This window comes from Bubalus kerabau, chromosome 3 (genome assembly GCF_029407905.1).
Source record: "Bubalus kerabau isolate K-KA32 ecotype Philippines breed swamp buffalo chromosome 3, PCC_UOA_SB_1v2, whole genome shotgun sequence".
Lineage (NCBI taxonomy): Eukaryota > Metazoa > Chordata > Mammalia > Artiodactyla > Bovidae > Bubalus > Bubalus kerabau.
The window spans coordinates 165,113,268-165,257,446 of NC_073626.1; the positions used below are offsets into that span (position 1 = coordinate 165,113,268).

At 41.5% G+C, this 144,179-nt stretch overlaps 1 protein-coding gene across 1 annotated transcript; it reads left to right on the forward strand.

Moving 5' to 3' along the window:
• The first annotated feature begins 16,161 nt into the window (after positions 1 to 16,161).
• Positions 16,162 to 91,001, forward strand: ACSL3 (acyl-CoA synthetase long chain family member 3). Its single transcript, XM_055573598.1, has 15 exons — positions 16,162 to 16,403; positions 59,152 to 59,565; positions 69,618 to 69,795; positions 70,946 to 71,055; positions 71,907 to 72,045; positions 73,651 to 73,801; positions 74,970 to 75,093; positions 75,834 to 75,905; positions 77,748 to 77,887; positions 79,758 to 79,930; positions 81,549 to 81,623; positions 82,672 to 82,863; positions 84,439 to 84,553; positions 85,943 to 86,100; positions 90,270 to 91,001. Exons 2-15 carry the CDS (start codon positions 59,188 to 59,190, stop codon positions 90,425 to 90,427), a joined length of 2,163 nt encoding a protein of 720 aa, XP_055429573.1. The 5' UTR covers positions 16,162 to 16,403; positions 59,152 to 59,187; the 3' UTR covers positions 90,428 to 91,001.
• Positions 91,002 to 144,179: the final 53,178 nt, after the last annotated feature.

Below are 144,179 nucleotides of genomic sequence, written 5' to 3' on the forward strand. Positions count from 1 at the left end.
GCTGAGTGCCGAAGAATTGATGCTTTTGAACTGTGGTGTTGGAGAAGACTCTTGAGAGTCCCTTGGACTGCAAGGAGATCCAACCAGTCCATTCTGAAGGAGATCAGCCCTGGGATTTCTTTGGAAGGAATGATGCTGAAGCTGAAACTCCGGTACTTTGGCCACCTCATGGGAAGAGTTGACTCATTGGAAAAGACTCTGATGCTGGGAGGGATTGGGGGCAGGAGGAGAAGGGGATGACAGAGGATGAGATGGCTGGATGGCATCACTGACTCGATGGGCGTGAATTTGAGTGAACTCCTGGAGATGATGATGGACAGGGAGGCCTGGCTTCCTGCAATTCATGGGGTCACAAAGACTGAGCGACTGAACTGAACTGAACTGAACTGAATTACAGCTTGTTTATACACAGGTGTGATAAATCAAGTACTCACTTTAGTTAATGCTTTGACACTTCCACAATTTATATGAATTTGAGAAATATGCTCCTAAGCAAGGTGTGACCACATAAGGACTACTAGGGTGGTGTGATTTAGAAATTATGTACAAAGTATATAAAATAGATAATATATAAAATGTTTTTATATTTGTGTATGAATCCTAGTAATGTTCACAAGATCATTAGAGACTCAGCATATAAATGAGAATAAACTAGCAAGATGCAAAAATAAACAATCTTCAGCATTTTTAAAAATTGAATGAATGTTCTGGCATAGCCTTACTTCATTAAAAATTTCTAGACTAAAAACTTTCTTTACTAAGATAAATGCAAATGATAAAGCTTTTCAAGATCTAGAGGAGAAACAGAGAAAAACTAAAATGACTTCTCTTTTTTGATTTTGACCGTAAGTCTCAATTCTGTTCACCTGATGCTTCTACTTTTGAAACAGTGGAAAGAGGGAAAGAAAAGAAGGAAGAATTGGAGGGAAGATAAAGAGAAGAGTGGAGAGGAGGGTATTTGGGATTAATTTTTACCTTCTCAAAAGTGGGGTAATGAAATGGAACAATGTAGGTCCTGGTGTAGATGTTATTGTGTTTTGAACATCAGCTTGCTTTCCCCCACCTGAAGCACGTTTACTCAAAGTCCTTCCTCACTCAAACCCTGGCTGGGGTTGACCATTGCTGACTCCACTCTCAGCTCTAGGGATGGGCCGTGACTAACTTGAGTCAGAATATTTTGTCTCCCAACAGGTAAGGGCTGTTTTAGAGGTAGTGATGGCAACTAACCCAGTCATGGCCAACCGATGAAAGATGTTCCTAGGACTTTTGAAAAAGATAATCATTCTTTCGGGCTTGATTTGGTGATTTGACACAGAGTAGCTTAGGGGGAGGGTAGCCATGGATAAAGAATTCAACTCAGGAAGAAAGATGGTTCCAGAGAGGCAGAAAAATGGAGGAGCCTGCTGACACCTGAATCTGGAGGAAGCTTCATGAGAAGCCAGCTCTACCTGTAGAGTTTCAATCATATGACTAATAAATGTTGTTCTTTATATAAATTTGGGCTTCCCTGGTGGGTAAGGAATCCACTTGCAATACAGGAGACCTAGGTTCAATCCCTGGGTTGGGAAGATTCCCTGGAGAAGGAAATGGCAAACCACTCCAGTATTCTTGCCTGGAGAATCCCATGGACAGAGGAGCCTGGTGGGCTACAGTCTATGGAGCTGCAGAGTCAGACATGACTGAGCGAATATCACATACACCCAGAGTGAGAGTGAAAGGCTCTCAGTCTTTTTTGACTCTCTGCGACCCCATGGACTACACAGTCCATGGATTTCTCTGGGCTAGAATACTGGAGTGGGTAACCTTTCCCTTCTCCAGGGGATCTTCCCAACCCAGGGATCAAAGCCAGGTCTCCCAGGTTGCAGGCGGATTCTTTACCAGCTGAGCCACACACACACATATAAATTAGTTTGAGTTGGGTTTCTGTTTCATTGAAAATGAAAATGTCCTTACCTGGTTTTCTTGGAAGCACATGAATATTATTCCTCTTTACATCTCTTCCCCACTGTGTCCAGCCTGATGCTTTTTCATGCAGTGGTTGTTCACTGAATGAATGAATGAATGCATTAATATAGTGGAAAGCTCTCTGGGTTGGAAGTTAAGACCTGCTTGTCTAAATTGTAGTGTATGTAATACAAAAATATGTAACTAAGTAGACATCCAGGCTTCCCAGGTGGGTCAGTGGGTAAAGAATCCTCCTGAAATGCAGAGACCATCTGCAGTGCAAGAGATGTGGGTTCGATCCCTGGGTCAGGAAGATCCTCTGGAGAAGGAAATGGCAACCCACTCAGTATTCTTGCCTGGGAAATCCCATGGACAGAGGAGCCTGGTGGGCTACAGTCCATGGGGTTGCAAAAGAGTTGGATACAAATTAGTGACTAAACCACCAAGCAGACACCACCCACCTGTTGGGACTCCAGGTTCTCATTTGAGACATGAAAGGATTGGACCAGTTCCCATACTATTGGCCTTTGATTTCTGTGAGTTTCTCTTCTGCGGATTCCACTAACTGCAGATACCAAAGGCTTTCTGTATGCACAATGCTACACCATCTTATATAAGGCATTTGAGCAGCCTTGGAGCTGGGTATCCACAGAAGACTGCTGGAGCCAATCCCTTGCAGATACTGAGGGATGACTGATATTATGCCACTCCCCTTCAGTGAGGAATTACTGATAGTTTATATCTTGGGTCCATTTTGATTTTATTTGGTCAATACTTTCATTGTGCTAGTTAAATATTTTAAATCTCTCTCTGCTCAAATGTAGAAAATGAAGTGGAACTAAAGAACCTCTTGATGAGGGTGAAAGAGAAGAGTGAAAAAGCTGCTTTAAAACTCAACATTCAAAAAACTAAGATCATGGCATCTAGATCCATCACTTCATGGCAAGTGGACGAGGAAAAAGTGAAGACAGTGACAGATTTTATGTTCTTGGGCTCCAAAATCACTATGGACGGTGACTGCAGCCAGAAAATTAAAAGATGCTTGCTCCTTGGAAGGAGAGCTATGACAAACCTAGACAGTGTAAAAAGCAAAGACATTACTTTGCTGACAAATATCCATATAGTCCAAGCTATGGTTTTTCCAGTAGTCAGCTACAGATGTGAGAGTTGGACCATAAAGAAGGTTGAGTGCTGCAGAATTGATACTTTTGAACTGTGGTGTTGGAGAAGACTCTTGAGAGTCACTTGGATTGCAAGGAGATCAAACCAGTCAAACCTAAAGGAAATCAACCCTGAATGTTCATTGGAAGGACTGATGCTGAAGCTGAAGCTCCAATACTTTGGCCACCTGATGGGAAGAGCTGACTCACCGGAAAAGGCCCTGATGCTGAGAAAGATTGAGGGCAGGAGGGGAAGGGAGCAACAAAGAACGAGATGGTTGGATGGCATCACCGACTCAATGAACATGAGTTTGAGCAGACTCTGGGAAATAATGAAGGACAGGGAAGCCTGGAGTGCTGCAGTCCATGGAGTCACAAAGAGTCAGATAGGACTTAGTAACTGAACAACAACAACCACTCAAATGTATTAATTCAATTAACATTTACTGAGTGCCTGTTACCTGTCAAGCACTATGTTTGGCACTGGGTCACTGTGGAGAGTGAAACGACGTGGTCTCTTGTTTTCATGCACCTTACAGTCCAGAGCTATGCTGATTAATGCAGTGGCCACCAACCATAGGTGGCTGCTGAGCACCTGAAAGGGGTCTAGTCCAAATTGAGATGTGCTGTAAGCACAAAATAAACACCAGGCTTAAACAAGTAACCGCAAAGAGTGTCGCATTAATTATTTTTTAAGCTGATTACAAGTTGAAATGATAATAATTGGGATAGATTGAGTTATAAAAAATATACTATTAAAATTAATTTGGCTTATTTGCTTTGTACTTTTTAATGTGGCTGCCAGAACATTTTAAATTACATACACAACAGTACTAGTGTAGAGCAGGAGACCGATAATTCTTCAATTTTAATGTTGTCTATGAATCCTCTGAAAAATCTTGTTAAAATGAAGATGTGGTTCAAGTAGGTCTGGGATTGCAGCTGACTGAGATTTTGTAATTTTTTTCTTTACAAGCAACCAGGTGATGCTGATGCTACCTCTCACAGAGCACACCTTTAGTAGACTAGAAGTGATCTGTAGACTTACCAAATGGGAAATTAAATGTGGATCAAAATATATGATTGAGGAAAAAATATATATAGGAATGAACTCACTGTAGAAAGAATGACTATTAAGATAAACTAGGGGGCGTCCCTGCTGCCTCGGTGGTAGAGAATCCACCTGCCAATGCAGAAAACACAGGTTCGATCCCTGGTCTGGGAAGATCCCACATGCCATGGGGTAACCAAGTCCGTGTGCCACAACTGCTGAGCCTGGGTCCTAGAGCTGGGGAGGCACAGCTACTGAGCCCAGGTGCTGCAACTTCTGAAGCCCGGGAGCCCTAGACGAGGCTGTGTATTACAACTAGAGAGCAGCCCCCGCTCATCGCAACTAGAAAAAAGCCCTCGCAGCAACTAAGACCCAGTACAGCCAAAAAAAAAGTAATAAAATAAATGAATAATTAATTAAAAAAAACCAGTAAACTAGGTATCACAGAAGCAAGAACTGAAACAAATGTAGTGTGAGGACAGTCTCTCAAATTTAAAAAAATTACAGTTTGATGTTTTGTGAGAGATTTAAATGTACTGTCAATACCATGGCTGGTGTATGTACCCCTCTATTCCTACGCATGAGTGTACAGGATTCAATAGTTGAATTTAGCAAATATCTGTTGAGCTCACTTGGTGCAAGTATTGTCTATCAGCACGTAGAGCAGACAGACCTTAGGGAATAAGAAGATGAACATGTACTTCTTCTCAAACAGCTCATCATGCAGTTAGAGAAAGATAAACACAGCTGACCTAATATAGCACAAGAAGCACTAATCTCATAGTAATGCAACCTGGTGCTTTTGTTTGCTTTCACCTTTCTCTTATTGGACACGCTCTGATTTCCCTGGGGTCATCTACACCCACCTTCCAACATTTTCCCTCGTGACCTCCACCCTCAGATCCTGGATGCAGCGAGTGAGTCAGGTCTGGACAGACAGCAGGTGCTGTTGTGGACACGTTGGGCAAGGAGGGACATATAATTCCTCAAGAGGAAATGAGATTTCTGTAGCAGAGTTGGAATTTCCAGTGGGATAGGAGTCTTCTAGAACCTCCAGCCACCTTGCTGTCCTAGAGGTCGGGGGAGGGGAGGGTCAGGATGAAGCAAATGCCATCACCAAGGAAGTAGATCTGAGGAATGAAGAAAGTTAAAGCCGCTCTTTCTAATCCTTTGGAACTCTGTCTTACTATCCCTGAAGGCATATATGTTCCCTTTAATTCATAACCAATAAACTTTATTTCCTTTAGCAAGTTTAATGTGCATTTTCTGTTCCTTGTAACCCAAGGAAGCCTTACCGATTAACCAATAGCATGAACAAAGCAGAGAGAATGGGACAAGTAATCTTGCTTGGGAGCTTCCCAGAGCACTTGACATTGAGTTCAATGCCTTAAATGACAAAGCAAGATCTAATGGACATTTGGGTGATGGGACTGTGCTCCTTGTTATAATATTTATGGATTCTGCCAACTGAGCAGGATTTCTAAAAATGCCAGGTCATGTCCAAAAGAATATGTTCTTAGTTTCTGGGAGAGGCTCTCTGAGTGGCAAGATGATTTTCCTGCCAAAAATATCAGCCAGTTCATCATGAGGGCTTAAATGTCACCTCTCAGAGTTGTCTTCCCTGACCTCCCTATCGAAAATTCTTTGTTGCTCTTTTCTCCCAGTCATCCTGTTTAAATGTCGGAAGAGCATTCCAACTTTGGAACTATCTTTTTATTTTTATTTATTTACTGTTGTTGTTGTTCAGTTACTAAGTCATGCTCTTTGTGGCCCCGTGGACTGCAGCATGCAAGCCTTTCCTGTCCTTCCCTATTTCCCGAAGTTTCCTCAAACTCATATCCATTGAGTTGGTAATGATATCTAATTATCTCATCCTCTGTCACCCCCTTCTATTTATTATAATGTCTTATCTTAGGGTATAAGCTTCCTGAAGGTCAGGACCATTTTTGTCTCAATACATGCTATAATTGTAGCATCTCCTCCTGCCCCCAATCCCTCCCAGCATCAGAGTCTTTTCCAATGAGTCAACTCTTCCCATGAGGTGGCTGAAGTACTGGAGTTTCAGCTTTAGCATCATTCCTTCCAAAGAAATCCCAGGGCTGATCTCCTTCAGAATGGGCTAGTTGGATCTCCTTGCAGTCCAAGGGACTCTCAAGAGTCTTCTCCAACACCACAGTTCAAAAGCATCAATTCTTCGGTGCTCAGCCTTCTTCACAGTCCAACTCTCACATCCATACATGACCACAGGAAAAACCATAGCCTTGACTAGACTGACCTTTGTTGGCAAAGTAATGTCTCTGCTTCTGAGTATGCTATCTAGGTTGGTCATAACTTTCCTTCCAAGGACTAAGCGTCTTTTAATTTCATGGCTGCAGTCACCATCTGTAGTGATTTTGGAGCCCAGAAAAATAAAGTCTGACACTGTTTCCACTGTTTCCCCATCTATTTCCCATGAAGTGGCGGGACCGGATGCCATGATCTTCATTTTCTGAATGTTGAGCTTTAAGCCAACTTTTTCACTCTCCACTTTCACTTTCATCAAGAGGCTTTTGAATTCCTCTTCACTTTCTGCCATAAGGGTGGTGTCACCTGCATATCTGAGGTTATTAATATTTCTCCTGGCAATCTTGATTCCAGCTTGTGTTTCTTCCAGTCTAGCGTTTCTCATGATGTACTCTGTATATAAGTTAAATAAACAGGGTGACGATATACAGCGTTGACGAACTCCTTTTCCTATTTGGAACCAGTCTGTTGTTCCATGTCCAGTTCTAACTGTTGCTTCCTGACCTGCATACAGATTTCTCAAGAGGCAGGTCAGGTGGTCTGGTATTCCCATGTCTTTCAGAATTTTCCACAGTTTATTGTGATCCACACAGTCAAAGGCTTTGGCATAGTCAATCAAGCAGAAATAGATGTTTTTCTGGAACTTTCTTGCTTTTTCCATGATCCAGTGGATGTTGGCAACTTGATCTCTGGTTCCTCTGCCTTTTCTAAAACCAGCTTGAACATCAGGAAGTTCACGGTTCACATATTGCTGAAGCCTGGCTTGGAGAATTTTGAGCATTACTTTACCAGCGTGTGAGATGAGTGCAATTGTGCGGTAGTTTGAGCATTCTTTGGCATTGCCTTTCTTTGGGATTGGAATGAAAACTGACCTTTTCCAGTCCTGTGGCCACTGCTGAGTTTTCCAAATTTGCGGGCATATTGAGTGCAGCGCTTTCACAGCATCATCTTTCAGGATTTGAAATAGCTCAACTGGAATTCCATCACCTCCACTAGCTTTGTTCATAGTGATGCTTTCTAAGGCCCGCTTGACTTCACATTCCAGGATGTCTGGCTCTAGGTGAGTGATCACACCATTGTGATTATCTGGGTCGTGAAGATCTTTTTTGTACAGTTCTTCTGTGTATTCTTGCCATCTCTTCTTAATATCTTCTGCTTCTATTAGGTCCATACCATTTCTGTCCTTTATCGAGCTCATCTTTGCATGAAATGTTCCTTTGGTATCTCTGATTTTTTTGAAGAGATCCTTAGTCTTTCCCATTCTGTTGTTTTCCTCTATTTCTTTGCATTGATCGCTGAAGAAGGCTTTCTTATCTCTTCTTGCTATTCTTTGGAACTCTGCATTCAGATGTTTATATCTTTCCTTTTCTCCTTTGCTTTTCACTTCTCTTCTTTTCACAGCTATTTGTAAGGCCTCCCCAGGCAGCCATTTTGCTTTTTTGCATTTCTTTTCCATGGGGATGGTCTTGATCCCTGTCTCCTGTACAGTGTCACGAACCTCATTCCATAGTTCATCAGGCACTCTATCTATCAGATCTAGGCCCTTAAATCTATTTCTCACTTCCACTGTATAATCATAAGGGATTTGATTTAGGTCATACCTGAATGGTCTAGTGGTTTTCCCTACTTTCTTCAATTTCAGTCTGAATTTGGCAATAAGAGTTCATGGTCTGAGCGACAGTCAGCTCCTGGTCTTGTTTTTGCTGACTGTATAGAGCTTCTCCATCTTTGGCTGCAAAGAATATAATCAATCTGATTTCGGTGTTGACCATCTGGTGATGTCCATGTGTAGAGTCCTCTCTTGTGTTGTTGGAAGAGGGTGTTTGTTATGACCAGTGCATTTTCTTGGTAAAACTCTATTAGTCTTTGCCCTGCTTCATTCTGTATTCCAAGGCCAAATTTGCCTGTTACTCCAGGTGTTTCTTGACTTCCTACTTTTGCATTCCAGTCCCCTATAATGAAAAGGACATCTTTTTTGGGTGTTAGTTCTAAAAGGTCTTGGAGGTCTTCATAGAACCGTTCAACTTCAGCTTCTTCAACATTACTGGTTGGGGCATAGACTTGGATTACTGTGATATTGAATGGTTTGCCTTGGAAACGAACAGAGATCATTCTGTCATTTTTGAGATTGCATCCAAGTACTTCATTTCTGACTCTTTTGTTGACCATGATGGCCACTCCATTTCTTCTGAGGGATTCCTGCCTGCAGTAGTAGATATAATGGTCATCTGAGTTAAATTCACCCATTGCAGTCCATTTCAGTTTGCTGATTCCTAGAATGTCGACATTCACTCTTGCCATCTCTTGTTTGACCACTTCCAATTTGCCTTGATTCATGGACCTGACATTCCAGGTTCCTATGCAATATTGCTCTTTACAGCATCAGACCTTACTTCTATCACCAGTCACATCCACAACTGGGTATTGTTTTAGCTTTGGCTCCATCCCTTCATTCTTTCTGGAGTTATTTCTCCACTGATCTTCAGTAGCGCATTGGGCACCTACTGACCTGGGGAGTTCCTCTTTCAGTATCCTATCATTTTGCCTTTTCATACTGTTCATGGGGTTCTTAAGGCAAGAATACTGAAGTGGTTTGCCATTCCCTTCTCCAGTGGACCACATTCTGTCAAATCTCTCCACCATGACCCACCCGTCTTGGGTTGCCCCACGGGCATGGCTTAGTTTCATTGAGTTAGACAAGGCTGTGGTCCTAGTGTGATTAGACTGACTAGTTTTCTGTGAGTATGGTTTCAGTGTGTTTGCCCTCTGATGCCCTCTTGCAACACCTACCGTGTTACTTGGGTTTCTCTTACCTTGGGCGTGGGGTATCTCTTCACGGCTGCTCCAGCAAAGGGCAGCCATTGTTGCTTACCTTGGACGAGGGGTATCTCCTCATCCAAGTTCAATAAGGAAGTTCAATAAGGAACTCTAAAAAGAAATAAGACAGTTCCTGAAAGGAGAAGGCTTAGGGGTTATTTACTTATTTCACAATTATATGAAGGTTCTTTATCAGAAAAATGTAGAAGTTTCTCTCTATTATTAAAAATTCTCTATTGCCTTTTACATCCTTCTTTTCTTCCTTCTTGATAACTGCCATGTGTGTGTGATGACTGGAACTCTAACACCTATTTTATGACCTTGAATATGGAAGTCTCATATGAAGAAGCCACACACCGAGAATAGCAGAACAGAAAGAGAGAAGCATTCTGGGTCCCTGGTGGCTCAGACGGTAAAGAATCCACCTACAGTGTGGGGGACCTGGGTTCGAGCCCTGGGTTGGGAAGATCCCCTGCAGGAGGGCATGCCAACCCACTCCAGTATTCTTGCCTGGAGAATCCCCAGGGACAGAGAAGCCTGGCAGGCTACAGTGCACTGGGTTGCAAAGAGTTGGACATGACGGAGCAACTAAGCACACACAATAATTTCATGGAGTGGTTGTACTAACCTTGGAGTATCTGGTTCATACTACTTATTTGTAGAATATGTGTAACCTTCTCATATTAGAGCCACTTATTTTGCATTTTCAGTTACATGCAGCCAAAATTAATTCTAGCTGATATTCTAGGTTTTCTCTCTCTTTTTAATCACATATAGAGTCCAATGTTCTTGCCTGGAGAATCCCAGGGACGGGGGAGCCTGGTGGGATGCCATCTATGGGGTCGCACAGAGTCCGGACATGACTGAAGTGACTTAGCAGCAGCAGCAGCAGCAACAGCAGAGTCTCTATTCCAGAATATATTTGAAAAATAACAGAAAACTAACTATACTGGAGAGCTTAATATAACTGCCTGAATTCAGAGTTCTTTACAGATATACTTAAAAGATGGATAGGAAAGTCATATGAGTTGGTAAATTACAGAGGTTTAATAAAAGTATTATAATATAAAAGCTAAGTATTTAGAGACTCATTCAAAAAAAGTAAACAAGTCCAACAATGGATTTGAAGAGATTTTTAGGCATATAAAGTGAAAGTGAAGTCGCTCAGTCGTGTCCGACTCTTTGCGACCCCATAGACTGTAGCCTACCAGGCTCCTCCATCCATGGGATTTTCCAGGCAAGAGTACTGGAGTGGGTTGCCATTTCCTTCTCCAGAGGATCTTCCCGAGCCAGGATTGAACCAGGGTCTCCCACATTGTAGGCAGACGCTTTACTGTCTGAGCCACCAGGGAAGCCTAGGCATATAAGTATGTGTCAATCATAAAGGAAATCAATTCTGAATATTCATTGGAAGGACTGATGCTGAGGCTGAAGCTCCAATACTTTGGCCACATGATGTGAAGAACTGACTCACTAGAAAAGACCCTGATGCTGGGAAAGATTGAAGGCAGGAGGAGAAGTGGACGACAAAGGATGAGATGCTTGGATGGCATCATCGACTCGATGGATATGAGTTTGAGCAAGCTCTGGGAGTTGGTGATGGACAGGGAAGCCTGGCGTGCTATAGTCTATGGGTTCTCAAAGAGTCAGTCATGACTGAGTGACTGAACTGAAGTATATATAGCTAAGAAATGTTCACTGCCTTAACTGGAAATTATCATTAATCAAAATGAACCGGGAATAAAAAGAAATATGTGATCACTTTAAAAAGTCAATTAATTTTAGGCTATTTTAATGCAATTCTGACAGGCAAGAACTTGGAATGGATTCTTTCAAGATATTTTACGATTTTCAGGCCCTTGCTATAGTTTAGATATTCTGTTTTGTCTTTCAGGAAATGAAGAAGGGAGAAAAAAAATAAAAATGACTAAAGAGAGATAAAACAAGTCATTTGGAAAAGAATTTTTTAAAAAAGATAGTCTAGCCTGGAAAGAAAGAAAAGTGGAATTTAAAGCATTTCATGAATTTGAAAGCTGCTTAGTTGTATCCGACTCTTTGTGACCCCATGGGCTATAGAGTCCATGGAATTCTCTAAGCCAGAATACTGGAATGGGTAGCTTTTCCCTTCTCCAGGGGATCTTCCCAACCCAGGGATCAAACCCAGGTCTCCCACATTGCAGGCAAATTCTTTACCAGCTGAGCCACAAGGGAAGCCCATGAATATTGGAGTGTGTAGCCTATCCCTTCTCCAGGAGATCTTCCCGAACCAGGAATTGAACCAGGGTCTCCTGCATTGCAGGCAGATTCTTTAACTCTGACGTATCAGGGAAGCCCTGATAGCTTCCCAAAAGGAAGGTTCTCAGTCACTAAAGTGGAACAAAGTTGAACTACCCTAAATTGAAGAAAGAACACATTACTAGAGTGTTTACAGAATCCTATGTCATGGAAAGAGGTTGAGTTTGATAATGTCACTTCCTAGAGATCTTTATAGTCTACAGTGGATATGAAGTTTTCCCAGTGTGATGTCTCAACCTGTAATCAACCATATACATCCTTTCTGAGCTGATACCTGGGTAGCAAAGGGCTTCCTAGAAGGACCACAGGATTGGGATACACAGGATCGCTTAGAATTATTCTGATTGTTTCCTTGAAACTCAGTAATTAGACAATTTCTTGAAATACATTCCAGCTTTTTTTGAAACAAAAGGCAGACACTGTTGATTGTCCACCTGTAGCAGATTCTGCTGACACCCTGAATTTACCCCCAGGTATTCTCAAGTCCAGGACATACTGACAGAATCTGTGGATCTCTATCTTAGAGCTTTCTCTCTACCAGAGTGTAAGGCAGTAATTTGTCCCTATTGGGTTTAATATGTAACCCAGGCTCGAGTCTTCCAATTCTGCTCTCTGAGTCTTGCTAGCTCCACAATCTGAGGAGGGCTCACAGAGTATCTGATTTGCCTTCATGGCATCTTGTATAACTCTGATCTGCAAATAAGAAGCCCATTTTCCTGCAGAGTGGCAGCAATGGGCATGTGACTCTAGGATCCTTGGGTGCTACCATATGCATGCCACCTGTCAGAACTCAAAGAATTCTGAAAGGCCCAGCTAAGGAGTCAGCTTGAAGTTGATACTTTTTTGGGTGGGACCCTGTACTTCAAAATATGAGATATGCTTTGAACCAAAGGTCAAATGATGTTCTGTCCCCAGTTGTTAAAATATACTCTCCCATTCTCCTAGTGAATGATCTATGATTGAGCTAAACTTATCAGGGCAATTTCATTTGATAGTTACTGCTTTAGGGGAAATGGGTTGAGTACATCTTGGAAGATAAGAAATATGTACTGACAGGTAGAAGCCAATTTTCCTCTCTGACTTTGGATGGAATATTGTGTAAAGATAACAATGGAGGGACTTCCCTGGTGGTCCAGTGGTTAAGAAAATGCTTTGCAATGCAGGAGACATGGGTTCGATCCCTGGTTGGGGAACTAAGATTCCACATTCAGTGTAGCAACTAAGCCCGTGCTCTCGTGCCCACATACCACAATTAGACAGCCCATACATTCCAACGAAACATCCTGCATGACACAGTGAAGATCCCATGTTCTGCAACTAAGACCTGACACAGCCAAATAGATAAATAAATGCTTGGAGCAGTTGCAGCCATTCTGTAACCAGGAAGAGAAAGAAAATGAACACCGAGAGTGGCAGGGTAAAGACACAGAAGGAGCTGGGTTCTTACCCCAGTGAGCCCTAGGAAGAAATCCTGGAATTGCCTTCCTCTGGACATTTTCAGTGACATAAGAGATAATTTTATTGTTTTAGCCACTTTTAGTCAGAGATGGGTAATTTCCAGTGATGTCCGTAGTGGATGCTGTTGATTAGGGCTTCTCACATTTATTCCTTTCCATGGCTACTTCTGTGTTGATGGAGTCCACCTTCCACTATAAAGGCCAAAAATGCTGGTTTTTCCTGGCTTCCCTTGCAGCTAGAATATGACCATATGACCCAATTATGGCCGATAGGACTTGCGGAGCACTCAGTTATTAGCTTTCTGAGAAAGGATTTCCTCCTTAATTAGAAGCGACATTTAGGAAACATTCTCTTAGTCTTTGGCTACACACTATTGTGTTCTCATGTGACACTTGAAACTGCGGTGGCCATCTGTGAGGTGATGGTCTAAGGAGAAAGCCAGAGTGAAAGATGTAAAGACTCAGGTCCTCAGTGACCTGGCAGAGTCCTTGAACCCATCTTAGATCTGCCCTGCCTCTTGAGTTATATTTAAGTGAGGTACATAAATGTCATAATCTAAGTTGATTGTTGTTGGATGTTCTGCTCCTTGAGGCCAGAGCCATCTTAACTCAGAGATCTAGGGCTGTTACATCACTTCAATCACTGTCTTGTATGTGTGTGCCTGCTCAGTAGCTCCAGTCCTGTGACCCTGAGGACTATAGCTCATCAAGGTCCTCTGTCCATGTGATTTTCCAGGCAAGAATACTGGAGTGGGTTGCAATTCCCTCATCCAGGGGATCTTCCCGACTCAGGGATCAAACCTGTGGCTCTGGCAGTCTCCTGCAGTGCAGGTGGATTCTTTATCAGCTGCGCTACCCTGAAAGCCCATCAATCACTGTCTTCCCCTCCTGTTGCTGCTGCTGCTGAGTCACTTCAGTCGTGTCTGACTGTGTGACCCCATAGACGCCAGCCCACCAGGCTCCCCCGTTCCTGGGATTCTCCAGGCAAGAACATTGGAGTGGGGTGCCATTTCCTTCTCCAATGTCTTCCCCTCCTAATCTACCAGAAATGAAAGAACAAAAAAGTTTCTGTTGAACTTCTAAACATCAGCTGGTTCTGGTTTTACATTTTACTGATGATGAAAAATGCTAGTAGTATATCATTTGCTATACAATCATAAACTATTTCTGGGCCCCTCCACAGAAGACAATCATTAGGTATTCATGAAAATTACAAAGACATCTCCTCTCAACAGTCCTGCAATTTGGAGAAATAACAAAACTGTAAAAGGAATTGTTGGATGTTTTCATTCAGTTGGGCATTACAGCTTCTGAATTGAGTTTTCCTAAAAAAAAAAGGGAAATACAACCAAATTCCCTTATTCTTTCAGATGCTGTAAATAAAAATATACTGAAAACTTGTCTAAAAGAAGAGCAGTTATGCATGTATTATTTTATTTAAACAACAAAACATCATAGAGACTGGAAATATTACTGTTTACTGTAAGCAAACAGGATGAGAATTTAGAAGGAACATTTTCTTTTAAAAGTATATATCATACCCACACAGCTGCTTAGCCACACACACACACTAGTAATATCAAAAGAGATAATGAAGATGTTAGGATGTTGCTGGAATTCTACAAGTCTGCTTTATGATTATCGATGGGGGATAAAAAAAAAGATTTCTGCCTTGGAAATTACTTATTTTCTAGAGACTTTTCCTGGTTCTAGAACTACCACTTTGATGGTATACTTTGCTCAGCATGCCGAATGATGGTGATCTTTTAGGTAAGAAATCTTCAGGACTTTATCCTTTGATAGGGCTTCGACAGATTAGGAAGCAACTGAACCTCTTCTTCTAGCAAGAAGAGCAGGTTTCCTGGGTTAGGGATCCTTTCCTTTAGGTAGTTAAATTGGCTTGGGGCCCAAGGTGAGTGAACTTTCTTTGCTCCTCGACTCATCACTTCAGACAGCGCAAGTTCAGGCGGCTTCACTGATTTCCCAAGAGAAATCGAGCCCCTGCTTTTGCCCAAGGCTGGCTCAGGCACGTCACCTTTCACCTACTTTGAAGATAAGTTTTGCATCGCATGGTGGTTTACTATTCAAGTAGCTATTTCTAGCTCCTTCATTACTTCAAAACAAAATGAAACCCTCCAAATGTTTTACTTCTTGTGGAATCGAGTCTGACTTAAAAGTTATAACTTCGTTCACAGACCACTAAATAATATGTTGAATTAAAGAGAAAAAAAAAAAAAATCTCAACCCCACTACAGCTTGCGTAATGAAAGCCATCTTTTTAATAGTGTATTGTAGTTGTTGTTTTAGTCATTTGTGTTTTGCTTTGTTGGCTTGCAGGAAGGCAGTCTACCTGCACTCTTTTCCCCATTAATAGTGTCTAAAGTGAAATATAATGGCAAACTCTTCAAAATACAGAAACACGTTCAGCTTCATAAAAAGAAGTCCAAAAATAGTACTGAGGGGTCAACTTTATCCTTTAGAAAGTATCAATCTTGTATATGACTTCCCTGGTTGCTCAGACGGTAAAGCGTCTGCCTACAATGCGTATAAAGAGTGAGTGCATCGAGGGGAGATGGGCTATTTGCTGGGTTCGGTGAAGCCAAAGCAAGAATAAAAAACCTGCTTTGAATTCCTGAGCCCCTCTCGCTTCAGACATTTTCCCAGATCATTTTATTTTCCAAAATCTGACAAATCTGTGCAAGAACGAAACACATAATCCAGTTAAGAAGGAAGATAATGGCGCACTTTTTTCCAGAGCTATATTAAGATTTATAGATTACAGCAACATCTGCGTTTGTAGTTTTTGGGAGGGGCGAGGCGGTGGTCTTTCCAACCCTAGGGGAAGGGCCCTCCCGCAGACCGAGCCGGACGGCTCCTCCTCCACCCACGTCCCGGCCGCGCAGTCCGGCTCCCCTCCCCCGCCGCCGCGGTCCAGTCCTTCCCCGCCGACCGGCCCCCGCCCCGCGCAGGCTGCGGCTGGGTCCCGTCCGCCGCGACTCGGGCGAATGACCCGTAGTAACCCCGCCCCGCCCCCGGCCGCCCGCTGCGCTCCCGGCCGGAATTCGATAGGCCCAGCCCCGCACGCGCCACCGCCCGCGGGCCAATGGGCGGCGGCCTCTCTGCATATGCAACGAGCGCCGGCCGGGGGTGCGCGTCCCGGGCGGTTCGGCTCAACAGACGCTGGTCTGCCGGCGCCGGGGTGCGAGTCCGCGCTTGTTACCGTGGCCGGGTCTGGGACGAGGCGGTGGCGGCGGACCGAGTAGCAGACGGCCGTCTCCTCGCAGTGCGACCGCGGCGGCAGTGTCAGGGTCCCCAGGAGGCGGCCCAGGGCGCCAGTGCTCTGGGGGCGCAACCCAGGCCTGCGTGGGTCCGAGGAACCGGGGCCCCGGCGTCGCGGTGAGTGCGGCGCTCGTTGTGGGCACGGCGGGGCCTCCGCGTGCGGAAGGGCTGCTCCCCATGGGCGACCCTGGCCCGGGGGAAGGATGCGGCCGGCCTGGAGGCCCCGGATCCCCGACGTCGCCGCCTAGCCCGGCGGTGCGGGCGTACCGGGCCGCCCCGCGGCTAGGGTGGGAGGTGTCGCCGTGGGATCTGGGAAGCGGGTGAGGTGGGGCCCGAGGCCGCAGAGCCCACGTGAACCCGGGGGGAACCGCAGCCCGAGCGGCCGAGTTGTCCGGAGGAGGAAGGATGCGCGGGATTCCCTCCCGGCGCTTTGGGGGCGGGGTGGGCTGGGGGTTGGCCACTTTCACTAGCCGGGCTCTGACGCCGTCCTTGGGAGGAAACACCCCTGCGGTTTCCGAAACCCATGCTGGAGAGGCGGGCGGGGGGTGTGTTGCTGCCGGCCATGAGGAGAGATTGGGGGGTATGAGGTGGGTCGACCTTGGTTTTTGTTCTGGCCGCGATCGGAGGCGATGGGCCTGGGATGAATCCTGTTTGTTTGGGGTTGGGAGTTGAAGGTTTACTTTTCCATAGGTATATTTTAATTATGCACCGGTAATGGAATGGGTAATTCCGAGCAACTCGAGCGGGGTAGGAATGATCCAGCCCGTTTCACAGATGGGGAACCCGAGGCCCAGAAACATTGAGCTGGTTTGTCCAGGCTGGCTTTGGAAAAAGTGCTCTAAGCTATTGTGTATTTTGTTGTTTAGTCGCTAAGACGTATCCGACTCTGCGACCCCATGGACTGTAGCCCATCAGGCTCCTCTGTCCACGGGATTCTCCAGGCAAGAACACTGGAGTGGGGTGCCATTTCCTCCATCTCTCCTGTCTCCTGATTGGCGAGCGGGATTCTTTACCACTGAGTCAGCTAGGAATCGCAGAGAGAATCATAGCTTCTCTTCTTCTTTGCCATGATTTGGGGGCAAGTTAATGTGTCCAAACAGCAGTTCTCTCCACCTGTAAAATGGGAATAACCACCACCTTAGAGAGTTGTTAACATACTATGCAGAAACTCTTCGTAGGAAACCTGGAATGTTATAAAGGCTCAATAAGTGTCAGCTGAGAGGGAATAGGCCTTGTGAAATTGATTGTAGCGGAATAAGATGACAAGCAGCTGACACTGAGTCTTTATAACATTCCAGGTTTCCTACGAAGAGTTTCTGCATAGTATCTCCAAAACTGTTAACAACTCTCTAAGGTGGTAGTTACTCCCATTTTATAGTTGGAGAGAATTGCTGTTTGGACACATTAACTTGCCCCCAGATGACTGCAAGTAAGAGGGGAAGCTGTGATCAGACCCGCCTGTTTGAAAATCTAGAGCTCTCTTATCCAAGCGTTATATTATACTGCCTCTCTTTGGTGGCTGGCTGAATAGTTGTCACAGTGGAGTTTTGTTTGAGTGGCCAGGAGAGCAGTCATTTGATGATAACCTTTTCTGGTTCCCCAGGTTTGTTTCAGGAGTTGAGGGGTGCTGCTGAGTTGCTCCTAAAACTGTGTATTAGAAGGTTATTACTGGGAATAAGTGTGGCGACGCGGGAGTGTACTGTATAGACTGTTCTTTTGTGTTCTGGAGTGTTCTTATGCAGTTCTTAACACTTAGGCATGAGTAAGGCTTCTTCAGTCACTGGCATTTTCCTTTTAGTCTTTTCCTAGTTAGTTCTTTTTCTGTAAAAAGAGTTAGTTCTGTAGTAAGATGGCGGTGTTGGGTGTAGGGCTGGATGTACGGAGATGTACATTGGATGTACGGGGTTGGGGTGACAAGTCACCTAGTGTCCCTGGGTCTCAGTTACTGGGCTTGTGAGCTGTGTGCACTGGATGATTTAATGTTATCCTTCTTGAAGGAAGGATGGATGGGGAAAATCAATCCCTGCTTGGTTTGGGGCGTCAGAGCCCCAAAAAGTCCCAACGCTTTTCTCATTGCTTGTGTGCTCTTCTGCTGTCCTGTTTAACAATTCCTTATTTAGTTAATTGCTCACTTAGAGCCTTTAATTCCTATTCTGTGTCAGACAGCATGTAAGGTATGCATGTAAGGGAATGCAGCAGAGAACAGAATTGATGCCATTTTTGCCTTTAGGGAGGAAAGAATATGAAACAGGTCATCATATGAATAATAGATAATTACAAATTATGATATGTATAATGAAGGAAAAGTAACATGTGAATGAGTATTATATAGACTGTTGTGATTTAGATGGAAATCTAGTCTAGGGAGGGGTTTTTTTTTTAAATGGTGGGTGACAAGTGCTTGGGTGACTAGACTGGGTACTATTAAAAAACTTTTAAATTTGGGCATGATTTTAGATTTATAGAGAAGTTGCAGATATGGGAATATTCCTATATACCATAACCCAGCTCCCCTGCTCTAATATTAGCATGTCACATAACCTTGGTTCATGTGTCAAAACAAAAGATTAATATTGATACTATACTCTTAACTAAATTATAAACTATGTTCAGATATCACCAATTTTTCCATATGTGCCCTTTTTTCTGTTCCGGGATTGAGTCCATGATACCAGCTGGCATTTTGCGTTCATGTTATTTTAGTCTCCTCTGGTATTAAATACTAATTTAAAAATTTCCCTTTTATGATTTACTTTTTTTTTTTATGATTTACTTTTAATAATTTGTAATAGTAAGTGGTATAGAACACTAAGAAAGTAAATATATGGATATGTAAAATAAACTACTATATATCAACCCTTTTAGTGGTTCCAATTTTGTTTAAATTAGGATTGCCCAGTATCAGTATGTAGAAAATTTCTTTCTAAGCCAATCATCAGTTGACAGGCACTTGGGTTGCTTCCATGTCTTGGCTATTGTAAATAGTGCCGCTGTTCATTTTGAATTACAGTTTTCATCTTTTCTGGAGTGGAATTGCTGGGTCTCATGGTAGTTCTATTTTTAGTCTTTTAAAGTACCTCCTTACTGTTTCTCTAGTGGCTGCACCAAATTACATTCCCACCAACAGAGTAGTAGGGTTCTTTTTCTCCTTTAGTATTTATTATTTGTAGACTTTTTGATGGTAGCCATGCTCACAGGTGTGAGCCTCATCACTACTTCATTGTGGTTTTGACTTTTCGTTTCTCTGATAATGATGTCGAACATCTTTTCATGTGTGTGTTGGCCATCTGTATGTCTTTTTTTCTGAGAAATGTCCATTTAGGTCTTCTGCCCATTTTAATTTTTTTTGATAGAGTTATGTGAGCTGTTTGTATATTTTGAATATTAACCCTTTGTTGCATCATTTGTAAATACTTCTCTCATAGGTTGTCTTTTCATTTTGCTTATTGTTCCTTTTGCTGTGCAAAGGCTTTTAAGTCTCATTTGTCAATTAAAAGATGCCTGCTCCTTGGAAGAAAAGCTGTGACAAACCTAGACAGCATATTAAAAAGCAGAGACATTACTTTGCCGACAAAGGGTCTGTCTAGTCAGAGCTGTGGTTTTTCCAGTAGTCATGTATGGATGTGAGAGTTGGACTATAGAGAAAGCCGAGGGGAGGGAGGTGGGAGGGGGGTTCAGGATGGGGAACACGTGTACACCTGTGGCGGATTCATGTTGATATATGGCAAAACCAATACAATATTGTAAAGTAATTAGCCTTCAATTAAAATAAATAAATTTATATTAAAAAAATAAAAATAATAAAATATTAAAAAAAAAAAAAGGCTGAGCACCGAAGAATTGATGCTTTTTAACTGTGGTGTTGGAGAAGGCTCTTGAGAGTCCCTTAGACTGGCAGGGAGATTAAACCAGTCAATTCTAAAGGAAATCAACCATGATTATTCATTGGAAGGACTGATGCTGAGGCTGAAGCTCCAATACTTTGGCCACCTGGTGGGAAGAACTGACTCATTAGAAAAGACTCTGATGCTGGGAAAGATCGAAGGAGGAAGGAGAAGGGGATGACAGAGAATGAGATGCCTGGATGGCATCACTGACTCAACTGATATGAGTTTGAGCAAACTCTGGGAGATGGTAAAGGACAGGGAAGCCTGGAGTGCTGCAGTCTCTGGGATCGCAGAGTCAGACATGACTGAGAGACCGAACTGAACTGTATTTTTATTTCCTTTGCCTTGGGAGACTGATCTAAGAAAATACTGCTATGATTTATGCAAAGAGTGTTGTGCCTGTGTTCTTTTCTAGGAGTTTTATGGTGTCATGTCTTATATTGTGTTGCTTAGTCATGTCCATTTCTTTGCCACCCCATGGACTGTAGCTCGCCAGGCTTCTCTGTCCATGGGATTTTCCAGGCAAGAATACTGGAGTGGGTTGCCATTTCCTCCTCCAGGGAATCTTCCCAGCCCAGGGATCGAACCCACATTGCTTACCTCACCTTTGTTGGCAGATGGATTCTTTACCACTAGCGCTGCCTGGGAAGCCCTGTCTTATGTTAGATCTTTAAACAATTTGGAGTTTATTTTTGTATATGTTTGCAGGAATGTTCCAACTTGTTGTTTTACCTGTAGCTGTCCAGCATTCCCAGCACCACATACTGTAGAGCCTGTCTTTTCTTCTGGGCAGATTTTTAAATTGATTTGGTGAGATACTACTAGATGACAATCTTGCATTCTGGTGCTGTAGTTAAATGTACATATAGCCAAGAGTTAGGGAACTTTTTTGAGCAACAGTACTTTTTTAATCTCAGTGTCTGTTCCTCAGAATGTCACTCCAGCTCACATTGCAAGATGTGAAAAAGAGAGGGACTTTTTTTCAAGAAGTCATTCTGCCTGCTTTTTGAGTACTTACAGCTTAAATATTCCTGTAATATTTAAACTTTCCCCGTTCAAATGAGCAGTTGGGAAGCAAGAAATTTTATATGAGTTTTGGACATCAGGCTGGGATTTGGATGTTTTCAGGAAAGCTAGGCCAAAAAAAGATGACAGTTTTTTCTAACTTTAGGTAAGTAGCATTATATTTATCAAAAGTACCTGATGTAGTTTATCCTTTACAGAGTGACTTAAAATTCTAATCTCTTAGGAGTCAAATGATGACATGGTTTGGGAAATACAAGCCATTAAATGTGTGACTCTTTCAGTTGAATGTGTATTAAACCAGTACAAATGATGCATTGCAGTACCCTTACTGAATTCCATTTGCAGAGTACTGTGCTAGATGTATAATGTGGAATAAATAAAAAGATGAACTTGTAAAGTCCTTGCTTTCAAGGAGATTTCAACTTAATGAATACTAATACTCAGATTTAATTTTTTTCCCCTTTTTAAGCTAACATGAAAGTGCTTTCATGTTAGCTTATTTGATTTTTACAGCCTTATATCATTAGCAGAAATACTGAGAAAAGGGAGATTTAGAGGCAAAATTGCCAGATGTGGTAATTAATAGTAGTAAATGGATTGGCAGAAGGGGAAGCTGAATGATGACTAGTGTACCATTTTGGTGCCATCAGTGGAGAGATGATGGGTGAGATTGCCTGTGGAGAGACTAGAAAGAGAAGTGGAGGAGGCTGAGTTTGCCCAGGAGATGGACACAGTGGCCAGTCACGTGAGAGGGACAGCCTGAAGCAGGTGTCCCTGCTGCCGTGGAGAAGCACTCACCACGGTGGAATGCTCCTGTGAGAAAACTGGAGCACCGTCTGTTGGATTTAGCAACTCGTCTGTTGGATTTAGCAACTCGGAAGTCACGGCTGACCTTGGCAGGAGATACTGATACGATGGTCAGGATGGGGTGGGGAGCAGAAGTAAGGGGAAGATAGGGAAAATGGCAATTGCAAGAATAGGAAACTGCTCCGAAGAGTGTTGAATGGTAGCACGATATATACCTGTGGCTGATTCATGTTGATATTTGGCAGAAAACAAGAAAATTCTGTAAAGCAATTATCCTTCAATTGAAAAAATAGATAAGCTTAAAAAAAACATGCTGATGGGAAAGTGTCTGAATGGGGGGAGGTTGAGTATAGATCAGGAAGCTGTTATTTGTTCATGCAAAATGGAGCCTTGAGCAATTTCCAGAAAATTGCCAAGAACTGTTAAATTCCTAAAAATCAGTCTCTTTTCACTGACATGACAGTCTTTTTAGAAAATCTCACTACACAGCATTGTGTAAAGCTGATTTAACATGTGACTTAGTCTTGATTTTATTCACCTTAATATAGTATATACTTTCATCTGACTTTTGATCATAGTTTTTCTTTTATAAAGAAGGAGACATTATAAACATTAAATCCTGTGATTTCTTCAGTGTGCTATTTTTAGTTTCATAATAAACGTTTTCAGACTGCTTCTGTTTTCCTGACATTTTAAGTGCCTAAATTCTTTTCGTTTAAAACTGTAACTTCTATTTTTACTGAAATATATTTACTTATGTTTCACGTTTCCCATGTTGAGGAATAAAGAATTGTCAGATGATTCAGCGGGTTTAACTGGTCTGATAATTTTTATTTGGAGCTGAAGATACCAAAATAACCAATGTTTTGGATAAACTGGCTAACTATAGTTATCTACTTGTTTGTGAAGGTATTATGAGGATATGTAGGGGGCATTGATTTATTTATATATATTTCTTTTTTAAAATTTGTTTTTAATTGGAGGATGATTGCTTTACAATATTGTGTTGGTTTCTGCCATACAACAGCTTGAATCAGCCATAAGTGTATATGTATGCCCTCCCTCTCGAGCCTCCCTCCCACCCCCACATCCCACTGCTCCAGGTTGTCACAGAGCACCTTGTAGCCCTGTTGAGCTCCCTGTGTCATACAGCAGCTTCCCGCTAGTCGTCTGCTTTGCATATGGCAGTGTATGTGTTTCAGTGCTAGGCTTTCAGTTCATCCCACTATCTTCTTCCTCGGCTGTGTCCACCAGTCTGCATCTCTTGTTCCTGTCCTGCAAATAGGTTCGTCAGTACTGTTTTTCTAGATTCCATATATATACATTAGTATACTACAATTATTTTTCACTTTCTGACTTACTTCACTCTGTATAACAGACTCCAGGTTCATCCACCTTAGTTCAACTGACTAAATTTGTTCCTTTTTATGACTGAGTAACTTTCCATTGTATATATGTACCACAGCATCTTTATCCCATTCATCTGTCAGTAGACATCTAGGTTACTTCCGTGTCCTGGCTATTGTAAATAGTGCTGCAATGAACATTGGGAATACATGTGTCTTTTTGAATTGTGGTTTTCTCAGGGTATATGCCCAGTAGTGGGATTGCTGGGTCATATTGTAGTTTTAGTCCTAGTGTTTTTTTTTTTTTTTTTAAGGAATCTACTCAAATTTGTGCATATCTTGCAAGACACTGGGAATTTGAAAATGACTAAGGATCGTCCCTGCTCTAAAAGAGCTCAGGATTCATGAAAGGAAATGTATGAACATTATATGTATAAGGGAAGAAGGTATACGAGCATATGTGTTACTGGGCAATATAGCTCATACAGACAGAACAGGGCAGGAAAAAGGGGAGACTTGACAGGGGAGGTCTTGTTTTTTTTTTCTCTCCTTCAGAAGTAGTTTTTTGGCAGGAAGTGACAAGGTATTGTGAGTCCAGCACGTGAGCAAATCCGTCAAGCATACGTTACTTAAAGGGGACTGCTGCTGCTGCTAAGTTGCTTCAGTTGTGTCCGACTGTCTGTAACCCCACAGATGGCAGCCCACCAGGCTCCCCCGTCCCTGGGATTCTCCAGGCAAGAACACTGGAGTGGGTTGCCATTTCCTTCTCCAATGCATGAAAGTGAAAAGTGAAAGTGAAGTTGCTCAGTTGTGTCCGACTCTTAGCGACCCCACGGACTGCAGCCCACCAGGCTCCTCCGTCCATGGGATTTTCCAGGCAAGAGTACTGGAGGGGGGTGCCATTGCCTTCTCCAAAGGGACTAGGAAATACTAATTCCTTAAGAATGAGAGTGTTCAAGCTGTCTGAAGATACATAAAAGATATGGTTAATGTGAAGTGAGCAATACAGAGGTTATAGCGATAGTGAAGTCTCTCAGTTGTGTCCGACTCTTTGCGACCCCATGGACAGTAGCCAACCAGGCTCCTCCGTCCTTGGGATTTTCCAGGCAAGAATACTGGAGTGGGTTGCCATTTTCTTCTGCAGGAGAGAGGTCCTATTGACCAGGGTCTCCAGGAAAAGATCAGCTGAGCAAATGAGACATAGATTGGATTTGAAAAAAACAGTTGGGTTTAAGGTAGAGGTACTCTAATGGGGACGTCCAGGGCAATTGGGGAAGAGCAGGATTGACAAATCAATTGAGGCATCCTCTGTTCTGGGGGACTAGAGAAGCTGTGAGCCTAAGTCACATCCCTGGGGAGAAACAAAAACACCGGAGCCTTGGAGGATAAAGACTATTAAGACCTTGCCTAAGACTCATTTATTGATTCCTTCAGCTCACCAAGTACAGTTGGCCCTTGAACAACATGGGTTTGAACTGTGCGGGTCCACTTACTTGTGGATTCCCCACCTCCCCACAATGCAATGTATACTACAGTACTACACCATCCAAGGTTGGTTGAATCCCTGGGTGTGGAACCATGAGTATGGAGGGCTGACTATAAAATTATATAGTAATTATAAAACCTTGTGTTGTTGAAGGGTCAGCTGTAATTGTCAAAAGAATGTTAGCAAGGGATGGGAATAGGAAGGGAGACTGGGCAGCCAGTAAGTGAAGAGAACCCTGTGAACTCTGCATTTCAGGTCTGGCCGGAGTTGTTTCTAACACTGCTGTTTGTGGGTGTCGCGCTGCCCATACCAATTAGCCTTTGAGGAGCTGTTTCCTCCTCTGTAAAGCTTTCTTTCTCAGCGCTCTTGTGAGCTGCTTCTCCATCAGTGGTTTTTTGCTTTTATTCTCTTTCCATCTCTTCCTTTTACTTGGCTCAAGACTTTTTCTGTTTCTGCCTTATTTCTTTTTTCAGCTTCTTTGAAACTTTATCAGTTAACGTTTTGTGTTTCCCCCTGTGTTTATGTGTTTGCTACTTGTAATTTACTAGGGCATTTTCATGTGTTTTATTAAATACTGGGCTTCACTTGTGACTCAGCTGATAAAGAATCCGCCTGGGTTTGATCCCTGGGTTGGGAAGATCCCCTGGAGAAGGGAAAGGCTACCCACTCTAGTATTTTGGCCTGGAGAATTCCATGGACTCTATAGTCTGTGGGGTCTCAGAGTCAGACATGACTGAGTGTCTTTCACTTTCACTAATTAAATACTAATTACTCAGATATGCAGTTGACACCACCCTTATGACAGAAAGTGAAGAGGAACTAAAAAGCCTCTTGAGGAAAGTGAAAGAGGAGAGTGAAAAGTTGGCTTAAAGCTCAACATTCAGAAAACTAAGATCATGGCATCTGGTCCCATCACTTCATGGCAAATAGATGGGGAAACAGTGTCAGACTTTAATTTTTTGGGCTCCAAAATAACTGCAGATGGTTGCAGCCATGAAATTAAAAGACGCTTACTCCTTGGAAGGAAAGTTATGACCAACCTAGATAGCATATTGAAAAGCAGAGACATTACTTTGCCAACAAAGGTCCGTCTAGTCAAGGCTATGGTTTTTCCAGTGGTCATGTATGGATGTGAGAGTTGGACTGTGAAGAAAGCTGAGTGCCGAAGAATTGATACTTTTGAACTGTGGTGTTGGAGAAGACTCTTGAGAGTCCCTTGGACTGCAAGGAGATCCAACCAGTCCATCCTAAAGGAGATCAGTCCTGGGTGTTCATTGGAAGGAATGATGTTGAAGCTGAAACTCCAATATTTTGGCCACCTCATGCGAAGAGTTGACTCATTGGAAAAGACTGATGCTGGGAGGGATTGGGGGCAGGAGGAGAAGGGGACGACAGAGAATGAGATGGCTGGATGGCGTCATCGACTCGATGCACATGAGTTTAAACTCTGGGAGTTGGTGATGGACAGGGAAGCCTGGCATGCTGCGATTCATGGGGTCACAAAGAGTCGGATGCGACTGAGCAACTGAACTGAACACATCTGCATAAATCTTTTTATAAATATGTATATTTTATTGAAGTATAGTTGATTTACAGTATTTCAGGGGTACAGCAATATGGTTCAGTCATACTTTTTGAATATTATTTTCTAAATTGGTTTTGTTAACATAGAACAGTTCGTTTTTTTCTGCATTGCTGTTTCTGGGTTATAAAATATTCATTATCATTTTGGCCAGAATTATGAAAAGTTGCTACTTCAATCAGCGAAATTTCTTATTTTCACTTTCATCATGGTTGTTGAAGTGATCCTCATTCTGGTCCTTGACTTTGGCTGTTTTTTTTTTTCTTTTTAACCATACCATTAACTGTCAGAAATCTTCTTGTTCTCTTTGAAAACTGACTTGATCCCTAAAGTTGTTGCCTCTTGTTTGGGAGAAGGTTGGGGTAATTGAGTTCCTTCTAAAATGAAGTAGGGAGTTTGTTTTAGTTACATAGAAAACTAGAATGAACCTGAGTGGATTAATCTTAGAACTGTACTGGGCATTTTTACAGAAAGAGAATTCACCTTCACTGCAGTTACACCAGGAGTCATTTTCCTTTTGTGCTCTAACTGCCACACTGCTAGTGTGTTAGAGCCCGAGAACCGGTGTTCATCGTTGACTCTGAAACTGGGCCTGCCTTCTAGGCTGCTGCCTGTGTACTCTCCAGCATAGTGCCTGGGTAGTGCGCTTCTTAGAGATTAAAAATGTTTAGTTTGTATAACGCTCTTTTGAGGTGTAAAAAGATGTTGTCTCCAGGAGCATCTTGAGGTGGAAGGGTTGTGAGAGGTAGTGGCTGGTTGGGAGTGAGGTGAGAGTTCAGAGAAGGAGCTCAAATATAAGGAATGAGATTGTCGTGGCAGAGAGGAGGGACGGTGGGCATCCAGGTTGGGAAATACTATGGAAGTTCCTTGCAAAACTGGGGCTACAACTACCATGTAATTCAGCAGTTCATCTGAAGAAAATGTTCCATATTAATTCAGAAAGTGTACGCATCCCCTTGCTCATTGCAACACTGTTGGTCCCCGCTTTTAGCACAGAACTCCTAAGACTGTTGGAATTTCCTGACTGCTCAGAATCTTATTCAAAAAAGCTCCTTTGGCTCACACCTGAGTTTAATGAAGTGACTTAGGACCCAGTCCCTAGAGTACCTCAGGACAGGGCTGGTCACCAGAAAGACCCAGGGATTAGAGGGCTTGAACTTTCAACCCTTCTCACTGAGGATTTGAACCCATCTCCCCGGCTCTTGCAAGGAGCGAGGGGACTGGAGACTGAGCTCTGTAAAAACTCTTGAAAAGGGGATATTCAGCAACCTTCCGGGTTGGTGAACATTTCTGTCCAGGTGCACCCCTGGAGGGAGTTTGGAAGCTGTGTGGTCCACTCCCCCACCCTGCTCCTTTGCCCTGTGCATCTCTTCCATTTGTCTGTTTCCGAGTTGTAGCCTTTATAATAAACTGATAAACGTAAGAGTGTTCCTGAGTTCTGTGAGCCATCCTAGCAAATTATTTTTTTGTTGTTACTTTTTCAAATTTATTTTTAATTGGAGGCTAACAAATTATTGAATCTGAGGAGGAGTTTGTGGAAATCCTGATTTATAGCTGGCTGGAGACTTGTAAGTACCAACTGGGGAACAGTCTTGTGGGACTGACCTCTCTTATGAAATAGATTATAAAACTTAGACCAATTCTGGCTTAAAAATTATCTCTCAAACTTTTATCCAAGGAGTATATGCACACAATGGCTAAGGCTCTGCTCCCAGTGCAGGGGGCCCAGATTTGATCTCTGGCTGGAGTGCAAGATCCCGCATGCTGCAATTAAGGGTCCACATGCTGTAACCAAGACCCATTGCAGCCAAATAAATATATAAATAAACATTAAATAAAAATTTCCACAAAACTTGGGAGGTGTTGTGCATGGTGTTGCAGTGTTGTGGAGCCATCTGCTGCCAGTGGGATTCTTACTCCTTTATTGGAAGGATGACTGTATACCCTCGGTTGTCTGGAACGCCGTCAAATTCATCTTATAATAGTACATGCTTTTACTCTCCAAAGTATCCTTCTTTGCTGATTAATGATAGAATTACCTGATTTGTAAGTGATTTGGTGGTGGTTTTTTGGAAGCTTTCTTACACCTGGCGGTCTGAGAATTCACAGGGCTGTGTCTGGAGTTCAGGTTCACACTCCCCCCCCAGCCCCACATTCATCTGCTCAGTACTTAGCAGGCCCTTTCAGTTTGAAGACTAGGGTTCATCAACTGTGGGATAGGTTATTGCAGAATGCTTCAGTAATTTCTGCCTCTTCATTCTCTTTGTTCTTTCTTCGTAGAACTTTTAGTGGAACTTGGCCTTTGGGATTAATTTGACACCTGATTAAAAAAAAACTTTTTAACCTACTGTTGTCTACCTCATTGCTTTTGCTTTCCTTTCTGGAAAAATATTCCCAGCTTCATTTTCTAATATACCTGTTGGCTGAGCTTTTTCTGTCTTCTGTATGCCATCGTATTCTTGTTTCATGCACACGATGGTCTCTCTTATCCCTTTGAGAAAATTACATACACATATTTAAAGTGTTTCCTGTGTTTTCCTACCTCCGTTTCATCCCTCTGCCCCTTTTTTGTCTTCATCTCTTTCATTGTGATTTTCTGCCCCTCAAGTACCTGGTGATTTACAGCTTTATCTTCTGTTCGGATGTTTGGTTCTGATATATCTTCGTGTTTCTAGTTTTTTCCCATTAACAAATTCTTAACATTGGGGTTAGATTTAACATTGTGAGGCAGATTATGATTATGCTATTCTGCTGCATAAAAATCTGAATGGCTCTTCAGAGACCTGAATAATGTCTAAATCACTTAGCATCTAGCATGGCACACAGGGCAGTGGAGTGAGGTGCAGTGTTTGCTTCTTAGAACTGCTGTCATGCCACAATTTGGTGGCTTAAAACAACAGGAATTTATTCTCTAATAGAGGCCAAAAGTTTGAGTCAGCGTTACTGGGCCGAAATTAAGGTGTTGTCAGGCCTGGGCGCCCCCCAGAGGCTCTGAGAGATGAACGAAGCTTGTCACTCTTCAGCGCCTGTGGCACCCCTCCAGGCTTCCAGGCCAGCGCCTTCATATCTCTGCTTTATCTTAGCTTTGCTTTCACAGTGCCTGTCAAATCTACTGCCTCTGTCTCTCTCAAGGACACTTGATGCCATTTGAGGCCCAGGAGTGTCTCATCTCAAATGCCTTACTTTAATAACACCGGCAAAGACCCTTTTTCCAAGTAAGGTAATGTTCACCGCTTCCGGGGATTAGGACCCGATACCTCTGAGGTGGTTAATCCGCTTACGGCAGATACTTTTCTTAAATGGCCCTTTTGTTGAATACCTCTGCCTTTGAAGATACCATTACTGCCGGCAGTTTCTTCCAGTTCAGTCCAATCCCTCAGTTGTGTCCGACTCTTTGTGACCCCATGGACTGCAGCACGCCAGCCTTCCCTTGCGTCACCAACTCCCAGAATTTACTCAAACTCATGTCCATCAAGTTGGTGATGCCATTCAACCATCTCATCTTTTGTTGTCTCCTTCTCCTCCTGCCCTCAATCTTTCCCAGCATCAGGCTCTTTTCAAATGAGTCAGCTGTTCGGATCAGGTGGCCAAAGTATCGGAGTTTCAGCTTCAACAGCAGTCCTTCCAATGAACACCCAGGACTGATCTCCTTTAGGATGGACTGGTTGGATCTCCTTGCAGTCCAAGGGACTCTCAAGAGTCTTCTCCAACATCACAGTTCAAAAGTATCAATTCTTCGGCACTCAGCTTTCTTTATAGTGCAATTCTCACATCCACACACAACTACTGGAAAAACCATAGCCTTAACTAGACGGACCTTTGTTGGCAAAGTAATGTCTTTGCTTCTTAATATGCTTTCTAGGTTGGTCATAACTTTTTTTCCAAGGAGTAAGTGTCTAATTTCATGACTGCAGTCTACATATAAGTTAAATAAGCAGGGTGACAATGTACAGCCTTGACGTACTCCTTTTCCTGTTTGGAACTAGTCTGTTTGTTCCATGTCCAGTTCTAAACTCTTGCTTCCTGACTTGCATACAGATTTCTCAAGAGGCAGGTAGGTGGTCTGATATTCCAATCTCTTTCAGAATTTTCCACAGTTTATTGTGATCCACATAGTCAAAGGCTTTGGCGTAGTCAATAAAGCAGAAGTAGATGTTTTTCTGGGACTCTCTTGCTTTTTCGATGATCCAGTGGATGTTGGCAATTTGATCTCTGGTTCCTCTGCCTTGGGGCTTCCTGCGTAGCTCAGTCGGTAAAGCATCTGCCTGCAGTGGGGGAGACCTGCGTTCAGTTCCTGGGTTGGAAAGATTGCCTGGAGAAGGAAATGGCAACCCACTCCAGTATTCTTGCTTGGAGAATCCCAAGGACAGAGGAGCCTGGTGGGCTACAGTTTGTGGGATCGTAAGAGTTGGACACGACTTACCGGTGTCTTTCTTTTCTTTTCCTCTGCCTTTTCTAAAACCAGCTTGAACATCTGGAAGTTCACAGTTCACATATTGCTGAAGCCTGACTTGGAGAATTTTGAGCATTACTTTACTAGTGTGTGAGATGAGTGCAATTGTGTGGTAGCTTGAGCATTCTTTGGCATTGCCTTTCTTTGGGATTGGAATGAAAACTGACCTTTTCCAGTCCTGTGGCCACTGCTGAGTTTTCCAAATTTCCTGTTATATTGAGTGCAGCACTTTCACAGCATCATCTTTTAGGATTTGAAATAGCTCAGCTGGAATTTCATCACCTCCACTAGCTTTGTTCATAGTGATGCTTTCTAAGGCCCACTTGACTTCACATTCCAGGATGTCTGGCTCTAGGTGAGTAATCACACCATCATGATTATCTGGGTCGTGAAGATCTTTTTTGTACAAAAATGTATGGGTCAATAAATCTTTGTTTAGGAGATTCAGCATTTATTGAGGGTCAGTTCAATTCTAGGACTTGTCATGTTAGAGTAATTAACAAAGCAAGGTAAAGTTAGTATACACCAGTGTCAAAGCTTCTCCAGGGCAAATTTCTCAGAAGGAATTTGCTAAGTCATAGGAATTTACGTTTTTAGCTTTTGCTGTCAGATTGCTCTCCATAGTGGCTACACTATATATAATAATGTATATTATTGTAATATATAATAATGCCAAGAGCTGCCTTGTTTCCTGTATCCTCACCAATACTTGTGGTGTTTTTCGTTTAAAAAAAAAAAATCTGATGGGGAAAATTATACTGTGTTAATTTGTATTTCCTTGATGACCAGTGATGTTGACCATGTTTTTCATAGTTAATAGACATTTGGATTTTTTCCTGTGACTATACATAGCCCATTTTCTAGTGAGTTGCCTTTTATTTATAGAAATATACAAATATGGGTATAAATTGTTCATAGTGTTATTGCTGTCCTTATTTATATATGAGGAAACTTGCAAAGAAATAAGTTAAATTGATAAGATCCCTCCCATCCCTATGGACCGATGGATAGTTGAATGAATAAATGAATGAACATGTCTAGAATCATAGCTAATAAAAAACAGAGCAGGCATTTTAGACTGAGATTTGTCTAATTTTAAGGCCTGTCCCTTTTAAAGTATATCTGGCTGTCTTGTAGGGAATGAGGAATTTAATAGTGAGGCAGTGGTGTGCTGAATTTTGATTCAAAATATTTAATTATTTCCTCTATTTAACTGTTAGATGTACTTCTGGCTTTGAGTTTAGGCTGATGTTTGTTCATGTATTTTTTTTTAATGACTAAAGACAGCTAACCTATCTGCTTTAAAAGTGACTAAGAAAACATTGAGATAGTATTAATAAATTACTATATACACAGTGAAATACTATTATATATCTAATTCTTCTTGACCATCGTAACAATGAATGAAAACCTCAATATACTTTATAAAAAGTTTTGGATATATCTTTTTTTAATAGACTTTATTTTGAAGAGTAATTTCAAGTTCACAACAAAATTGAGCAGAAGGTAGAGAGATTTCCCATGTATCCTCTGTCCTCCCATATTGCACAGCCACCCCCATACTCATCGTCCTGCACTAGAGTGGTACATTTATTACAGCCAGTGAACCTATACTGGTGCATCACTATCAGTTTACGTTAGAGATCACTCTTGGTGTGCTTTCTATGGATTTGGACAAGTATGTAAGTCATTTATCTACCAGTATAGTATGGGTGAAGTCCAGGAGTTGGTGATGCACAGGGAGGCCTGGCGTGTTGCAGTTCATGGGGTTGCAGAGAGTCGGACACGACTGAGCAACTGAACTGAACTGATAGTATCATACAGAGTAGTTCCACTGTCTGAAATCCTCTCTGCTCTGCCTGTTCATCCCTCCTTCATCCTTAACCTTTGGCAACCTTCTGCTGTCTCAATAGGCCCAGTCTGTCTCAAGAGCTTTGCCTTCTCCAGAATGTCATATAGTTGGAGTCATATAGTATGTAACCTTTTAGATTGACTTCTTTCACTCAGTAATCCACATTTGAGTTTCCTCCATCATTTCTTGGCTTAATGACTCATTTCTTTTTAGTGCTGAATAATATTCCATTGCCTAGATGTAGCAGTTGTACATTTACTTGCTGAAGGACATTTTGGTTACTTTGAAGTTTTGGTATTTACAAAGGCTGCCATAAACAGTTGTGCAGCTGTTTTTTGTCTAGGCATACGTTTTTAAGCTCTTAAGTAAATATCAAGATCATTTGCCAGATCATATGATAGAGTATGTTGAGTTTTGTAAGAAACTGCCAAACGGTCATTCAAAGTGACTCTTATCATTTTGCATCCCCACCAGTGTTGAATGCGAGTTCCTGTTGATCTGCATTCTTGTAGCATTCAGTGATGTTAGTATTTTGGATTATATAATATGTTTTTTTTTGGTAAAAGTATACATGATAAATGTTATTTGCTAGTATAATAGAAGATGATTCCAGAAAAGCTCAGCAGAAATTTTTCTGTGAGGTTTGGAGGTAGAAATATCTCCAGGAAAAGGTTGATTTTTGGCTTTCAGATTAACTAGATGAGGAGTAGTAATGGTTGCCTTCATGTGTTTGTTTTAACAGGTACTGAAACAAAGGCACATATCTTGAAGGCACTAGCACCTCCTACCATTGTCAACTGAAAATGTTTAATTTTTTCAATACAAAATTTCTACTAGGTGTAAAGTGTATTAAGTTAAAACCAAATGTGGGTAAATTATCAGAAAGAAATATTTTCTTTCTATTTTGTGATTGTAGAATTATGAAAACTATGAGACAGTAGCTTTTCTATTAATTTTAATTCCATATGAGCCCCATTGGAACATTGAGCCATGTTGTTCAGCAGTACTGTTTAACCTGCCTTTCCTCAAGTTGAATTTCATTAAGTATCTCGGCAAGATTTTGAAGTTCAGTTCAGTTCAGTTCAGTTGCTCAGTCGTGTCCGACTCTATGCGACCCCATGAATCGCAGCACGCCAGGCCTCCCTGTCCATCACAAACTCCCGGAGTTCACTCAGACTCCCATCCATCAAGTCAGTGATGCCATCCAGCCATCTCATCCTCTGGCGTCCCCTTCTCCTTCTGCCCCCAATCCCTCCCAGCATTAGAGTCTTTTCCAGTGAGTCAGCTCTTCGCATGAGGTGGCCAAAGTACTGGAGTTTCAGCTTTAGCATAATTCCTTCCAAAGAAATCCCAGGGCTGATCTCCTTCAGAATGGACTGGTTGGATCTGCTTGCAGTCCAAGGGACTCTCAAGAGTCTTCTCCAACACCACAGTTCAAAAGCATCAATTCTTCGGCGCTCAGCCTTCTTCACAGTCCAACTCTCACATCCATACATGAACACAGGAAAAACCATAGCCTTGACTAGACAAACCTTTGTTGGCAAAGTAATGTCTCTGCTTTTCAATATGCTATCTAGGTTGGTCATAACTTTCCTTCCAAGGAGAAAGAGTCTTTTAATTTCATGGCTGCAGTCACCATCTGTAGTGATTTTGGAGCCCAGAAAAATAAAGTCTGACACTGTTTCCACTGTTTCCCCATCTATTTCCCATGAAGTGATAGGACCAGATGCCATGATCTTCGTTTTCTGAATGTTGAGCTCTGAGCCAACTTTTTCACTCTCCACTTTCACTTTCATCAAGAGGCTTTTGAGTTCCTCTTCACTTTCTGCCATAAGGGTGGTGTCATCTGCATATCTGAGGTGATTGATATTTCTCCCGGCAATCTTGATTCCAGCTTCTGTTTCTTCCAGTCCAGCGTTTCTCATGATGTACTCTGCATATAAGTTAAATAAGCAGGGTGACAATATACAGCCTTGACGTACTCTTTTTCCTATTTGGAACCAGCCTGCTGTTCCATGTGCAGTTCTAACTGTTGCTTCCTGACCTGCATACAGATTTCTCAAGAGGCAGGTCAGGTGGTCTGGTATTCCCATCTCTTTCAGAATTTTCCACAGTTTATTGTGATCCACACAGTCAAAGGCTTTGGTATAATCAATCAAGCAGAAATAGATGTTTTTCTGGAACTCTCTTGCTTTTTCCATGATCCAGCGGATATTGGCAATTTGATCTCTGGTTCCTCAGCCTTTTCTAAAACCAGCTTGAACATCAGGAAGTTCAGGGTTCACGTATTGCTGAAGCCTGGCTTGGAGAATTTTGAGCATTACTTTACTAGCATGTGAGATGAGTGCAATTGTGCGGTAGTTTGAGCATTCTTTGGCATTGCCTTTCTTTGGGATTGGAATGAAAACTGATCTTTAGCACTATTTAGACAGTAGTAACATTTCAACAAGTGCTGGTCCTTTTATTTTATGCTTGTTTAAAAGTTTTAACTGGACATTTTAACAGAAATTGTAGGTTGAAGGCTAGGAAAATGGTTATCTATCTATCTGTATACATTAATCTAGGAGTACATCAAGGCTGTATATTGTCACCCTGCTTATTTAACTTATATGCAGAGTACATCATGAGAAACACTGGGCTGGAAGAAGCACAAGTTTGAATCGCCTGGAGAAATATCAGTCACCTCAGATATGCAGATGACACCACCCTTATGGCAGAAAGTGAAGAGGAACTCAAAAGCCTCTTGATAAAAGTGAAAGTGGAGAGTGAAAAAGTTGGTTTAAAGCTCAGCATTCAGAAAACTAAGATCATGGCATCTGGTCCCATCCCTTCATGGGAACTAGATGGGGAAACAGTGTCAGACTTTATTTTTGGGGGCTCCAAGATCACTGCAGATGGTGACTGCAGCCATGAAATTAAAAGAGGTTTACTTCTTGGAAGAAAAGTTATGACCAACCTAGATAGCATATTGAAAAGCAGAGACATTACTTTGCCAACAAAGGTCCGCCTAGTCAAGGCTATGGTTTTTCCTGTGTTCATGTATGGATGTGAGAGTTGGACTGTGAAGAAAGCTGGGCACCAAAGAATTGATGCTTTTGAACTGTGGTGTTGGAGAAGACTCCCAAGAATCCCTTGGACTGCCAGGAGATCCAACCAGTCCATTCTAAAGGAGATCAACCCTGGGTGTTCTTTGGAAGGAATCTATAGCAAGAGCTGCCTGTTAAATAGTTGTTATGGAGTAAAATATAGCATAGTTTTATTCTTTCCTTGCTGTGACTTCTGAAGTAAGTTAGAGTTTGTGAAGTTTTGGGGCAGAAATTTAAAGATCAAGTGTCTGGAAGTTTTTAGCATTTTGAGAAATGAAAATAAAATTGGATAGAACTGTTATAAGGAAGAGTCTAGTTTGGTTAGATGCTTTGAGGCTATAAAAACAATAAACATTTTATTTATTAGAATCATGCTTATTGACATTTAGCTTCTATTTCAGAAGATCAGTTCAGAATCTTTGTTCACATCTGTTGTGTTTACTGATTTTACATTTTCTATTGATTTTTAAGAAATTACACAAATAGTGTTCATTATTAAAAACTATACACAGTATGAAAGTGAAAAGTGAAGTTGCTCAGTCATGTCTGACTCTTTGGGACCCCATTGGACTGTAGCCTGCCAGGTTCTTCCATCCATGGGATTTTCCAGGCAAGAGTACTGGAGTGGGTTGTCATTTCCTTCTCCAGGGGATCTTCCCGACCCAGGGGTCGAACCTGGGTCTCCCACATTGCAGGCAGATGCTTTACTGTGTGAGCCACCAGGGAAGCCCCTCTACACGGTGTAAGAGTGTTTGCAGGGAAACTTCTTGATTCTTTTTTTTTTTTTAGTTGTACAGTTGCTTTACAATGTTTTAGTTTCTGCCGTACAGCAGAGTGAATCAGCTATGCGTGTACATACATCCACTCTTTATTGGATTTCCATCCCATTTACCCTGTACCCTGATTCTTTTGCTCGAGTTACCCCTTACCAATCTGGACTGTGTCTTCCAAACTTCTTAACATGCATGTCCAGGAGTGCTGTCCTTTAATGAAGCAAGTGTGATGGAGAAAGGACTATACCTTGCCCATTGGTGTGCCTTCACTTTACTTTAGACAGTTCTTTGCCTACATGTTCTTAAGCAATATACTTGGCTAAATGAGGACTGCTTAGAAGTGACCAAATATATTAGAGCATAGTATTTTCTCTGTAAATTTCTTTCAGCAACAATAAAAAAGAAATTCTTTGGAAATCCCAAATTTTAAATTTGTAGCTATGAATAGATCAATGGAATTCAGATTTATATTGACATTGCCGAGTTAATTTACTGTGTATTGAATAATAGGTATTAAATAGTAAAGCACTCATATAAATGACTACAGTTAGTATGGCCTTTGTTGAGAGTCAGCCAGATCGGGATACAGAAAGAAGTGATTTGGGAATTTTAGTTCATCTCCTTAGGGTAGAGGAGAAACAAGTGCTATGGCAAAGTGACAGAGGTAACTGTCTCATAAGTTTGCCTAGATTTGATCAGGTACCCAAAAAGGGAAAAGGAAATCCATTGTTCACATAGGTTAATTGTTCAGTCGCTCAGTTGTGTCCTACTCTTTTCGACCCCAAGGACTGCAGGACGCGTCTTCCCTGTCCATCACCAACTCCTGGAGCTTGCTCAAACTCGTGTCCATCGAGTCGGTAATGCTATCCAACCATCTCATCTTGTGTCGTCCCCTTCTCCTGCCTTCAATCTTTCCCAGCATCAGGGTCTTTTCCAGTGAGTCAGTTCTTTGCATTAGGTGGCCAAAGTATTGGAGCTTCAGTTTCAGCATCAGTCCTTCCAATGAATGTTCAGGACTGATTTCCTTTAGGATGGACTGTTTGGATCTCCTTGCAGTCCAAGGGACTGTCAAGCGTCTTCTCCAACACCACAGTTCAAAAGCATCAATTCTTTGGTGCTCAGCTTTCTTTATAGTCCAACTCTCACATCCATACATGACTACTGGAAAAACCATAGCTTTGACTAGACGGACCTTTGTTGGCAAAGTCATGTCTCTGCTTTTTAATATGCCTTCTAGGTTGGTCATAGCTTTTCCTCCAAGGAGCAAGTGTCTTTTAATTTCATGGCTGCAGTCACCATCTGCAGTGATTTTGGAGCCCCCAAAAACAAAGTCTCTCACTGTTTCCATTATTTCCCCATCTATTTGCCGTGAAATGATGGGGCCAGATGCCATGATCTTAGTTTTCTGAATGTTGAGTTTTAAGCCAACTTTTTCACTCTCCTCTTTTACTTTCCTCAAGAGGCTCTTTAGTTCTTCTTCTTTATCTGCCTTAAGGGTGGTGTCATCTTCATATCTGAGGTTATTGATATTTCTCCTGGCAATCTTGATTCCAGCTTGTTTTTCATCCATCCTGGCATTTCACATGATATACTCTGCATATAAGTTAAATAAGCATTTATTTAACTTATGACAATATACAGCCTTGACGTACTCCTTTCCTGATTTGGAACCAGTCTTAATTGTATTATGACTGTAATTAACCAGGTTAATTGTATTGTGAAGTAAATAGAATTTCATAGACGATTTGAGAAACCCAGTGTCTTGAATTCTAAAACTTAGAATTCTACCTCTTCACATTTGGGAGCTACTCATATTCAGAAGTTCTAAGAGTTAAGAAACAGATTTTGATTAGAATTTTATTTTAATGCTAGTTATTAGTAGTATTATTAGTTAACATTAATATTAGTTATTAGTAGTCCCCCTAAAAATGACATGTAGAATTTAAACGAAAACATTAACAAATAGAATTGTATGTGAATACATTTAGATTCATTATCATTGCTACTCAATAGTATTTTAAATCTATGTTACAGATTCACAGCAAGTTGATGACTTTCTTGATGTTCAGTTATATTGATTAAAAAGGAAATTCTATCCACGATTCTAGTGATTCATACTTAAAATATTTTATAGAGTAGCGAAGTTTTGATGGCCTTCACTTGATCCAGTATTCTACATTTGGATGGTGTGTATAGTTGTGCAGCAGAGAGGAATTATTCAGAATTTTATTTTTGTATGTGAAGGTGATTAGAAGTTTGGAAGGAGATGGGACAATGTCAAGGTTGCTGCTCCCTTGACTTCACATGAAAAGATTTCTTAGAGTTAGGCCAAATACTTCTCATAGCTATCGAAGGTAGATTCTTTTTTCTTACACCTTCTACTTTTAAAACACAAACTAGTTTTTGAACATTTATGAAAAAGCTGCAGAGGGCAGGAAAAACTGGGCACATCGAAGAATGGAAGAGAGGAGCAGGAAGACAACTCTTTGTCTTAGTAGCTTTTAATTTTGAAACCTGTTCAGATTAGTGGTAAAATAATTGAGTTTATGAAAAGAAGAAAGCATTTTATGGAATGGGACTGGAGTGGGATCCAGAGACTGGGCTTCAGTAGTTCTTTGTCATAAAATCCAAGGATATGTAAATCTTTGCATGGAATATTAGATATGCAAAAAAATACTAGTATATGTATTTTCTTAAACATAAATTTGTAATCATCTAACTAAAGCTCATGGAAAGAAATTCCCAAAATTGACTAGCTGGCTAAGGTGGCTGAATGGACTGGTGCCAATTCCAAATACAAGATGTGTTAAGCATAGTTATTTTCCATTATTATTTTATAAGGGACTCAAGGATATATATGTGATTTCAGCCTCTTCTAACTTTTGAATCTTTATTGTGTGCTTAGTTGCTCAGTTGTGTCCAACTCTTTGCGGTACCATGGACTGTAGCTAGCCAGGCTCCTCTGTCCATGGGGATTCTCCAGGCAAGAATACTGGAGTGGGTTGCCATGGCCTCTTCCAGGGTATCTTCCCAACCCAGAGATTGAACCCAGGTCTCCCACATTGCAGGCAGATTCTTTACCGTCTGAGTCACCAGGGAAGCCCTGAGCCACCAGGGAATCTTTATTAAATCAGTAATAATAGCGCTGGGAATTGTGTACTTATTATGAGGCAAGTGTTATATTCTTCACATGCATTAGGTGTTTATGTGATACAGATATTTCTCTCCCCATTTTACAGGTGAGGAAACGAAGGTTAGGTAATTTATCTCAGGTGACATTTAGTATGAATGTTCTGAATGTTCATTGAATGTTCATCGGAAGGGCTGATGCTGAAGCTGAAACTCCCAATACTTTGGCCACCTCATGCGAAGAGCTGACTCATTGGAAAAGACCTGATGCTGGGAAAGATTGAAGGCAGGAGGAGAAGGGGACGACAGAGGAGGAGATCATTGGATGGCATCACCGACTCAATGGACATGAGTTTGAGTAAACTCTGGGAGTTGGTGATAGACAGGAGGCCTGGCATGGTGCCGTCCATGGGGTCGCAAAGAGTCGGCCATGACTGAGCAACTGAACTGACTGGACTGACTGACTGACTGACATTTAGTAAGCGGTTGAGCTAAGTGTCAAGCCTAGTCTTTCTGGCTCTATAGCCTAAGCTCTCAGTAAGAGTACAGTTGAATTGACTTTAGTACCTTCAGAATCAGAGGGAAGAAGAAATTATCAAGGTAAAACAAAATATTAATGTTGGTACCCACAGTTTTATATATATATAAACAAATTTAAAATGCTACTAAAACTTACATTGTGTTTTATAATTTATGTAGAGTGCTTTCACCTACTTTCCTGTTTTTCTCTCAAGGGAGTTTTGTGAGGTATTTATTATCACCCCAGTTTTACAGTGAATCTGAAGCTTGGGGATGCTGATTGACCTGAAGCTTGGGGATGCTGATTGACTTATCCCATGTTACACAGCAGGTGAATGAGGGGCCATCATCAAACCTAGAGCATAGCTGTAGTTCTGAAAGGAACAGGTCTAATGAACAGTTTTTATGTGCAATCAAACAGTGTTGCAGGTAGTAGGACCTTTAGTGGATCTTATAAAAAGTGTGTAAATGAAGCAAATACCTGTCTGCTTTGAAACTCCGCATGAAAAAGAAATTTGTACCAAAACCAGCTATACTAATAACTAGCATTTATCATGCCTTTGCATTTTTCCAGAGTCCCTTATTACCTGTTCTGTGTTTAGTCACTCAGGTCATGTCCAACTGTTTACAACCCCATGGACTGTAGCCCGCTAGGCTCTTCTGTCAATGGGGATTCTCTAGGCAAGAATACTGGAGTGGGTTGCCGTGCCCTCCTGCAGGGAATCTTCCCAACCTAGGGATCAAACTCAGGTTTCCCGCATTGCAGGCAGATTCTTTACCGTCTGAGCCACCAGGGAAGTCCCCCTTATTATCTACTGCACTTTAAATTTCCTGCATATGGGGAAATAAGGTACAGAAAAGTTTCTTCATTAATATCACACTTAACCTAGTGGTGGATCTCAGGCTGTAATTGGTTTGCTTAGTTCAGGAAATGATTAATGGCAGGATGACTGGCTCATTCTGGTTTGCTGGGACTTCCCCGGTTTTAGTACTGAAACGTCCTGAATCCCAGGAAACCCTAAAGTCCTAGGCAAACCAGAGTGGTTGGGTATCCTGATTGTCCCACTTTGTGATGGATTGGGGATATGAGTAGGGTTGCCATACAAAATACCAGGCATCGGAATTTCAGATAAGCATTGAATAATGTTTTACTATGTGTCCCAGATATAGCATGGACATATGTTCACTGAAATTTGTTGTTTAGTTGAAATTCAGCTTTTAACTGGACTGAGTTTTTGTTATTTGTTAAATCTGGCAACCCTAAGGAAGAGTGAAGGGACATTCCAGTGGGTAAATCCACTTTACTGCCTTCTTGCGTGTGGACCTCAGGCTTTTATACATTTATCTGTGTAAGAGATCACCTGGCAGTTTCCTTTTCTGGGGTGCTTGACTCGTTCTTTTAGCCGGGTGGCCAGAGATGTGAGAGATCAGGATGAATGTATGAAGTCTGATTTTGCCAATGCATTAAAACTCGTGTGTGTTGATTTGAACAGTTCTCCTTTACTTGGCAGGAAATTTAACCCAGATCTGAACTCCTCTCCTCTTTGTTGGATCTACCAGCTCAATCTCATAGACCACCCACATCATCTTTAGACTTTGTGTTTAAAAGTACTTCTGTTTAAATAGTACATTCATGTGATTCAGAATGAAAAGAAGTAAGGGCTTTCCGTACTCCTTTCTTAAACTTGTTCTTTTTCCCACCGTGGAGACAATCTCATCTGATTGGAAAATGTTAAGTTTTTGAAATGAATTTGTAGAAGTCTTCTCATTGAGGGTTTTTCCTTGTTTGTTATTTACAACTGAGAACTGTTTTCTTACTTGTTTTCCCTTTACCCCCCAAAGGAGAGGGGAAAGTACCTTATATAGAAGACAGAAATGGGTTCCACAGGTCATTTAAATCTCCAATGTTTGATGGTCTGTTGGTGCTTCTAAATCATTTTAGGAGTCCTTTACATCAGTAGAATGGAACTAGTTTAATTCCATCAACATTAGTGATGAGCAAATTAGGATTTAGTGACTTGAACAATGACATAGTATTTGGTTGCAGAGCTGAGATTGGTGTAGGTGTGTATTTGAGTATTCTTGTGCACAGATGTATTTATTAAAATCCTTGTTCTAAGTCAGGTGGAAAAAGATAAAGATTCCCCTGTCTAATTTCTTCGTTTCTTATTTAATTTTATGCCAAGACCCAACATTTTTTTTTTATTTTTTGAAAAAACATCCGTCTTGGACTTTATTTAGAAAAGGAAAGTGGAATAAAAGTAGTAAATTTAAATTACTTCAATCAAGGTTAGGGAAGTCAAGGTACTGTATTTGTAGTTCAAGGAGAATACCGAAGAGTCCTAAGTTATTTCAACTATTAGTATAAAAGGACTGAAAATCTAAAAAGTACAGTGGAGGACTGAAGATTATGTAAAGTTGTCTCTGTTCAGCAGCTTTTTAATTTTTAAAAATATTTCCAAAATTTTAATTTTGAAATTTAATGTTGCTTTTCCTTTATTGAAGCATAGTTGATTTGCAATATTGTGCATTTCAGGTATATGGCAAAGTGATTCAGATAGATACCTGTATTTTAGATTATTTTCCATTATAGATTATTATGAGATATTGAATGTAGTTCTCTGTGCTCTACAGTAAATCCTTGATGCTTATCTATTTTATGCATAGTATTAATAGTTTGTAGCTTTTAATCCCATACTCCTGATTTATCTTCCCTCCCTTCCCCTTTGCTAACCTAAGTTTGTTTTCTGTGTTTTGAGAATCTGTTTGTTTTATGTAGATCCATTTGTATTATTATTATTTTTATCCTTTTGAGAAAGCTGAATTTTTATTTTAAATAGTTGATTTACATCGTTTCAGGTATACAGCAGAGTGATTCAGTTTTTATATATATGAAGAATACACATAAGAATTGTTACATATATATATAAATATGTATACTCACTTGTATATATATGTAAAGAATGTATAATAGAATATAAATACCTTTTCAGATTCTTTTTCTTTATCAGTTATTTCAAAATACTGAGTATAGTTTTATGTACTATTCAGAAGGTCCTTGTTATCTATTTTATATATAGTGGTGTGTATATGTTATTTCCAAGTGCCTAATTTTCCCTGCCTTCCTTTCTCCTTTGGTAACTATAAATTTGTTTTCTGTGTCTTAGTGGTCTATTTCTGTTTTGTAAATAAGTTCATTTGTATCTTTGTGTTTAGATCTGCATATAAGTGATATCTGTGATACTGTCTTTCTCTGACTTGGTATGGTAATAGATCCATCCATGTTGCTGCAAATGGTGATATTTTTTTTTATGGCTGTGTAGTATCCCATGTGTGTGTGTGTGTGTGTGTGTGTGTGTGTGTTCTTTACCCATTCTTCTGTCAGTGGACATTTAGGTTGCTTTTCTTTAGGACATTCAGAAGCAATAGTTCATGGCTATTGTAAATAGTAATAGCTGCCATGAACATTGGGAAGCATATGTCTTTTTGAATTAGAATTTTCATCTTTTCCAGATATATGCCCAGGAATAGGGCTGCTGGATTATATGGCAGCTCTATTTTTAGTTTTATATTGTTTTCCATAGTGGCTGCACCAGATTGCATTCCCACCATAGGATGGGTTCCTTTTCTCTACACCCTCTCCATTATTTGTTATTTGGAAATTCTCATTGTGGTTTTGATTTTCATTTCTCTACTAATTAGTGATGTTGAACATCTTTTCATGTGGCTGTTGGCTGTCTCCGTGTCTTCTTTTGAGAAATATCTATTTAGGTCTGCTGCTCATTTTTCGATTGTTTCTTTTTCTTTTCTTTTTTTTTTTTGGATACTGAGCTATGTGAGCTGTTTGTATAGCTGTTTGTACATTTTGGATATTAATTCCTAGTTAGTCTCGTTGCAAATATTTTCTCCCATTCTGTAGGTTGTCTTTTTATGGTTTCCTTTGCTGGGCAAAAGTGTTTAATTAGATCTTATCTGTTTACTTTTGCTTTTATTTCATTTGCCTTGGGAGACTGGTTAAATTTATTTCTAGGTTTTTTTTTTTGGACACAATTTTTTTTTTAAGCTTTTTATTTTGTATTGGTGTGTAGCTGATTAACAACATTGTGATAGTTTCAGTTGGACATTGAAGGAACTCAGCTGTACATATACATGTATCCGTTCTGCCCCAAACTCCCCTCCTATCCAGGCTGCCACATATAAATATGTATACTCACTTGTGTGTATATATGTAAAGAATGTATAATAGAATTATATATTATATAATTATTATATAATATATAATATATTATATATATTATATAATAATTGGGCAGAGTTCCATGTAGTATACAGTAGGTCCTTGTTGGCTCTCCTTTTTAAATACAGCAGTGTGTACATGTTCACTGATATACAGCTTTAAATGGGATTTTTTAAACTGCTTTTCAGTTTTTAATGTAAATATATTTATGGTGAAGACTTGAATTTCCCTCCCTCCTTCCTTCCTTCCTTTCTCTCCTTTTCCCTTTCTTCTTCCCTTCCAACGTGTCTTTAGCGCCAAAAGTTTTATTTTCTGAGATTAGAATAAATAAAAGCCTTGTAGTTTTCTTAAAAAGAAAAGATCAAACTATTATTTCCTCATCACATTTCCTAGTTGTGAACTGAAAGTTCATTTAATCCAGATGGTAACATGACTCAGTCCTCTAAAAATGTCCTTAATAGACTTTGTGGTCCAGAATCTCTTGACCTTTTTAATTTGTTGTATTGAGGAAGTACTTACATGGATTAATGGGCTTGATTTTTAGCTGTACGGTCTAATTTCATTCATAAAACAGTAACAGCTGTGAGGTCAGATTTCAGATTTTAAATGTTGTTAAAGATTTTATTAATATTTGAAGTTTTAGAAAGGAAAAATCTTTTTCAGTAAAGGAAGAGTGAGAATAAGTGCAGTACTGAGTTAAGGTAATAAATTAGCTTATATGTAAGAGTTAAAAATTTTCCTACAGTTGGGTCTGGGTGGTGTGTTTTTGTTTTTCCAGCAGTGCGCACAGTAAGTGAATGTTAAAACCATCCTTCTGAAGCAGATGTGTATGTTTCATAATTTTATTAGGATCTTAGTATTGGGAGACAGGAAAGCAAACATGTTCGTCAGAGCCAGGGGCCTGCCTAAAGAAACACTTTACTGATAGCAAATCATAATTGCTGGCTGCATTTCCCATTACAACTCAGTAAAGCCTAGTTCTGGGAAGGAAATCTTTCTTTCTGCCCGTTTGACCCCAGTTTCTCATTTCAGAATAAGTAATTTGGATAATTTATCAGGACTCTTTTGGTTCTGTAGGAATGTGACTGCAACTTTTGTGGAAAGGAGAATATATAAGTAGTGAGGGCCTTTTTATCTTCCTTTCCCCCCTTTTAAACTAATAATAAAGTATTAGCTCTAGAGTTTAGGGAGTGTGGGGAATTAAAGTTCAGATGGGCTTTGGAGTCAAACATGTTGGTTAAAATTTCACCTCATCTGTTAGATGTGTCTTTGGACACAATCTGCTTGAAATTGGGTTTTTGTGACAATTAAAATGAGATGATACAAAGCTCCCTACACCGTACTTCTTTGCTTGATACTCAGAATTGCTTCCCATTTATTGCAAGTCGGGTGAAAATTATAGTTAGACTTCTTGCCACCAAATACAGATTTTTGCTTTTCATCACTGTGCAATTCACTTACTTAAACTTTGTTAGAGATAAAATGCTAAGCTGAATATTTTTCCAGATATGAATAGTTATGTAGTCTGGATGCATATTTAGGTGTTGTAGGCTACAAGGAAGACAGAGAGAAGGGAATAGAATTGGGTGGTGGGCAAGGTTAACCAAGACATCAGTTAAATGTCTGTGGGCATCACAATGCTCCCTCTGGAGCATTTTCTTGTCACCTTTTCTCCCTGTGTGGGTCACTCCCTCTGCCCCCAGTGAATTTGTAGAATTTTCAAGTGTAGGGGTTCTTTTTCTGCTCTGAAAGTTGAAGTTTCAGATGCATTTTCTTGGTGGGGATGAGTGTAGGAGCGTAGAAGACTCTCTGTTGGCAGGGTGAACATAATAAGGGTTATTGACCTAGTCCCTCCTGTGGCTATGACAAGGGTCGTGGATTCAGAGCAACTCCTGTTTCCATTGTCAGTTCTCCAACTTGTGGAGGTTGATGGGTTGAGACATTGTTACGTGGCATCTCTCCTGAGCCTGTGACATTGTTGTAGTTGAACATGTCTGAGCAGGCAGAACCATGGAATATTACAGTGTGAAGGTGGTCCCTTTGACAGCCTGTGCCCCCTACCCCATAAATTCGGGCATTTACATTTTTTTTTTTAACTGTTATTGAAACACATTGTCTCTGGAAGCTTTTCATATGAGGATTTGTAGCTTTTTGTGGGGAGGGGGAGTTAATACAGGTTGTATGACTATGATATTAAACTGATACCCCTTGGTAACAATTTAACATCAGAATTTCATATACTCCTGAAGCATATTATTTGAAGGTGATTTTGCAGCTGAGTATTAATCTCCATTACTTTATGTATAATTATTTTCATAACTCCAACTTCTGTCTTCTGTTTTCTGACAATTACTCATAATTCTATCTGCCCTCCTTCTGCCTCCACTCTAAGTCTCCTGTGTTCTTCTCAAATAATAAATACCACACAGGGAAAGATTTTCTTTTAACTTGATCATTATGAGTTTAAACAAAAGCTAAGTAAAATTATGTAAGATGTAAATAACTTATTTTGACGTAATACAGTTGACCAATCTATATAGAATATTTTAAAAACATTTCAGGCGTTTGAACCTAACTAGGTATAATCACACAATTTCACATTTAAAGATTTAGTGTTGACTAATCTTTCATTGCATAAATAATGGTGGTGCTTGTGCTTAGTCGCTCAGTTGTGTCTGACTCTTTGCAACACCATGGACTGTTGGCTGCCAACTCCTCTGTCCATGGGATTCTCCAGGCAAGAACACTGGAGTGGGCTGCCATTTCCTTCTCCAAAATAATGATGGGTCATCTTCTAAAGTTAAACTTGACTCATCTTGTTATTTTAATTAGCAGTTGTAAGAGTATAGTAAAGGTGGACGTTATTATAGTCTTCAAAGATTAATGCACTTTGACCAATTAGAGCTGCTTTCAATTTTTTTATAATTAGTATGGTACGTTGAAGTCCCTCTAGGTTAACTACATGTACATATAACTTATTTTTAATGGCTGTATATCATCTACACTGTGGATGTATAAGTTCTTTAACCGTTCTTTGATTTTAAATTGTTTTCTGTTTTCAGTTGTTAAAAAAAAAATTTCCAGACAATTTTCCTATCTAGTAGGATTTATTCAGGGATTAGGGATTAGTTCAGGGATTGGGCAGCATCCAGTCTAGCAGACAGAAAGGAGCTCCAAAGAGTTGTACGAAGCAGGAGATTTTTTTTTTTCCCTGGCAGACCATGTGGCATGCAGGATCTTAGTTCCTCACTAGGGATTGAACTGTGTCCTCTGCAGTGAAAGTGCAGATTCTTAACCACTGGACCTCCAGGGAAATCCCAGCAAGAGATTTTTATAGATAATAATAAGTGAGAGAAAGGAAATTATGCTGGGCATTTGCTGCTTGGTTCAAGAGGGTTACTTTCCTTTATATGGAGCAAAGGGTGGGATTGGAGCCAGGTCAAGTAACTTGTGCTGAGCAGGCAAGGCTGATTGGATAACAAACGCCTGCAGTTTCTGGGAAAGCTGAGCACAGACACTTAGCCAGGTTGTACTTTGCTGACATGGGGTTTAGCATGAGCTACTCCATCTTGGGCCTAATCTGGTTACTTCAACAGTTTTTTGCCTTTGAAGCAGTACTACCTACATCCTCTAAGCCTTGCCTTCCAACTCTACGCTTACCATAATTCCATGGGATTTTCATCTCTCCTTTTGTTCCTTAAATACTAGAACCTCAGGCTTTCTATCACTCGTTACTCCTATCCTATCCTGAGTCTTAGTGGTTTCAGTCTTACCACAGCCTTTCCGCTCCTTGGCCTCCTGTCCTTATTAAATGATCTCATATTCCAGTCTGCCTCCGCTTCCCCTTTCTCCATTACTATATGTATACCTCCCCATGAGCAGTAACTAAACACCCTCAGCAGTCCTAACTTGAGACATTCTACGAAGACTACTTATTACCTCCTGTGGTTCCAACTTACTCCTTTTTAGTACTTCAACTCCAACAATTCTATTGGAGGAGAGGATCTCCTTCTGTTGATCTGTGTCCTTCTCATAAACCTTTCCCTCCTCATGGCATTCCTTTCTCAAGGTAAAATTCCCTTAGTCATTTTATTCACTGCCTTGGAAATAGTTTCTTTGTCTCCCCCCCCTCCCCCCCCGCCCCGCTTTACCTTGTTTTGTTCTGCTGCTGCTGCTAAGTCGCTTCAGTTGTGTCCAACTCTGTGCGACCCCATAGACAGCCTCCTACCAGGCTCCTCTGTCCCTGGGATTCTCCAGGCAAGAACATTGGAGTGGGTTGCCATTTCCGTCTCTAATGCATGAAAGTGAAAAGTGAAAGTGAAGTCGCTCAGTCGTGTCGGACTCTTAGCGACCTCATGGACTGCAGCCAACCAGGCTCCTCCGTCCATGGGATTTTCCAGGCAAGAGTACTGGAGTGGGGTGCCACTGGTTCCAGTGCTTGCCTAATACAATTGGTTCATTCCGCTCTCCCTGATCCGTATTTGTGCTCCGCCAGCTGGCCTTGTCAGGGAAGCACACAGCTGGCTTGATCCGTGTCGCTTCACATCCATGACTGCCGACCACAGGTGGGCCCTGTGAGCTGCCAGGTGAGCCTGCTGTGTCTCCTACTCCACTCACTCTCCTGTAAGATAGATGACTGTCTTACACTTTTCTTTCTCAATTTTCTAGGCGTTTCCTTTCTTTCTCCCTCTTAGCTGGTGTTGCTTCCTGTTACTCTGATCACATAGAAGCACCCAGAAGAGGATCTCCCACCAGCTCCTTCCCACCCACATGCCTTCCTGTTCCTGTCTGAGGCTAGCCTCTTCCACTTGGGTCCCATGCTCACCCTCTCTCCTACCCACAGATGTTACTGTCTTCTGCACATAGTTGACCCTTGATATCTGTTATCTGCATTCATGGATATGGAGAGCTGGCTGTACTGTGTCATTTTATGTAGATAGATGGAGTATCCCAGGAGTTTCCTGGAAATGGTGCTCCTAGGATTCAGAGTAATGACTGTAATCCTTATCTTTCCTCTTTTGGGTCATAGCCATCACTGTCCTTGCAAGCTGTACTATCTCTTACTATAAATTTTATTTTATTAGCCACCCTACACGGCCTGTGGGATCTTAGTTCCCTGGCCAACAATCGAACCTGGGCCCTGGCAATGAAAGCACCAAGTTCGAGCCACTGGACTGCCAGGGAATTCCCGTGTCTCTCTAATTTTAAAACAAAAGGAATGGCTTTGTCCTGCCCTATTACTCATTTCTCTAATCCTCTTCCTAGAGATCTCTTCTTATTTTTTCTTTAACTGTCTCCAGTTGGGCTCTGATCTTTAACCTCAGTTCTTTTCAAGGTTGATAGTGACCTTCACATTGTCAAATCCAGTGTCTAATTCTCAGTCCTCCTCTTTTTTTTTGGATTAAAAAAAAAAATTTTTGTCTTTCCTCATGGCTCAGCTGGTAAAGAATCTGCCTGCAATGTGGGAGACCTGGGTTCGATCTCTGGGTTGGGAAGATCCCCTGGAGAAGGGAAAGGCTGTCCACTCCATTATTCTGGCCTGGAGAATTCCATGGACTATATAGTCCTTGATGTGGCAAAGAGTCAGACACAATTGAGTGACTTTCACTTGATTTTCTTTTCACTTTCACTTTTAAAAAAATTGTGGTAATGTATTACAGTTTACCGTTGTCATCACCTTTAAGTGTCTGGTGCGTTGGCATTAGGCATATTCACATTGTTGTGCACCGTCAGCTGTCTCCAGACGTTCCCATCATCCAGACTGTCAAATCATCCAGCAAACACAGCTTTCATTCCCTCGGCCCCTGGCAACTCACCGTCTCTGTGCCTTTGCTTATTGTAAGTATCTCACATAAGCGGAGTCAGATATTTGTCCTTTTGTGTCTGCCTTATTTCACTTAGCATGATGTTTTCAGGGGTCATACATATAGCATGTATCAGAACTTCATTCTTTTTTTAAGGCTGAATAATATTTCATTGTGTGGCAGTCACATTTTGTTTGTACATTTTCCTGTCTTGAATATTCAGCTTGTGTCTTTCAGCTGTTATGAAATGCTGCTGTGAACTTTGGTGTACAGATATCTGTTTGAGTCCATGCTTTCAGTTCTTTTGGAAGTATGCCCACAAGTGGAATTGCTGGATCGTTGTTTAATTTTTTAAGGGACATCTGTTTTCAGTAGCAGCTGTACCGTTTTACATTCCCACCAGCATTAGTAAGTGTTCCAGTTTGTCCACTTCCGCCTCCTGGCCAGTGCTTGTCATGTTCTTTTTTTTTCTTCCTTTTTGATAATGAGTGTGAAGTCTCATCTCATCGGTGCCTCGGTTTACATTTGTCTTGGTTGACAGCACGTGTACAGCTGATTGGTCCTCCTTGACTCCACCGCCCTGTTCCTCTGTCAACACTGGCTTCTCCTCTCCTACCCCATTTGCTGGCCCTTCTACATGTTGACATGCCACAGGGTCTGCCATTTGCATGTGTTCCCACTTCCGAGGTCATCTCAGCCAGTCTCACAGTTGAAATATCATAAATAGGCTGAGAATTCCCAAAGTTACCTCTTATCAAACAGAATTAGGTTTTTTTTGGCGGGCGGTGCGGCGGGGTGGGGGTGGAGGGGAGCAAAATCTGCCCTCTTGCAGTCTTCCCTTCTCAGTAAATGCAGCTCAGTATTTTTTCGATGTCTCAAGCCCCAAACTTCAGAGTTGCTTTTGACTCCTCTTTTTCTCTCTCACTGTATCCAAAGCTGTACCTTCAAAACATAGTCAGAAGCAGGTCTTTTCTCACTGCCTCCTTCGTCCCCATTCTGATCTAAGCCAGTATCATCATCTGATCCCCATCAGAGCCCCCGCAGCAGCCACAGTCATCCTTTGCACGGTAGATCAGATGGTCTCACTCGTGCCAGCTCTGTTCTCATGGTGGTGCCAGCCCTGCAGGATCTGATCCCTCTCAGCATCCTCTCCACCCTTATCTCCACTCGCTGTTCCCTTCCTCCCTGGGCTCAGCTAGAATGCTCTTCTCCCAGGTACCAGGTGACTGTCTACTCACAACCTGAGAGATGCCGCCTCTTACAGTTTTATGATGCAGCAGTCGTCTGCTCTCCCAAATGTATTCCCTTGCACCTGCTTTGTTTTTCTTAGTAGCTCCGGTACCTCTTGGTATTTAGTTATTTGTGCGTGGTCTGTTTGCTCCCCAGATTTTGTTTATGACTATGACTTCATCTTCTGAAAGAGTTCTGGGTGTGGAGTCTGTGTTCAATATTTGTTTGGCAAATGAATGATTGAATGCTTGTTTTTATGTGCTTGGTAAGCACTTGCTTTTCTGTAGAATAGTGTTCTGAATGTGGGATTGCCAAGGGTGTGTGTGTGTGTGTGTGTTTTAAATAGTGCCAGATTACCTCAGTGCACTCTGGATATTGTAGTCTTTTACATGTTTGTGAAACTATTGGATAAAAATTAGTATGCCTTCATTTGAATCTTGATTACAAGTTTAGGAGAACATATTGTCTGTATGTTTTAGCCATCTGCTTTTCCTTTTTTGGGCTTCTCTGTATGTGTTCTTCGCCTAGTTTTCCTTTTTATTGCTTGAATTAAAAAAATTATTGAAATTCTTTGTATATCTTGTCATGGTATTTTTCTTTTCTGTAAATCTCAAAATGTAGTTGATTTATAGTGTTTTAGGTGAAGAGCATAGTGATTCATTTATATATATTCTTTTTCAGATTCTTTTCCATTATAGTTTCAGATTCTTATCCATGATAGATACAAGATATTGAATATATTCCCTGTGCTGTACAGTAGGTCCTTGTATTTTTTAAACCTATTTGGTATATAGTAGTGTTTATCTGTTAATCCCAGATTCCTAATTTATCACCCCCACCCTTTCCCCCTTGGTAACCATGTTTGTTTTCAATGTCTGTGAGTCTATTTTTGTAAAGAAGTTCATTTGTATAATTTTTTTAGGTTTTCCATATAAGCGATATATATTTGTTCCTTTTTGATCTTTTTAAATTGTGTTTCACCATAAAGAAATATTAAATCTTTAAAATTTGTATATAATTCAATTCAGTTCAGCCACTCAGTCGTGTCCGACTCTTTGCAACTCCAAGAATCGCAGCACACCAGGCCTCCCTGTCCATCACCAACTCCTGGAATTCACCCAAACTCATGTCCATCGAGTTGGTGATGCCATCCAGCCATCTCATCCTCTGTCGTCCCCTTCTCCTCCTGCCCCCAATCCCTCCCAGCATCAGAGTCTTTTCCAATGAGTCAGCTCTTTGCATGAGGTGGCCAAAGTATTGGAGTTTCAGCTTTAGCGTCAGTCCTTCCAAAGAGCACCCAGGACTGATCTCCTTTATCTGTAAGAATTGATAAGAAAATTTTGAAAATTGTGACTAGTGAAGGCCTTATCAGATATTTAAAGCAGCAGTTCTCAAATATTAGTGTCCATTAAAATCCCATGGTTGCTGTTTAAAACGGAGTCCACCAGTAGTTTCCAGCTTTTAGGTATTGGGAAGGTGAGAAAGGGAAAGACGGGTCTGAGGAATCTCCATTAAATGTGCTCTAAGGTAGTTCTGAAGGGTTGGTCCATGAACCACAGATAAAGGAGCGCTGCTGTGAGTCTGTCCCTGGTGTGTGGTGTGTCAGCAGAGCTGTGGGCAGGTACATCCAAGAAACAGAACAGGGCCGAGAACTGAATCCAAGTATGAACTGTAACTTACTGAAGGTGATGCTTTGGTTAATTGAGAAAATGATGGTTTATTTTATAAATGTTTCAGACAGTTCATCTGAAAGGAAAAGTTAGCTTTCTCCCTTACAATGGAGAAAAATAAACTCCATGTTGATTAAATATAAAGATTTTGCAAATACTAGAAAAAATATAGGGCATAGGGTGCCAGTGGTTTAATCCTGGCATGGATGAGGCCGTCTTAAACTAGATTGGAAACCTCAACACTGTGAAGGAAAAGATTAATAGACTTAATGGTTCAATGGAAGGTGATAATCATATTCTAAGGTGTGGCAACATAATGCAGTAGCTGTGACTGGTTTCCTAATGTGGATGAAGAATGTTGCCTTTCACATAAGTAAACAGAGGATGTTGTGGCTAGGAAGCCACAAGCCTCTGCAACTGCCTGAACTGAATCCTCAGGAGATTCAGGGTAGAGAAGAACAGAATACCGGCCCTAGACAGTTAAGGTGTGTATCAAAGGAATGATTTCAGTGAGCCAGGCTCTTGCATCTTCCTATGCATAGAAAGGCACTAATAAATTCATTAACTTGGTGTTTGTTTTTTTCTTCAATTATCAGAAATCTTTTGATGTGCAACTACCTAGTTTGTTTCTGCAGAACTCATATATACCCTGGCTCCATCTTTATCTCTCTGCAGCAGTCCTTCAGAGCTATCTGAGAGCCTGTCTCCTGGGCTTCAGTCCTCAGTATGTCTGCAGAATAAAACATAAACACTCGACTTTTTGGTTGTGTGTTCTTTTTATTTCAGTCAACACAAGTCTACATTTTCTGTAGATACTTGAGCAGATAGGAAGGATTCAGAGTTTTGTTATTTTACCTAGTTTGTCTGAAACACTGTCGAAAAGTCAAATGTCTTATTTGCATGTGACTGTTGCATCTAGGCTGCATCTGACACCACTTGCCTCTCTCCTCCCTTGACTTTGCTAACCCCGCCCTCTCCAAGTTCTCCTTCATTGATCTTTTCCTTGGGATTTCCCCTCCCTCAGACTTGGCATTTGTTTCCCTCCAAAGTTTTCTGTTCTTGAACTTAACTTGGCGATCTCCTGTGTGTTCTCTTTGGGTAGCTCTGACTCCTTGTAACTTTCACAGCTGGTGTGTTTGGATGACTCACAGACATCTTAAACCCATTATGTTCAGACTTGTATGCCCCTCCCTTCCCCCAGTCTTCCAGCCACTGACCAGCCTCTTCATTGTATTTCGGTCTCAGTTGAAGGCACCACACTGTTTGCCCTCCTTTCACTGCCTCTGCTATAATTTGCGGCTTTATTCTGTTTGCAATCCAGGTACAGAACCACCCTTAGGTATTAAAGCAGAAAGATTTCAGTTGGAAAGGCTGCAGGAACAGCTGCCACCTTTGCCACCCGATGGGCAGTTAGGAGCCGGGGGTCCTGGCTGCTTGTTCCATGTCCTACTCAACACAGCCTCCTAACCGTGGAGGAGAGGATTATTTGTTATCTTTTATGTGATTTCCTTCCCTCCAGTTCCTACTGCCTTCAGGTTATCCTTGAAAGTGAAAGTGAAGTCGCTCAGTCGTGTCCGACTCTTTGCGACCCCATGGGCAGTAGCCTGCACCAGGCTCCTCCATCCATGGGATTTTCTAGGCAAGAGTACTGGAGTGGGTTGCCATTTCCTTCTCCAGGGAATCTTCCTGACCCAGGGATCGAACCCAGGTCTCCCACATTGTAGACAGATGCTTTACCATCTGAGCCACCAGGGAAGTTTAGGTTATCCTTGGTGTACAGTTATTTTCTAATACTGTGTGTTTCTGTACTTTGGAATGTAAACTAAGTTTCTTCCTCAGCATCAAAGGCCACAACAATTTGACCTTTAAAATTTGGGGCCTTTAATACCCTGCCCTCATCTCCTCATCCCTACCCTGCTTTCCTGGGTGGCTGATTGTTTCCTGAACTTCTGGTGTTTGTTCATGCTATATGGTATCATCTATTCAAAATCTCTCTTCCTCTGTCCACACTTTGAAGATCATAGTAAATTACTCTTTGGGCCAAGAAGACTTTTCAGAAAAAGCCTGAACCCACCTCTTCCTTTTACTGTACTCTTCCTGAAACACTGCTTACTCTCAGTGATTAGTACTTACTGAAGTTTTATAGTTTTAGCTCTTATATTTAGGCCTATGGTCCGTCTTAAGTTAATTTTTTTGTATGGTATAAGGGGTTCATCTTTGTTCTTTTACATGTAGCTGTCCAGTTGTTCCGGAGAAGGCAATGGCATCCCACTCCAGTACTCTTGCCTGGAAAATCTCATGGACAGAGGAGCCTGGTAGGCTGCAGTCTGTGGGTTCACTGAGGGTTGGACATGACTGAGCGACTTCACTTTCACTTTTCACTTTCATGCATTGGAGAAGGAAATGGCAACCCACTCCAGTGTTCTTGCCTGGAGAATCCCAGGGACGGGGGAGCCTGGTGGGCTGCCGTCTATGGGGTCACACAGAGTCGGACACGACTGAAGTGACTCAGCAGCAGCAGTCCAGTTGTTCCACTGTTGAAGAGACTGTGTTTTTCCTGCTGAGTTTTTTGCTGTCTTATTGAAATCAGTTGTCCTAAGGTCTATTTCTGGACTCTCCATTTGTTCCATTAGTCTGTATGTCCTCTTGCTAGTAGCACAGTGTCTTGATTAATACTGCTTTGTATTAAGTTTTGAAATTAAGATGTGTGAGCCCTTTAACTTTGTTCTTTTTCAGAAGTTTTGGCTGTTCTGGCTAGTTTGAATTTCCTTGTGAATTTTAGAAACAATTACTCTCTTAAGAGTAACCAACTCTCTTAAGTCAGCAGAGATTTTGATAAGCTTCATATTGAATCTGTACATCAGTTTGGAGAATGTTGTCATTTTAACAATCTTAAGTCTTAAAATCCTTAAACAATGTTTTCTGTTTAGGTGTTTAGTATCTTTAAACAGTGTTTTGTGGTTTTCATGGTACAAGTTTTGCATTTCCTGTTATATCACATCCTAGGTGTTTTTGAAAGGGTTGTAAAAAAAAAAATTGTTTTCTTACCTTCACTTTTCTTTATTCATTGCTAGTGTATAGAAATACAGTTTTTTTTTTTTTTTTTTTTTTTAATATTTACCTTATGTCATGCAACGGAGAAGGCAATGGCACCCCACTCCAGTACTCTTGCCTGGAAAATCCCATGGACGGAGAGCCTGGTAGGCTGCAGTCCATGGGGTCGCTAAGAGTCGAACACGACTGAGTGACTTCCCTTTCACTTTTCACTTTCATGCATTGGAGAAGGAAATGGCAACCCACTCCAGTGTTCTTGCCTGGAGAATCCCAGGGACGGGGGAGCCTGGTGGGCTGCCGTCTATGGGGTTGCACAGGGTCGGACACGACTGAAGTGACTTAGCAGTAGCAGTATGTCATGCAGTCTTTTGCTGAATTCTCTTCTGTTAGGTTTTCAGTGTATTCATTAGGATTTTCTATAATGCAGTTGTATCATCTGTGGATAAAGGTAGTTTTTTTAAATCACAGTATTTTTAAACTCAAGATAGAAATATGCAGTATTAAATTTCAGAGTACTTAATGAGGTAACATCATTCTCCTGGGTTATTAAGTGCATCTGTTCTCTGCAGTTTTGGTATCTTGGAAGTGGTAGGGCCCTTGTTTTCATTGTACCACTTGTCTGTACAGAAACCCTCAGTGGCTCCCCATTCCCTTTCTGGCAGAAATCTAGATCCTTTGGACTCATTCTTCAAGGTACTACCTAACACATTGTCAAAGAAGAGAGCTGGGAATGGTGAACAGAGCCCAGAGATGAGTTGGGAGTCTTTGGCTTCTCACAAAGTCTTTGGCTCCTTCTTTATGTGTGAGCAAATTCAGAGGGGTTCCTTACCTTGTAAAAATTGCAGAATTTGTGGTTTAATTTTTGAAGAATGGTTTCCTTTAGTTCTCTGAGCATAGTTGTAATAACTACTTTGATACCTTGTCTGCTGAGCCTGACATTTGGGGTCTCCTGAGGATTTCTGCTGCCTGTTTTTCCCCCCGATGTGTGGGTCATACTTTTCTGTTGATTTGCATGCCTCCTAATTTTTTGTTGTAAACTGGACATTTTAGATATTTTGTAGCAGTTCTAAAGACTAATGCCCTCTCTCCTTTTCCACACCTTCCTGTGTTGTTTGCTTGTTTAGTGACTTAGCTGACCAGTTTTGGTGAAGTTCACCTGTTCTGCAGTGGGTGTCCTCTGATGGTGCTCCTTCAGGGCCCAGCCTTGGGAGCACATGCAGTTACTTGGAGGTGCCCTCTTCAGGGGGTGACAGCATGGTTTTAGTAGGGCCCCCTTCAGCCATCTGTCTCCATGACCTGCCTCTGTTGGCGCCACACCCAGCACATATTGTCCGCTGCTAGCGAGTCAATTGCTTTCTCGTTTTAGACAAAGCCCTGGGCCCTAAGATGCCCCACAGTGTGTCCAGTTAGATTAGATGCTCTTTGTAGGAGTTGTGTTTGAGGCAGTCTTTGAGCTTCCCTGGCTCCAGGAGGGGTCTTCCTCAGTGTCTCTTTCCATGATTCTGTTGAACTTCTCTGGATGCCAAACTTCCCTTTGACATGTTTTCTATTGTGGACCTACCAGCTGCATCTTAGGTGCTCACGACCAGTGTCTCCTTTGTTTTCTCCAGTGCCGTTGAGCTTGAACTTGTCTGTTCTGTGTTCCAACTAAGTCAGTCCTAAGTCAGTGACTGCTAAGGGGCTCTGTATCCTTTCAACCTGCTTCTCTGGCTTGTGGAGAATCTCCGTCCCACTGCTGCAGGGGCAGCACCTTGTCCTCTGCTCTTGGTCCTGGCCTTGTGTGCAGCCACTGGTGTCTGGAGCTGCTCTCCCCGCATCGACCTGATGAACCAGTGCCCAGTATTCATGGTCTGCTGCATCAGCAGTAGAACTTCTGCCCTGAGCGGAGACGGGGTGAAGGGATTCCTCAGGGCTCTCGGCCACACTTTCCTGGAATAGAATTTTTGCAGCATGGAGGTGAAGCGTGTCAGAAATCACAATCCTGGAGGCAGAGCTGGGTGGAGTAGTTGGTAGTTTGTTAACTGATAGTATCACCTACCCGCAGTAGAAAGGCTGCATCCTCTGCCTAGTGCCCTTCTTCCCCACTCGGCCCAGGTATCACTGGCCAGAGAGGCCCACCCGCATCCTAGAGTGGCCTCTGCAGCCTTGCCTGGTTACCTCGTGTTTCCCTGACTGGGCTCACTCTTTCCTCATGGGGTTTCTCACCCACCACCTGGCGCTAGTTGTCTTAAACTCTCCCAAGGAATGTATCCGCTCCACGGGAGGAGAGGCTTAGGCTGTTTCCTTCCCTTTTCCAGTCCCTGACTTAACACATAGAAGATTCTCAATAAATCTGAGAAATGCAACATATAAAATGATCAAAGTCTGCTGCCTTCTTGCTTTATAATGTAGCCTGTCTAAAGTGAAAAATATCTAGAATCTCTGTGGAAAGGGAATTTCATGCGGTTTGCTAACTCCAGTTGCTTGCGGCTGCCTGGAGTGAGACAAGGGGGAGCCCTGGGAAAAAAAGCAGTGGTTCCAGGGGCCGGGAGAGAGGAGACTGTGGCCTTTGTACTAAGTGTTTGCCATCCTGAATGTAATGAGACCCCAAAGAACAGGAAGCGGTGCAGTGTTGGTCTCCATCCTGTTGTAGGCCTGCTGGCTTGCTTTCTCCTCACCACTGGGAAGTCTTTGTGGTTACTTGAGGTTAGGTTGGAAAAGCCACCTGTTTACAGAATGATGTGGAAGCTTTTCTGTAGAAATTCCATGGTTAATAGATAACAGCACAAAATAAGTGTCCCACAAATAGCAGGAGTGGACAGTATGTTGGCTACTTATTGGGGATGGGGGGGGGGGAGTCATCTGCCTAACTAATGTGAAGACTTTCCCTTTAAAATTATTGGAGAATGATTTTTGACGAATAACTTTCTTTCTTTTCCTTCTAGATTCTTATAGAAAGCTGTTAATTCTTTTTGAACACTATGAATAACCACGGGTCTTCAAAACCGTCTTCCATGAAGCTGAAACACACCATCAACCCCATTCTTTTGTATTTCATACAGTTCATAATATCACTTTATACTATATTAACATACATTCCATATTATTTTTTGTCTGAGTCAAGACAAGAAAAATCAAACCGAACTAAAGCAAAGCCTGTAAATTCAAAACCTGACTCTGCATACAGATCTGTTAACAGCTTGGATGGTTTGGCCTCCGTATTATACCCTGGATGTGATACACTTGATAAAGTTTTTATGCATGCAAAAAACAAATTCAAGGACAAAAGACTCTTGGGAACACGTGAAATACTAAATGAGGAAGATGAAGTGCAACCGAATGGAAAAGTTTTTAAAAAGGTAATGTGGTCTTTCACAGCCTTTGAATTTGCTCTGAATAAAGAAATGGTGGCAAGGGACAAATGCAACTTGCTTCTATTGGAATTTGCTGATGTGGTGGGAGAAATGGAGGTACGAGGGACTAGACTGCAGTCTGTTCCCTTTCTGTACCCCTGGTTTGGATTTGTTCTGAATTTTACAAAGACATTGAGTGTGGAGCACTTCTGAGCCACCTGAGTGTCTACAAGGCTTGGAATAGAAGGTCTAGGGCAGTTTGGGGTTTGAAGCTGTATTCCCTGGTAGTTCCAGAAGCACCTGTGTGCTTGAGATTGCTCTGGGTTTCGGGGTGTGACCTGCTTTTTCTGATTATAATGTAAGTTCCATTGGATGTTTAATGTCTTGGTACTTTGGTTGTGACAAATGCCTTGTTTTTTTCTTTTGGAGAATTTCTTTTCACAAATATTAAGCCATCCATTATTGATTTGAAAACAGAGGATAAGACCTCCTTTTCTAGCAGCGTCACCTAGTGGCTCAGAGCCCGGACTCCAGATCCAGGCTGTGGGTGGGTATCTTGTTCTTGCCACCCACCAGCTGTGTGTGACTTTGGAAAAGCTACGTAACAAGTTTGCCTCAGGGTCTTTATCTTTAACATGGAAGTAATGATCCTTCCTGACATTTTATTAGCATTCCTGATGAGCCAGGCTGCTTTAAGAGCTTTACATTTATCAACTTAGATAAGACTTAAAAAGCCCCATGGGTTAGTGTGATGGGGGTGTCCCTCCTTTTCAGATGACAGCTCTGAGGCACAGAGAGGTCACTTGCCCAAGGACATTGCGGCTGGTGGGGGGCCGCTGGGCCAGAACCCAGGCTGACCAGCTCTGTGCTCCTTAGACTAATCCCAGCTCAGGGCTGTTGAGAGAATTGATAGAGAAAGAGCCTGAGAGAGATTTTGTGTATGTGAGTGTATGTTCTGTACTTATGTGTGTGGAAAGTTTGTGGTATCTAGTGTAAACGCTGTAGCTTCTATTATCATTTGGGAATTCACTGGGCAGAACTGTGTGAGTGACTAGAGGCACATGGTGCAGCCCCTGTGAAGAATAGAAATGGCGTGAAAATGCTGTTTATAAACTCGGGTGCGTGTGTTTCTTATAAACTGTTCTTGAAGCTCTGGTAGGTGAAAATTGAAGATAAAGTTTTTTTTAGAGTCAGTAAGATGATCTGCCGTTAGTTGAGAATTTGGCTAGGTTAGAGGTTTTATACCTGTGTAGGTGAAGTTGTTTTTCTCTTAACTACCTTTTCCAACTACATCCTGACTCCAGCTGCCTTTTTTTCTGTCGGTCATGAAGGAAGTCCCAGATCTTGGAGGAGAGTCCAAGTAAGGACAGCGATGGAATGAGATGCTCGCATTTCTTCCCATTACTGCAGAATGTGTGTGTGTGTGTGTGTGTGTGTCTGTGTGTCTGTGTGTCTGTGTGTCTGTGTGTCTGTGTGTGTTGTTTTATTTCATGTGTAGGGAGAGGGTGGTGGTGGGGTTGAGAATGATATTGTTTTACTTAATGGTCCATGAATTTTACCACACAAATTCTAGTGATCTTCGAAACGTAAAGGAGATGTCAAGCAAGTTAATATCAGTAAGTCCTAGAAATTAAAAAAACTCTATTTTAACTCTAGACAGCAGAATCTGTATGTGTTCCTAACCTTCAAATAGACTGATGTTTTAGATAGTTTTATATGAACAGTCCTGACTTGCACTTGTTACTCAGATGTTAACAGTGCCCCCTTGCAATCTCAAGAGTGATTTGGATAAATTCTATGTTCACTCTACTTTTAAGGCATTTTTCCTATTTCTTTTGCTGACTTAGTTTTGCCTCACTTAAATGATTTTTTTGCGAGGAGGGGGTGCTAAGCTGAAATCTAGCTGTGGCACATTTCGAGAAATTGAAGTCATATGGTTAAACATGTCTGATTACTCATCTCTAGCCTATAGATTATAATTTGCAAAATACTTTATTATAGTGGCATCTGATTTTTGTCATATTTAGTCACTACTATTTATGGTTATACGTAGTACTCTTGCCTGGGAAATCCCATGGACGGAGGAGCCTGGTAGGCTGCAGTCCATGGGGTCGCGCATAATCGGACTCGACTGAGCGACATCACTTTCACTTTTCACTTGCATGCACTGGAGAAGAAAATGGCAACCCACTCCAGTATTGTTGCCTGGAGAATCCCAGGGACGGGGAGCCTGGTGGGCTGCCGTCTATGGGGTTGCACAGAGTCGGAGACGACTGACGTGACTTAGCAATTAGCACCATCCTTCTTTCTGTCTTTGAGAGATCTGGTAGTGATAAAAGGTAATGAAAACACCTTTTAAGTGCTCAAGTTTTTCACTGCCTTCTTTCTGTGCTTTTTGTATCTAAAATAAACATTCACTTCTGTCCTTTGACAAACTCCTACTGCTATTTGAATTCAAAGATAGGGTTCTCTTACTTTTAATGTAGCGTATATCACAAAAATCCTATCTTAGCAGAAAGTTTTATTTTTCTCCAGTCTCCCCCACACACCACATGCGTTTTATGGAGTTAGCACTATCAGTCATTCAGCACTCACAGCAGCAAACTAGTTCCCAAGTATTTGAAAAGGAGAAAAATATGGTGAATATGAAATTCTTCTTAATTCAAGTTATCTGTATAATTAGGACAAAATAAAATCCTGGAGCTGTCATAGTTGTTCCTTAAATGTGGCCAGATAACCCAGTGGTCACAAGCAAAGTTTTTATGCCCTGTGCATGTTTTTGCATGTGTGTTTGTATGTATGTGTGAGTGTTACGTGGTTCTTTTCCTCCCTCCTTGACCCTGGTGCGTTTGTATTCATTGTTTATTCAACAGAGAAATATTTGAACTCCAGTAAAAGAGTTAGAAGTCAGAAAAACTATTTTCAGTTAACAATCGTTTCTGTCTCTACTACATCACTGTCAGAGGGTCTGCCTAACACTGACATTTGCCATTAAATTTGCATGTAATTCATCAAACTTTTTCCAAAAGCCTTTATATAAACTTTGATATAAAAAATACATAATATTTCTTATTTGAAATTAGACTCATTGGGAAAGTAGGTTTTGTGTATCATAAATGAAGCAAATATTTTGCTAGCCTTTCTCAAGAAGGTGTGCTATACCGTGGGTTAGCCGAGACTCCAGTTTCTGTTGGTCTGCATTGTAGCTGTGGGCTTGGTCTGCACGCTGGACAGGGGTATCCCCATTGTGTCTTTAACTAGGCTCCCCCACCCCCACCCCTTGGTTTCTTATTTAACAGCCATTGTCTTGCAGCTGTAGCAGAGCTGGCTATGAAAGAATAGAGGGAAGGGGACCTTTCACAGCCTGCCCTTCAGTGGAAGAGTGGAGTTGCTTAGGCAGTGTGGCCTTTGTTCAGAGTTCTTACTGAGAGTGGGAAATATTTTTGCTGAAGTGTATCATCATTTAATAGTTCCCATATTTGAAGATAATCTTATGTTGGAAAAAAAAGCTAATGATGAGCAATATCCAAAAGTTGTCTCCCTGTTTTGGGAGACTGAGCTTTGGGGATTAACCCTAGAATGTATCTGGCATGGTTGAAACAAAGATACTGAAAACTTTATTTCAAATCTGTGAACTCTGAAGCTTTGTTTTCATTTTATCTTAGCCGTTTGTCTTGAGCTCCCAAGGGAAGGTAAGTGGAAGGAAAGGTGGTGGTGATGATTCTGCTGTAGTCATGCCCATGATAGTGTGGGCGTATCACAGTAGTGTGGGCAAGCTGATACTGTCAGCTTCACCGAGAACAGAAGGCAGAGGAGCAGAGGCTGCTGTGTTCCTGAGGCCCAGCAAGCTTGTCCAGGACTGTTGTGCTGTCATTCTGAGTCTCCTATGGTTTTATAAAACTGCGGCCGAGTGAAGCATGTGGAACCAGTGTTGGTAGCTCCTGATTTCAGACTTCCCGGAGCAAGTGCTTGTACTGATGTTTTTTTTTGAAATTAATTAACAATGAAGTGATCATTTTCTGGAACAGTTTTGAAATACATGCACTTATCATAAAACAGAGTTGCAAAGAATAAAAATTTTTTTTACAGTGAAACAGAAAACATGAAACCAGCTTAGAACATTTAGTGATCTAACTACCAGAGACACTTTACATTTTTTCCCTATATGTTTTACATACCTTAGAAGAAAATAGAAGGAATTATGCCATCTTAGTGCTTAGAAAGAGAAGTTTCACTGTGTTACTCCTTCTGAATTGATCAAAAAAGATACTAGAAATACTTGTGTCTGTTCTTAGGAGTTGACTTAGCTTTTTTTCCCTCTTAGTGCCTGCTTTTGTGTTATTTCATTCTTGAGTCACATTTTTATCCTGTTTGCACATGTATGACTTTTATTTTTGACTTATTAGGATATTTACATGCTTGATTTGTATAAAAAATAATGGCTGATCTCTTGGTCAGAATTTGTGGTTGGTTATTATATTAATACTCTCCCCAGCCAGAACTCTTGGTTTTCCTTTGCACACTAGCTCCTCACCCTGTCATTTATTAAAGGCTCTACTGTGTACCAGGTGGCTCAAGGTGAAACCCAAGAGTGATTCTTTTTTCGTTTCCCTCCTTACTGCTCTTTCCACTCCCCCCCGCCCCCTCCTTTCCTTTAAGCGAGTCTTCTGCTTCCACTCTTGCCTCTACTATTAATACAGTCCATTCAAACACAGACCTTTTACACTGTTAGTCAGGCCACCTTACTCGCCTGCCCAGTAACACCCCAACTCCTTGTAGTGCAATTGGAGTGTGTGGTTTAGTGCTTAGACTCTGGAGTGAGTCTGCCTGGATTCGTATTCTAGTCTGTCACTTAATAACTGTGGGATTTGAGCAAATTATGTTTACTCCCTCGATACCTCAATATTCCCATCTGTAAGCTAGGGATAATAACAGTAACTATCTTAGAATTCCTGTGAGTGTTACTTGCAGTATGCGTAGCACATAGTAAACACTGTTTGAGGGTTAGCTGCCTTCTTATCATCATGGTTATCACCAACTGTCCAGGTCTACTGAATATTTTCACTCTCTCTGGCTCCCTCACAATCATTTCTTTAGAATGATGCTCATTTGCAGAGAGAAATGTAAAATGAAGCCAGGTATACTTTGTCGAAGGTAGGAAGTATATACACTTGAAATACCTCTATTCTGCGTGGTTAAAGTAAAACTTCTAATGCTGATAAAGGTTAAACTCAGCTACCTGAAAAGTTAATTTTTATAGACTGTCTCATTCTCCAGGGCCCTGACTGGTTAAGTATTGTGTGATTTTGTTTTATTTATTTATTTATTTTTTTTGTGATTTTGTTTTATAGCCTGTTCTGTATCTTATCTCCATTTTATTTTTATAGTCCTCTTTTGAGATAAGAGGCCTTCCTCATCAGCATAATCCAGGTATCTAATTTCATAGGTTCCTGAACAAAAGTAAATTCCTGAGTTCCTGTGGCCCTGGCAGCAACAGTTTGAGTGACGGCACTGATGTTTACTTGTGTGTATGCCACACCTGTCACAGAGTAAGAATACAGCCAATCAAATGTGAGAGAGCAAAGTGACTGGAGGGATCCTTGAGCCCCCAAGTAGGTTTACAGATGAAGAAACTGCTCAGACTCCGTGGTACACTAGTTGTGTATTTTCCTGACTCAGGACAGTCAGACATGTTTATGTCTCGTGGGTCACAGAAAAGAATATTTGAGGTGGGAGCACAGGACGTATGCTATTGAAGGGTGATCAGAACAAAAGAAGCCATGGAAGTTAAATGATCAGGTGCATATAGACTTTTTAAAACAGAAATCTTTTAGAAAATGAGTCTTCTGGAGGAGAAGTGGAAGACTCCGAGGCCCAGAGTGAACTGAAGTTGTTTGGTTGCACCAGTTCTTTCCACACATTTAGCAAATAATTGCTGGGTGCCTGCTGTGTGCTAATAGTGGCCTAGGCACTGGAAGACAATGGCACCCCACTCCAGTACTCTTGCCTGGAAAATCCCATGGATGGAGGAGCCTGGTAGGCTGCAGTCCATGGGGTCGCTAAGAGTCGGACAGGACTGAGCAACTTCACTTTCACTTTTCACTTTCATGCATTGGAGAAGGAAATGGCAACCCACTCCAGTGTTCTTGCCTGGAGAATCCCAGGGACGGGGGAGCCTAGTGGGCTGCCGTCTGTGGGGTCGCACAGAGTCGGACACGACTGAAGCTACTTAGCAATAGCAGCAGCAGGTAGGTGCTGGAAGACACTCCTGAGCAAGACACACAGGTTACTCTTCTCTGGATCCTACGTTTCTATGGGAGGAAGAGAGATGATAAGTAAGAAGGTAACATTTAATTGTAAAGAAAGAAAGCTGATTGGAGATCAGGGGTAGCCTCTCGAGTCAGTGATGGCCTAGTGGAGGCCTGAAGGACACGGAGGAGCTAGCTTTGTGAAGATCTGGTAGGAACCCTCTCTGCAGGCGGACAGGATGGTACAGTGGCTCTGAAGTAGGAATGAACCCAGCTGGGTGAAGCATGAGGGTGCAGAGTTCATAATGGCACTCAGACCACAGACTGAGGACCTCCTTAAATTTTGTGTCCTAAGCACCTGTCTTCCCTCATCCTGGTTCCCGCGCTGCCTCTTTGAAGGACAGAAAGGACAAAGTTGTATTTATAGACAGTGAGTCAGGACAGAGGGTTTGAGATGGGCCCAGGGACACTGCCAAAGTCTAGGGCCCTTAGGACTTTGTAAGGCAGAGTGTGGTGTTCTGATCCCATTCCTACTGGAAAGGCAGAACACTTGCAGGGCAGTACGTGGATTTATGTTTTTAAAAACTCACTACTGTAGGGAGAAGGGGCTAAAGAGGAATAAGAGTGGAAGTTGGCCAGTCAGCGTTCATTAGTTCAGGAGAGACGGGCTAGGATGACAGGGTAAGGTGGAGGAAGTGTCTGTTTTGAGGGGAGTATCAGTTAAAGTCATCCTTAGTTGAATAATCAAGTGAAAAAGTAGGTTGGATATCCAAGTACGAGTCAGGACTAGAGATGGCAATTTAGGAAGCTCTTCAAAGTCCTAGTGAGTTGGATTTCCTTCAGGGACACTTCAGCCACTGTCATACCCTGGGGACTGCAGACTGTGTGTGTACATGTATTGAGCTTGGTGGTAGGAAAGCAAGGGAGTTTCTGTTTAATTTCTAATTTCTCAGTGGAGTGTGAGGTAGTGTCATCAGGTAGAAATGGAGAAGGGAGAGAGAAAGAGTGGAGGACATTTGAGTAGAGAGGTTTCAGATAGGGTTAGAAAATGAATATGCCAGAGAAGCACAGTAGGATTGCTGGATGGTGAGATGTGTGATCCTGGATTTTAAAAGTTTGGTATTCTTCAGCAGTGCTCAACAGTATAGACAGGGAATAGAATAATTTAATCTCCAGGTTGGACTAACCATAGGGACCAAGTTAGGATCAGGAGCCTTTTCTAGCAGAAATTAGATAAAATTACAGTGTAGGGAGAGTCCCTTAAATATAGTCTTTATGGGAAAGATCACTCCTAGAAAATTCAGTGGTTTAAAGAATTAAATTCAGAATTCCCTTACACTTGAATTAAACTCTTAGCTTTATTTCTTTGCAGCATCTTTTGAGTTTATATATTTGGGTTATATATCTAGTGCTTTTTCAGAGCACATATATTCTCTGAAACTTATGAAACTCATTTAGATTCTAGAATCTAGGAGATAGCTCATAGGCTTATCTTTGGAGTGTGAAATTCTTAAAAATTGTAATCCTACATGTTTTGGCCAAATTCTCATCTGCTTTCTCACCCCCACAGAGCTCCTTTTGAAGTCATTGGAGCTCCTTGTGCTGAGCATTTTGTGGGGGGAGGGTGCAATGAGAGTTTGGGACTACTAAAGTTAAACAAGTATCTTAATTTCAGTTGCCTTAACCATCAAGTTCAGTTCAGTTGCTCAGTTGTGTCTGACTCTTTGCAACCCCATGGACTGCAGCATGCCAGGCTTCCCTGTCCATCACTAACTGCCAGAGCCTACTCAAACTCAAGTCCATCACATCATTGATGCCATCCAACCATCTCATCCTCTGTTGTCCCCTTCTCCTCCTGCTCTTGATCTTTCCCAGCATCAGGATCTTTTCCAGTGAGTCAGTTCTTCGCATCAGGTGGCCAAAATAAGTATTGGAGTTTCAGCTTCAGCATCCATCCTTCCAATGAACATTCAGGACTGATTCCTTTAGGATGAACTGGTTGGATCTCCTTGCAGTCCAAGGGACTCTCAATTGTCTTCTCCAACACCACAGTTCAAAAGCATCAATTCTTCAGTGTTCAGCTTTCTTTATAGTCCAACTCTCACATCCATACATGACTACTGGAAAAACCATAGCTTTGACTCGACGGACCTTTGTTGGCAAAGTAATGTCTCTGCTTTTTAATATGCTGTCTAGGTTGGGCATAGCTTTTCGTCCAAGGAGCAAGCGTCTTTTAATTTCATGGCTGCAGTCACCATCTGCAGTGATTTTGGAGCCTCCTAAAAACAGTCTCTCACTGTTTCCATTGTTTCCTCATTTATTTGCCATGAAGTGATGGGACCAGATGCCATGATCTTTGTTTTCTGAATGTTGAGCTTTAAGCCAACTTTTTCACTCTCCTCTTTCACTTTCATCAAGAGGCTCTTTAGTTCTTCTTCACTTTCTGCCATAAGGGTGGTGTCATCTGCATATCTGAGGTTATTGATATTTCTCCCGGCAATCTTGATTCCCACTTGTGCTCCATCCAGTCCAGCATTTCTCATGATGTACCGTGAATATAAGTTAAATAAGCAAGGTGACAATATACAGCCTTGATGTACTCCTTACCCGGTTTGGAACCAGTCTGTTGTTCCATGTCCAGTTTTAATTGTTGCTTCTTGACCTGTGTACAGATTTCTCAGGAGGCAGGTCAGGTGGTCTGGTATTACTATCTCTTTCAGAATTTTCCACAGTTTCTTGTGATCCACACAGTCAAAGGCTTTGGCATAGTCAAAGCAGAAGTAGGTGTTTTTCTGCCATGGACTATACAGTCTATGGAATTCTCCAGGCCAGAATACTGGAGTGGTTAGCCTTTCCCTTTTCCAGGGGATCTTCCCAACCCAGGGATTAAACCCAGGTCTGCCGCATTGCAGGCGAATTCTTTACTAGCTGAGCCACAAGGGAAGCCCCTTATCCATCAAAGTAAGAATTTATTTCTCAAGTCCAACTTGGAATTGGACACTAGAGGGCAGTATTCAACTGTTTTTCCATTTTTATATTCATCCAACCTGCTTAATTCTGTTATCAAAATGCATTTTTGAAAATGAATATGGTTAGATGGTTTTAAGGTGTGTGAGACATATGTTAATGACACAGGCATGTTTGGGAACTGTCAATATATTTTTGCAGCAAGAGTAGCTTTCTGTCTAATCTGTGTAAAATTAGGGATTTATGGTTTGATCTAAGTTGGAGAAAATTCCTAAAGACACTTGAAAGGGGATTGCTACTAAGGTAAGACTTGATGTTACCTGCACAAATGAAATGTTGAAAGCCCTGCTGAGCCAGTGAGTATTCTACAGAGGGACTTCGGCGACTAGTGTAGCTACACCCCACCTGGCTGTATCAGTGGAGACTTGCCTATCAATACTTGGTGTATCCAGAATTAGTTACAGCAGTTCAAATTGAATGGCCATAAACATTTCTGTTAGCTTGAGTCTGGCCAGTGTCTGTTTGTGAATCATATTGTACTCTCTGATATTGAAATCCAATAATTCTTAAGTAGTAGAATTTATTTTTAAAAGAAAAACAATTGCCCAAATGATAAAAATTTTGCAGAAAACTTTAAGTTGTCATAGAAGATACCACAAAATAGCTAATTTTCAAAATAGAGTTTTCCCTTGAAACTTGCTTTCTAGCTTTTTGTTAGAACAAAATAGTTTATATACAGACATAACTTTCTGTTGAAATTTGGAACACATCCTGGCATCCTTCTGGAGATTAATATTTTGATGATTGGAAGCTCTTTGTGTGTTTTTTTGTTTGTTTTATCAGGTTATTCTTGGAAGCTATAATTGGCTTTCCTATGAAGATGTCTTTGTGAGAGCCTTTAATTTTGGAAACGGCTTACAGATGCTGGGTCAGAAGCCCAAGACCAACATCGCCATCTTCTGTGAGACCAGGGCAGAGTGGATGGTCGCTGCACAGGCCTGCTTCATGTATAATTTTCAGCGTACGTGGGCTTCCTTACCTTCTCGAAGCATGGACCTAGTGTTGTGGGAGAGATGATACTATTTATGATAAGTATTTCCTCCCGGGATAAAATTCTGATGTTAATTTTAACCTTTGTTACAATTTAAGACATACTGGTTTGTTCATTTGTGGAACAAATTACCCGTGTAGTAAGAGGACTTGAACCTATTCTGAGGGGACTTGCTGGGTCTGGGGAACTAAATCTACACCTGTGGGTCCTTGCTCTGCTACCTCTTCTCAGAATTGTTCTTTAAAGTTAGTGTCATCTTGTTAGGCCATTTCTACAGTTGACAGCTGGCCTCTAAAGCACTTCCAACACTCAAACCTAGCTGCTAGTTAAACGATAAAGACTTTTTATGTTGTGTAACTATAACACGACTTGTGGAAGTTGTGATGCCTGTGAGGTTGTCTGAAAAGTTTCATTCAGAGGTTATGGTGTCAGTTGTGGTATTAAACATGGACATTGTTTTATACTTCAGATGAAATGGAAAGGATACTTTTTATCATCAAATTTCTTGTAAATGCCTCCATTGTATTTTGTTTATAAACTGGTATACCTTTTTGTTTTCACAGGTTTGGGTTTATAGTATGTTTCTTTTAAGAAGCATTAGTTATCTCTTAAAGTGACTTTGCTTAACTTCTCATTATTATTTAATTTTGACATTTCTAAGACTATTTTTCTTAAAATTTTTCTACTTTAGAATAAGTAGTATTACCACTCATTAGTGCTATTTTTTAAAGAAATAATATCTTAAATATGACATTCAGTGTGTTATTTTATTGGTATATTTTTTATATTTTAGTATCAAATAGTTAACATCTATGACTTTGACATTTTAGAAGTCAAATATTCCTTTCAACATCACAGTTTCAGAGTAGCATCTGTAGGTGAAAGAAAACAAAAAAATTTTAAAATGCTGAAATTTTGTGGGGGAATTATAGAAGAGTGAGTAGGCGTCATGTTAATATATTAAAATAATTTAGAATAACACAGCGCAATTAGATCACAAATTATGGATCTAACATTTTAGGGTTTAGATGTTCTGTCAGTGGTCAGAGGCTTTATTTAATTGCACTTCGTGCTTCTGTGAAATGTCAAGTATTTGACTTGTCCTTTCTTTTCCCTGTAGTTGTTACGCTGTATGCTACTCTAGGGGGTCCAGCAATTGTTCATGGATTAAATGAAACAGAGGTGACCAACATCATTACTAGTAAAGAACTCTTGCAGACAAAGTTGAAGGTGAGAACTAGCTTTTCTACCTTGTGCTCATCTATTTTCAAGTCTATTTTCAATAAATTTTTAATTTTAAGGGTTATTTTTAAATTAGTAATTCACTTATTCTGAAGCATTGAGTACAAGTTTCAGAACTTTTTAAAGGGAAGTTAATGACTTTATGAAACTACGAGAGAAAGGAATTTTAGTCTCTGAACTCTATGAAAACAATAATATCTGACCCCCCCCCCCCCCCTTTTTAAACAAGTTTATAAGAGTATTCCCTTCCTCTCTCCCTATATCTTTATTTGCCTCTTAAAGCATGGGGAACATTTGGCTACCCTGTAGTTCAGGCAGTATGTGTTTATATGCCCATTTTTGCAAGGAATTAGCTTTACTGATTAAAATTATACCAAAGAACAGGTATGCACAGTAAATCTAATGTTATAAAGCAGTAACATATATTTCAAACCAGTAGTTGTCCATCTGAAAAAAGGGGTAGTCATGCCAGTACACTTCACCCTTGCTTTTTTGAGGCAAGAAATTAACAATTTGAAACATGGTAAACTACTTTTCTTGTGCCCTGGATTATTTGCCACACTCGTTAATATAGAGTAATGAAGAATATGCTTCCCAGGTGGCGTAGTGGTAAAGCCCCCACCTGCCAGTGCAGGAGATGTGGGTTCGATCCCTGCATGGGAAGATCCCCAGGAGTAGGAAATGACAAGCTACTCTAGTATTCTGGCTGGGATAATCCCATGGACAGAGGAGCCTGGTGGGCTGTAGTCCATGGGGTTGCAGAGTCGGACACGACTGAGCACGCACACACGTTCACTCATGTTCAGAGAAAACTGCAGTGGATCCTTGTGTTTTTCCAGGACATCGTTTCTCTGGTCCCTCGCCTGCGGCACATCATCACTGTAGATGGAAAGCCGCCGACCTGGTCTGAGTTCCCCAAGGGCGTCATCGTGCACACCATGGCGGCCGTGCAGGCTCTGGGAGCCAAGGCCAGCGTGGGTATGTGGCGGGTCCTTGCTTCCTTGTGTGTGTTCTGCAGTGACTGTGTTCTCTAGATGTGATCCAGGTATCTGATTCTAAAGTTAGATCAAGTGATAAACTGGTTTTCTAGATCATCACTTTGGGAAGAAAGGTCACCCTAAGTATACCATCTTCTACCCTTTAAAAAAAAAAACTTAAGGAAAAATACAAACATTAATTTATGAATGTTCTAAAAGTAGTATTTATTTGAAATTAATTTAAAATACTTTTTTCCATGATTCAGTTTTCCTGTTCTCCTTTTTAGATGGTTTAAAGTTAGTTTTAGAAATAATGTCATTAAACTTGTAGGATTTCACAAAAGCTGTTAGGATGGTGGGACTATACTTCACTCAGCTTGGAAACAGGGTTATGCTGAGGTTAATTTTGTGCATGCTGAATTTAGGTGCACATGGGACATTCACATACAGCTTTGTAGTGGGCAGTGGCGTGTTCAAGTCTAGTATGCTGGAGTTAAGTTTGGAGTTAAACGATTTAGAAGCTGAGAACAGGTTTTAATTAAAGCCAAGGGAGTAGGTGACACCCATAGAGAAAGGTATCTTCAAAGGCCACCACGAATTGGCCAGAAGAAGGAAGAGATCCATGGTGTGTGACTCATGGGGGTCGAGTGAAGGAGCCTCTCAGAAGGTGGGAGTCTTTCGTAGGACCAGTTGCGCTGGAGGAGCCCAGTGACACAGGGGCTGCAGAAGCACCATTGGACTTCTTAGCCAGAGTCGCTTCAGAGAGCAGTTTCTAGAAAGTGGTGGCAGTGGACAGTGGTACCATGGGACAAAGGAGTGAATGGCAGGTTAGGAAGCAAGAACTTGAGTAATAACAGTTGTCAAGAAATACATCTTGACAGGTACGAGAGCAAGGGTGCACTTGGAAACAAGTTTAAAATGTTTTCCCTGTTTACTGAGAAGACCACGTTTAGGGTAGTTCCAAAATTAATTCAGGCAGAGGAGTGGTGCTGCCCATGACCTACTTCTCTTTGTCTTTCTACTGTGTCACCTGTCTGGGATGCTGGCTGCTGTTCCTGGGCTTGTGCCAAAGTGAGGAGAATTCTGAGTGTAGCCATGTTAGCTTCACACTGTGAAGTAGAGAACAGTTTTAGTAAATGCCTAGGTACCCTGGTCTAATTTCTTAGTTGAATCACTGGCATAGCCTTTTGTCTCTGCCTCTATTGTTTCCTTTTTAAGTTAGGTAGCCACACAGTAGCTAACGTGATCCTTGTTGCGGACAGCCCCTGTTCAAAGTGATGTTGCTTTCCACGCAGTGTGATATCCAGAGTCCTGGGCCTGACCTTGGAGACTGCACGATGGGGTCCTGGCAGTTACTTCACCTTCGTTTCCTGCCACTTTTCCTAACATTTTCTCACCTGGTCTTGCTTTATTTTTCTTCATAACTCTTATAAATTATAGATTTGTGTACATCTGTCCAAGTAGACTATGTCTCATGTGCAGGGACTTGATCTATTTTATCGGCCTTTGTGTGAGTACAGTTAGTAGTTGTTGAGTTAACAAATGATTATGAAAAAATTGGTGACATAGCTAAATTTCTCAGGAGTATGTGTCTTCTCTAATGCAGAAAACAAACCCCTTAGCAAACCAGCGCCCTCAGATATTGCAGTAATCATGTACACAAGTGGATCCACAGGAATTCCAAAGGGGGTCATGATCTCTCATAGTAACATTATTGCTGGTATAACTGGGATGGCGGAAAGGATTCCAGAACTCGGGTATGTTATTATTTACGTTAATTATTTACATTTATGTCATTTCTTAGTATATGATCAAATTAGTCCTTCAGAGTCTGTTTACAGTTAGGCATTTCTTCAAAAGAGACATTAAAATTACAAATAATTATAGTTGTGGGATTTAAAAGGTATCATTGTTAATATTTACTTTTTACTTGAAAAGTGCAAACTTGACCTGATTTAAATGTCTTAAATATTTTAATCAGTTCATATTGTTACCGTCATAGTCATTTTTATACCTTAATATTATAATTCAAGTGAACAGATAATATATCCACCAAGTATTTATTGAGCTTCTGTATTCAGTCTCTGATTTTTCCTTTTAAGACACAGTCGTGTAGTAGCAAGGGGAGAGTGGGTCTCCTGGAATGTGAAAGAGATCAGTGAGGAAGCCAGACGGGAGGAAGTTTTAGGGAAGCAAGGATAACATTCCCAGAGATGGAATCAGTATTGTGATGACTGACCTTGTACAGCGGTTGGCTATTTTTGTTGCCTTCAAGTGTAACAATTATAAATACACACATGTTACTGTGGAATTGAATTTGGGGATGCAGATAGAAATCTCTTACGTATGCATAACTTTCAGGAAAAAAATCAAGAGCAACTAGTTCCTTCTAGGAAGTTGCCCTTCATATTTTGAGAGTGAGAGCAGTTCTTGAAATAATATGCACATGTATACATATACATTTTGTTATATAATGTATAATTTAACTTTCGGAACAAGAATCTCTTCCTGAGATTCCTGGCAGGCAGTTGTGGATTCTCTTTGAACGGTCCTTTTTCATATCCCATTAGTTGTCAAATCCCTCCTTGGGGGATTTCTTCTGTGCTTCAGAATCCCTCATGTTTTTATCCCCTCCGAGTCCTGATCTCTTCTGCTGTAGAGCTTTGCTTGTGCAGCGCTCAGTTAGGGAGCACCTTCCAGGAGGACTGGAAACGGAGCCACTTCTTGTGTGTCTGCCTCCTCAGCTTCAGATGGAGCTGTATTGTAGTGCTTTTCTCCTGATACCCCCACGGTCTGTCATACACACACGTGCATGCATGGAGCCCAGAGGGTCCTCCCATTGCCTTTTAAAGCTGCTCCCACTGGAGTCACTTTCCACAGAAACAGCACCTGACTGTTGCTTCTTGCATCTTCCTTTTCTTCTAGGGAGAAAGATGTTTACATTGGATATTTGCCTCTGGCCCACGTCTTAGAATTAAGTGCTGAGCTTGTCTGTCTCTCCCATGGATGCCGCATCGGCTACTCTTCACCACAGACTTTAGCAGATCAGGTAACAGAATTTCTGTGATTTGAGATGCTGCTGCTGCTGCTGCTGCTAAGTCGCTTCAGTCGTGTCCAACTCTGTGCGACCCCATAGACGGCAGCCCACCAGGCTCCCCCGCCCCTGGGATTCTCCAGGCAAGAACACTGGAGTGGGTTGCTATTTCCTTCTCCAATGCATGAAAGTGAAAAGTGAAAGTGAAGTCGCTTGGTCGTGTCTGACTCTTAGCGACCCCATGGACGGCAGCCTACCAGGCTCCTCCGCCCATGGGATTTTCCAGGCAAGAGTACTGGAGTGGGTTGCCATTGCCTTCTCCTTGAGATACTAAGAAACCATAATTATCTTTAACACAATTTTCATTCAGTATGACAGTATACTATAAGGATAACAGTTAATCATTTCAAAAGAACTTGCCTTTTAAGGTCTATTTAGAATATGAGTGGATTAAAATGGGCTTCCCTTGTGGCTCAGCTGGTAAAGAATCTGCCTGCAATGCGGGAGACCTGGGTTTGATCCCTGAGTTAGGAAGATTCCCTGGAGAAGGAAAAGGCTACCCACTCCACTGTTCGGGCCTGGAGAATTCCACGGACTGTATAGTCCATGGGGTCGCAAAGAGTCGGACCCAACTAAGCGACTTTCATGTCACATCACAGATTAAAATTACAGAATTTTGAAATATGTTTTTTAAGCGTTTCATTGAATTTTTAAAATAATGATCACTTTATGTAAACCTGTTTTTCTCTCTGTAGTCTTCAAAAATAAAAAAAGGAAGTAAAGGAGATACATCCATGTTGAAACCAACACTGATGGCAGCTGTCCCGGTAAGAATTGACCATTAATCAATATTGAGTGCTAAAAAAAAGCATCTCCAGAATGTAACTGCTAGTGGAAAAGACATTGTTGACAAGGTAGTTTATGTAGGATTTACTCCTTATTTGTTACCTATATTACCTTGAGCTCTGAAGTATTTATTCGGTCATGTTTTTTCATCTTGTTTATTAAGCAGTCAACTTAATAGTAGTTTCAGCTTCCATATGATATTATCAGCTCCTTTCCTTAAAGAGCTGCTTGCTCAAATCAGTTTTGTGATATCTGTTTGCTGTTAGTAGAGAACCTGAAGCCCAGCAGGAGATAGAAGGAAAGGTTGGAGATCATCTCCTCCTAAGCAAATCACACCTCCTGAGTCCCTTAGGGAGAGTCTGACCTGGACACCAGGAAAAAGTGACAGAGAAGTTGGTGCCACTTTGAATTGTCCAAGAATCACTGTGATGGCTCAGATGGTAAAGAGTCTGCCTGCCATGTGGGAGACCTGGATTCCATCCCTGGGTTGGGAAGATCCCCTAGAGAAGGAAATGGCAACCCACTCCAGTATTCTTGCTTGGAAAATCCCATGGACGGAGGAGCCTGGCAGGCTGCAGCCCATGAGGTTGCAAAGAGTTGGGCACAACTGGATGACTGACACAAAAGCACTATGCATCTTAATTTAGTGTCAGGCATAGGGAGGGGCCTGGGAATGAGACCAATAGAAATGGGGCGATAGTGATTCTCTGTGCCCCTAATGTACATTTTACATTAGACTTTCTGATTTTGTTTGAATTTTAACTGGATACCGAATGTTCCGGATGGCTCAGCTAGTAAAGAATCCGCCTGCCAGTGCAAGAGATGCAGGAGACACTGGTTTTATCCTTGTGTTAGAAAGATCCCCTGGAGAGGAAAATGGCAGCCCACTCCAGTATTCTTGCCTGGAGAATCCCATGGACAGAGGAGCCTGGCAGGCTACAGTCCAAAGGGTTGCAAAGAGGAGGACACGACTGAACTGCTGCGCACACCAAATGTTCACATAATAATGTTCACATTATAATGTAGTTTTTCTAAAGGCAAATATAAATGATCAGTAGTTTTGAAGTTTCAGTAGGTATGTAGTTTCCTTAATAATATCTTTCTTTAGATTTTTGATTCATATAAATATTAAATATAGTATAAAATTGTGGAGAGAAACTATTTCAAGTCAGTGAAGTATATGTCATAGTAATAGCAGTAGCAAGCAAAATACAGTGCAGGCAAGGAAATTTTTTCCTGGGTGCAGCATTAAAAATCAAAACAAGCAAGCAAAATAACCCCATGGTTTTTGTGAGCCAAGAATGTAGTACTTCATATCTTCATAAGATAAAATTAGGAGAATTTAAAAAGCCATTTCATATAGATGTTCATTTATTTAGTGAGTTTAGTTTTTAGCTCAGAATAAGTAAGATAACCTGGAGAAGGAAATGGCAACCCACTCCAGTATTCTTGCCTGGAGAGTCCCATGGACAGAGGAGCCTGGCAGGCTGCAGTCCACGGGGTTGCAAAGAGCTGGACACAGCTGAGTACACACACACAAGTAAGATAAATAAACAAAGCAGTGTAAAGAATCAGTGGTGGCATATTACTGCCCTAAGGTTTTTAATATTTCCCCTTTCTTTACTACTGCTGAACATCTATTAAAAATTGCTTTTACTGAAATCTCATTTTTAAACAAAGTGTGGCTCTATTTTAAAAGTTTATTATTGACAGAGTCTCTTTTAAAATGTCTCTATTAATGGAAATAGTAATCTGATGTTAAGCTTTTAAATAAGGTAGCTGAGAGCATTATTGACTGTATTAAGTCATTTGTATATTTTTAGGAAATCATGGATCGAATCTACAAAAATGTCATGAATAAAGTGAATGAAATGAGCAGTTTTCAACGCAATCTGTTTATTCTGGCCTATAATTACAAAATGGAACAGATTTCAAAAGGGCACAGTACTCCGCTGTGTGATAGGTGCGTAAAAGGCTCTTCCTCCTTCATAATTTGATCATTTGTTCACATTAATTATCTTAAGGGTCTCTAAAAATTCCGTCTCGCATAAGAATATATATGAGCAATGTTATTTGAAAAATATTTTCACCAAAAATTTTATTGTACTAATAGTGTGTTTATATCTTTGGTGGCCACTTACATGATTTTAATTATTTTGAGAAGTAGTTTCTCTTTGCTTTTAAATTTATTTTGCTAGGAATAGAAAATGGCAACCAGGTATTAAACGTTTTGTGACCTATTCCACCCCTCCCCCCATGGCACTAATAGGATAATAGGATAAGTATATTTAACTGTAAAGTAGTTGAGAAATTAGAAAATAACAGTATGACGACATTCAAATTACTTTTTACGGGGATATTAATAGTTTTCAAATGTGTCACATTTAAAGCTTTATAATTTTTTCCTGCCTTTTACTAATCTCTCCAATGAGATACATAACTGCTTTGTAAACCTATTTTATATATATTTATATATATACGTATATGTATATATATAATACATATGTATTTATACACACATATAATATGTATATGTGCACATATGTTTATGTGCATATGTGTATGTATTTATATGTACACATATATGTATTTATATACTTTCCAGTAGCTCAGACGGTAAAGAATCTTCCTGCAATGCAGGAGACCTGGGTTCAATTCCTAGGTCAGGAAGATCCTCTGGAGAAGGGAATGGCAATCCACTCCAGTATTCTTGCCTGGAAAATCCCATGGACAGAGGAACCTGGCAGGCCACAGTTCATGGGGTTGCAAAGAGTCAGACACGACTAAGTGACTATCACTACTATATATACACACATATATATTTATATATACACATATATATTAGATATATTTATATACACACATATTTTAAATGGTTGCCTTTTGATCTTTGCCTTTTTCAAAGTTATTAAAATACAAACAAAACCCTTCCCCTCTTTTCATCAAGGTAGTAAGCGGTCTCTTTATTTAGTGTATTTTCAGAAGCATTTCAATTAGATATTAGAGTTGTTTCCTTTTTAAATTTACCAGATACTTTGAATTAGTGAAATTCTAAAGAGTTAAATTGCTATTTACAGATATGTATACATTTCTAATGAAATAAGCTAAAGCAAAAAAATAATTTGCTTTTAATAATAAACTTCATAAAGATACAGTCAAGTTATTCAGTATTAATATGTATTATATAATGATATAAAACTAATTATTCTGGCCATAAGCAAAGGATTTCTGTTACTATACAAAATTAAACCTGGCAATTTTGAATTCTAATATTTCTTGCAGTTCTTAAGAGAAAATCACATTTTCTTGGTCAAGTAAACTTGGTTGGATAGACATTTAGATTTAAATAGTGCGTCAAGAGAATCTCAAGAGAATTGGCTTTGTGACTTTGGATAAATCACTTGATCTCAACGTCTCACAGGCATACCTCATTGTGTTGCACTTTGCTTTATTGTATTTCACAAGTAACTGTGATTTTCTTTTTAAACAAATGGAAGGTTTGTGGCATCCCTCTGTTGTCAGGTGGTTAGCATTTGCTAGGAATAAAGTATTTCTTAATTAAGGTATGCATTGCTGTTTACACATACTGCTGTTGCACTCTTAATAAACCACAGTATAGTATAAACATAATTTTTGTATGTACCAAGATACCAAAAATCGAAGTGACTTGCTTTATTGTTATAGTCTCTCTATTGCTATGGTCTGGAACCAAACCCTAAATTATCTTCGAGGTGTTCCTATATATCAAAATTGGGAGATTAGTCTAAATGATTTGGAAAATCCCATTCAGCTTTCAAATTCTGTGATTGGATTTTTTTTTTTTTTTTTTTTAGCTTTATTTTCCGGAAAGTTCGAGGCTTGCTAGGTGGAAATATTCGACTTCTGTTGTGTGGAGGTGCTCCACTTTCTGCAACCACACAGCGATTCATGAACATCTGTTTTTGCTGTCCTGTTGGTCAGGGGTATGGACTCACTGAATCTTGTGGGGCTGGAACAATTACAGAAGGTTAGTGTTGTCTGAAGAGTGGTGCCTACAACAGAGGCTGGGGTACAACTTCTGGCCGTTTTGGTATGGGTTGCTGTTTGCAAATATATAGAAAATCAGTTAAAATATTTGTGTAAATCCCAAGTACTGTGATTGTTGAAATCAGTTTTCAGAATGTATTAGGTATGTCTGAATGTCACTAGTTCATGTAGAGGAGTTTTTCATGTTAAACTTATGATAGGTAGTATTAAAAACTACTTGCATTTAACAGCAGCAGCAGCATTCTAGAAAAGAAGGTTTAGTAACAAGCATTAGCTGTATTGTATACATATATGATCTTATATCAGTTATTAAATTTCTTTTTGTGTAGAAAAATTAGTGTGTTTGTTTAGGTTTATAAAAGGGCCAAATTCAGAAATGTTTATTGACGTGAGTGGTCTGTGTTAAAATAAGCGCAATGAGAAACTAGAGAATCTAATTTTGGTCTGGAGAATCTAATTCTCAGAGTTTATCATGGTGACAAGTTTAGGTGACTGGTCCATCACCCAGGTGGTTCCCAAGTGACTCTCTAGTGCCCCATGTGCCCTTTTATAGAGGAAAGTTACTTTGTTCTCAAGTCCAAGAAAAAATTATGCTTCTCCTTTGTTTTCTCTAGATATTTGTAGACACTAAACCTTATTCATGTTCCTTTCTTTGCCCTAAGTGATTTTGTGTACCATTCTTATGCCAGGTTTATCCTGCACTACTTCCATGTTTTCCAGTTTTCTGTTGTGTCCTCTATCGTTTTCATATTTTTGGAAGCTGCCTGTAAGTCTTGTTTTGCAGAAAACACATAAGCATTCTTAAAAACATGCACGTTCAGTTCCCAAGGAGCCGTAATTTCTTTGATTTTTAAGGTTTCCATTGGTTGTGCGATTAAGCAGTGATGGTTTATGTTGTAAATAAATCTGTAAAGTGTCATGTATCAAACTTTATTTCTGATATTTGAATGGTCCTTGAAAAGGAAACCTAATGCAGTAGTAATTCATAATAGTGGTGAAGTCTTGCCCCAGATCTTTGAAAGTGAACAGTCTGAACCTCCAGCCTGGCCTCTGAACTCTTACTGTATGAGTTTAAATAGGGTATGGTAGCATAAGCTGATGTGAGGGGAGCTTCAGAGGTCTCACTTTGAAGACTGGAGAGGTTATTTGTCCTGCAAAGCTGTGTTAAGTCGAGTAAGAAAGTGGAATAGCTGTAAACCATTGTGCTCCTTCATCCTTAAAAACAGGGAAGGCAGAGTCATGAACCAAGCAGCTACTTAGTGGGTGTACGAAAATGTGATGGTATGGAATCTGGGAAAACTGGAGCAGGCCTGTCCTGTCTGTTAGGGGCTATAGTTGTTGCTGTGCTGGAAATGTGGACCCACGTCTCTTGGAGATTCTGTACTCTTCTGTAAAGTGTCTTGTTTATAACCACTTCAGATTAAAGAAACAAAACACCTCAGTGTGGGCTACACAGCCTGGTTCACCAGTGTGCTACTTCTGCTTATAAAGGTTCTCTGGGGGTATCTAAGCTTTGGGATAAATCTTTGTAATTAAAAAAAAAATGAAGCAATTTATTAACTACCATAATCAAATACTTTTTTTCATTTATGTCGTAGTGTGGGACTACAATACCGGCAGAGTGGGAGCACCATTAGTTTGCTGTGAAATCAAATTAAAGAACTGGGAGGAAGGTAATAACCTGTTTTAACCCCAGAGCATTAATTTGAGTATAGTATTAGTATTGTACTTCATTTTCTTCCTTATTTTAGAATATAAAATCACCCACAAGTGCTTACTTTTGTCTTTTGTAAATAGAAATATTTTTATCTAGAGCTGTGAGTGAATTTATTTTGCTTGTTTCAGAGATGATTTTGAAGAATTGTTTTTTTTTGCTTGTTTTATTACATAAATGCAAGTAAGAATTATGGGGAAAATTTGAAGATGTATTCAATGAATAATGCCCATAAATTGCAAATGATCATATTTTATAGAAACAAAATCACAAAATTCATTCTATGAAACGGAAGATTTTTACCTATTCTTTTCTTTTTTCTTTCTCTTCTCTGACGGCTTCAACCCAAAATTATCAGAAGGAAATTTTTACTATAATTATGTAAAATTGTCCTGCTCATTCTGTTTAAATACTAGTCATTTTTAAAATATTTGATCCTACTAACGTGCATATTATTTCTGGTTTGTTAGGATACACTTTTGTTTTATACAAAGAGATTCTAAGCCTTGGGTGTCACTTTTCAGCTGTCTTTTAGCAAAACTAGTGAAAATGTTTCATAAACTTGGAACCATTCTGAAGTTATCTGTAAGGAATAAATCCTCTAAATGTATGCTAGTTTGACTTTATACTGAGATTGATTCTCAAAACGCACAATTTAACACTTTTATCAGTTAATTAGTATGATATTTAAGCATCTCTACAGAATCCTTAAAGGAACTGACCTGCATAGTACATATGTAACTGTTTTATACACTAGATGTTGGGTTTTTGCGTTTATTTTTTTTCTCGGAATAGTAGTTTGAAAGCAGAAGTGCTTATGGTTAAGTAACTGAAAATTTGTAGCTAGATTTAATGATGAATTTTGTTCATAGTGTCTGTCTTACTTTGAGAAACCCTAATTGGATCAAAATCAGATGTCCCTATTTGGAAACCAGCAGTTTCAAATATTCACCTGATGTGTGAGGGATAAAACTATTCAATTAACTCTAAATTATTCTGTTTATTAGGTGGATACTTTAATACCGATAAACCGCATCCCAGGGGTGAGATTCTTATTGGTGGCCAAAATGTGACAATGGGGTACTACAAAAATGAAGCGAAAACAAAAGCTGATTTTTTTGAAGATGAAAATGGACAGAGGTGGCTCTGTACTGGAGACATTGGGGAGTTTGACCCTGATGGTTGTTTGAAGATCATTGGTGAGCCAGCTGATACTGTTTTTCTTTAAGTAGATGTTCCTGTAGTGTCTTTTCAAAAAAGAGATTGTATATTTAAAGAAGTTGTTTAATAGTGTAAGAATTCATCTTTCTGTAATGTTGGTATGGTCTCTGTATCAGCCCTGGAATGTAAAAATGCACAAGAGGGACTGTATGGAATTTATAAGGCTTGACATGTTATGAGGCCTTAAGGTCTGTTCAGAAGTGGTATTTTTAATTACTACTAGATAACCCTTAAAGAGTCGAACTCTTAGTAGGGAGTATTCATTTTTGTGTGCTGTGCTTAGTTGCTCAGTCATGTCCAACCCTTTGCGACCCCATGGACTATAGCCCACTGGGCTCCTCTGTCCATGGGGATTCTCCAGGCAAGAATACTGGAGTGGGTTGCCATGCCCTCCTCTGGGGGATCTTCTCAACTTAGGAATCAAACTGGGGTCTCCTGCATTGCAGGCGGATTCTTTACCAGCTGAGCTACCTGGAAGCCATCATTTTGTGTATGTAGAGGTTATTGGGCAAGACTCTTGCCTGTCTGAAGCATTTCCTTCCCTTGCCATTGAGAGCTAAGGAATGCCTGGCAGCTCAGTACCAGGACTGACAGGTGAAAAATACATTCTCCTGCTTCTCCTCTTGGGTTCTTTGTCTCAGTTAATGGCACTTCTATCCCAGTCATGCCATCTAGACACTGGCAGGAGATGACAGCCTCTGCAGCCAGCTCCCATATAGTTAATCCATATTCCATTACTTTACCTTATAAAATATGCCTCAAGATCGTTCTGTCCATCTCTTCCTATTTCTGTAATTGTAGGTCAGGTCTGCACCTTTTGCCACCCTGTTGCAAGAAATTCCTTCTGTTGTAGTGCCTACCTCTGCTGAATGCACCCCTCTCGTGGCCACCACGTGATTACTGAACCCCTATCTCCCTGACTGCTTTCCTGCTGGAAACCTTTGAGTGGCTCCCAGAGGCTCAGTTGAGGGTGGCCCCGCTCACCCATCTGCCCCCATCTCTTTTGTGCTGCAGTAATGCAAACTGGTACAGCTCTGTTCTTCGCCAGTGCCATTCCACTTGGCTGCTGCTCAGTCTTCTCTGAAGACTCCGTTCAGGCCTCACTTGCAGGAATTCTTCCGAAATCAGCAAGTTGGAGAGTCTGAACACTTAGCACTACCATGTTGTACTGAAGTAATACGGTTTTTCATCCTGCTTCTCTTCAGATAGACTGTGAGCTTTCACATGGCACTTGAGTATATATTCTTGACCTTTCTGGCATTAATGTGTCCTGTGGACGTAATCTGTTGAGCAGAACGTACCCGAAGCCCTGAGGATGGGGTCCCTTAAGAAGCTAAGTTTTTAAAAAAAAATGTGTTCAGTGGTATAGAAATAAGGGCCTCACTTTATTATGTGTTTTAAATTTCAGCATAACTCTTATAAGGAACTTAGCTGATTGCAAATTACTTAGGGGATGGCCAGTATTTGTGGGGAATAGCCAATATTTGTATGTATTAAAGGTGTGTTAATACTATCCTCCAATGTGCCCCGCTCCTGGCCCTGTTTTTGCACAGATCGTAAGAAGGACCTTGTAAAACTACAGGCAGGAGAATATGTTTCTCTTGGGAAGGTGGAGGCTGCTTTGAAGAATCTCCCATTAATAGATAACATTTGTGCATATGCAAACAGGTAAGAGCATAGAATTTATGCTGTTTAAAACATTTGGTAATGCCGTCGGCCCTTCCTTTCTCTGCTGGCCTTCTCTGTAAAATTATACCAAGACCTCTTCCTTCTCATGGGTTTTCCTCTTCTCATTACAGTCACTGGCTGATTCTTGCCTTGTGATGCTCCTCCCCATATTGTCCTCTGTCTGATTTCTGTTTTACATCTTGGTGCAGAATCCCATGTGATAGGAAGGTGAAGAAAATAAACCCTCCTTCCCGCTGCTTTGGTTCTCTGAGCTACTTGTCCTTCTACACGAGGAGGCTTCCCGCACGACCAGTCTAGAGGAGAGCTGAGTAAAGAAGGAAATTGGTTGGCCAACAGTGCTCTGCTCAGTTCTTACTACCACTTCTCAATTTGAGCCTGTCTGGGGCCCCAGGAACCCCAAAGGAGGGCTTCCTTTCCCCCTTAAGCTAGGTTAAGCTGTGGCTTAACACATAGCATCTCTCGCCCATGATGATTCAGAGGCAGCTGGGAAGGAGAGTTTAAAGTTAATCCCAGGAATGCACTCTTGGGAAATGTATTGGAATTTCAGATTGACACACTGTTCACATTTTTCCGTAACACTACTGTGTGTGGCAATCATTCCCCAGTGGTAGTGATTGGGTGTTTTGTGGCCAGCCTAGAAGACTTACTGCCGCAGTTAACATAATACTTACTATGAAAAAATAAAATCTGATATTAGAAGAACCAATTTAGAAATAGACTTTGAGGTACAGCCCACTTTAGAGATTTACCATATCGATTTATAAATGATTCTGCCCTCTGTTAGTCATGAAGTGTTTTCTTCAGTGATGCTAACAGTTCTGGATTTTCTGGTGTGATATTAACCAGGACTGTCTTTCTTCTGATTATGCTGTCGTTTCTTCAGTTGACTGCTTTCTGTGGGCGTGCTTAGAGTTCCTCTAGAATACAAATCCTCTCATGATAAAAGAATATATAATCACATTAGTTTGACTTGTTGCCAGATTTTCTTAAAAACAGCTTCTTACTTTCATTAGCTTTTATTTTTGTTTATAGTCTATTAATGTGAATTACTGACTTTTTAAAGCTAAATTTGCTAATTTCTTTTAAAAGCATGATTCATAATAGTTGTATATTATATACATAGTTGAAATTCATCATGAAATGTCAGATTAAGGTTTATTTAGCAATGAATTCTGCCAAAGCATCAGAACGTGTTATGAATCAGACAGTAAAAGTGGCTGTTGCATGAAGTAAGTGTGGCAAATATGCCTTATGTGTGTTCTTTAAAATGGTAGAGAGATGGCTTCTAAACTTGAGTGTAATCAGTAACCGCAGTTAACATGGTGTGCCATTTAGTGCCCTAACCAAGTTGTCCCTTATGTATTTCAGTTATCATTCTTATGTCATCGGATTTGTTGTGCCAAATCAAAAGGAACTAACAGAACTAGCACGAAGGAAAGGACTTCATGGGACTTGGGAGGAGCTGTGTAACAGCTGTGAAATGGAGAATGAGGTACTGAAAGTGCTTTCTGAAGCTGCTATTTCAGGTGAGTGAGAGTGTTAACTGGTTCTGGGACTGAGATGGGGAGAGAATACTTTAACTTGTTTGTTCTGTTTTTGTTACAAGGGCTTAGGTTACATTTCCTGCTCAGAAACCAATCATATTTTCCTACCATTAGTTGGGAGAACATGCTTGTCATCCCCATTCAAACTCCTCTGGGGACACACAAGGCCACCACGCCCACCACTGATGTACACGTATCAGAATGTTCTCTTCTCACAGCTTCTGTTTTCCGGGTTGGCCCTTTCTCCACTCTGCTCTGCTGTTTCCAAGGCCCTGCTGGGCTTCCCAGACACCCCAGCCCACAGTGAACCATCCAAGACTCTTTCTACACTGTTATCACGTGTCCTCTACCCCTTTTGTATGTGTGTGTGTGTATTGTGGAACGGGCACAGAGAGATGTAGTTTGATATTCTTGGTTTAATAAAAACAGCTATACTGTCTGAGTCATCAGCGTTAAGTGAAATATAAGTGTGCGTTTTTATTCTCCTTAGATATGTCATTCAAGATAATGAAAAATGTAGATCTCATTTAATCAGATGAAGTTATTCTGACCCTTTATTTCAGGAGTAATTATGTTTTTTAGCATGTCAGCCTGAATATAGTTTCCAGCTTTTCTAGGTAACTCAAAATCCTTACACTGATGCTGAATTGAGTTAAGTTTAGGTTTCTAATTAAAGTTAGAAACCTATATTGTTTCTCCGTAAGGTGGAATACTGAAACAATTAAGCATAATTTAAAGTTTATATACTTAATATATATTTTTTAAAAATAAATTTTGTAAACAGACATATAATTTACACACCAAACATCTCAACCATTTAGTATACAATAGTTTTTTAGTATGTTGGCAGAATTGTACACATTGCCATATCAGTTTCAGATTGTTATCACCTCATTGTCTTTGTCATCACCTCAAAAAAGAAATATTGTGTCCATCAGCAGGCACTTCTCATCATACCTCAGACCTCTTAGTCCTTGGGAGCCACTGATCTTTCTGTTTCTGTAGATTTGCCTGTTCTAGAGATTTTGTATAAGTCGAACCATGTTGTATATGGGTTTTTGTGACTGGTTTCTTTCACTTAGCATGAAATGTTCATCTCTATATTTTTGTCGTAGCGTGTCGTAGCGTGAAGTATTGGAACTTCAACTTTAGCATAGTCTTTCCTATGAATACTCAGGGTTGATTTCCTTTAGGATTGACTGGTTTGATGATTTCCTTGCTGTCCAAGGGACTCTCAAGTTTCTCCAGCACCACAATTCGAAGGCATCACTTCTTTGGCATTCCCCCTTCTTTATGGTCTATCTCTCACATCTGTACATGACTACTGATAAAACCGTAGCTTTGACTACACATGGACCTTTGTCAGCAAAGAGGTGTCTCTGCTTTTTAATACACTATCTAGGTTTGTCATAGCTTTCCATCCAAAGGGTAAGTGTCTTTTAATTTCATGGCTGCAGTCACCATCTGCAGTGGTTTTGGAGCCCAAGAAAATAAAATCTGTCACTATATGGGTCTTTATATATTTTAGATGCAAATCCATTATCAAATATGTGATTTGTAAGTATTTTCTACCATTGTTTGGGTTGTGTTTTTACTTTCTTGATGGTATCCTTTGAAGTACAACAATTTTAATTTTTATAAGAAACAGTTTCCTTTTTTTCCTTTGGTTGCTTATACTGCACATTTGAGAAACCATTGCCTAATCTAAGTTACAAGTACATATTTTCTTTATTTTCTTCTAAGAGTTTTGTAGTTTTTGTCCTTATATTTGGGTCCTTAATCCATTTTGAGTTAATCCATTTTTATATATGATGTGAAGAAGGGATCCAACTTCATTTTTAAGCCAAGTCTATATTCAATTCACACCAGAGAACAGAATCAGTAGGTTAAATATATTTAACTATAGAAACTTTTCAGGTAGGGAATTGGTTTGCCTTTTCACTGGGGGCTGGCTGGACAGAACTGGCAATCTGTAGGACAGACTGTTGAAAAAGTGGACTGGAGCTCTTAGGCAGGGGTCAAAGCCCCTGTCCATAGGCAGAATTGCTTTTTGAGGGGGCCTCAGCTCAGCTCTCCAGGTCTTTGAACTGACTTAGCCATATCTATAAAACCACTTTCAAATTGAATAACTGGGAACTCCAGCCTAGTCCAGATGAGGCATAAAACCACCACAGTCCTCCTATTGTCAGCTTGGTACCCACATACATTTCCTTAAACCATAGTTTAAGTTCCAAGTAAAGACAGTAACAAAGTCAGACTGTCACCTAACATTAAACAGTTATCTTGTGTGCAACTGAAAATACATGAACCTTTTCTCCAGAAGTGTTTGCACACCCCTGAGTGATTTTTAACTCTGCTACTTTGATATCCTATAACTTAAATACTGTGATATAAAGTTAACTTATTAATATATTATGACAAGAGAATGGGGGGAAGAAAACAAAAGTATTTGCTTACCATATATACAAACATATTCACAACAAAATAAGGAAGAAATACTCATAGTTTTTATTAGAGTCCCCATTTCCCCAACTGGTCATGTGATTGTTGCTGTGTTCATTTTTCTAAAACCTGGTATAGATGATATCGCTGTTGTTAGCCTTGTTTTGAGTCCGATCATGAGTGCAGTGCTGAGTGTTTATAGCTGAGCGTGGGCTTCCAGGGCTTGTGTGCGAGTCTCTGCGCATCTCAGTGCTGTCAAACTCATGTCCCTTAATGCTTGGTCCCTACTGTACTGCTTTTTCTCATGGTGGCTTTTCCAATTAGAAACCACTCCTGAAATACTTGTAATCTTTGAAGAATAAAACTTTGTTATTTGAGTTAATATATCATTTTTGTTCCTAAGGCATTTATATCTTGAATTCAATTCTTTTAAAATATATGTATTATTATGGCTAGTGTTTACCCTTTTCCCAGTAGTATACCAGTTGAGAGCAGAAACTATTCATTTTTATTCATTTTTGTATTTTAAAACAATGTTTACTAAAGCATTTTACACAATAATTTTTACTGGTAAATATTTGTGAAACAAGTGCTGGAAAAGTAAATCAGCCTTAATAAGGAAACGTGCTTCTTCAGATCTCATTCCCCCACCACCCCCTAACCTTCCCCTCTTGCAGATCTCCTTGGTATCGAGCGGTGTGTGAGAAACACAGTAGGGAGCACGCAGTTTTCCTCAGAGCTCACGGCGACTGTCCTGGCTCAGTCACTAGATTTCTGTTTTAACTTTATTATTTCTTAGTTTTTAAAGTGATTTTTAGAAAATTATTTTATTTTTGGCTGTGCTGGGTCTTTGTTACTCTGTGGGCTTTTTCTCTGGTTGCAGAGAGCTGGGGCTCCTCTTGTTCCGGCACGTGAGCGTCTCATCTTTGCTGTGGCTTCTCCTGTTGTGGAGCACGGGCTCCAGGGCGCTCAGGTTTCAGTAGTCGCAGCTCCCGGGCTCGAGAGCACTGGCCCAGTAGTTGAGGCGCACGGGCATAGTTGCTCTGAGACATGTGGAATCTTCCTAGATCAGAAATTGAACCTGTGTCTCTTGCATTGGCAGGTGGATTCTTTACCACTGAGCCACCAGGGAAGCCCTCTAAAGTGATTTTTTAAAAAATAAATTCAAAGAAAACAAATAGGTATAAGATCAAAAGTGACACTTCCTTTTTTTAATCCTGGATACTAGCCCCTCGAGCATATGGTTTATTTTATCTGTATCCTCGTCCTACACATCTAGTTGCACGTAAGTTTATGTAGTATTCAAATACAAAGCAAAATCATTTTTTTAAACCTAACAATATATGGTAAGTATCTTTATATACCCATACCAATAGATCTAACTTATTTTTAAAGAATGAATTGTGTACATTTTATGCCTATATCATAATTTACCCAACTCATTCTGTTGATGGACATGTAGATTTTCTAAACAGTTTTTTGCTATTATAATTCTTATATCTATATCTATATCTATATCTATATCTATGTTTTGCTTCTAGTATTTCTGAGGGATAAATTGCTTAGAAGTGAGATTTATTAGCTGTAGGTTTTACATTTTGACGGTTGTGTGGAGACAGAGGAAGTTAAAACTATTTGCTAAGAATTTTAGTTGTATATTTTTCATGGCTCTGTGTTTACTTTTTAATTTCTTTTTTCCACAATCTCAGCAAGTCTGGAAAAGTTTGAAATTCCAGTAAAAATTCGTTTGAGCCCTGAACCGTGGACCCCTGAAACTGGTCTGGTGACAGATGCCTTCAAGCTGAAACGAAAAGAGCTTAAAACACATTACCAGGCGGACATTGAGCGAATGTATGGAAGAAAATAGTTATTCTCTTTCAGCATCAGTTTGCTGCAGGGAGCTCAGATCAAATAGGAAAATACTTGAAATGCATGTCTCAAACTGTGAGGCAGAGTCCATTCCTCATATTAAACCTAAACTGTTATTTCTCATGACATCACCATTTTTAACTGACAGGATTAGTAAAATATTAAGACAGCAAACTTGTGTCTGTCTCTTCTTTCTTCCCCTCCTCCAGTTTACTTTACCACCTAGGACTGCACTTGTCAGCATGAGGACTTTTATGAATCATATTGGGGAACAGTGATTTTAAAACCTCAAGTTTTTAAACATGATTTATATGTTCTGTATAATGTTCAGTTTGTAACTTTTTAAAGTTTGGATGTATAGAGGACTAAATAGGAAATATAAGAATTGGTTATTTGGGGGGCTTTTTTACTTACAGTATTTAAAATGCAAGGGTATGGATGTGAAATTATGTAAATTTCATTCAAATGCTTATGAATCAAATCATTGTTGAACTAAAGATTTGTTGCTGTGTAATTATTGTCTTGTATGCATTTGAGAGAAATAAATATACCCATACTTATGTTTTAAGAAATTGAGACCTTGTGAATATATGCCTCACAGTGTCTTCTTTATATATTTATTTTTTCTTAGGGAAAAATGAAGTTGGGTTGGTGCTGCATGAAACAATAGCAATAGAGGGTTATGGTTTCATAGTAAAGAAGAAACACAGCGAGGGTATCGCCAGTGGACCATTAATCTCTAGTAGCTGACCATCAAAATATCTAGTCTTCTAGTTAGCTATGGAAACTAGGAAACTATCTAAATTTTTAGAATTGGGAACAATTCTAAAAGGTAAGGTAGAATTTAAAAACAATAAATCAAAGGATGGAATGTTATTCTTTATTTTCACTGACCGCATATACATATACATATATATATATATATATATATACATTGAATTGTCTGTGATTATGCCATGTTAATGATGGAAAGCTATTTCTCATTTTACCTTTAGTCGAGCGGTGTAGTGAAACATCTCATATTAAAATAAGGATTATTTTCTTGGCTAGTTTGCACTGGGTGTATATGTGTCAGGCACTATGAAGTGTCTGTTGGTGGCTTATTAAAAAATGCACCTTATTTTTTCTACCATAACCTTTCTACACTAGAAAATGAGATACTTTAGAATGCTTCTAATAGTAGCATTCTTACTATGATATATGAGAATTTCACTTTATAATGAGGTGAGTTAATTTGCCGATTTTTCATGTCATTGTGGAAATTGTTTGATTCTGAAAACATTGTATTATAGTATGTTGTTTCATATGTATCGCTTGCCTATTATTAAGAGTAATATTGCACCAATTAAGGTGTGTTCAGATTAGGATGTAAAAAAATCATAGGTACCCTGTTTTTCATGTCATATTAGGTATCTTTTTGAGTCTCAGTTACTTTAGGCACCAAAAGGCAAAAGAAAAATACATATATATGAAGAGAGATGAACATAGATCTGTGTAGGATGTGAGAGTGTTGCGGGCCTGCACCCTGTGGTTTTTGGTCATTTCAAGAACACATCATATTTGGAGATACTGCAATATAATATTTTTGTTTTAAACTTTTCTTGTATTCTTGTATATATTTGTATTATGTTTTGAATGCTTTTCTTGTCATAGTTTGAATTTTCAGTTTGAAAAAACTGCCAAGAAGAAGTAAAAATAGGAAAAATTAAATGGTGTATCTCTAAAATGTTGTGATCTGAAAATTAAAGTCACCTTGGGTGGAGAGAATTTGTTTCTGATGCTTTATCTTTAGAATAATTATTTGCTTTCAAATGTTGTTTGGAAAGTAGAAAAAACGGTTCAGTGTTTCAAAGGAGAGATGTCAATATAATTGTGACTTGAAATAGTGGCAGATGAATATGTAGCTTATCACTGATTCAGAATAAAAGTTATTTTTCAGAAACATCTAATATTGCTGGCTTGATCTGTACACAGTCTTATTCTTCTCACTTTTTATGGTTCCTGTCATTCCTAAAATATCAGATACCAGGTGTCAGATGACACGGAAGAAATGAGATTAAGTAGCATCCCCTTTCCAATTACTTTAATCCAAACCATCTCTGGTGACTTGGAAACTGGTATGTTTTAATATTATCCTTTCAAGAATAAAAAGTTGGTTGATTTGAAAAATAAAAAAAGGGGTGGGCTACGGATGAGATGGCTGGATGGCATCACCGACTTGATGGACACAAGTTTGAGTGAACTCCGGGAGTTGGTGATGGACAGGGAGGCCTGGCGTGCTGCAATTCATGGAGTCTCAAACAGTCGCTCACGACTGAGCGACTGAACTGAACTGACCCAACAACTATAATTTGAATATAAGAAAAATAAATATTGGTGTAACCAGAAGAACTTGAAGGGAAACTTCCAAGAATTCTCTAACAGTCTGTTTTCAGATATGCGTATCAATTCTAAACAGAATGTTTTCTAACTGTTGTTTTCTGGAAGTAAGCTATATAGAGAATTGTTGAGTCTCTCCTGAAACAGTCTCATTCGTGTCCAACTCTGCAATCCCATGGACTGTAGCCCGCCAGGCTCCTCTGTCTATGGGATTTTTCAGGCAAGAATACTGGGTAGGTTGCCATTTCCTCCTCCAGAGGATCTTCCTGACCCAGGGATTGAACCCATGTCTCCTGTGTTGCAGACTGATTCTTTACCTCTTGAGCTATCAGGGAAGCCCTACAATATGGCAGTTTACAATCAGGTAGATGGGTGGCCATCTCTGCTCTGCACCAGCCCCCCACCTCCATCCCTCTTCCCCTCTCCCCAGGTCCCCACTCTCCCTGCTGGTATTTCTCAGCTTAAACTTCATTAGAAAGTTTTTTATGGACAACAGAACAAAACAAAGTGTTAGCTACTTTCTAAATGCTACTTGGTTTAAGTAATGGATTTGATGTCCGTGATCTCTAAAGCTTGACGTTTTTTCAGCAATGTTAAATCTGGAATGACTTTGCTTCCAGAATACACAAGGTTTTATAGTTTTCAAAAATTATTCCCTGTGATACAGCTTTGAAGCTTAATAAATCTCTGTGTGGGTTCTTTTGTGATAAGAATTATGTACATCTGTGATGTTTTAGAGGAGATGCACTTTTAAACTGTACATAATGGACCACACTGGAATGTACTGTACACTTTATATACTGAAAACCGGTTGTTCACTGAATTCATTTTCAGTATTTTCTTGGTTATTGCTCTTTCTGCCTGAAAGAGTGCACATCAAAAAGAAGCAAGATAGCTACTATGTGGTATGGACTATATATTTATGACTTGACATGAAGTTTGAAGAATAAAGATAGGTAAAAAATTTCTGATATTAAAACTCAATATTTTGTTTTTCCAAAGAAAGAAAAGCTCTCTCATAAAAGTTAATTGACATTCCTGAAATACTCATTGAAAAAGGCATTAGGGGAATTGTCTTTCTTGGGCTGGCAATCCATTTGAAGGGAGACTTGATTCTAGAAGTTCTGTTCTTGATGAACTTTGCTAGCATCTGTCCTCACTTGCCCTGAGCCCTCTGGGCCCTTGCCCTTCCTGTCCTCCCTTGGGTTTTGACAGCACAGGAGCCATGCTCTGGTGATAAAAGGTTTTCTGCACATAAGCATTCACATAGCATAAAGTCTTGAGATGATGAAGTTTGGCATTAAAATTTGTGGGGTAAAAGCAGTTCAGTTGCTCAGTCATGTCCGACTCTTTGCAACCCCATAGATTGCAGTATGCCAGGCTTCCCTGTCCATCACCAACTCCTGGAGTTTACTCAAACTCATGTCCATTGAGTCGATGATGCCATCAACCATCTCATCCTCTGTTGTCTCCTTCTCTCACCTTCAGGCTTTCCCAGCATGGGGGTCTTTTCCAGTGAGTCAGTTCTTCACGTTAGATGGCCAAAGTATTGGGAGTTTCAGTTTCAGCATCAGTCCTTCCAAACATTCAGGACTGATTTCCTTTAGGATTGACTGGTTGGATCTCCTTGCAGTCCAAGGGACTCTCAAGAGTCCTCCAACACCACAGTTCAAAAGCATCAATTCTTTGGTGCTCAGGTTTTTTATAGTCCAACTCATCCATACATGACCACTAGAAAAACCATAGCTTTGACTAGACAGAGCTTTGTTGGCAAAGTAATGTCTCTGCTTTTTAATATGCTATCTAGATTGGTCATAGCTTCTCTTCCAAGGAACAAGTGTCTTAATTTCATGGGCGCAGTCACCATCTACAGTGATTTGGAGCCTCCCCAAATAAAGTCTCTCACTGTTTCCACGATTTCCCCATCTATTTGCCATGAAGTGATGGGACCAGATGCCATGATCTTCATTTTCTGAATGTTGAGTTTTAAGCCAACTTTTTCACTGTCCTCTCACTTTCATCAAGAGGCTCTTTAGTTCTTCACTTTCTGCCATAAGGGTGGTGTCATCTGCATATCTGAGGTTATTGATACTTCTCCCAGCAATCTTGATTCCAGCTTGTGCTTCATCCAGCCCAGCGTTTCTCATGATGTACTCTGCATATAAGTTAAATAAGCAGGGTGACGCTATACAGCCTTGATGTATTCCTTTCCCGATTTGCAGCAATAAAATAACTAGATTTTTTGCCAACTTTGAATCCTGGGGTTGTGGGAGGAAGTGTTCTGTCCTGCCTGATGTCTCAGAAACCTGCCTTCAGCTGCCATTTATGTTGGTTTCTGATAAGACTGGGTTTAAGTACCTTTGTATTAACTTAAACTTGTGTAAAAAGTAAGTCTTTGAATGTAGTCTTGTAACTAATAGAACATCTGGGGAACTTCAATGTTTGTTTTATTTGAGTCAGTTTAAAAAGATGATTGTGCCTAATTCCTGTCATTAACTTTGCTTGGATTATTAAACATAGGTAGCTTAATGTTTCTACCATCCTAGATACACCTTATACTTTTAGGATGAGGTTGCTAGGTCATGGAAAGATTGTCATGGAAAGATTCCTCTGACATAACCCTTAAAAACAGCAGGCTATATACCAGTGTAGCCTGATTTGAGTCATGAAAATAGGTTATTCTTCAATTGGATTCCCCCCAAACTTTACTCCTGTCTCTGATTCCCTTCTCATTGATCCATGTGCAGCTTGCAGACTGTAAGGGCATGTCTGTTTAGAAATCACTTCTCATCCCAGGACCTTGACATGGGACTGACTTTTTTGAACAGATTCAAGTGTTGACATTATTACAATGCATATGTGTGTCCATGTTTAATGTTAAATGCATTTTTCTAGTCCCTCCAGGCTTCTAAAAACCGCCTTCAGCAAACCCCCATCAATGCCCCCTTTTACTGATACCTTTGAATACTGTTCACTTTGGTGGGATTCATTCAGAAGCAACTCCTACCATTTGGTTGAGGTTCAGGCTGGGTTGGAAAGGGAGGGGATGGGATAGGAAGGTGCTGATGTGTAAGACATTAATAACACCCTAACAGCCCAGAAGTGTGTGCCCCGGGATCCAACTCCCCCCTCCACCCTGCCCCCATCCTGTGGAGAGCCCACCCAGGCCCCACGCACCCTTTGGGTACTTCCCAGGCAAGCCCAGGGCATTCTCTCTTTGCTTATGAACTTGGCCTGCCCTGCAAAATAGCCCTCTGCTCAGTTGTAGAGCTGACACCAGCATCACTTACCTACCTCTGGGTCCAATGAGTTTTGGCCTCAGGAGGAGTGCATCAAGACCTTGGAGAGTAAAAAAAAAAAGAAAAAATTCCCACAAATGGAGAAAAGATAGCTATTCTATAGCCAGTCACAAGTAGCCACCAGAATCCGACTTAAACCTGTTCAGTTGATCAATAGTTCATCTTATTTTGAAAAGCAAAATCCAGAAGAAGAGGAAAATATTATTTTTTTTTCCTGCCCATTAATTCCACTTCTAGGCATCTAAGAAAATACCTGAAATGTGGCTTGAGAGTTCCTGCAAGAGACCTTTATTTTTTTGTTGTTTATAGTAATACCTAAACAGCTAGGTGTTATGTAACATTCATCTGATTGATTACATAGGCAAGAAAAGTATTGCTACCACTTCTTATATTTAATGTTATGCATTATTTGGGAAAAGAAAGTGGGAATAAAAATTCAGTAGGTCCTTCTGGTCATGAAATTGTGTATGTACATGTATGTACAAATGTGTGTGTATGTGTTGTGTGTATACTGCATTAGAGAAGAGCCTGGAAGGAAGTGTGCTCACATGGTGGTTTATGAAGTGTGACTTATTTTTCTCTTCATATTTTATTAAAAACTTTTTACAATGGCATTACTGCTGTCATAAAAATCCAAGCTTATGAGAACAACTGATGGCTCAGCAGTAAAGAATCCGCCTGCAATGCAAGAGATGCAGGTTAATCCCTGGGTTGGACAGATCCTATGGAGAAGGAAATGGCAACCCACTCCAGTGTTCTTGCCTAGGAAGTCCCATGAACAGAGGAGCCTGGCAGGCTACAGTCCATGGGGTCGCAAAGAGTCAGTCACGACTTGGTGACTAAACCACCACCGTGAGAACAACTAGTTTAAAGCTTTATTTTTCTGATCCTGGAAATAGTAATTTTTAAGAAAGAAGGCTAGAAATTGTCTCATGTTTTGGTAAAGAACTAACCAGAAACTTGTATTTTCTAATCTGGTATTTATATTAGTGTCTTAGGGCTGTCATAAAATAATACCACAAATTGGGTGATTAATGCAACAGGAATCATTCTCTCGTGTTTCTGGAGGTGTCAGCTGGGCCGGGCTCCTGCCTTGTCTCTGTTTCTGGAGGTGTGCGTGATCTTTGGCGTTCCTTGACAAGTAGATGCATCCTCCAGTCCTCTGTCTTCACATGGCATTCTCCCCAAGTCTTCACATCATCTTCTGGGTCCAAATTTCCTCTTTTCATAAGGACTTGGTCCTATTGGGTTAAGGTCCACCCTAATGACCTCCTGTTAACCAGACCATCAGTGATGTCTCTGTCCCCAAGTAAGCTCCCATTGGCTTCCCTGGTGGCTCAGTTGGTAAAGAATCCGCCTGCAATGCAGGAGACCCAGGTTTGATCCCTGGATCGGGAAGGTCCCCTGGAGAAAGAAATGGCTACCCACTCCAGTAATCTTGCCTGGAGAATTCCATGGAAGGAGGATCCTGGCAGGCTATAGTCCATGGGATCGCAAAGAGTCAGACACAACTGAAGGAACTTCAATTTCCTTTTCTTTTCCGAGGTTTGGGATCTAGGACTGTGGTGTATCTTTTTTTGAGGGAGGGGAGCAGGGGACACAATTCAGCTTGGAGCTGAATTTGGGTGTTTTTTGAAACGCTTTCTTCAAATACACTCTTGCTTATCAGTCTTGTTCTGCTTGTTCTATCTTTATAATGTGATATGTGATTACCTGCCCCTATCTTCCACCCTTACATTAAAAAAAAGTTTCCTCTGGTAGTTCCTTCCCTCTTTTGAATAGCTTTATTTTCACGTCCTTCATCTGATTTTTTCCTCTTATTTACTGTTTCATGACTCTTTTTGAGTTTTACCATAACTGAATTCTATGGACATTTTTGTCCTTCAAGCAGACCTTTTAAGGCCCTTCATGTACATCCAATAGATCATATACATCCTCGTCTGCCTTTTGGTTTTGTCTTTGGCTGATTTTCTGATTCTGGTTCTCGGCATGGTGTGTCCTTGTCGTGTCTCCTCTCTGTCCCCAGGCCAGCGGCCTCCCCTGCAGCGGTGACACCAAGCATCTTTAAAGGACCTGACTGTGGCTCCATCCTACTGAGACACACTCTTTTTTTTTTTTTTGGCTCTTTTAAAAAAAGAAAGTTTGATTTGAAAGTAATTATAGACATAAAACATTGGAAAACTGTTTTTATTTTTTTTATTTTATTATTTTTTTTTAATTTTATTTTATTTTTAAACTTTACATAACTGTATTAGATTTGCCAAATATCAAAATGAATCCGCCACAGGTATACATGTGTTCCCCATCCTGAACCCTCCTCCCTCCTCCCTCCCCATTCCATCCCTCTGGGTCGTCCCAGTGCACCAGCCCCAAGCATCCAGTATCGTGCATCGAACCTGGACTGGCAACTCATTTCATACATGATATTTTACATGTTTCAATGCCATTCTCCCAAATCTTCCCACCCTCTCCCTCTCCCACAGAGTCCATAAGACTGTTCTATACATCAGTGTCTCTTTTGCTGTCTCGTACACAGGGTTATTGTTACCATCTTTCTAAATTCCATATATATGCATTAGTATACTGTATTGGTGTTTTTCTTTCTGGCTTACTTCACTCTGTATAATAGGCTCCAGTTTCATCCACCTCATTAGAACTGATTCAAATGTATTCTTTTTAATGGCTGAATAATACTCCATTGTGTATATGTACCACAGCTTTCTTATCCATTCATCTGCTGATGGACATCTAGGTTGCTTCCATGTCCTGGCTATTATAAACAGTGCTGCGATGAACATTGGGGTACACGTGTCTCTTTCCCTTCTGGTTTTCTCAGTGTGTATGCCCAGCAGTGGGATTGCTGGATCATAAGGCATGTCTATTTCCAGTTTTTTAAGGAATCTCCACACTGTTCTCCATAGTGGCTGTACTAGTTTGCATTCCCACCAACAGCCTTCAGAATGGGAGAAGATAATAGCAAATGAAGCAACTGACAAACAACTAATCTCGCGAATATACAAGCAACTCCTACAGCTCAACTCCAGAAAAATAAATGACCCAATCAAAAAATGGGCCAAAGAACTAAATAGACATTTCTCCAAAGAAGACATACAGATGGCTAACAAACACATGGAAAGATGCTCAACATCACTCATTATCAGAGAAATGCAAATCAAAACCACTATGAGGTACCATTTCACACCAGTCAGAATGGCTGCGATCCAAAAGTCTACAAGTAATAAATGCTGGAGAGGGTGTGGAGAAAAGGGAACCCTCTTACACTGTTGGTGGAAAACTGTTTTTAAAGAATGGCTGGCTTAACATGAATTTACACTCATAAAATTTCTAGCAATTCAGAAATATAGATGGAAAATGAAAACTTTTCATATACACACAGAATGTTTTAAAGAGCATGTTACAGGCTGAATTGTATCCAACCCCCGACTCAGCCCCCACAACCCCGCCTCCCCACCCCCCTCCCAGTTCATGTGTTGAAGCCCATGTGTTTGTTGAAGAATGCGTGGTTCAGAATGGGACTATTGGGAGACAGGGCCTTTAGCAAGGTAATTAAACTAAAATGAGGCCTTTAGAGTGGGCCTTCCCTGTAACTCAAATGGTAAAGAATCTGCCTGCAGTGCACGAGACCTGGCAATCCCTGGGTCAGGAAAATCCTCTGGAGAAGGCAATGGCAATCCACTCCAGTATTCTTGCCGGAAGAATGCCCTGGACAGAGGAGCCTGGTGAGCTCCAGTCTGTGGAGTCACAGAGGGTCAGAAACAGCCGAGCCACCAACACTGCTTCTAATCCTGTGTGGCTGGTCCTTACAAGGAGAGGTTAGCACACAGACACACACAGAAGGAAGAACATGAGAGACAAGCCAAGAAGAGAGGCTTCAGAAGAAAAAGCCCCGCTGATACCTTGACCTCTGATGTCCAGCCTCCTGAATTGTGAGAAAATAAATTTTGGTCATGGTATTTGTTTTAGCAGCCCTAGCAAACTAGTATAGAACAAAATTGGACCACAATGTATATTTTGAAACTAGCCTTTTCATTGTGAGTGGACAATGACCATCTTCCTAGGTCAGTACACATAAGTTTGGTGATGGTTTAGTTGCTTAGTCATGTCTGCCACGCTCCTCTGTCTATGGGATTTCCCAGGCAAGAATACTGGAGTGGGTTGTCATTTCCTACTCCAGGGGACTCTACACATGGACATCTCCAGATGGTCAGTACCAAAATCAGATTGATTATATTTTTTGCAGCTGAAGATGGAGAAGCTCTATACAATCAGCAGAAACAAGACCTGGAGCTGACTGGCTCAGATAATCAGCTCCTTATTACAAAATTCAGGCTCAAATTGAAGAAAGTATGGAAGACCACTAGGCTACTCATGTATAACCTAAATCAAATCCTTTATGATTATACAGTGGAGGTGACAAATAGATTCTAGGGACTAGATCTGGTAGACAGAGTGCAGAAAGAACTATGGACGGAGGTTCTTAACATTGTACAGGAGGTGGTGACCAAAACCATCCCCAAGAAAAAGAAATGTAAGAAGGCAAAGTGGTTGTATGAGGAAACCTTACAAATAGCCGAGAGAAGTGAAAGGCAAAGGAGAAAAGGAAAGATATACCCAACTGAACGCAGAGTTGCAAGGAAGAGCAAGGAGAGATAAGAAAGCCTTAAGTGAACAGTGCAAAGAAATAAAGGAAAACAATAGAATGGGAAAGACTAGAGATCTCTTTAAGAAAATTAGATATACCAAGGGAACATTTCATACACAATGGACACATACATAAAGGACAAAACCGGCAAGGACCCAACAGAAGCACAAGAGGTTAAGAAAAGGTGGCAAGAATACACAGAAGAACTGTACAAAAAATGATCTTAATGACCCAGATAACCACGAAGATGTAGTTACTCACCTAGAGCCAGACATCCTGGAGTGTGAAGTCAAGTGGGCCTTAGGAAGCATTACTATGAACAAAGCTGGTGGAGATGATGGTATTCCAACTGAGCTATTTAAAATCTTAAAAGATGAGGTTGTTAAAGTGCTGCAGTCATTATGCCAGCAAATTTGGAAACTGAACAGTGGCCACAGGACTGGAAAAGGTCAGTTTTCATTCCAGTTGCAAAGAAAGGCAATGCCAAAGAATGCTCAAACTACCATACAATTGTACTCATTTCACACGCCAGCAAGATTATGCTCAAAATCCTTCAAGCTAGGCTTCAGCAGTATGTGAACTTAGAACTTCCAGATGTACAGGCTGGATTTAGTAAAGGCAGAGGAACCAGAGATCAAATTGCCAACATACGCTGAATCATAGATAAAGCAAGGAAATTCCAAAAAATCATGTACTTCCGTTTCATTGACTACACTAAAGCCTTTGACTGTGTGGATCAAAACCAACTGTGGAATATTCTTAATGAGATAGGAATGCCAGACAACATTACCTTTCTTCTGAGAAACCTGTATGCAGGTCAAAAAGTAACAGAACTGGACATGGGACAACAGACTGGTTTCAAATTGGGAAAGGAATACGTCAAGTCTGTATTTTGTCACCCTGCTTATTTAACTTATATGTGGCATATATCTTGTGAAATTCTGGGCTGGATGAAGCACAAGCTGGAATCAAGATTGCTGGGAGAAATATCAATAACCTCAGATATGCAGATGACACTACCCTTATGGCAGAAAGTGAAGAGAAACTAAAAAGCCTCTTGATTAAGGTGAAAGAGGAGAATGAAAAAGCAGGCTTAAAACTCAACAGTCAAAAAACTAATATCATGGCATCTGATCCCATCACTTCATGGCAAATAGAAGGGGAAAAAATGGAAACAGTGTCAAATTTCATTTTCTTGGGCTCCCAAATCAATGCCAACAGTGACCGCAGCCATGAAATTAAGACACTTGATCCTTGGAAGAAAACCTATGACCAACCTAGACAGCATACTAAAAAGCAGAGGCATCACTTTGCCAACAAAGGTCCGTCTAGTCAAAGCTACGGTTTTTCCAGTAGTCATGTATGGATGTGAGAGTTGGACCATAAAGAAGACTGAGTGCCAAAGAATTGATGCCTTTGAACTGCGGTGCTGGAGAAGACTCTTGAGAATCCCTTGGGTAGCAAAGAGATCAAGCCAGTCAATCCTAAAGGAAATCAACCCTGAATATTCATTGGAAGGATTGATGCTGAAGCTGAAGCTACAATATTTTGGCCTCCTGATGGGAAGAGCCGACTCATTGGAAAAGACCCCGAGGCTGAGAAAGATTGAGGGCAAGAGGAGAAGGGGGCGACAGAGGATGAGATGGTTGCATGGCATCACTGGCTCAATGGACATGAGTTTGAGCAAATTCAGGGAGATAGTGAAAGACAGAGAAGCCTGGCATGCTGCAGTTCATGAGATTGCAAAGAGTTGGACAAAACTTAGCAACTGAACAACTCCAGGGGATCTTCCAGACCCAGGGATATAACCCGCATCTCTTGCATTGCAGATGGTGTCCTGAATTGGAAGGTGAATCCTTTACTGCTAAACCACCAGGGAAACCCATGCATAAGTTTACCTAAGTAATTAATAATTTGATCTTCTTGTGGCTTCATGGTATTCCATAGCATGAGTGTATTGTTATGTATTTAATTATTTTTTTATTGCTGGGCATCTAGTTTATTTCAGTTTTTACTACTAGGATCAGTGTGACAATAGACAGTTCTTACTAATATTTTGTGCCTAAGTGAAAACTCATCTACAGGATAACTCCCTAATTGTGGACTGGCTAGATCAAACCTTAGAATTTTTGCAGGCTATTCAACTGGTATTTTGTTTTGACTGTATGTAACCTAACTCCTCTGGTAAATTTTAATTCTGGAGGGTAGTGATTTTTTTATATCCCCCAAGTCTACTGTACTATGTCTTTCTCCTAAGAGATTCTGAGTAAGTGTTTTCTACAGATTTGCTTTCATCACTTAGTCTTTAATTTGGGTTAAAATGCAGGAAAGAAGGGGAAAGAAGTCAGCCACTATGGACCCTGTGTTGGGTTAGGATCTTTGGTCATGTGTTTCCTCCATCCATCCCTCCCTTTTCCCCCTGATTATAAATCATAATTTCATATGCCTTTTGAGTCATTCTGTTTCCTAGGAAATAGACTAATAATAACAGTAAGCCCAATACTGTTTAATGAATCAAGCAGAAGAGGAGCACATGGGCATTTGCTGTAGAACTTGAGGCAGCCTTGCTGTCATGTATCTTGCCTTCCCTCCTCTGGAGCATTTATGGGAAGGGCTGCGTGGGGATAACTGATGCTTCTGTCTGCAACTGTCTGCCACCCTTCTCCTCCCACGAATCAGCAGTCCCGTGATGTTGTCCACCATGCATGTGGATGGTCATCAACTGTGGCTTCTTATTTTCCTGATGGGGCAGAGACACAGAGCCGATCTCCTGCAGACTTGGAGGACTCTGGGCAGCAGGAAAGTGTATTTCCAGAGGCAGAGAGAATGGTGGACACAGGCACTGTAGCAAGACACCCACGACTACTGGTCACTTCCCTGCCTATGATGTTGAAACCGATGATGGTCCTTGGGTACCACACGTTGGCTATGTGCAGACAGGAAGACGACAACACCCTTAGAATGGAGCTTTGTTAACTTTGGTTGAGAGGGGGCGATCTAGCTATCCTGTTCCTGACATGCAAGTCATTCTAGTAGTTTCTATTTTGGTTTGCATCTGATGATGAGAGCCACATTTTCCATTAAAATTTTCCATCCACTGGTTTCCTTTTTCTTAAAAAAAAACACAAAACTTTATTGAGGTAGAATTTATATACCATAAAATTCACCCATTTTAAGTGTGTAATTCAATGAAATTTAGTCAATTTATAGAATTGGGCAACCACCACCACGAGCCAGTTATAGAGTGTTTCTCTGACCTCATAAAGATGTCCCACACCCATTTATAGCCACTCTGAGTGCTTCTTTTGCTCCCTCCTGCCTCCATCCTGGAATTTTAAATTCTTTCTCAAGGAAGGGGACAGAATTTGCACTGTGGACCCTCTGGGACTTCCTTTGTTGGTATGGCATCAGTGCAAACAGCCTGGCTGTTGGTTTTCTAAATTCTGTGGCTTCAGAGGCTGGCTCCTTCAGGGAGACCTCAGACACCTGCTGCCTCTCCCCTGGCGACTTCACCCAGAGCCTCTTGCTACAGGGGACAGACACCCATTGGAGCCCCAGAAGGCTCCCCTCCTGCCTCCGTCCAGTCTTTCTATGGGGCTCTTTCACCTTGATGGGCTTCCCAGGTGGTGCTAATGGTAAAGAACCTGCCTGCCAAGGCAGGAGACACAAGAGACACAGGTTTGATCCCTCGGTTGGGAAGATCCCCTGGAGAAGGACATGGCAATCGACTCCAGTGATCTTGCCTGGAGAAGCCCATGGACAGAGGAGCCTGGCAGGCCACAATCCATAGGGTCGCAAAGAGTCAGTCACGACTGAAGCGACTGAGCACACATGCACGCTTTCACCTCAATGGAGAGATGGGGGAGGAAAGAGATGGCATGTCCTTGGGTACCACAGACAGACTTCTCTGGGTTCATGGTCAGAGCAGCCCTCCCCACGATGCCCTCCCACTCAGCTTGGGGGAGTGTTGGTGGGTGGGTTTGCTTCTGTGGCTTCTCCCGTCTCATAAGGCTTCAGCATCATCTTCCCACGATCTTTCTTCCGGTTTTGGCGGCCCTGGGGGTGGCTTGCCAGTTCTGCTGTTGAGCAGAGCACCAGTAGATGGAGTGTCTTCCCCACCCCACCTCAGGAGGCAGTCGAATGAGAGTGTGCTGTGTTCCTATGCAACCCCAGACCCCTCTTCCCCGTACACTTCACGTAGTTGTTCGTTTGCAAAAGTCTCCAGGCAGATGTGCCTCTTGTGAACTGTATGTGGACTGAGATCCTCTCACCAGGAACTGGGCTCCTTGAGCTGAGCTACGTTGAGTCTAAAATCTTTGTTTTCCCTGGGCGCTTGGTCCACAGCAATCCCTTCACCTCTTGTTTGGGTACTTCACACACCAGTGCTCCACATGCATCCACAATCCTGAGGCTGAGAAAAACTGAGACTCAGAGGCATTAAATAAACTAGACATGGTCACATGGCAGAGATACACACAAACGGGGCCCGTCTGCAGATAGGAATGTAACGAGGCTCACAGAAGAAATCTTGTACCCAATACGGGGGTATAGATTAAAATGAAGGTACAATCCTATGATGGACTATTATGTGCTTATTAAAATTCCTCTATTTAAAATTATTTAGGGCTTCCCTGGTGGCTCTGTGGTAAAGGATCCACCAGCCAGTGCAGGAGACACTTTTTAAAAAAAGTTTAGTATTTATTTTAATTGGAGGCTAGTTACTTTACAATATTGTAGTGGCTTTGCCATGCATGACATGTACCAGCCACAGTGAGAGGGTAACAGATAGGAAGGCCAGGGGTCTCCAAATGGAGGAAATAGCCTGCAAGTGTCAGACATTTTTCTCTCTCTTAAGCGACAGGAGGAAACAAACTAGCAATATTTTTTTCCTTTTCTATACAAATTTAAAGAGAGGTTTCTCTTAAAATACTGTGTTGCCATAATGACACTAGAGATAACCAATGCCTTTTTCTTATGGAAATGTTTGTCTTAAGCTATGCTAATGTACTACGCCTTTACCCCAAACTCTGTCTCCAAGTCGGTTCCGCCTCTTGGCCCAAAACCTACTTGACAAACCAGTATGTTATACTCAGATATTGTTCCCCTAATCTATGTAAATGAAACTATTTGTATGGTGGTCCGTCCTTCTTTAAGATTCAAGTTAATTATTTTATGGCCCAAGATAAACCATTTGGTGCCATTCTAAATTTTAAGACATTCCTTTCTTTCATTAACAGACTGCTAGTGACTATATAACATCCAGCTAAAGACTAGCAAGGGGGTACTCTTTCTGCCCCCTTCTGATGCCTATGTCAGAAGCTTTCTCTATCTCCTTTATACTTTAATAAAACTTTATTACACAAAAGCTCTGAGCGATCAAGCCTTGTCTCTGGCCCCGGATTGAATTCTTCTCCTCCGGGGGCCAAGAATCCTGGTGTATTCGCGTGATTCAACAACAACCTTTCATCTTGGGGGCTCGTCCGGGATCCTTCAAGACAAGGTAAGGATGCTTAGAGCTTTAGTTCTTTGTTCTCTTAGCGAACACGTTTTCTGCTGTGCTTTACTAACTCTACCGTGTGCTTGTGTGAATGAATGGCAGGCTCTGCGTGAAGCAAGTAAGGGGCCCTGCTCTGCGGTTCCACAGTGATCTCATACGGCTTATGGGAGAAACCTGTTGGGGTGTTATACCGACCTGTCAATGCCAAGAGGCACCCAATGTCTCCTTCGAGAACCGACCAAAAATGGGCAAAGCGTGTGGACCGAACTCTCCTTTCTCGGTCAAACTTTTCGGTCTCTTTGACCATTTCATAACTCCTTGAGAATTAGAAGTACTAACCTAATCTATCGGATCATAGACTTTCAAGAGACTTGTGATCTATATTGTTACTGTATACTGTGGCTTAGGTCCCAAACTTGGATTGGTATTCAAGAAAGCGCCTAGCCTCGCTAGGAATCGAAAGTTCGGAAGCTAGATGGAGTTCTAGCTCCCAGAACATCTCTGAGGTTAAAGGTTACGCAGATTGGGACTGCGATGGGTAACGCCGGCTCTTAGTGGATCAGAGGAGGCTGTTATACTGGTGTGGTGATGCTTAAAAAAAACATCTCAGTTTTATGTTCGCGTCGGTCTTATTGTAGTCAAGAAATGCTCAGGGTCGTGCACAGGCACTCAGGTGACGAATGTTTCCCACAGCGGTTTTAGCTTGGGAGGCATTCCGGAAGGTTACTCTGATTCACCCCAGGTGACATCAGAGACAAACAAGGTTAAGGGTGAAGAGCTGGATGTCAAGTAGGGATGCTATCAAGTCTACCCCTGGTACATCCCCACCCCATCTCGGTGGTAGAACCGGGAGGGACGAGTACGGCGCCTGCGTCGGTAAGGGACAGACTAAGTCCGACCAGGAAGGAAAAGCTTTTGGTGTAACGTCTGTCTACACCCCCATCTAGAGCAGGGAGGGACGCCTCCGGTAGAAAAAATGGCGCTGGTCGCTTTTTTCTCTCTTACAGATGAGAGCTAACAATTCCAGCCTCACTCCTTTGAACTGTATCCTGAAAAACTGGGATAGATTTGATCCCCAGGGCTTAAAGAAGACACACCTGGTCTTCCTATGTGATACTGCATGGCCACGGTATCCATTGGAGGACAGCGAACGGTGGCCAGTTAGAGGGTCTCTTAAGTATAATACTGTTCTACAATTAGACCGGTTCTGTAAGAAACAAGAGAAATGGGTAAAAGTAGCATATGTGTTGCCCTTTTACTCTCTGCGAAATATGCCAGACTTATGTCCTAAGGGTATAGATTTGGGCGTGAAACCTTCAGCTCCCTCCTGTCCTCTTACTTTGCCCCCGTGCTGGGGACTCCAAACTGGGATTCAAACTGCCCACATAGAGGTCCAAACAACTCCTGTCTCAGTACGACCTCAGACTACTCTGGTTTCAGTAGAAACTCAGACCATCGAAGTAAGAGATGAGATGGAGGACAGGAGACAAAGAGAAGAGAAAAAACAGGTTTCTCCAATCTATCCCTGGGATCATATGCACAGAGCAGCCAGAGAGACTGAGGAACAGCCACAAAAACTGTTGCCTCTTTATGAAACACCCACCGGGAGAAATAATCAGTCTGTGAGAGTTAATAAGCCTTTCTCTTATCAAGAAATACAAAGAATCAAGGAGGATCTGGGAGACTATTTAGATGACCCAGAAAAATATATTAAAGCTTTTAAAGGTGTTACTCTGCTTTATGACCTCACTTGAAAGGATGTGATGTATATCTTGAGACAAACGCTGACTCCCGAGTCAAAGACTCGAGTTTTGGGAAAAGCGGTTGCTTATGGAGATAAATGGCTTGGTAATGAATCAGTAGAGAAGAGGGAGAACGAGATAGCGGCCCTCCCCACTGAGAATCAGGCGGTCCCAACTATAGAACCAGACTGAGACTACAACACAGCTAAAAAAAGATGGGATCAAAATCATTTTGTTAGATGTATTCTTGAAGGACTTAGACAGGCACGTTCTAAGCCTTTAAACTATGACAAATTGACAGATATAGAACAGGAGGAAAAAGAAGCTCCTGGTAAATTCCTAGATAGACTGAGAGAAGGCCTTCGCAGATTCACTGAGATTGATCCCGAAAGTGAAGAGGGAAAAGTGATCTTAAAGGATAGATTTCTCACTCAGTCGGCTCCAGATATCCGCCGTAAGCTATTAAAACAGGCATATGGACCAAATCAGTCTTTAGATACTCTGTTACAACTGGCTCAGACAGTCTATTATGGTAGAAAATATGAAAAAAAGAAAGAAAGACAAAAAAAGACAAAAGAAAAGGCGGAAGCCTTCGCCATGGCTATGAAAAACGTTCTTAAACAGCCTGAGAAAAGTGCCCAGAGGGGCCCAGGTGAAAAGAGATGGGCTTGCTACTACTGTGGAAAGGAGGGGCACCTCAAGCGGGATTGCCCTCAGGCATCTAAGCCGCCCCCGGCTCCATGTCCGGTCTGCAAAGGACCACACTGGAAGAGAGACTGCCCCCAGAGGCGTAGGTCTCCCGGGTCGGACTCTCAAGACAATCAGGACTGAAGGTGCCTGGGGGTCCCCACACAAGCTCCCGTCCTAATTACACCTGAGGAACCCCGGGTATTAATAGTTGTGGGGGGCCAATCTGTCGATTTCCTTTTAGATACTGGGGCAACTTATTCTGTGCTCACTGAAGCCCCTGGCCCACTTTCTTCCCGATCCGCTTCCATAATGGGACTGTCTGGACGAGCCAAAAGGTATTATTTCAGTTATTCTTTATCTTGCAACTGGGATTCTGTGCTGTTTTCACACGAGTTTCTGATTGTGCCAGAATCTCCCTCACCCCTCTTAGGAAGGGATATACTGAGCAAGGTCCATGCCTCTGTTTTCATGAATATGGAGCCCTCCCTTTCTCTCCCTTTAGTTGAACAAAATGTAAATCCTAGAGTATGGGCGGATGAAAAATCTGTGGGTCGAGCTCAAAATGCTATTCCTGTAGTTGTTAAGCTCAAAGACCCGCACGTATTTCCACATAAGAAACAGTATCCACTAAAACCTGAAGTTAAGGAAGGGTTAAAACCCATCATTGAAAATTTAAAAAAACAGAGACTATTAATTTCCTGTAACAGTCCTTGCAACACTCCTATTTTGGGTATAAAAAAATCGAATGGTAAATGGAGACTAGTTCAAGATTTACAAATAATAAATGAGGCTGTAGTTCCTTTACACCCCGTAGTGCCTAATCCTTATACTCTATTGTCTGAAATTCCTGAACGGGCCAAATATTTCTCAGTAATTGATTTAAAAGATGCCTTCTATTCAGTACCTTTGGCGGAAGAAAGTCAATTCCTATTTGCCTTTGAAGACCCTACGCAGCCAGCTTCTCAATTAACCTGGACAGTTTTGCCCCAGGGATTTTGTGACAGTCCTCACTTATTCGGACAAAGTTTGTCACGAGATCTACAAAACTTTAATAGCTCTAAAACAGTGGTGTTACAATATGTAGATGATATTTTGCTCTGTGCTGAGACAGAGGAAGATTGTTCGCGAGCCTCTGAAGATTTCTTAAACTTTCTGGCGGACTGTGGTTACAAGGCATCAAGAGAAAAGGCTCAGCTTTGTCAACAATCGGTTAGATATCTGGGCCTAATCATATCAGAAGGGACTAGGGCCATAGGCCCTGAGAGAATTAAACCTATACTAAATCACCCCCTACCTATGACTTTAAGACAATTGAGAAGATTTTTGGGAATCACAGGTTACTGTCGCATTTGGATTCCGGGTTACGGGGAACTTGCCCGGCCTTTATATAAACTTATAGCTGAAACTCAGCAGGCCCAAACCGACAAACTGGTTTGGTCTCCAGAAACTCAAAAGGCTTTTAAGGTTCTTCAGACTGCTCTCCTGCAAGCTCCAGCTCTGAGCTTGCCCACAGGGTCAGAATTTAATTTGTTTGTCACTGAAAAAAAAGGTGTGGCATTGAGAGTTTTGACACAACCCCGAGGGCCTCACCAGCAACCTGTAGCTTATCTAAGCAGAAAATTAGATGTAGTTTCACGTGGGTGGCCCCACTGCCTAAGAGTAATTGGGGCAGCGGCTTTATTAGCACCTGAAGCTTTAAAAATAATTAATGGACGAAAGCTTACTGTCCTGACTTCTCATGATGTGAGTAGAATCTTAAATTCTAAGGTTAATATTTGGATGACAGACAGTAGGCTTCTTAAGTATGAGTCATTGTTGTTAGAAGGACCAGTAACTAAGCTTAAAGTTTGTGAAAATTTAAATCCTGCCACTTTCCTTCCTGAGAAGGAAAATGAAACACCTGATCACGATTGTTCTCAATTCCTAACTTTAAACTATGCAGCTCGAGAAGATCTAAAGGATAAACTGCTGGGTCTGCGGAACACTCCCCTCTTCGTCAATAGAAGGCTTCCCGTGGTGGACATCCCCACTTCAAAAAAAAGACTTTCTCCAAGTCTGTGAATACCTTCGACAACAATCACATGCGATGCCTCTTCTTCATCTGATGACATTTACCAACCCTAAAATGGACTGGTGCAACACTTTGTACTTTAACTATGGACATAATGTGACTTTTAATTTTGATTTTAACTTGTTTTAATGACTGTTGCCCGCATCTGTAATTGTATAACTGGATTTGTTTCTAGCCGCATGAAAGCTTTTAAGTTACAAATGGTTGCTCAAACTCCTGCTACTGCTGTAGCTTCCTCCGACTACTATTTGGGGCCCCTGGATCAGATATCCTCAATATGAAGATTAAGAAAATATGTTGCCTCATCAATTTAGGGACAACGCCCCTTGTCAGCTCGAAAGTAGTTATGAAATGAGAACGACGCCCCTTTTCCCTAGACAACATAATTCTCCTAAAAGAAAAGGGGAGAATGAGAGGGTAACAGATAGGAAGGCCAGGGGTCTCCAAATGGAGGAAATAGCCTGCAAGTGTCAGACATTTTTCTCTCTCTTAAGCGACAGGAGGAAACAAACTAGCAATATTTTTTTCCTTCTCTATACAAATTTAAAGAGAGGTTTCTCTTAAAATACTGTGTTGCCATAATGACACTAGAGATAACCAATGCCTTTTTCTTATGGAAATGTTTGTCTTAAGCTATGCTAATGTACTACGCCTTTACCCCAAACTCTGTCTCCAAGTCGGTTCCGCCTCTTGGCCCAAAACCTACTTGACAAACCAGTATGTTATACTCAGATATTGTTCCCCTAATCTATGTAAATGAAACTATTTGTATGGTGGTCCGTCCTTCTTTAAGATTCAAGTTAATTATTTTATGGCCCAAGATAAACCATTTGGTGCCATTCTAAATTTTAAGACATTCCTTTCTTTCATTAACAGACTGCTAGTGACTATATAACATCCAGCTAAAGACTAGCAAGGGGGTACTCTTTCTGCCCCCTTCTGATGCCTATGTCAGAAGCTTTCTCTATCTCCTTTATACTTTAATAAAACTTTATTACACAAAAGCTCTGAGCGATCAAGCCTTGTCTCTGGCCCCGGATTGAATTCTTCTCCTCCGGGGGCCAAGAATCCTGGTGTATTCGCGTGATTCAACAACAACCTTTCAACAGGTGTACATGCGTCCCCCATCCTGAATCCCCCTCCCCTCCACATCGCATCCCTCAGGGTTGTCCCAGTGCACCGGCTTTGAGTGCCCTGCTTCATGCATGGAACTTGGACTGGTGAGCTATTTTACATATGGTAATATACATGTTTCGAGGCTATTCTCTCAAATCATCCCCCTCTTGCCTTATCCCACAGAGTCCAAAGAGACACGGGTTTTTATTCCTGGTCCAGGAAGATCCCATGTGCCATGGAGCAACTAAGCCCCTGTGCCACAACTACTGACACTGCCCCCTAGAGTCCAGGAACCGCAACTACTGCGCCCACAGGCCGCAGTTACTGTAGCCCACGCTCCCTAGAGCCCATGCTTCGCAAGAGAAGCCACCACAAGGAGAAGCCAGTGCATCACAACTAAGGAGAAGCCCTCCTTGCTGCAAGTAGAGAAGCCTGTGCAGCAGTGAAGACACAGCACTGCCAAAATAAATAAATGAACAAAATCATAAAATTATTTAATTGAGCAATTGAGCCAGTTACAAGCTATGGGAGAAAAATGGAGCTTATAAACACAGAGTGAAAACTTCAGCCCAGCATGGGATGTATAACACCCATACTCACTCCACAGAAGAATGAACATTATAAAGCACATGCAAACAAAAAGGAGAAAGAAGATAAAGAGAATGAATATAGAACAATGAACATTTGAATAAAAGAGGTAATAATATCATAGACAAATATAAATACAATATAGATTCCTGGAAGCATAACTCCCCTCTGGCACCACTCCCCTTACATTTCTAGGTCTTTCTTCAGCTTCCCTGTGTGGGTGTACCTCCTTCTGCTGCTGCTGCTGCTAAGTCGCTTCAGTCGTGTCCGACTCTGTGCGACCCCATAGACGGCAGCCCACCAGGCTCCCCCGTCCCTGGGATTCTCCAGGCAAGAACACTGGAGTGGGTTGCCATTTCCTTCTCCAATGCATGAAAGTGAAAAGTGAAAGTAAAATCGCTCAGTCGTGTCCGACTCTGTGCGACCCCATGGACTGCAGCCTACCAGGCTCCTCCGTCCATGGGATTTTCCAGGCAAGAGTACCTCCTTCTAGCCAGCCATTTAAACAGACAGGGTTGCTCAGGCTCAGCCCCTAGCCCTCTTCTCTTCCACGGTAATCTTGTCCAAGCCCCAAACTTCATTACCAAAACATACTGGAAACCCACAGCCAGGTGGCGCTAGTGGGTGGCAAAGTCCCCATCTGCCAATGCAGGAGACAAGAGATGTGGGTTTGATCCCTGGGTCGGGAAGATCCCCTGGAGAAGGGCATGGCAACCCACTCCAGTATTCTGGCCTGGAGAATCTCAGGGACAGAGGAGGCTGGTGGGCTAAAGTCCATGGGGTTTCAAAGAGTTGGACACGACCAAAGTGACTTAGCACGCACACAATCCACACACTGCCTTCCCCAGCTGTCTTCCCTGAATACCAATCCAGAGACTCTGTTTACTGAACAGCTATATTTAAAAGTCCCAAAGCGCCTCTAAATGAAACCCATAATAATCCTGCCCATAAAACAAGCTTGGCCCTTTCAGTATGCTCTCTCTTAGTGAATATAACCATTTATCTATCTAGCATGACCTGGGTGTCATCTTGGGCTTCTCTCTCACGCTTATTTCCACTAGTAAACTAGGCACCAACTCCTGTGTATCCCACCTTCTAAATCTCTCTTGAATGATCTGTATCTCCATCCCCGTTACCACCACCGTAGTCTGTCACCAACACCCACCTCAACTGCGAAAATAGCCTCCTCACTGGTCTTTATGTGCTCATTTTCTATACTCCTGATTCTTCCCACACTGCTACCAGATTGATCTTTCCCAAACATTAATCTAATCATGCTTTAAATAAAAGTCTTACTGAGGTATAATTCACATACCATAGAATTTACCCATTTAAAGTATACAATTCATGCTTTTTAATATATTCACAGAGCAGTACAAACATGGCCATGATCTAATTTTAAGCATATTTCCATCACCCTCCAAAGAAACTACATATCCGTTAGCAGTGACCTTCCATTGTGGTATATTCCTAGTCCTAAGTGACCGCTAGTACTTTCTGTCTCTATGGATTTGCCTATTCTGGACATTGTCTATAATCATAAGATGTGGCCTTTGGGGACTGGCTTCTTTTACTTAGCATACTATTTTCAAGGTTCATCCATGTTGTAGCATTTATCAGTCTCAGCTGAATGAGTGATGGATCTGGGACCTGAGGACGTCCTGGGTGAATTCTACTCTAGCACCAACCAGCTATGTAACACAGTTGCCCCTCAGTTTCCTCTGGGATTGGATCCAAGACCCCCTCAGATATCAAAAACCCACAGGTGTTCAAGTGTCTTATATACGATGGCATGGTATTTGCATAAAATCTGCACAATCCTCCTGTATACTTTAAATCATCTTCAGGTTACTTATAATACCTAATACAGTTGCTGGCAAATGACAGATTCAAGTTTTGCTTTTTGGAACTTCCTGGAATTGTTTCGCAATATTTTCCATTGATGGTTGGTTGAATCTGTGGATGTGGAACCCGTGGATACAAAGGGCTACTGTATATTGCTTCTTTCTCCCAGGCTGAGTGTTCTGATCCATAAATGAGAGCTGTAAGCTGGCTGTGATGATTCCACTGGCTACAGTACGCAGGGGCTTAGATTAGTACCTGGAGATGCTGATGCTAGGGAAATGGCGATTCTATGCAGTTTCCATGGGCACAAACCATGCTTTTTCCTGGTCTAAACTCTTGTTTACAGGTCTTGGGTTCTCTCTACTTCTCCCCATGGGTCAGAATCTGGCTCATCCTTCCAGGCTGAGATGAAAACTACCCCCCTTTTGCCATCTTTTCTTACTACCCGAACCTCTGACTTCTCACTGTCTTGTATTACTTCTTTGATATCTTCTTCTACTTGTTTTGTTTCTCTTTTTTCAAGAAGTCTTCTTAGTCTGATATTAGATCCATAGATTGGTCTTCTAGGTTTTCATATTTAAAAAAAAATAGCTTCATTTATTTATTTACTTACTTATTTTCAGCTGTGCTGGGTCTTTGTTGCTTTTCGGAACTTCCTGGAATTTTTTTGGAATATTTTCCATTGGCGGTTGGTTGAATCTATGGATGTGGAACCCGCGGATACAAAGGGCTGACTATATATTGCTTCTTTTCTCTCATTGCTTTTTTCTCTAGTTGCAGGGAGCAGGTGCAACTCCTGTGCTGTGCGGGCTTCTAGTTGCTGTGACTTTTCTTGTTGCAGAGCATGGGCTCCAGGCCCATGGGCTTCTGTAGTTGTGGCTCCTGGGCTCTAGAGAGCAGGCTCAGTTGTTGTGGTGCATGGGCTTAGTTGCTCCACAGTGTGAGATATTCCTGGACCAGGGATCGAACCTGTGTCTCCCACACTGGCAAGAGGATTCTTTACAACCAGGGATGCCTCTCTGCTATCTTTTATATCATCTTTTTTAATCTCTCGTATTTTGGACCTGATTCTGGTAAAGTTATCAAGGTTTTATTTTCCAACTCTTTTGATGATTTGTTCTGTTGACAGTTAAAAAAAATTTAATAGCTCTTATTTTGGTCTACAATTTTCCTTTATTTAGCTTTATGGTGCAGTTACTAATTAGAGTTTTCTTTTTTTCTCTTTTTTTGAGTTCTCATCTATACCCCATTTTTCTTTAAATTGGTTGGAGTCATTAAAAAATAAAGGTCTTTATCCTGAATGGCTGGTTATTCTTGTGTTCACTCAAATTAAAGTGTGAGGCAATAAAAAAGTACTGTGTGTGGGCAGTACCTGTCAACTAGAGGGCCTTGGAGACTTAGGGCATCCTAAATGCCAGAATGCAGAGATATTTCTAGGGGGGCCTTTTGATTTGTTTTGAGGAGAACTCTCTGGTGTTTAGGGAATTGGGTGGGTGGGAAATGCTGTCTGGCTTCCAGGTGTTTTAGATGAGCGCAGTGGGGCAGAGCAACTGCTTCTTGTACGTACCTTCATTTCACTGCATTCATCATTCCTGCTGTTTCTGAGTTCTGAACCTCACTGGGGATTGTCTATTGGAAGAATAGACAACCTTTTTTTTTTTTTTTCCCTGAAATGGATGCCTTTCCACACAGACTCACCAGACTGTGATTTCTTCTTATTTTCATTTTAACATGTCTTCAGCCACCTTTTAACTTCCAGACCTGTGTTAAGTTATCATTAAGCTCCCGACCCCCTTTAATTTTCTTCACTGTTGCTGGTTCATGTCCACTTAAATTTTCTGGTTACCATTTTAACAAAAACTCAGGAAAGAGAAGGAGTTAAATATATTCAACCTTTCATATAGAACATTCTATGCTATTTATTTAATTAGCTATTCAAATCAACATAGTTTTCTGCTTATGAGACTGGGTTTTTAAAAATGAAAAACTGGGCTGTTGAGGATCATGCTTATTCTTTTTCTTGTTTGTTTTGATTTTATTTTGGAGTATTGTTTTTTAATTAATATGTATTTTATTGGAATATAGTTGCATTACAATATTGTGTTAGTTTCTTTGTACAGCAAAGTGGATCGGTTATACCTACATATGTATCCACTCTTTTTTAGATTCCCTTCCCATTTAGGTCACCTACCATAGAGCACTGAATACAGTCACCTGTGCTATACAGGAGGCTCTCATTAGTTTTCTGTTTTATATATAGCAGTACATATATATGTCAATCCCAGTTTCCCGGTTCATCCCACCCCTCATTCCCCTCTTGGTAACCATAAGTTGTTCTCTAATCTGTGACTGTTTGTGACTTGCAAATAAGGTAATCTGAACTGTCTTTCTAGATTCTACATGTAAATGGTATTATATGATATTTGTCTTTTTCTTTCTGAATTACTTCACTCAGTATGACAAGCTCTAGGTCCATCTATGTCACTGCAAATGGCAGTATCTTGTTCCTTTTTTATGACTGGCTAATGTCCTGTTGCGTATATATACCACATCTTCTTTAGCCATTCCTCTGTTGATGGACTTTTAGGTTGCTTCCATGTCTGGCTATTGTAAACAGTGCTGCAATGAACACTGGGGTGCTTGCATCCTTTTGAATTCTGATTCTCTCTGGATATATGCCCAGGAGTGGGATTGCTGGGTCATAAGTTAGCTCTATTTTGGTTTTTTAAGGAACCTCCATGTTGTTCTTCATAGTGGCTGGATCAGTTCACATTCCCACCAACAGTGTAAGAGGGTTCCCTTTTCTCTACACTCGTCACACCCTCTCCAGCATTTATTGTTTGTGGGTAGTTTGATGATGACCATTCTGACGAGTGGGAGATGATCCCTCACTATAGTTCTGATTTGCATTTATCTAATAACTAGTGATGTTGAGCATCTTTTCATGTGTTTGTTGGCCATCTGTATGTCTTCTTTAGAGGAATGACTATTTAGATCTTCCACCCATTTTTTGATTGGGTTGTTTGTTTTCTTGATATTGAGTTGCATGACCTGCTTGTATATTTTGGAGATTAATCCTTTGTCAGTTGCTTCATGTGCAAATATTTTCTCCCATTCTGAGGGTTGTCTTTTCATTTTTCTTATGGTTTCGTTTGCTGTGCAATAGTTTTTAATTAGTTCCCATTTGTTTATTTTTGTTTTTATTTTCATTACTCTAGGTGGTAGATGATGTTTATTCTTTTTATTTATTTTGAATGAAGTATGCATGCAGGCTAAGTCGCTTCAGTCATGTCCAACTCTTTGTGATCCTACGGACTATAGCCCACCAGGCTCCTCTGTCCATGGGATTCTCCAAGCAAGAAGACTGGAGTGGATTGCCATGCCCTCCTCCAGGGAATCTTCCCAAATCCAGGGATCAAACCTGTGTCTCCTGTATTGCAGGTGGATTCTTTACTGCTGAGCCACTGGGGAAGCCCCCTTAATGAAGTATAGTTGATTTACCATATTGTGTTAATTTTTGATGTGCAGATAAGTGATTCAGTTGTGTATGTGTGTGTGCATATATTCTTTTAGATCATGTTTATTCTCTATTTCATGGACTCTAGCCCAATTTTTTCTATGAGGGTGCTCCATTAAGGTTTTTCAACTGAGCTTTAACATTTAAGCTCCCCATTTTTCTTCCTGTTTCCCAATTTTATCTATCCTCACAAGTGCAATTTCTCCTAAAATGGACTTACATCTGGAGAGCCATTTGAATCTTCACTTTATGGCCTTTCTATTTTCTGTCTTGACTATGCACTTCTGCAGGATTTGAAAGAGGTGAGAAAATATGGTAAGTACTCTATCTAGAGAAATTCATTCTGTAACTTGTCTTCAGAGTGATAGTCCTCTTGGCTTATTTTCTTTCCAGGGGAAAGCATAACCTGGACATTTTATCCCTTATCTCTTGCCTTGTTTGGTTCACTGGGAAACATAGGCTAGTTCATCTTGTTTGTTCTCTGGGTCGGGGGTGACGTCCCATCTTCCCCATGGCTCTGAATATGTTGGGGAGCACCCCTGCATGACCCCCCCCCACACACATCCTAGTATACTTTGGACATTTTTTCCCCTCAAAAGAAAATCAAATTGGTACTTTCATTTCATCTAAATAAAAATTATCAAGCGGAACAATGTGACACAGTCCTTAAATCCCATAGGCCGCATTTTTGGCAAATAGCTACGTCCTGTAACCATCATTCCCATAATGTCCAGCTTACTCATCCTCAAATGCATGGCTTTTTCTTGGCCCTGGAATGTTCCATCTCAATTAAATGTGGAGGACAAAAGTCATTCTTCTACACTGTGCATGGAAAAAAAGTCCATCATGGAGACTTTTCTCATCGAACTGCAGAAGAAGAAAAATTGGCGTCCTGCTGGGGTCTCCCAGCGACATGCCTGGTCCAGCTTGGGAGGAAAGCTGGAAGATTCTTTTCTACTTCATATTGTGTACTTGGAAAAATTCATGGTCATGTCTTTTCTTTCTGTGCTTCAGTAATTAATAAAACCACCACAGTTAATTCACAACATCTATTTAAGATATTCTCACAGAATCAAATTTAACAAATCCATAATAAAACCCCTTTGGAATTAGACAATATAGTCAAAAGAACATTGATTTTGGGAGCCTGAGTTACACAACTTTGAATAATAACTCAGCATCATTCTCTATCTTTCTGTTTATCACTGTGGTAAAATGTGTAACATAAAATTTAGCATTTTAACCATTTTAAGTGAGCAATTCACATATTCACAAAGTTGAGCCAGTATTACCACTCTTCATTTACAGAACTTTTCATCATCGCAAACGGAAACTGTGCCCATTAGCACTCATTCCCATTACCTGCCCTGCCCTCCAGTAACCCTTGTTCAGCATTTTGTCTCTATGAATTGAATTGACCTATTCTAGGTACCTAGACATGTACAGCAATTGTCCTTTCGTGAGTCTTATTTCACCCAGCTTTCAAGCTTTCAATGCTTTCAAGCTTCATCCATGTTGTAAAATGTGTCAGAATTTCATTCCTTTTAAAAGCTGGATTCACTATATGTATGAATGTAGCACATTCTGTTTATTCATTCATCTGTTTATGGATATTTGGGCTGCTCCCATTTTTAAATTTTTTGGTGACTAATGCTGTGTTGAACAGAGTTGGACACCAGTGGGTGACTGAACGACAACCACGCTGTATTGAACACTGGTGTACAAATATCTGCTTGAGTTCCTGCTTTCACTTCTTTGGGATGCAACACCAGATTAGGAATTGTGGGACCAGAGGGTAGTTCTAAGCTTAAGGTGTTAAGGAATCATCAAAGTTTTCTGCAGCATCAGAATCATTTTACAGATGAGGAAAATGAGGCTTGAAGAGGTTACATTACTAGTGCGAGGTCACAGAGCTGATCTCTAAAGAGAGTTGTTAAATTTAGATAAATATGTGTGTAATAAGTCTAGATAGAACTTGCCATAAGTAGGCTCTCAATAAATATTTATTCTCTTCCCTTCTCCTTCCTGTTTACATTTACTCAAGACCCCACACTCTTTCATGTTCTTTACAGATCTTACAAAAACAAACAAACAAAAAAACGCCCCTGCATTTTGGCTAAAGTGATTCAAGAAACTTCTTATCCTTTGGAAGTGCCAGCCCCTTTCAAACAACTCATGGGCTAATGACAAACCATCCATCTGTGTCCATAGTCTTTTGTGAAACTTTGGTGACTAGTTAATTTGTAGTTTGGGATTCTTAAGGGTTATAGGACTGCTTTATCAATTTTTTTAATGTTGAATTTTCAGAAATGAAGATTGATCTGCCCTTTTCCCCTCCTCAAGTCCAAATACACAGGACGGAGGTAGTGAGATCACTCTGGGCTGAGCAGGAAGCAAAGGGTAGGGTGTGTGAAGTTGAATTTGAAGGCTCTGCTGAACTTTCTTTGTCCCAAGCTCTGCTCCTTGGGGTCTGCCTTTAAACTTTGCCTTCTGGCTGACAAGTGACCTTCCTCTGTCCTCACTCTTTAACACATGCCTGAAGGCTGGATACCGGACATGTAAGTTGATATGATTGGAAATCAAGCTGTCACTTCTCCCAGGAGTGATATTTAATCTGAAGCCTGAGTTCTGATAGTGAAATCAAAGGTGTCGTATTATAGGAGTTCCAACAGACTGGTGGGTGAGATGGTTGGCCTTCCATGATGACATGGAAATCGTGCCTCGTAGGGTAGCTCTTTTCCATATGAAACACTGAAGTTACCTGTAGTATGTCCTGACTTACTGACTAGAATTGGGTGAAGCTGCTAAGCAGAAGAACAGTTTGGGAGAAGACAAAACCTCAGGTACCCTCGGTTCTCTCCTTTTTTGGGCCAGGAGGAAATCGATTTAGGAGGAAATCGATTTATTCCTGAAAAAGGAGATCACCAATCTAAAACACTCCCAGTCATGGAGGAGTTTGGACGTCAAGATGGTGAGGAGAGAAGGAGTTGCATTGCTTTTAGGATGGGGAAAGTGAAAGTGAAGTTGCTCAGTCGTGTCTGACTCTTTGCAACCTCATGGGCACCCAGTCATGGAGGAGTTTGGACGTCAAGATGGTGAGGAGAGAAGGAGTTGCATTGCTTTTAGGATGGGGAAAGTGAAAGTGAAGTTGCTCAGTCGTGTCTGACTCTTTGCAACCTCATGGGCACCAGGCTCCTCTCTCCATGGGATTTTCTAGGAAAGAGTACTGGAGTGGGTTGCCATTTCCTTCTGCAGGGAATCTTCCCGACCCAGGGATCGAACCCAGGTCTCCTGTATTGTAGACAGACGCTTTACCATCTGAGCCACCGGGGAAGTCCTTTTAGGATGGGAAGGAGAGAGGTAAACAGAAGCCTCCAGTCTCAGGCGCTGGGACACAGGAAAAACCGGTCCGGGAGGTGTAGTTCCCACTCTGTCCACAAGATGGTGCAGAAACTCCGCTCTCAGCCTCTCCTCCGAGGCGAGATTTGTAGTCTCAGCAAGACTCCTCGTAGATTGATAAATGAAGCCTTCACCGTGGCGAAGATACCTTCTGACATTTTAAGCGTTCAGATTGAATGTTCAATTAGAAATGGATGGAGTTCCTAATAAATTAAATGAAATTACGAATGTGTACAAGTGCCTCTGCGAGGGATCAGTGCCAGACGGAAGCGAAAGGAGAGACTGGACATAATGCTGGGTGGGGTGATGCAAAGCATCTCCTGTTCCCAGAGCATCTTGAAGTCTAGCTGAAGATTCGGATCCTTCATCACATTGGGCGTTTACTGCAGACGGCTCTGCTCTGACGGCTGTGGCAAAAGTCCCCGGCCTGTGGAGAGCTTGCATCCTCTTGGGAAGATTAGACAAGTTCGATAAAAAAAAAAATATGGTGATAAACAAGCTAGATAAGAAAAATATGGTGATATGCACTGTGGGAAAAGTATTAAAATTGACAAAGGGAGGTGGAAGGCTGCAATTTTTAAATCATGTGGTCTCAGCAAAAGAGACACTGATGTATAGAACAGTCTTTTGGACTCTGTGGGAGAGGGAGAGGGTGGGATGATTTGGGAGAATGGTATTGAAACATGTATAATATCATATATGAAAAGAGTCGCCAGCTTGGGGCTGGTGCACTGGGACGACCCAGAGGGATGGTACGGGGAGGGAGGAGGGTTCAGGATGGGGAACACGTGTATACCTGTGGCGGATTCATGTTGATATATGGCAAAACCAATACAATATTGTAAAGTTAAAAAAAAATAAAAAAGATAAAATAAAAAAAAGATAAAAAAATAAATCATGTGGTCTCTCTGAGAAGGTGACATTTGGATAAGACCTGAAAGACTGATGGGGCAAGCCATGGGGAATTTTAGGGGGAGATTGTTTTAGGCAGAGGGTACAGCAAAGGCAGACGTCCTGAAGTTGGGGGTGTGTTTGGTTGGCCAGCATGGCTGCAGAGTGAAGGAAGAAGAGCAGTAGGATATGAGTCAGCAAGATACTGCTGGGGGTAGACTAGGGGATTTCGAAGCAGATGGATCGTGTAAAACCTTGCTAAGAAATTATAGGAGCTGTGGCTTTTATTTTGGCATTGATAGAAGCCATTGAGGATTCTGAATACAGAAGTGACAGGATTCTGACTCATCTTTTAAAAGGATCACCCTGGCTCCTGAACCGAGAAGGGGCTAGAGGTAGGAGCAGGGAGACCAGTTAGGAGACCACTGTGATGCTCTTGGTCAAGGGATGAGGGTGGCTTGGGCCATGGTGATAACAGATTTCATATGTGTTTTGAGTCAACAGGATTTAATGGTAAACTGAAAGTGTGAGAGAAACAGAGGAGTCAAGGATGACTGCAAGGTTATCTCTCTGAGCAACTGGACAGATGGAATTGCCATAAACTGAGGTTGGTTGGGGGAGCAGGATTTGGGGGGAAAGATCAGGAGTTCACTTTTGGATGTGCTGAGTTTTGAGATGACTTGGAGATATCCATGAGAAACAATTAACATCTGTGAACCTGGAATTCAGGAGCGGGGGGGTCCGGACCAAGATTTAAATTCAGGGGAGGGGTCTGGGTAGGGGTGCAGATATTTCAAGGTGTGGACCGGAGTGAGACTGGGTGGAAGGATGAAATCCAAGGACCGAGCCTGGCACACACCGGTGTTTAGAAGTTGGGGCACTGAGGCGGGGACACAGAGGTGACGGGAGGACAAACCAGGGCGGCCGGAGGAGACATGACAGGCGTGGTGTCCTGGAAGCCAAGTGGGAAAAAGGGCAGAGGAGGGAGAGCTCTGCGTGTCAGCTGGGCCAGCACGCGAGTCACCCGCCAGCAGGGCGGCTTTCTTAACCTCAGCTGCCGATGTTGGGGGCTGGAAATCCTTTGTTGGGGGGCTTTCCTCTGAGCTGTAAGATGTTTAGCAGCACCCCCCAGCTTCTCCCCACTAGATGCCAGTAGCACCTCCCTCCCAGTGGTGACAAAAAAAAAAAGTGTGTCCATCAGAGTGCATGTTTCTTTTTCTTTGTTCGTTTTGAAATAAAATATTTTTAACTGGAGCATAATTGCTTTACAGTGTTGTGTTTCTGCTGTTAATGAAGTGGATCAGCCACACTTATACATGTGTCCCCTCCCTCTTAGACCTTCCTTCCCCCCTCCTGCATCCATCAGATTATCACAGAGCACCGAGCTGAGCTCCCTGGTGCACATACCTTTTTGAATTAGAGTTTTCCCACAGCAGCACTATTTACAATACCCAAGGCGTGGAAGCAACCTATACACCCAATGATAGAGGAATGGATACAGAAGATGTGGTATGTATTTAAATATACACAGTGGGACACTACTCAGCCATGAAAAAAAGAAAATAATGCCATTTTCAGCAACATGGGTATTGGGTATTATTGTACTAAGGGAAGTAAGTCAGAAAGGTTTATCATATGATATAACTTATATGTAGAATCTAAAATAATAGAAACAGATGAACTTATTTACAAAGCAAAAACAGACTCAGTTCAGTTCAGTCGCTCAGTCGTGTCCGACTCTTTGCGACCCCATGACTTGCAGCACGCCAGGCCTCCCTGCTCATCACCAACTCCTGGAGTTTACTCAAACTCACAGATATAGAGAACAAATTTATGGTTACCAAAGGGGAAAGGTAGAGGGAGGGATAAATTAGGAGTTTGTGCTTAACAGGTACACAGTACTATATAAAATAGATTAACAGCAAGGGCCTGCTGTATAGCACAGGGAACTGTTATCACTATCTTGTAATAACCTAATGGAAAAGAATATGAGAAAGAATATGTACGTATGTGTATAACTGAATCGTTTTGCTGTACAAACTAACATAACATTGCAAATTAACTATACCTGAATCACAAAAATGTGTCCAACATGTACTCCAATGTTTATTGCAGCAATATTTACAACAGCCAGGACATGGAAGCAATAATCTAAATGTCCACTGACAGATGAATGGATAAGGAAGATGTGGTACATATATACAATGGAGCATCACAGCCATAAAAAGGAACGAATTTGAGTCAGTGGTAGTGAAGTGAATGAACCTAGACATTGTTACAGAGAGTGAAATAAGTCAGAAAGAGAAAAACAAATATCGTATATTAATGCATACGTATGGAATCTAGAAAAATGGTACTGATGAATCTATATGCAGGGAAAGAATGGAGACAAAGATGTAGAAGATGGACTTGTGGTCAAAGTGGGGGAAGGAGAGGGTGGGGTGAACCTGGAAAGTAACGTTGACATGTATACACTGTCTGTATAAAATAGATAGCTAGTGGGAACTGCTGTATAACACAGGGAGTCCAACCTGGTGCTCTGTGATGACCTGGGTGAAATGCGGGGAGTGGAGGGAGGCTCAAGAGGGAGGGATACATATATATATAATTTTGACTGTTTTGCATTGTACAGCAGAAACCAACATTGTAAAGCAAATTTTCTCCAGTTAAAAAATAAATTAAAAAAAAATGTGTCCAGACATTGTCACAAGTCCCCTGAGGCATAAAGTCCTGCGATTAAGAACCATCGCTCCAACTCAAGGTCTGAAGAGCTAATGTTCAGGGGAAGGAAGATCTCTCACCGAGTGGGGAGGAAGATTGTGGAAGAGCTGATCAACCTGAATTTGACTTTAGAGGTTGGGTTGAATACTGGCAGGGGTAATGGGACAGAGTGGGCCAGGGCGTCTCAGCCAGGGGACCATTCCTGATGCTTGACTACCGACTCTGTGGGGAGACCGACAACTTCCTTCGGAGTCATGGCAACAATCCTATCATTTCCACCGTCTCTGGCTTTTGGCACAAACATATTTTCATGACATCTTTCTTTCTCACAAAGAAAGGCTGGAGGTTAAAGGATTTTTTTTCCCTCTGAAATATGATTTAGGGAGTAAACAAAGCAATACATATTAAACTATTTAAAAGCCGTGATTGAAAAAGAAAACTACTCTACCACAGCCCTCTGCTGCCTCTCCACCCCTGGCATCTTTCCAAAAGGATAAAAGAGAAGCTTGTCTTTCCCTCAGTTTCCAAATACCAGGTCAAATTGTTTTTCCCCTGTTGGAACACACAATTAATTTGTTGCTTTGCTTAAATCTGACTCAAAAGCTCTCCTCCCCTCCAACACACACACACACACACACCCCCCAGCCTAAATAAAAGTCTTTTTTTTTTTTTTTTTTTTTTGAGCAGAAACTCCATGGATGCATTAGGACTTTTACTAAGCACCTGTCAGAGTAAGTATTTCCCCACTATTATTTTACTAGACATTTAACCACTATGTTCCAAGGGTAAACTTACATTGCATTTACTAGATTCTCAACAGGAAAAGACTTCAGTTAGGAAAGGGGTAAGCAGGATTCCGCTTTGTGAGTGGAGAGGTTCAGAGACAGCTCAAGGTAATGGCTGGTTTAAGTAGAAAGTGTGAGGACTTTGGAAGGAGGGACTTTTTGCAGCAAAGGAGCAGGAAAACTCCTGGATACTTAGAGGAAATGGGCTACTGGTGTCACATTATCTTCTTGGAACTTGCTGGACAACTTCCCAATGGCGAGTTCCAAGGACGATCATGAATGAGGAGATGACGTTCTGGTGCAGATTCTGTAAAGTTGGGTAAGGAAATGGCCTTTTCCCACAGTTTCCAAAGTTAGTCACCCATCACAATCATCAGTTCAGTTCAGTCGCTCAGTCGTGTCCGACTCTTTGTGACCCCATGAATCGCAGCACACCAGGCCTCCCTGTCCATCACCAACTCCCGGAGTTCACTCAGACTCACGTCCATCGAGTCAGTGATGCCATCCAGCCATCTCATCCTCTGTCGTCCCCTTCTCCTCCTGCCCCCAATCCCTCCCAGCATCAGAGTTTTTTCCAGTGAGTCAACTCTTTGCATAAGATGGCCAAAGTACTGGAGTTTCAGCTTTAGCATCATTCCTTCCAAAGAAATCCCAGGGCTGATCTCCTTCAGAACGGACTGGTTGGATCTCCTTGTAGTCCAAGGGACTCTCAAGAGTCTTCTCCAACACCCCAGTTCAAAAGCATCAATTCTTCAGCGCTCAGTCTTCTTCACAGTCCAACTCTCACATCCATACAGGACCACAGAAAAAACCATAGCCTTGACTAGACGGACCTTTGTTGGTAAAGTAATGTCTCTGCTTTGGAATATGCTATCTAGGTTGGTCATAACCTTCCTTCCAAGAAGTAAGCGTCTTTTAATTTCATGGCTGCAATCACCATCTGCAGTGATTTTGGAGCCCCCAAAAATAAAGTCTGACACTGTTTCCACTGTTCCCCCATCTATTTCCCATGAAGTGATGGGACTGGATGCCATGATCTTAGTTTTCTGAATGTTGAGCTTTAAGCCAACTTTTTCACTCTCCACTTTCACTTTCATCAAGAGGCTTTTGAGTTCCTCTTCACTTTCTGCCATAAGGGTGGTGTCATCTGCATATCTGAGGTTATTGATATTTCTCCCAGCAATCTTGATTCCAGCTTGTGTTTCTTCCAGCCCAGCGTTTCTCATGATGGACTCTGCATATACGTTAAATAAGCAGGATGACAATATACAGCCTTGACGTACTCCTTTTCCTATTTGCAACCAGTCTGTTGTTCCATGTGCAGTTCTAACTGTTGCTTCCTGACCTGCATATAGGTTTCTCAAGAGGCAGGTCAGGTGGTCTGGTATTCCCATCTCTTTCAGAATTTCCCACAGTTTATTGTGATCCACACAGTCAAAGGCTTTGGCATAGTCAATAAAGCAAAAATAGATGTTTTTCTGGAACTCTCTTGCTTTTCCCATGATCCAGCAGATGTTGGCAAGATGCTTAAAACCATGGGGCCCCACCCCTGGGGTCCCAGGTCAGTCTGTGTGGGGTAAGTTCACGGCATCCGTAGTTCCCATATGTTTCTCAGATGATTCTGACCAGCCCTGGACTCCCCATTGGCATTTGGGAATTATTTGCCCAATTTTAATAGAAATGAAGACATTGTAGGTCTTAGACAAGGGAGAGGTTCTTTAACTCTGTGACCCTGACTTCTCCATGTTTTAAAAGTCAACAAATTGATATCTAAATGAATATGTTAATATCATAGCAGATATATAGCTGAGAAAAATGGCTTTTTGATTTTTTTGTTTGTTTTAGGGAGATTCCTGTTGAACATCAGGCAAACTTTTTCATTCCTCTTTTTTTTTTTTAAATTCTTCCAGTTCATCTTGGCCATGAACCCTACCATTTAGCACTATTGTACTTTGGCCGGTGATACCCTGGCAGGGCTTCCCCAGTGGCTCAGCAGTAAAGAACCTGCCTGCAATGCAGGAGACACAAGAAATGGCGGTTTGATCCTTGGGTTGGAAAGATCCCCTGGAGGAGGGCATGGCAACCCACTTCAGTATTCTTGCCTGGAGGATCCAGTGGAAAGAGGAGCCTGGCAGTCTACAGTCCTACAGTTCATAGATTTGTAAAGAGTTGGACATGACCAAAGTGACTGAGTCACTCACACACACACACACACACACTCACATGCACGCCCTGACATAGGCACCTGCGATGAGATTCTGCTGGCCAAAGTAGTTTATACGTGTTGGTGTGCATTTGTCAAAATAGTTTATACATCTTGGTGTGCAATCAGCTGAAGTGATGGACTTCATACATTCTCTCTTTTGAGGTCTCAGTCTCAAAAAACTCATCCCTCATGTCCTCTTGGCAAGCTTGGCTGTATAACTCCATCATCAGGGATGGGGAAAGTCAAACGTTTCCTAATGAATGGCCACTGTCATGCCATCCCTTTCTCATTAGTCATGATGCAAAGTCCCACTCAGCTTGCAGGGTTTTACTTCATTGCCTTGTGTCTGCCATCCCTATTTTTATGGTCACATCCCAGCACCAAATGAAGTGATCTTTTTCTATGAGCAGAGGAAAGAACATGACTGATGGAAGACCACTCTTCAAAGATCCTCATTTACTCTGAAACCATAAACATACAATGATGTGAAATATTTAAGGAGTGTCTCCTCAGTAGGATCTGAAAGGCTCCCTGCAAAGTCCTAACTAGCCTTGATCAAAGAGTTGAAGGCAGAAGTCTACCTGTGTGCATTTAATTTGTTTCCCCACCATCAGGAGGGGTCCTTTCTTCTTTCCCAGGTGGAGTAATATTTGCAAAATGGCTCATTCTCTGTGAAGAGAGATGGTTCACTTACAAGGCATTTTCAGAGATGAATAAACATAATGATAATATTATTTCTGTTAGCACTTATCAGCAACTAAACACTCCACTAAGCCTAATCTCATTTAATTTTCACAACAATCTTGAGGGAGTTATTAACATTATGGCCATTTTACAGATAAGTAAGATTGAGGCTCAGAAGGGTTAAGAAACTTACAAGAAGAGGGTGTTGAGAGGCAGAACAGGCATGGAACCAGGTCTGCTTGATTCTTGACTTCATGTTTTTTAAACATCTTTGCTACACTGCCCTCTGTGGGCTTTGGATATGATCTCTGCACCGTGGAGGCACTGGATCCAGAAGCAGTCTAGCCAATGTGGATTCCTGTACATCTTTCCAAGAACACCATCTCTATGTGAAGGCTGCTGACCTCAACTTGAGGCAATAGCTCCCACTGTGGGGAATCATGAAAGTGAATTGAAAGTGTCAGTTGCTCAGTCATGTCTGACTCTTTGCAACCGCATGGACTGTGGCCTGCCAGGCTCCTCTGTCCATGGAATTCTCCAGTCAAGAATACTGGAGTGGGTAGCCATTCTTTCTCCAGGGGATCTTCCAGACCCAGGGATCAAACCTGCATCTGCCTGCATTGCAGGCAGATTCCTTTCTGTCTGAGCCACCAGGGAAGCCTGCTTTATTGCGATATAAATGAATAAATGACCCATCTTGCTGTTCATCGTCTAATCATCCCAGGAAATCAAGTTGAGGATTAAATCCTGAATTCACCAATATTATTAGTTGTTGCCATCAAGGGTGTTAGCCCGTTAAGTAGCATCAAGCCCCTACTATGTCACTGATTTTTAAATTATCAGCTAAAGAGAGCAAGACTAGCTTCATGAATCTGTGCTGTCCTAATTGCCAATCAAGTTGCTTTCAGACAGCTCTGTATATTCTGGAGACTTTAAACTGCCACCAGAAATTTTATGATCAGGCAGGAAACTTTGAGACATCTTTAAAGGATGTTATTTCCCTGGCAGTGCTATTTCCACTAATGAGCCCCGAGGGCAGGGCGACCTTGTCTTTCTCCTTCAAAACACCTCTCCATCCTTCTCTGTCTGCTATTTATGTTGCCACAAGGGCTGTCTTCACCAGGTGTCTGTTTCTCTGAAATGTCTTCTTGAATTCAAGCAATTTATTTTCACTTAGAAAAGAAGCAATGCCTTGGGCTCAAGAAGATGCATTTGCAGTATCACGAGCTGTCTCCAGTGTGCGCTCGCCTGGGGGTCTGTTCTCACCGCGGAGGTGTACTCAGGCTGCTGGTCCACCTGTCATATCAGTGGTCATCGAGGTGCAGGTGGGTGGGGGCAGCTCCCTGGGGAGTGAGTGTGAACAAGTTGAAGAGACCGGGTTTCTGTTCCTAGGGAGTTTACAATCTAATTTGAAGGAAAAGAAAAGTGTACAAATAAACACAAAACAAGGGAGACTATAATGGACGTCTTAAGAAAGCTTTCCAGCAAAGCACTATAGAAATTAAGAGGCAGAAAGGGTCCTTTCATGGACACCAACATGGTCTTCAGGTGTATTGCAGGAGCCCATGGTCACTCCAGCACGATACTAAATACCCTGCTGCTGCTGCTGCTAAGTCGCTTCAGTCGTGTCCAATTCTGTGAGACCCCATGGACTGCAGCCTACCAGGCTTCTCTGTCCATGGGATTCTCCAGGCAAGAACACTGGAGTGGGTTGCCATTTCCTTCTCCAGTGCAAGAAAGTGGAAAGTGAAAGTGAAGTCGCTCAGCTGTGTCCAAATCTTAGCGACCCCATGGACTGCAGCCTACCAGGCTCCTCCATCCATGAGATTTTCCAGGCAACAGTACTGGAGTGGGGTGCCATTGCCTTCTCCCACTAAATACCCTACCTACCCTCAACTTGGGGCTTCCCTGGTGGCTCAGACAGGAAAGAATCTGCCTGCAATGCAGGAGACCCAGGTTCGGTCCTTGGGTATGGAAGATCCCTGGAGAAGGGAATGGCGACCCACTCCAGTATTCTTGCCTAGAAGACTCCATGGACAGAGGAGCCTGGCGAACTACAGTCCAGGAGGTCTAAAAGAGTCAGATATGACTGAATGAGTAACACTTTTGCTTTCACCCTCAACTTAGTTTGATTCTAATTTTTTCCTGCCAGTGATCCTATGTTGAAAAACTTGACAGTAGCTATTGCAAATACCATTTTTCTAGATTCCATATATATGTGTGTTAATATACAATATTTGTTTTTCTCTTTCTGACTTACTTCACTCTGTATAACAGGTTCTAGCTTCATTCACCTCACTACAACTACCTCAAATTTGTTCCTTTTTATGGATGAGTAATATTCCATTGTATACATGTAGTACAGCTTTATCCATTTGTCAATGAACATCTAGGTTATCTAGGACATCTAGCCATGTCCTGATTATTGTAAATAGTGCTGCAATGAACACTGGCATTCACATGTCTTTTGAATTATGGTTTTCTTAAGGTATATGTCTGGTAGTGGGATTGCGGGGTCATATGGTAGTTTTTTTAAGGAATCTCCACACTGTTCTGCATAGTGGCTGCATCAGTTTGCATTCCCACCAACAGTGCAAGAGGGCTCCCTTTTCTCCACACCCTCTCCAGCATTTATTGTTTTGTTGACTTTCTGATGATGGCCATTCTGACCAGTGTAAGGTGATACCTCATCGTAGTTTTGATTTGCATTTCTCTAATAATGATCTTTCCTGGTGGCTCAGATGGTAAAGCATCTGCCTACAATGCGGGAAACCTGGGTTCAGTCCCTGGGTCGGGAAGATCTCCTGGAGAAGGAAATGGCAACCCACTCCAGTATTCTTGCCTGGAAAATCCCATGGACGGAGGAGCCTGGTTAGGCTACAGTCCATGGGGTCGCAAAGAGTCGGACATGACTGAGCGACTTCACTCACTCAATAATGAGTGATGTTGAACATCTCTTCATGTGTTTATTGGCCATATGTATGTCTTCTTTGGAGAGATGAATGTGTAGTTCTTCTGCCCATTTTTTGATTGGGTTGTTTGTTTTTCTGATATTGAGCTGTATGAACTGCTTTTATATTTTAGAGATTAATCCTTTGTCAGTTGCTTCATTTGTAATTACTTCCTCCTCCAGCAAGTTTTTAAACCACCCAGCTGATTTGGTAAAAACACCTGACTATTCTGTATAGGTTATGTCCTGTAGTGAGGCTGGAGGTTCCTTTCCCTCCATCACCCTGTCTCCATCCCTCATTAAGAACCACTCTCAATTGGCTTCCATGTCCCCTTCTGTACTGTTGTCCTCCCCCTTCTCTGCATTCTTGGAGATTTCAGTATTTGCTGTGTGGATCACAATAAACTGTGGAAAATTCTGTAAGAGATGGGAATACCAGACCACCTGACCCGCCTCTTGAGAAACCTATATACAGGTCAGGAAGCAACAGTTAGAACTGGACATGGAACAACAGACTGGTTGCAAATAGGAAAAGGAGTACGTCAAGGCTGTATATTGTCACCCTGCTTATTTAACTTATATGCAGAGTAGATCATGAGAAACGCTGGGCTGGAGGAAGCACAAGCTGGAATCAAGATTGCTGGGAGAAATATCAATCACTTCAGATATGCAGATGACACCACCCTTATGGCAGAAAGTGAAGAGGAACTAAAAAGCCTCTTGATGAAAGTGAAAGAAGAGAGTGAAAAAGTTGGCTTAAAACTCAACATTCAGAAAACTAAGATCATGGCATCTGGTCCCATCACTTCATGGGAAATAGATGGGGGAACAGTGGAAACAGTGTCAGACTTTATTTTTTTGGGCTCCAAAATCACTGCAGATGGTGATTGCAGCCATGAAATTAAAAGACGGTTACTCCTTGGAAGGAAGGTTATGACCAACCTAGATAGCATATTCAAAAGCAGAGACATTACTTTGCCAACAAAGGTCTGTCTAGTCAAGGCTATGGTTTTTCCAGTGGTCATGTATGAATGTGAGAGTTGGACTGTGAAGAAAGTTGAGTGCCAAAGAATTGATGCTTTTGAACTGCAGTGTTGGAGAAGACTCTTGAGAGTCCCTTAGACTGCAAGGAGATCCAACCAGTCCATCCTAAAGGAGACAAGTCCTGGATGTTCATTGGAAGGACTGATCCTGAGGCTGAAACTCCAACATTTTGGCCACCTGATGTGAAGAGTTAACTCATTGTAAAAGACTTGGATGCTGGGAGGGATTGGGGGCAGGAGGAGAAGGGGACGACAGAGGATGAGATGGCTGGATGGCATCACCGGCTCGATGGACATGAGTTTGAGTGAACTCTGGGAGTTGGTGATGGACAGAGAGGCCTGGCGTGCTGCAATTCATGGGGTCTCAAAGAGTCAGACACGACTGAGCAACTGAACTGAACTGAACTGAACTGAATGGCTCAGAAGGTAAAGAATCTGCTGTTAATGCAGGAGACCTGGGTTCAGTACCTGGATGGGGAAAATCCCCTGGAGAAGGGAATGGCAACCCACTCCAGTATTCTTACCTGGAGAATCCCATGGACAGAGGAGGCTGGTGGGCTACAGTCCATGGGTCAAAAAGAGTTGGACATGATCGAGTGCTAACAGTTTCACTTTCAAGACTATCTGCGGTAGTGGTAATGAAATGGAGCAGGACCCTATGGTCCTTCCCCCTGCTTTCCCTCCCCTCTGGCCAGGTCCTCCACCTGCTTTTGTCTGTGGAAAAGCTTTAGTCAAAGACTAGGTTTAACTAGCCAAAGACTAAGTTATGAGGGCTTCCCTCATAACTCAGTTGTTAAATCATCTGCCTGCAATGAAGGAGACTTGGGTTCCATTCCTGGGTTGGGAAGATCCTCTGTAGAAGGAAATGGAAACCCACTCGGTATTCTTGCCTGGAGAATCCCCTGGACAGAGGAGCCTGGCAGGCTACAGTCCATGGGATCGCAAGAGTTGGACACGACTTAACGACTAAACCACCACCGCCAAGTTTAATTCAGAGAAGTGAGAAAAATGCAGAAACAAAGGAAAACAGTCAAAGGAGACCGGATAATAATTTAGTCATTAAGCGTGGTCAAGGACCTTTAGTTTCTTCTCAAGGACTATAGATAATATTCTGAGCCATATCCTGTGAGCTGTCTTGTAGAATCTGCAACCCCCAGCAGGTGGAAGAAGTTAACTACATGATGACCGGACTGTGGCCATGACATAAGCTGCCACAATTCCAAGAATTGGCCTCAAGGAAATGGGAACAAGTCGACCCTGGAAGTGAAGGTTAATTGTACTTAAAACAATCAAGATGACGCTGGTCAGATCACCGATGAACAATGTGAAGATGACTGTCAGAGCTGACTGTGCTGTTTCTGCATGGAGCCCCCTCCCTCAGCCTATAAAAGCTCTTGCCCATTGGTTGTTACTGAGGGGAGTCGGTCTTTGGACTGGAGTTCCCCATCACTCCCAGGGTTGCTGGCATCCAAAATAAAGCAAACTTTCCTTTCGACTAACTTTGATTCTTTAATGGTATTTGAGCAGGGAGCAACCAGACCCCCTGCTTTTGGTGACAATGAGTCTTTTCAGGGTTAAAATATAGTCCAAGGCTATTTCAACCCAGAAGTCCCTTTGAGTCCATGGTTCTTTAAGAGTTTCTCTTGACACTTTCCTCCCTCGTGCCTAAGGGTGTGACAAAGTGGCCTGACATTCCTCTTCCCCCTCTTTTTTTTTTAAATTAGATTTTGTTAAACTGCTTTATTGGTACACAAAAAATTGCACAGATTGCTGCTGCTGCTGCTAAGTCACGTCAGTCGTGTCCGACTCTGTGCGACCCCATAGACAGCAGCCCACAGGCTCCCCCATCCCTGGGATTCTCCAAGCAAGAACACTGGAGTGGGTTGGCATTTCCTCCAATGCATGAAAGCGAAAAGTGAAAGTGAAGTCGCTCAGTCGTGTCCAACTCCTAGCAACCCCATGGACTGCAGCGCACTAGGCTCCTCCGTCCATGGGATTTTCCAGGCAAGGGTACTGGAGTGGGGTGCCATTGCCTTCTCCATTGCACAGATTAAATGTGTGCAATTTAGTGAGTATAAAACTCACTTTATGGAGGTAAATATAAAGACAGGTATGGAATACGGTACTAGTGGAATGTTGCTGCTATTTAGTTGCCCAAGATGTGTCTGACTCTTTTGTGACACTATGGGCTGTAGCCCACCAGGCTCCTCTGTCCATGGGATTCCCCAGGCAAGAATACTGGAGAGGACTGCTATTTCCTTCTCTAGGGGATCTTCTTGACCCAGGGATCAAACCCTAGTCTCTTGCATTGGCAGGCATGTTCTTTATCACTGAGTCACCAGGGAAGCCCACTAGTATAATATTTGTATGTTAATTGCTCTTAATTTTAGTGTAAAAGTTAAAAAAAGAATTAAGGATGTCTCTAACTTCGCAAGGGCTTTTTGGTGGCTCAGATGGTAAAAAATCCTCCTGCAATGTGGGAGACTCCTGTTTGATCCCTGGGGTGGGAAGATCCCCTGGAGGAGGGCATGGCAACCCACTCCAGTATTCTTGCCTGGAGAATAATCATGGACAGAGGAGCCTGGCAGGTTACAGTCCATGGAGTCGCAAAGAGTCAGATATGACTGAGTGACTAAGCACAGCACAGCTAAGCACATAACTTCACAAATTAGTTAATGGATAAGCAGTACAACAAGACGTAGAGTAAGACATCAATCTCCCTCTCCCTTTGTTATTCAGATCTTCCCAGCCCGTGTTCACTGAATGAGGACACTTTCGCTGGAGGAAAAGAACCTTCTTTCAGCTTTGTCTTCGGAACTAGTCCACTTTCATCTTTTATTAAATAGATTACAAATAAAAGGAAAAAGATCAAGAAGGGGGGATGAGAAAACAAAACAAACCAAAGAAAACAAGACAACACAAGACAAATCAACGATCATCTCTTCATGTAGCATGTCTCTATTTCTGGCCCTATGGCTCAAACCTTAATTTAAGGGATTTTTTTAAAGACTTAAAATAAACCTCTTTGTTGTAAGATTAAAGAGAATTTCCCATATAAAATAAAATTAAACGCTCAGATTAAAGAAAGAAACACTGCTGGCCAGCTTCCCTCATGAGCTACACTGGCGACATCTTTGAACCCCAGGATTTCAGATGGAACGGCTTCTGAAAACTCGCATCTTTTCAAGCCGTTTCTGCAGGGAGGCCTAGGGCCTTGGGGAATCCAGAGGGCACCTGTCTGGCTGGTGGGGGGCACTTTGGCCTCTTGCACTGGGTATGTGTCTGCTCACTCGCCAAGTCGTGTCCAACTCTTTGCGACTATATGGACTGTGGCCCGCCAGGTTCCTCTGTCCATGAGATTTCCCAGACAAGAATGCTGGAGTGGGTTGCTATTTCTTTCTCCAGGGGGTCTTCCCGACCCAGGGATCGAACCCACATCTCCTGCATCTCTTGCATTGCAGCTGAATTCTTCAGTGCTGTGCCACCTGGATACAGTCACTTGCACTGGATATCGTCACTTTGATTTTGATATCTGGGAGACCCGAGGCCAGCCTGTGTCTCACACAAACAACTCACCTTTGCAACGGACCCAGTGCCTCTGCTCTTGCTTTCCCTTCTGATCCTCGAAGGTAGACTCAGTTGTTTGGGAGCCTGGCACCTGTGCCTGAAGTTTAGGAGAGCTTTCAAGCCTTGTCTTGAAACCACAACATGGCCTTCAATGGAAATCAGGCTGAATTTGACTAAAATGAAGATTTTCAGATTTGGAAGCCTTGTTTATCCATGAGGGCTCCAATTTAAAAAATGGGCCAGTCAGTAGACATCTTCTGATCTCAAGAAGCACACACATATTATAAGCTGTGGGTCACTCACCTTCCCACGGCGTCCTCAGTGTTCCCAGAACCTCTGGTGCTCTTAGCAAGCCTTCAGGAAAACCACTTCCTCTGGATGTCTGCCCCCTGTCTCCAGCTTGTGCTTGTGACAATCTTCCCAGCTGCCCTTTTACGGGGCTCCCACTATTAGTCATTGTCCCCACCGCTCACCCCTCCCTCTACCTGCACCCTTAGTAACCTGACCTTGCCCACCCTCCTCTTAAAGCAGGAGCACAGAAGTGGACAAGCAGTCATCTTAGGGATGCTATTGTGGGGCTCTCGGTGGCTCTGAGTGCTTCATTCAAGGAAGACGTCAGCTTTTTTTTTTTAAAGATTTTTTTGATGTGGGTCATTTTAAAAATCTTTATTGAATTTGTTACAATATTGCTTTTGTTTTTATGTTTTGATTTTTTGGCCCCAAGGCATGTGGGATTTTAGTTCCCCAACCAGGGAGAGAGCCACCATGCTCTGCATTGGAAGGCTAATTCCCAACCTCCGGACTGCCAGGAAAGTCCTGTAGAGGATATCAGCTTTGATCATCCCTCTTTCAGCAAAATGCTTCAAAAAGCAGCCTTTTCACTGAGCCCGGCTATCCTGCATCACAGCCTGGGAGCCATTTCCCTGGGACCAGAGGAAGGCCCTTCCCTACAAAGTACTGACCTTCTCTTTAAAGCTAATATGTGCCTCTGACTCTCTGCAACCTTGAACTTTCATCGTTATCTTCTTTGGCTGACCATCTGCAGCTCAGTCATGTGAATGCAGATGTGCATAAAGGTTTTGCTCATTACCATGCTGTGAACCTCTGTCCCACACAGGAGCAGTGACATTGGTGTTGAGGATAAGAGCATGGATGCTGTGGTTGACATGCCTGGAGGGAAACACAGAGTCCTAGCTGTGTGACCTTGAGCCAGTTAACTAATGACTCTGAGCCTCGGCTTCCATCTCTGCAAATGGTGGTAAGTAACAGAAATGACTGATAGATCATTAGAAGGATTATATGAAATTGTGCATACAGTAGATGGTAAAAAAAAATGTTAGCTAGTTAGAATAGAGGTAGAGTGAGGTTGAATTGCATTTACAAAAATCATTCAAGTCTGCAAGGCCCCAGTCTATCTGAGAGTGGCGTTCCACCATCACCATCCAAATCTCCTATTCCTGTACTAAGTAAGAACATGTTGGGGCCCATAGCTTGCTCCTTCCTTCCTCCAATAGTTGAAGTAGAAATGTGACTGCCATTCCCCTGTCTTGTCCTCCAGGTGCCAGTGATAGGATAGATAGTATATTCTACACTGTTCGTGCGTGCGTGCATGCATGCTAAGTCACTTCAGTAGTGTCAGGTTCTTTTCAACCCCATGGACTGTAGCCTACTAGCCTCCTCTGTCCGTGGGAATTCTCCAGGCAAGTATACTGGAGTGGGTCGTCATGCCCTCCTCCAGGGGATCTTCCTGACTCAGGGATCGAACTCATGTCTCCTGCATTTCCTGCATTGCAAGCGGGTTCTTTACTACTAGCACAGCCTGGCTGGGAGGCCCATATTCTGCATCAAGACTTCTCAAACATTAATACATGCACAAGAATCCACCTGAGAATCTTAGAAAAATTCAGATTGTGATCAGGTGGCTCTGGGCAGGGGCTCTGAGATTCTGAATTTCTCTCATAAGTTTCCAAGTGCTATTGCTTCTTCTGGTCTGGGGACCACATTTTCAGTAGTAAGTACCTATATGATAATCCAATTGGCAGTAAGGAGCTTATTCTGGATGAATATTGGGTGGAAAAATGCCAGGCCATCAGCTGCAGCACGCCAGGCCTCTCTATTATACCTATATTCTAATTTAGCTGATATTATGAGTTTTTTTTTTTTTTTTTTTTTTTTTTTTAGTTTACTTTTTGGCTATATCCTACGGCATGTTTAGATCTTAGTTTCCAGCCAGGGATCGAACTCACACTCCTAGCACTGGAAGGTGGAGTCTTAGCCACTGGACCACTGGGAAAGTCCCAAGCTGATATTATGACTTTCTAGGGATTATCATTCTTCGCTGTTACTGTAAGAGAGATTTGAAGGAAGTGGACAAGATGAGGAGGGGAAAGAGGCCCTTCCTAGTGGGCAGAAGCAAACCGCAACTAGAGAAAAGGTCAAGACTTTCTTATTCCACAGTGAGTATCATCAGTTTAGGGGTTTTCCAGAATATACTAGCAGTTCTGATGTTTCTTGTCCTGCGTCTTCTCATAGCTCTTTGTGGTTTTATGTTGATCAGTCAGGGTGCCTCAGAAAACCACCTTTGTATTCTAGGTTAAAGCTGCTACAGGTCAAAGACAATGAGCATTCCTTCCTAGATTTTCAAGGTATCTGTGATTTGCAGAAGAGTCAAGCTCATCATTGTTTGATGGCACTTTGTACGAGGGTAAGTTTTGTGGTCTCTGGGTCTCTGGTGCTTGATTGACTTAGAAGGGAGGCTCTAAAAAAAAAAAAAAAAAAAAAGAAGGGAGGCTCTGTCTGTGAAAGTGGTCAGGAGAATTTCACAGGGCCCAGTCCTTCTGGCGTCAAGACAGCTCTTTCTTCAGGCTTTCTCTGTGTGGACCCATTCTCTTGATGGACAGGATGTGCTGATGTGAAGCTTGCTGTTGGCTTGTTAGCTGGCTCTCATGCTGTCAAAGGGCAACAGCAGCAACATGTCTTCTGGGTGTTGGAAGAAATAACTGGAAAAGAATTGATTCCTTTAGGAGGGCCACAGAGGCCGTGTTCCTGCAGACCATGTGAGGACAGATGAAAGGACCTTGGGCCCTTGAAGCTTGTTCTGTTGCTACTGATAGTATTATCAGCAGAGATTTAGGCCTGGAATATATCCAGATTCTTGTTTGTAATCTTAAGGATATGTGCTAACTGTATTTATGTTGTAATGTCAAGGATTCCTTAACTTTATAAGGGGAATGATCACTTATTCCATTTTCATGAATGCAAGTTATGCACTTTAATTGATTTTGCTTTAACTTCTCTGTCTCATGGGAGAAGCTCATGGCTCCCACTAAGTCGATAAGCTCGTAATATGTACGTGTCTTTCCCTTCTTTGTCCAAATCTTTGAATTTGATGGAATTTTAAGAAATGTAAGTGTACACTTTTATAATCTTTTATATTCTTAGGGACTTTTAACACCTACAGATTCTAAAATTGTATGCTGTGGGATTTTAGATAGCTTATATGGCTTTGTCTGACTTGAGAGCCAAGCTCATTGGATCATTTCCATTATTTTTCCTGATTGAGCTAAAATTTGCTTTTTAATTGATGCATTTACATTTACTATTTCTGTTCCTTATTGATGCATTTAATGAATCAGTTCCATAAAATGATTGTATAACAAGCCTCAACAGAAATATATTAGAGCATTTCATTTTCTTTAGAATATTTTGTTAACTTTTTCTCACTTTTTTAGAACAAATATATTTCTAAATATTTTGTTTTGTAGACCCCCTTGAGAGTCGCATAAGCTATTGTCTCTCTCTCCAGAAAAATACACATATTGGTGCTACTTTGTCCCAGTTCTTAATCACTGGTCATTACTGGATTATATTAGCTTTATAATCTATACTTCACTGTTGTATTTGTCTTTTCCTATGATTATGTTGTTTGTTGGTTAGTCGCTCAGTCATGTGTCACTCTTTGCAACCTCATGGACTGTAGCCCAACAGGCTCCTCTGTCCATAGGATTTCCCAGGCAAGAATATTGGAGTGGGTTGCCATTTCTTAAGTTCTTCACTAATTTGTTCATATCAAGTTTTCTTTCTTTCAGTGTAGTATGTAAGTACTATAACACAGTGTTGTGCATAGTACTATGGACAAAGTATTGAACGACCAACTCCATTCTGGAATCAGAGATGGTTGCAGAGGCAGTGATGTCCTTGGACCTAAAAACTGAGAGGTGAGCTGAAGTCTCCCAGCCAGAATGGACAGAGAGAAGGATGCCTAGTCAGATGGAACAACATGTTCAAGGGTGAGAGGTGTGAAAAATCTGGTGAAAGTTTGACAAGAAGGGGCAAGATAGTAGATGAGCCTGGAGGTGTTGGTGGAGCAGTAAAGAGCAGAGTAAACATCAGCAAGAATGCATGCAAGTGGGGGAAGGATGTTGGGAAGGGGTAGTTATGGAGTTAAGGATGGACATGCGCACACTGCTGTATTTAAAATAGGTAACCAACAAAGACCTGCTGTATAGCACAGGGGACGCTACTCAATGTTATCTGGCAGCCTGGATGGGAGGGGAGTTTGGGGAAAAATGGGTATATGTATATGTATGGCTGAGTCCCTTTGATGTCCACCTGAAACTATCACAGCATTGTTAATTGTACTCCAGTATAAAATAAAAAGTTTTTTTTCTTTAAAGAATGCACCTGAGGAAGCCTCTAGCTCTATATTTAAGTCTCAGCATCATAAACTCAGTAGATGTTTCTGTTCTTTGGTTTGGAGGTTTAGTAGAGTCTGGGGGTGTCCTAGTTGAAGACAAGAATGGCCTCCAATGATGGTATTCTCACCCTAACCTCAAACCTTGTGAAGGAATAATTGGTGTTCAATCTTAATTAAAAGGACTATGAAGCTTGTTCTCACATTCTATGAGGATTGTCATGAGCATTATCAAAATCATCATCATCATCAAAAATGACAACCCACCCCCACCACTAGTCACCCAACTGAGCTTAACTTGGACTTGGGGAAGATAATTTTTAACAAAGATAAGCAAAGAAAATGCACAATCCTTGCCTTAGAATGCAAATATCTTGTCTGATTCTACATCACAGTGTGAGGCAGAAAAAAAATGTTACCTTGGGAACTGAATGCCAAAAACGTGCAGCCCCTTCTGCTAATCCACGCCACTGCTCTAGTTCAGAGCCTCGCCACCCCTGGCTTGGACTTGTCAGTACCTCTTCACTAGTTTCCCTGCCTTTGATCTTGTCCTGTCCTGCATGATCTCCAGCACCATAGCTGGAAGAATTAAAACAAAATAATTTATTTATTTGGGTGTGCTGGGTCTTAATTGCAGCATCTGGGGTCTAGTTTCCTGACAAGGGATCAAACCTGGGCCTCCTACATTGGGAGGACAGAGTTTTAGCCACTGGGCCACCAGGGAAGTCCCCTGAGGAATTTTTGTAATATGCAAACTTGATCATGATGCTCTTTGACTTAAACACTTCAATTTCCCCTGTCTAAATGAGACAATGTCTCAACCTTTAAATGCAGAGCGTAAGACCCTTTCCCCCAGCTGCCACCTACTTGTTTAGCCTCATCTCTAAATACTGCTGTTGGATGCAGTCTCCTGAATAGACAAGTCATTTTGCATCTTCTCATGTTTTAAGATGATTTTCCTTCAGTCTCATAAGCTGTTTCCATTTTTTGACTGCACAGAGATTTACTATTCATCCTTTAAGCTCAAATGTCACCCCTTCTAAGAAGCTTTCTTCTATATATCTGGGGACAATTAAGAGTTTATTCCACTATATTTCCACAATGCCTGGCTTCTATCTGTATGAAAGCCTTAAGGCACACACACACACAAAATTATTCTAACAACAGGATTCCTAGGATAGCAGGATTTTTATTCTGTTCTCCTTGATGTCTTCTGCACAGGGCTTGGTAGAGAGTTTGATAGTTATTGAATGAGTGGAACCTATATGTTATTTAGGATAATCTCTAAGGACAAACACCAAAAGTTTATTTTTGTAATGAGAAAGTTATATTTTCCCCTCCTGAGAATTCTTTTCCCGTTTATTTTGGTGAGAATGGGATGGAGGGCTAAGAACAGAGCTATGGAAAACAGAGAAAGGAAGGAAATTAGAAGAGATTAAAGCATTGAGAACCCCTGGAGAAGGAAATGGCAACCCGATCCAGTATTCTTGCCTGGGAAATCTCATGGACAGAAGAGCCTGGCGGGCTACAGCTCATGAGGCTGCAAAGAGTAGGATTTACAATTTAGTGACTACACAACAATAGCAAAGCATAGAGAATAATACTTGAGGGAGGAGGAAGGAAGGTTCAGGATGGGGAACACATGTATACCTGTGGCGGATTCATTTTGATATTTGGCAAAACTAATACAATTATGTAAAGTTTAAAAATAAAATAAAATTAAAAAAAAAATAAATAAAAAAAAAGAAAAGAAGTGAAAACAAAGCTATCCTTTTTTTAAAAGAATAATTTTTATTGGAGTATAGTTGCTTTACAGTGTTGTGTTAGCTTCTGCCGTGCAGCAAAGTAAATCACTCTTATGTGTGCATATATCCCCTCCTTTTTGGACTTCTCCTTCAAGTCACCACAGAGTATTGAGTAGAGTTCCCTCTGCTATAAGTAGGTTCTTATTAGTTCTCTATTTTATGCATAGTATCAATAGTATATATATGTTTATCCCAGTCTCCCAATTCTTCCCACCCCCCTTACCCCTTAGTGTCCATATATTTGTTCTCTACATCTGTGTCTTTATTTCTTCTTTGCAAATAGGATCGAGGCCCTTCTTGATATTGAATATTAGAGTATCAAGTTCAAGACCAGAGAGGAAAATCCGCATGGACTTTCGAAAAGCGAGCTGGGGTTCCTGGTCTGGCTTTGAGGCAGGGCCCTGTCCTTTGGTCCCTGCTTCCAAGGGAAGAAGAGAGGAGATCACGTGAGGTCTCCCTGTGCAGAGTTCAGAAGGAGCTCGGGCACCCGCACTCCAGCTGTCTCTCCATTCTGTTTATTTTCCTTTTCATACTCACTCCCAGCTCTTCAGAATCTTCCCTTCCAGCCTGTTCAGCTGAAGATCACAAGAAAACATGACCTTGGCAACCCCAAAGGGCCGTTGGGACCCATTTAGCCATCCATTATTAAAATCTAAAAGCTAGATTTTAATGGTCTTCCACTGACAACTCATTTTTTCCTGAGAACTAAGCATGTAATGTCTTGGCTGTGTTCAGTACGAATATGGAAACATGCTGCCTTTTCCATGTGGGTGAATGGACAGCAGCACTGTTGACCTGTCTAAATTGGGGAAGCAGGTTTAGGTGAAGAATCTTTAGTGCTGTATCTTTTTACCCTTTATGTGAATACAGCTTGGAAAAAGTACTTTTGCAAGATGCTCTGGACTAAAGAAGAGACAGTCATGCTGGAGGCAAGAGCACTTAGAACCTAGCTGCCAGTATCACTGACAATGATCTTCCCAGGAGATTGTGCTACTCTAGAAGTTCTGAAAGCTCCCTCACTCAGTAGAATCTGCTTGGAAAGGGGCTAATGGCTCACAGTGGCCCTTATTCCTTGTTCTGGAGTATCCAGACCAATTGTCCTACCTTGCCGGCAGTAGCTCTAAAGCACTAGAGGTGCAGGAAGGGGCATACCTTTCACCTGAAATTGGAATACAGGAAAAATCTAGTCAAAGAGAATGTCCAGAGTAGATGTGATCCTTGGAATGAGAGCATCCACATCAGGAAGCCTAGCTGGGAGATACCAGGGAGGGACAACAAGTAACCTGAGGGTTAACCAGGAGACGGTGGATGATGAGGGTGGTAGGGTACCATTTTAGCAGTTCTATTTCCACTGTTGGCTGATAGCTGCCTGCTTTCCACCTTCTGTGTGTGTGTGCTAAGTCACTTCAGTTGTGTCTGACTCTGTCTGACCCTATGGACTGTAGCCTGCCAGGCTCCTCTGTCCGTGGCATTCTCTAGGCAAGAATACTGGAGTGGGTTGCCATTTCCTCCTCCAGGGAACCAGGGTCGAACCTATGTCTCTTGCATCGCCTGCATTGACAGGTGGTTCTTTACCTCTGAGCCACCTGGGAAGCCCCT

Bases quoted from the DNA above. Each gene is read 5' to 3' on its own strand.
- ACSL3 (XM_055573598.1), top strand. From the start codon at position 59,188: ATGAATAACCACGGGTCTTCAAAACCGTCTTCCATGAAGCTGAAACAC. The intron at 75,906-77,747 runs GTAAGAATTGAC...GTATATTTTTAG, and splicing joins CACTGATGGCAGCTGTCCCG to GAAATCATGGATCGAATCTA. The intron at 86,101-90,269 runs GTGAGTGAGAGT...CCACAATCTCAG, and splicing joins TTCTGAAGCTGCTATTTCAG to CAAGTCTGGAAAAGTTTGAA.